At 45.9% G+C, this 144,179-nt stretch overlaps 1 protein-coding gene across 2 annotated transcripts; it reads right to left on the reverse strand.

Annotated features, from left to right (window-relative positions):
- Positions 1-3,459: 3,459 nt before the first annotated feature.
- On the reverse strand, positions 3,460-116,342 carry IFNLR1 (interferon lambda receptor 1). 2 transcript variants are annotated; one of them, XM_073670585.1, is made up of 7 exons: positions 116,157-116,341; positions 68,745-68,895; positions 46,248-46,411; positions 35,843-35,997; positions 33,219-33,375; positions 19,156-19,280; positions 3,461-4,267 (listed from the first exon to the last, which is right to left on the reverse strand). In XM_073670585.1, the coding sequence occupies exons 1-7, from the start codon at positions 116,215-116,217 to the stop codon at positions 3,608-3,610; spliced, it is 1,473 nt and encodes a 490-aa protein (XP_073526686.1). In that variant the 5' UTR covers positions 116,218-116,341; the 3' UTR covers positions 3,461-3,607. The 2 variants fall into 2 exon arrangements, with proteins under 2 accessions (XP_073526687.1, XP_073526686.1); XM_073670586.1 differs by lacking the exon at positions 46,248-46,411 and having other exon boundaries at positions 3,460-4,267; positions 116,157-116,342.
- Positions 116,343-144,179: the final 27,837 nt, after the last annotated feature.

The following is a 144,179-nucleotide window of genomic DNA, read 5'->3' on the forward strand; positions in this document are numbered from 1 at the left end:
AGTACGTTATACATACAGCGCTCAGCATAAGTTAGTACACCCCTCTGTATTCTCAGTACATTATACAAACAGCGCTCAGCATAAGTGAGTACACCCCCCTGTATTCTCAGTACGTTATACATACAGCTCTCAGCGTGAGTACACCCCCCGGTATTCTCAGTACGTTATACATACAGCGCTCAGCGTGAGTACACCCCCCTATATTATCAGTACATTATACATACAGCGCTCAGCGTGAGTACACCCCCCTGTATTCTCAGTACGTTATACATACAGCGCTCAGCATAAGTGAGTACACCCCTCTGTATCCTCAGTACGTTATACATACAGCGCTCAGCATAAGTGAGTACACCCCCCTGTATTCTCAGTACGTTATACATACAGCGCTCAGCATAAGTGAGTACACCCCCCAGTATTCTCAGTACGTTATACATACAGCGCTCAGCGCGAGTACACCCCCTATATTATCAGTACATTATACATGCAGCGCTCAGCGCGAGTACACCCCCCAGTATCCTCAGTAGGTTATACATACAGCGCTCAGCATAAGTAAGTACACCCCCTGTATTCTCAGTACGTTATACATACAGCGCTCAGCGTGAGTACACCCCCCTATATTATCAGTACATTATACATACAGCGATCAGCATAAGTGAGTACACCCCTCTATATTATCAGTACATTATACATACAGCGATCAGCATAAGTGAGTACACCTCCCGGTATTCTCAGTACATTATACATACAGCGCTCAGCATAAGTGAGTACACCCCCTGTATTCTCAGTACGTTATACATACAGCGCTCAGCGTGAGTACACGCCCCTGTATTCTCAGTACGTTATACATACAGCGCTCAGCGTGAGTACACGCCCCTATATTATCAGTACATTATACATACAGCGATCAGCATAAGTGAGTACACCCCCCTGTATCCTCAGTACATTATACATACAGCGCTCAGCATAAGTGAGTACACCCCCCGGTATTCTCAGTATGTTATACATACAGTGCTCAGCGCGAGTACACCCCCCTATATTATCAGTACATTATACATGCAGCGCTCAGCGCGAGTACACCCCCCTGTATTCTCAGTACGTTATACATACAGTGCTCAGCATAAGTGAGTACACCCCTCTGTATCCTCAGTACGTTATACATACAGCGCTCAGCATAAGTGAGTACACCCCCCTGTATTCTCAGTACGTTATACATGCATCGCTCAGCATAAGCGAGTACACCCCCCTGTATTCTCAGTACGTTATACATACAGCGCTCAGCATAAGTGAGTTCACCCCCCTGTATTCTCAATACGTTATACATACAGCGCTCAGCGTAAGTGAGTACACCCCCCTGTATTCTCAGTACGTTATACATACAGCGCTCAGAGTAAGTGAGTACACCCCTCTGTATTCTCAGTACGTTATACATATAACGCTCAGCTTAAGTGAGTACACCCCCTGAATTCTCAGTACGTTATACATACAGCGCTCAGCGTGAGTACACCCCCCTATATTATCAGTACATTATACATACAGCGATCAGCATAAGTGAGTACACCCCCCTATATTATCAGTACATTATACATACAGCGATCAGCATAAGTGAGTACACCTCCCGGTATTCTCAGTACATTATACATACAGCGCTCAGCATAAGTGAGTACACCCCCCTGTATTCTCAGTACGTTATACATACAGCGCTCAGCGTGAGTACATCCCCTGTATTCTCAGTACGTTATACATACAGCGCTCAGCGTGAGTACACGCCCCTGTATCATCAGTACATTATACATACAGCGATCAGCATAAGTGAGTACACCCCCCTGTATTCTCAGTACGTTATACATACAGCGCTCAGCGTAAGTGAGTACACCCCCCTATATTATCAGTACATTATACATACAGCGATCAGCATAAGTGAGTACACCCCCCGGTATTCTCAGTACGTTATACATACAGCGCTCAGCGTGAGTACACGCCCCTGTATTCTCAGTACGTTATACATACAGCGCTCAGCGTGAGTACACCCCCCTATATTATCAGTACATTATACATACAGCGATCAGCATAAGTGAGTACACCCCCCTGTATCCTCAGTACATTATACATACAGCGCTCAGCATAAGTGAGTACACCCCCCGGTATTCTCAGTATGTTATACATACAGTGCTCAGCGCGAGTACACCCCCCTATATTATCAGTACATTATACATGCAGCGCTCAGCGCGAGTACACCCCCCTGTATTCTCAGTACGTTATACATACAGTGCTCAGCATAAGTGAGTACACCCCTCTGTATCCTCAGTACGTTATACATACAGCGCTCAGCATAAGTGAGTACACCCCCCTGTATTCTCAGTACGTTATACATGCATCGCTCAGCATAAGTGAGTACACCCCCCTGTATTCTCAGTACGTTATACATACAGCGCTCAGAGTAAGTGAGTACACCCCTCTGTATTCTCAGTACGTTATACATATAACGCTCAGCTTAAGTGAGTACACCCCCTGAATTCTCAGTACGTTATATACAGTGTTCAGCGTAAGTGAGTACACCCCCTGTATTCTCGGTACATCTTATATATGCTGGACGGGATGGGTGGCGCCTGCGCAGTGAGGCATCGGAGTCAGCACGTGTGCATACCACACTGCGGCGCCATTTTATTGAAGACACTGTTTATGCAAATTCGCAGACATCTTTAAACCAAATGGCGCAGGATAATTTAATAAAATTAAAAATGTATCAATAAAAATGCTCGCCATCCGGGCGTAGAACGGGTTCAATAGCTAGTATTGTATAGCATTTTAACACTGGACCTTCATTTATACTTTTCTTTAATACTGCATTCTTTATTGCACAGCAATAATATGAATAATTTCCATGTAATTAGGAGTTGTTTAAAGTTTAATTTCACCTTTGCATCCATTTTTGTATTACTCCAATCCATCAAAATTTTTAATAATTCAACTTTGAAAAGTCTTCTTTATATTTTGTGTTGTGTGTACAGCTACTATGCAGACCTGGATGTCTCCATGGGAACAGACTGCAAACAATCTTGTGTAGTCTGAAATACCAGTCATACTCCCTTCCACACTCCATCCAGGAGAAGAGAGTGAAGCGGCCGATGATTTGCCGCAGGGATCGCATGACGGTACCATGTCACATGGCCCCCGGGAGAGCTAGTGCCGACACCACTGGAACGGTGCTGGCAGCGGAAGGGAGTATAAGTGTTATTATTTTACTACAGGCAAACTTACTAATTGAGAAGGGGTTGTCCGAGTAGTGGACAACCCCTTTAACACACAAATCGCCAAAAGGTTACTCAGCTTATAGCCTGTTACAACGTGGGCACACAGGCCTGTATAGGAGCTGTATGGATAAAACCATAAGAGTTTTAATAAAGATAATTTGCAAACTTGACTAATTTTTGATGCGGTGAACAATATAAAAAGACCATTGTAGTTCACAAGAACAATCCACTTTTATTAAAGGTGTTTGATAATATGGTCAGACATACTACACATACACACTCACTCCTATGCACTTTATATAATCCGTGGCATTATTAGACTGTATCCATAAATAAATCGCATTGCTTCGGCATCTTCAATATCTTTTTGACGTGTAATTCCTCTGTGTATAGTCTGAAATACAGTCTTTATGCAGTTTTTCATCTTGTGAAGGATGTTTGCAATCAGACATTTTATAGTTACTAAAGTCTGTACTTAATGAATCCAAGCCATCTTCAGAGTCTGTGAAACATTGGCTACTAGATTCTCCATCTGAATTGTCCATATCATTAATATTGCCCCCTATACATAATGTCTCCATGGGAATATTTACCAAAGAATTATGGTCCAATATGGAGACATTGTCAATGTGCTCGCTGACAGACATGGATGTAGAGGATAACACCTGACCATTTCCTGAGACAGGTCTTTGAATTGTTTTGGTTTGGTCGTTAGCCATGCCAGTAACTGATCCTGATGTATTTGGGCAGGTACAACCAGATGAAGATTTATCACTGCTGGAGTTTGATGCCAAGTCTTTAGAAGAGAAGTACTCCTTACTGTCCGAACCCGAATTTTGCATAGTGGGTCGCTCCATGTACCCTTGGCCAGTTAGAGGATAAATGTTGACTCCATCATCATGTTTATTAGGAATCAGATATTTGGTTGATGCGCCTTGTTCGGTTTCAGAAATATTAAGAGAATAAAAGTCTTCTGAGTACTGTTTGTACTGCCCATATTTGCCATCTGAAAAATCCTTGAAAGAAACAAAAAAAATTCTTTAGCGTAAAATATTCTAATGAAAAAAAAAAAGAATTATATATATATATATATATATATATATATATATATATATATATATTTATTTATTACACACACACACACATATATACATTATATATATACACAAATAAATATATATATACATACATACATATACATACACATATACAAACACATATACACACACTTGTATATTAAAATCTAACAAGCTTAGAATCTCAAGCAATTTTTTTGGTTTTAGCGAGTGACAGTTATTCTTCTATAGGACTCAAATATCAAAATAGTTATTTGTGAATATGAATAGCGGTACCAGAGCGCCAATAACAGGGCAAAAATATTAAAAGGACTGATTTATTAATAAATCAGTCCTTTTAATATTTTTGCCCTGTTATTGGCGCTCTGGTACCGCTATTCATATTCACTGATTGTCCTTTTCCCCCTGTTGGGGTGCGGTAGAGCTGCCTTTAATCTATTCTTTTTTCACCTGTGGGAGCAATTTAATTAAAATTACTACCCTGGTTTTCCAAGCTGCTCTGCCTTAACCCCTCCGGAACGCTGCCGGGGGTGTTGGTGAAGCTGGGCGTCTATCTCGGCATTACATGCTACTAACCTGACCACGTGATATACCACCAAGAGATCAGGATCTGTGAACGCCGCTGGAAATAGATGACAGCCACCAACAGAGCGGAGCTTGTGGAGCTTTACACTGGGGTTGTGCAGAGGTGCACAACTTCATAAGGTTAGTAGCCATCCCCACACCCCTCTACAAATTGCAATACTGAGTCACCCATTGCGCCTTGTTCTCTCCTTTCTTTACAAAATAGTTATTTGGGCTGTAATGCAGCGGCTTGTTGCATTGCTAAAATGTCCAGGGGGTGTGTTCTGGCTGACCATGTACCTCCCCTCAGGTGACTGATCACATGACTGTGACATCATCACAGCTCCTGTGTGCACAGAAGGATATATAAATCCTGGTGGTTTTGAAACAGTTAGAGAGACCTGGTGAGGCAAGAGGCTGGATCCCTGTGCTTGGGACACCAGTAGCCTTGGAAGGCACGTGGCTTGGAGACCACGGCTGGGAAGCCTTAAACCACAGCTGTGGCAGAACAGAGCTGAGAGAAGCAGCTGAGACCCGGCAAAGGTAAAAATGGTTTTTTATATGGACATTGATGTTGTACCTTGCTGATGTCTGTATCTGAAGCCAAGCGGGCATAGCTACCACTGAGAAGGCTCTAGGATATTACGTGTATAACCTTCCTGCTAGCCACTGTGATGGACGATGTTATAAGCAGTTTATGATGTGTAATAAACTGCTGGACTTCATATTACCGTATTACTGGAAAACGTTGCATGTGTGCTTTAATTGACCCGGTGAAGTGAGTGCCCCCCCCAGCATTATCAATACCGCTACCTTACAGGGCATAACAAATACAGTACTCAAATGAAATGGCTATAGGTTTTAAGTGTTCCGAAATGAGGTGATATGCAAATAACTAAAATGCATATTCCACAAGTCAAGTGGAGTTCTTAGAATATGGTAGAAGCTACCAAGACAGAAGCATACCACAATAAGAGGCAACAAAACAGAAAATAAATAGTAGCTAATATAAGTCTATGAGAGGAAATGGTACTTACACTGGCCTGGAAATAAGTGGAGTTTAGATTCTCATTCTTTGAGGATCTCTACCACGGACCACATCAAGCCTCAAGAGTCAGTCATAGACTATATGTAAGAACCAATGAATGTTTTGTTTTTGTGCTATGAACTTTTTTCTTCATTTTGTAACCACCTTTGAATGAACATTAAACCCATTTGTTTTATTCACACAATTCTATATTGAACCTCCTTTTTATCCTCAACGTACTCTTATTTTAAAGTAAGAAAGTGTTATTTTTTCTAATAAAAAATTAGAATAAAGAAGGGAATAAAATTAGGATTTGATTTTGTAGGGCATTTTCTTGATTACATTAATCTGGTTGCAGCTCTATAGTTTGTAGTGCTTGTATGATGTATAGAGCTAATATACAGGTGTGTTTCCATCTGTGCAATGATTGAGGAGATATCCTACTTTGTGTGCAGAATTATTGGGCAAGTGAGTATTTTGAATATATCAGCATTTTTATGCAGATTTTCCAACTCCAAGCCGTATAAACTTGAATGCTTATTGGATGAAGCAGATCAGGTGATGTGTATTTATTTAATGAGGGAGGGTGAGGCCTAAGGATATCAACGCCCTTTATTCAGGTGTACAGAATTAGGCAGCTTGTTTTTCTCAGACAAATTTGGTAAAAGATTTAACAGACTCTGAAAAGTCAAAAATGAAAAAGTCCTACAGAGGGATGCAGCATTCTTAAAATTTCTAAATATTACTGCGTGATTAGAGAACCATCAAAAGTTTTGTTGGAAACAGTCCACAAGGTCACAAAATACGTGTTAAGAATAAAAGATGCACATTAGCTACCAAACATATGAGAAGCATCAAAGTGACAAGGAACTAATTACCCTCCTTCCCTGTCATATTCCAGAACTACAGCCTCCCTGAAGTGCCCAGAAGTATAAGGTGTTCAGTAGTGTTGAGCATTCCGATACTGAAATATCGGGTATCGGCCGATATTCGCGGTATCGGAATTCCGATACTTAATTCCGATACTTTTGCAATATCGTATACCGGAATCGGAAGTTCCCATAATGCAATGAGTCATTTTCATTTTATTCAGCCAATGAGGATCCTAAGAAGTGTGGGCACATCCTGTTAGGCATGTAGGCATCTTAACTAATGGCATGGCTGTGATTGGCTGCTGAAATGATGTCATGATGCACTATAAAAGCCGCCGCCGCCATTTTGAGCTCACTCTGCTGTGAATTCAGTTAGGGATAGGAAGCTGTTGTTCTGAGGGACAGTTTTAGCTACCTATTTGGTCTATTCTGCTTTACCCAAGCTACTTTATAAATCGCTGTGCCTTGCAGCGCTAGTGCACAGTTCTCTGCTGTTCACCGCTTTCTGCAAGGTCTCTGTGTGTGAGTGCAGCTCACCCTGTAGTGTGTGCTTCAACCACATCTGGTTGTAGTGCACTCAGTGTGTGTCACTGCCTCATACATTGTCCTTTTTTGCCAATTCATAATTTTTCCTGATTTCTCCTATTGGTGTGGTGGTTCCATCCGTATTCAGCTAAATTGGTTCCAAACACACTATATAGGAGTAGTTAGAGGAGCCTTTCTGCAGCATTGGGCCCTGCAGCGCCAGCCAGATTAGTATTAGCCTATTTTTTGCAGCCTCATCTATTGCATTGTAGGTTACCTTCCTACATTGTAATAGCTACAAAAAGTTTGTGATACTATCGTTATTACATCTTTAGGCACATCCAGTGTCTTTTTGTGACAAAAAAAACCCTAAATAAAGTTCACCAAACACTCCACTTTACAGTTGTGTAGGCCACATTAGCTCATATTAAAGTCTAGTCCACACTTTATAAAATTAGTGTTTCTTATACCTGTTAGCAGCTGTTCAGGAATAAGCACACTAAGCCCTTAGTACTTTTCTGCCTATCTTTATCAGTCTACCAAGATGAAGAAGGCAGGGAGTAAGGCATGTGGTCGTGGGCGTGGAGTTTCTGCAGGGAGAGGACGTGAGGATTCTGTGCCTGCAGGGAGAGGACGTGGGGATTCTGTGCCTGCTGCGGGCACCAGTGACTCAGCATCCCCCAGTTTTACCAGGGAACAGTCCTTTATGCGCAGCTTTGTAGGAGCTAGCCGTACCCCACTGCTGCGCGAGGACCAAATTGAAGCCGTTGTCGGATGGATGGCAGCTAACGCATCGACTTCAATTAGTTCCAGATCCTCTCAGGTCCTGAGCACTGAAGAGCACCCGTCTGTCTCTTCACCACCTGCCAAATTGCCCAGGCAGTCAGAGAGCCCTGGACAGGAGCCATCTCTACTTCTGTTCTCTGAATCTCTTGGCTTGGAAAGAGGGGGCCAGCCAAGCAGAATTCGAGAATTTGAAGAAGAGGTAGTATGCAGTGATGCGCAACCGTTTTGTCTCTCTGAATCTGAAGAGGCGGGTGGGCCAGTGCCTATGGTCAGCAACACACCTCAGTACGCATCTGATGATGAGACTCAGGTGCCACTTTCTGGTGCGTACTGTGCTGTCGAGACTACCCAGGAGAAGCAGTTGTTTGAAGAGGGTGGTGTAGATGATGAGGTCCTTGACCCATCATGGCGTGAGGGACAGGAAAGTGGTGGGAGCAGCTCTGAGGAAGAGATTCCCCGAACGGCCCAAAAAGGAGGGAGAGGGAGGGGGCAGACTTGGTTGCCTGTAGCCTCCACTTCGGCACCCATTAGGAGCATGGCTCTTCCAAAATCCAAAGCGGGCGCTCCCAAGACTTGCAGTGCCTGGTCCTTTTTTGACACAGTTGCAGATGACATTTGCTTTGTCAAATGCAAGCTGTGTAATCAGAAGGTGAAAAGAGGGAAAAGTGTCAGCAACCTCAATACCACAAATATCTGGAAACATGTGCGGACCAAGCACGTGGTGGAGTTACAAAAACACACTGAAGACCTATGCCAACCTACAGCGCCACCTACCACCTCTTCAGCTCGTGTTGTAGCCTCTTCCTCCAGCTCACACACAGCTGGTTCGGCTTCCTCACAGGATCGCCATGGAAGAATCTCTGGCACTGTTGTACAGAGACACAGTGTAATTCCACCCACAGCACCACTTTCCCAGTCATCCTCACACTCCCAGGCCAGTCTACAGCCATCGTTAGCACAGGCATGGGAGAAAAGGCGCCCATACTCGGCAAACCACCTCCGAGCACAGGCTCTGAATGCTGGCATTGCTAAACTACTGGCCCTTGAAATGCTATCATTCAGGCTGGTGGAGACTGACACATTCCGTAACTTTATGGCATTGGCAGTCCCACAATACAACGTGCCCAGCCGCTTTTATTTCAGCAGGCAAGCCGTCCCTGCCCTGCAACATCATGTGGAGGAAAAAATTAAACATGCGCTACAAAACGCCGTCAGTAGCAAGGTCCACCTGACCACCGATGCGTGGACCAGTAAGCATGGACAGGGACGATACCTTTCCCTCACTGCCCATTGGGTAAATGTTGTGGAGCTGGGTACAAATCTTGAGAGTGGCGCTGTACGTGTTCTGCCAACTCCAAGGATTGCAGGAATCCAGTCTGTACACATTGACTCCTCCTCATACTCCAGTTCCTCTGAATCAGCGCTGCAGGAGCCGTCACGGTCTACCTCCACATCGACCCGTGAACGGTTACCTGTTATGATGACCAATATGAGCACAGCCGTGGCCAAAAGTCAACAGGCCGTATTAAAATTAATTTCTTTGGGGAATCGAAGCCACACAGCGCAGGAGCTCTGGAATGCCATCAAGCAGCAGAGCGACGTGTGGTTTGTGCCAGCGAATCTCCAGCAAGGCATGGTAGTGTGTGACAATGGCCGAAATCTGGTGGCAGCTCTGGGCCTAGGCAACCTCACTCACATCCCATGTCTGGCACATGTGCTCAACTTGGTCGTGCAGAGTTTTTTGAGGGACTATCCGGATCTTGATGCACTGCTTCACAAGGTCCGCATAGAGTGCGCTCACTTGCGGCGTTCCAGCAATGCAAGATCACGCATTGCAGCTCTGCAGCGCCGATTACGTCTTCCGGAACATCGCATCATATGTGACCTACCCACCAGGTGGAATTCAAAGTTACATATGTTGGAGAGGTTGTGTGAGCAGCAGGCAGCAGTAATGGAGTACCAGCTGCAGCAGGCGCAAACAAGTCGCAGTGCGCGCCGTTCACACTTCACCACCACTGAGTGGGCCAATATGAAGGACATTTGCCACGTTTTGCGTGCCTTCGATTATTCCACGCGGATGGCGAGTGCAGATGATGCACTAGTCAGCATGACTATCCCCCTTGTCTGCCTGCTTGAAAAAACACTGCAAGCACTAAGGGACGAGGTTTTGGAAGAGGTGGAGGATGAGGAGTCACAAATGCCATCTGCTTCTCTACAGTCTGCGCAACGTGGTTCCTCACAAAGGCCTAGGCAGGGGACACTTTGTGAGGAGGATGAGGAGGAGTCAATGGATGAGGAAGACATCTGTCCAGAGGAGGGAGGTACACAATGCTCTAGTAGTCAGTATCTAGAGCGAGGGTGGGGTGATGCAGAGCAGGCAGAGATCACGCCTCAAGCAGGGGACAGCGTTTCTTGGCCAGTTGGCAGTCTGCAGCACATGGTTGATTTCATGCTGCAGTGCCTGAGAAACGACCGCCGCATCGCCCACATTCTCAACACGGCTGATTATTGGGTGTCCACCCTCCTAGATCCTCGCTACCGGGACAACTTACAAAGCCTCATAACACCGTTGAACCGGGAGCGTAAAATGCGGGAGTACCAAGACGCACTGGTGCATTCCATCATGTTCTCCATTCCAACCAAGAGCAGTGCTGCTAGTGCTTTACAAAGCAGCTCAGTGCGTCGAGGCAGTGGAGGAAGCTCTGCACAAAGAGGGAGCAGAAGCAGCGCCTCAGCACAAGGCAAGACCAGTATGGCCGAAATGTGGCAAAGTTTTGTGTCCCCGCCGCCACAAATGTCTACACCATCACAGACGGCTCCAGTCAGCAGGAGGCAATGTTTCCGTCAGATGGTGACAGACTACATGTCTTGCCCTCTTAGTGTACTCCCAGACGGCTCTTCTCCCTTCAAGTTTTGGGTCTGTAAGCTGGATACATGGCCAGAGCTTAGTCAGTATGCATTGGAGGTGCTAGCTTGCCCTGCTGCTAGTGTATTATCGGAACGCGTCTTTAGTGCCGCAGGTGGTGTACTAACAGACGGTCGCATGCGACTATCCTCCGATAATGTTGACCGGCTTACTTTTCTCAAAATGAACAAGGCCTGGATCTCTCATGAATTTGCTAGTCCTCTTCCAGAATAAATAATTGGTTGGCAACAGTATCCAGGTCTCCTGTTCTGTTCATGTTTCTACCACCTGAACTGTAATCCCTGAGCTCCAACACCGCCAGTTGGCGCTCGGAAGTGCCGTCTGCACAGTCAACACTTGCTGCCGTGTTATTGGTGTTCAGTAACGTCAGCTGTTCCCCTGCTGTGCGGACGGCAATTTCTCCTGCTCTGTCCACATTCTCACTACTACAGATTTTAAAGTTGCTCCAATTCCACCTCTGGCTCCTCTGTTTTCAGTATTATCCCTGAGCTCCAACACCGCCAGTTGGCGCTCGGAAGTGCCGTCTGCACAGTCAACACTTGCTGCCGTGTTATTGGGGTTCAGTAACGTCAGCTGTTCCCCTGCTGTGCGGACGGCAATTTCTCCTGCTCTGTCCACATTCTCACTACTACAGATTTTAAAGTTGCTCCAATTACACCTCTGGCTCCTCTGTTTTCAGTATTATCCCTGAGCTCCAACACCGCCAGTTGGCGCTCAGAAGTGCCGTCTGCACAGTCAACACTTGCTGCCGTGTTATTGGGGTTCAGTAACGTTAGCTGTTCCCCTGCTGTGCGGATGGCAATTTCTCCTGCTTTGTCCACATCCACTGTACTACGGATTTAAAACCTCCTCCAAATACACCTCTGGCTCCTCCGTTTTTAGTATTTACCCTGGGCTCCAATACCGCTAGTTGCTGCTCAGAAGTGCCGTCTGCACAGTCAACGCTTGCTCCAGTGTTATTGGGGTTCAGTAACGTCAGCTGATCCCCAGCTGTGTGTCCGGCAAATTCTCCTGCTTTGTCCACATCCACTGTACTACGGATTTAAAACCTCCTCCAAATACACCTCTGGCTCCTCCGTTTTTAGTATTTACCCTGGGCTCCAATACCGCTAGTTGCTGCTCAGAAGTGCCGTCTGCACAGTCAACGCTTGCTCCAGTGTTATTGGGGTTCAGTAACGTCAGCTGATCCCCAGCTGTGTGTCCGGCAAATTCTCCTGCTTTGTCCACATCCACTGTACTACGGATTTAAAACTTGCTCCAATTATACCTCTGGCTTCACTCTGTTTTTAGTATTTACCCTGGGTTCCAGCACCGCCAGCTGGTTCTCAGTAGTTCCATTTGCTCTTGTACCTTCTACTACCCATCCGGGTTCCAGTACCGTCAGCTGGTTCTCGGCAGTGCCTTTGGATTAGGTGCCTCCTTCTCGGTATCCAAGTTCCACCAACGTCTGCTGGTCCTTGGTAGTGCTTTCTGGCACAGGTACCTCCTGCTTAGTAACCGAGTTCCAGTACCGTCAGCTGGTCTTCGGCAGTTCCATTGGCTCTTGTACCTTCTGCTACCCATCCGGGTTCCAGTACCGTCAGCTGGTCCTCGGTAGTTCCTCAGCTTTCTTGTACCTTCTGCTACATTTCCAAGTTCAAGCTTTTTGAAATGGTTCTTGGTAATCACTCTAGATCTCCCTGACAAGGACCCTGAAGACGAGGACCCTGAAGACCAACCCTAAGAAGACGAGGACCCCGAAGACGACGACCCTGAAGACGAGGACCCTGAAGACGAGGACCCTGAAGACGAGGACCCTGAAGACGAGGACCCTGAAGACGAGGACCCTGAAGACGAGGACCCTGAAGACCACCCCGAAGACGAGGACCCTGAAGACCACCCCGAAGAAGACGAGGACCCCGAAGACGAGGACCCCGAAGACGAGGACCCCGAAGACGAGGACCCAGAAGACGAGGACCCAGAAGACGAGGACCCAGAAGACGAGGACCCAGAAGACGAGGACCCAGAAGACGAGGACCCAGAAGACCAACCCGAAGAAGACGAGGACCCCGAAGATGAGGACCCCCGAAGACGACGAACCTGAAGACCACCCCGAAGAAGACCAAGAAGATGACCCTGAAGAAGTTGACCAAGAGGACAAAGAAGAGAAGACAAGCACCAAGATACAGAAGAACAAGAGACAGAAAACCAAGAAGCAGAAATACAAGAAGCTGCAGAACAAAAAGCGGAAGAACATTAAGCATAAGACTAAAAATCAGAGCAAAAGATAATATCTAAATTATAAGCAGAAGATGACTAAGCAGTGTATGGGGGTGAGTCCGTTCCTCCTCGTGGTGCCCCTGGAAAAGACCTGCTGCTGCAGGCCAAACTGAACGCGGACAAAAGCCTGTTGTAAATCTTTTGTGACGGGCAGAACGAAAGGTGTAATGTCCAACCTTTTATAGATAACAACTACAGGAATGCCTGCCACAAATAAGAATATGATGAAGAAGAAGAAGATGAAGATGATGAAGAAGTAGAATATGAAGAATGTAAAAAAAAAGAATAATACGAAGAAGGTGAAGAAGAAGAAGATGAAGAAGGTGAAGAAGAAGTGGATGAAAAAGATGCTGAAGATGATGAAGGAGAAAGTGTGGGAGAAGTAAAAAAGAAGGTGAAGAGCATGGAAGTAGTGAAACAAATATCTGACAAAATATAAAAATACTTAACATAGTCAATATTTCCGTAACTCAGAACGTCTTAAAAAAAAAAATTAATTCCTGCTATTCCATTTGATTGGGCTAAACCTCTATGCCTTTATTGCCTCCCCCACCTCCCCCAATACATTCTACATTATTCTTAGTTGTTTTCCTTCATGTAGAATTAACCTACAAGGAAAGAAAGGGTTTATTTTCATTCCGATATTTCTGTTCCATTGACTTGCATTGGTTTCCGGTATCGGAATCGGCGATATCCGATACTTTTTCGGTATCGGTCCGATCCAATCCGATCCGATATTTCCCCGATATCGGAAGGTATCGCTCAACACTAGTGTTCAGTGATCAGAGACATGGCCAAGGTAAGGAAGGCAGAAACCCAACCATCACTGAACAAAACACAGATGTTGAAAGTCAAGACTGGACAAAGAAATGGCTAACCAAGAAGTAGAGTACTTCAATGCATGTGATGGGGCATTGTCCTGCATAACAGATGCAAACTTTTTCCTGTACCACTGCTTGAAGAAAGCGTGTTCTAAAAACTGGCTGTAGGTGTGGGAGTTTATTTTGAATCAATTGTCAACCTTAAAATGTATGTCTAGCTATTTTTTAATAATACCAACATATAGCAGTTGTACCCTTCCACCTTGGTGTGGTTTGAGCCGAGGTGGAAGTTTGTGCTCATTACTGATCCAGCCACAGGTCAATCAAGTGTCACTCATCTCATCAGTCCATAAAACCTTTGAAAAAAATCAGTCTTCAGGCATTTCTTGGCCCAGTATTGACGTTTGAACTTAGGTGTCTTGTTCAGCGGTGGTTGGATTTCAGCTTTCCTTACCTTGGCCATGTTTCTGAGCACCGAACACTTTGTACTTCTGGGGGAAGTTGCGGTTCTGGAATAAAATAGCATGGGAGGATAATAGGTTCCTGATTGCTTCACGTTTGATTCTGAGCAAATATTTGGCTGTTAATGTTTGTCTTTTTCTCAACATGTTTTATGTGACCCTGTTGACTAATTCCTACAAAACTTTTGATGGTTCTGTGATCATGTCCCAATAACTTATACATTTCAAGAATGCTGCATCCTCTGTAAGACTTGTAGCAATCTTTGACTCTTCAGAATCAGGTGACGACACAGCATTTATTCTTAATTAGGTCAGACGTATTTTTCAGTAGGTCATAGACCATTGTTCATATGAGCCTGAACGTTGACTCTTGATTTGATGCTTAGCCTTGGGATACTCTGCGTCCCGCAGAGTAAATGAACAAATAAGGTTTTCTAAAATGTTGATTACCCATTGTATCAGTCCATTGAGCGTGTTGACCTGCAAACATTGACAAACAATGCAGATTGATTGAACACGCGAACAATGAGAGTTCCTTCCTTCCCCCTGACCTGTGTATGATGGCCTGAAGGACAGATGTGGGTATAAAAAGGGACTTTTATCCTTCTGCAAAGAGACAGTGTCAGTAGCCAAAACATCATGCCTCCAACCGGAGGAATACTGATTTGAGACACTCTACAGGACGCCAGCTTAAGGAACCACGGCCCCAGCTGGAGGAATACAGATCTGCTCCATTAACCATCACTAAACCCATGGAGATGTATGGAAAGCCACTTTGGGACCATCCAGTCATCTGGCCCCATCGAATCGGTTGGAGAGGCCAGGTTGGGACAATCAGGTCACCTGGCCACGTACCTCAATGGACTGTCAGCCTCTTAAGCTTGTTGTTACCTCCTCTCTGTAGATGTCTGCCAAAAGCAGGGTGCCAATGGTGGGGGTAATTGGCCCTAGAAGCCCCGAAGTCGCATCTGCTCCATCCCAGCGAGTTAGCGGAAACATGAGACTCTGTAATTTGCACCATCTTGTGCATTTGTTGGGACTGTTCTATATGTCTGTTGCTGGTTTAATAGGGTATTGCCACAGTGTTGTACCCTAAGTAGTATTATGCGCACGGAGAAGGAGTGCGGGTGTTCCGTGGGTTGAGCCCTGTCCATGCGGTCTTTCTAAAGACAGTCGAGCCAGCGGACGAGAGCACCTGTAGTAGAGGCAAGAGAGCCTTTAAGACAATTCTTACAGGATGCTTCAAAGATGGGATGAGATTGCCATCTGCTGGTCAGGCACACAAGCGGAACCAAGATGTGCAAGGGAAGTTGAAGGGGGAGCAGATTTAGATGCTGGACCCAGTCAGGTGACTTCCAGGAAAGAGTTCCTGGGTATAGGAGGCCAGCGCGCCAAGCCTGAGGTGGTTTTGATGCCTAGCAGCAGAGAGGAGCAGACGTGCTCCCTACGTGCTGAGAAGCCCCGAGTGGCAGGCCTAAGCCAGAGGCCTGCGAGGTGCCACAGCCGGACCCCGGTGGATGAGCTCCGGATCCCTCACAGATGTGCCCTCGAGTGCTGTGCCTACTGTGGAGAGTCAGAACCTGCTTGCGGTGCTGAGTGAGTTCGCGGAACCCAACGTCACCAGCCTACAGACGAGGTCTGGACCCCCTTATCCACAGCTTGAGAGACTGCCTCCAACAACCAGGAAGAGAGGAGTTGGGAGACTGCTGCGCCAGGAAAGTCACGCCAGTGAAAGCAGATGAGCTGCATACGTTAACAGAGCCGTCACTTCTACTGTTCAATCACGGTATAGGGGCCAGTTGGGTTTAGGTACTCAGGTTGGGAGGGGAATGGTTGAGGTGGAAGAAGCTAAACATGATTTAATTGACTTTGCCAAGACAAGACTTTCGGTTTAGCGGGAATAACCGGTGACCCCCGCTAGGGCCATATACAGAGTTAAAGAACTGACGTGGTGATTCCCATGATGTGGTGCACCCTTGAGAGACTTCACATTTTATTAATATTTCAAATTACCGTTCATTACCCCTGTTGCCATTCCCTTGTTTAGAATACCTGTTATATCTATATATAAACTGTTTATATTCATCTGACTGTCCTCGCCTTGTGTCTCTGTGTTGCATTTCGGCACATGCATTACACACCCACTGACCCCCATGTCTCCACAAGGTAAATCCCTTTTTGGTCCATTTTGCCTAAGGAAAACAAGCCGCTTTGTAATTCTGCACACCGTGTATTTAGTGATAGGGCACATACAAATTAAAATTGTGGCCCAAGTAAAGTACTCCAGTTTTCTTCCACTCTCCAAACGATGTACTCTATATCAGCTTCCTATTATATTTTCTCATACTCACTTCGGTGTTTGACATAGGGAACTTAGGATCGTTTATAGGCACAACACGAGATTTTAATGTCTATGGGTAGTTTAAAGTTTTTTTCTGGACTTCATGCCCTTTTTTAATGTGAGGCCACAATCACACATTCAGTATCTGAACGCAGTATTTGTAATTCAAAACCAGGAGTGGGATAATCAGAAAAGTATAATAGAAACAAGTCACCACTTCTGTATTTATCACCCACTCCAGGTTTTGGCTGTATGTATGTGTGGCGCCCATGCGGGTTCAGTCGCCACAGAGGTACTGCATCTCACCCAGAGATGTGGTACCCCACTCTCAGGTAAGGATGGAGTACTGCCCGGGACCCACCCACTTGCATCCATTACACTCCACTTCAGAGGGAAGGGTGAGATTGCTTCTAAGGGAGAGCACAGTCCCTGGTCCCTAGCTGGAGGGTGGAACCAAGTAGTGGGTGGAGGAAGACGTACAGGGGAGCACTTCAGTAGGAGTATAAAAAGGGGAACCATCTTGGGAGAGGAGGTCCAGTCAGAGTGTTCAGTCGAGGAGAAAGAGTGGGAGCAGGAGCTCTGCTCAGAGGAGAGAGGAGAGGAGCGGGCCTAAGTTGAGAGGCCCTGGAGGACTGGCAGGACGAGGAAGGGAGCAGAGGAAGGCTCCAGGAGTCAGGGGATCCAACAGCGAGTGAGGAAGCCACCCGTGCGCCCAAATCTACCGAAGTGTTGAGGGATCAGGCCGCAAAGGGAACCGGCCCCTAACTAGTGGAGAACAACTACAATGCTCAGCTAGAAACCGGAGGCTTCTGTACTTTCAGGGTGCAGTTGCTCACAGCCGCAACTATATCGCCAAAAAGGTAGCCATATAGGATTCAGGGGACTGCAGGTTGCCCGCCAAGATCCGAGGTTACCGGCTTGGGAAACTGGTTGCGAGGCGCAGGTCAGGAGGGTGAGAGCCAGCGCAGGAAGACGACCGAAGAAGGAACACAGAATGGGGTCCCGTTATGTACTCCTGAAACACCTGGGAGTTTGCTGAACCCCTGCCTTGGTAAACACAGGACGACATGGGAGGTTACCCTGATCCTGGTAACCTGGAGTGCAACAACTGTGAGTAAACCTTGAAGACTGCACCCCTGTGTCCTAGAATTATTATCTGCGCCATCCCCTGCACAGCAACATCTACCTCATTAATCATCACAGCACCGCCCTGGAGCTTAGCTCTACCTGTGGAGAGCTGAACCAACTCTGCTGCATCACCAACAGCTCCAGAAAATCTGCACCGCAGCGGCGGCTCCATATAGCCGCATACCACAGGTGGCGTCAGGAACATTAAACTATAAAAACTATAATCCCTTTCAATAATCCCCTTTTATTGACCGCCTGGGTCACGGACCGGGTCACCGCCACTGTGACATCCCCCAGCATAGGCCGGCCCGGCACCGGGTACCCCACGGCCCAGGGGGTGATTCATATGGTTGTTGCATACTCCAGCATTTTTATTAGATCAGTGATTTATAAATTCATGTGATTAGAGGGCTGGCACTGCGACAATGCAAATTAAATAAACCATTCTACTACCACTGTGAGGTCTTGGCTGACATTTCACTTTGCAGGGATTTGGGCAAAGGACAAAGATCCTGAGACTTGTAGTTTTGAAACTGCAAGTCCTGTCTTGCACTAGTGGATTAGTGGGTCCAATCTAACAATGAGGTGCAGTCAGTAAGACACATTTTTTATTCTCTAATGTGAAATTGTGTGTACATGCGTTTATAGCATGTCTGAGCTTTTTTCTTTTTGGGGAAGATGGCGTCACTACTAGACTTACTGGGCTACTTGCTACAGTGTTAAAATCACTGTTTTTAATCACAACTACAACAATAAGCCCTGTAAAATTACACAATGCTGGAATCAGGGTCTCTCCCCCTATAATATGCTGATCTCCGATTAGATGGAAAAATCCTGGTGACAGATTCCCTTTAAATCTCTCTCTCTCTATATGATATATGCTATATAACTTAAATCAGCAGTAATTTTTAAATTGTTTAGGAAAAAAGCTAAAGAAAACTTGAGTGCTGAAAGACGCTCTCGATACTAATCATATAAAATTATCTTTAATATCTGTGCTTAATAAATAACACCATTAAAAAATCCCAGTAAAACAATTACACATGCTTGAAAAGTGGATACAGCTTTAGTAGCTATTATTTTCGATTGAAAATATTGCACTGAACGTGTGTACTTACCAATGCTTTAGGGATCTTGGATTTTTCTGTTATATTATGCCAGATTAGAAAAGATATAAAACCAATTACAGCAAAGATTGTTAAAATGGGTAACCCAGCAAAATATGCTGAGTGATAGCTTTCATCTAAAAAGAAAATACAATATTTTATGAAATGGAAAACATCAAAACAACAAGGATATAAAGAGAATATGCAGTTTACAGGGATTGCCCCACAAGTAACTCTTAATTTACTGTCATGTCAAACATAACACGTTACATATTAGTGCCATCTGATGTTTGATTCCTTTTTGATTATGTCCCTTTAATGTGTCTAGGGTCACACCTGCTCAGTAGCTGGTCAGACCGCTTGGATCCTTGGGTGGCGGAATAATTCCTGTATAGGCCAGCCAATAAGAATAAAGACACAAAGTGGATTCTTCCCACTTCCGGTGGATACACAATCCACATTTCGAGAGAGAATCAAAAGAACACTGGGAGCATCATAAAAGTATGCAAAAGTAATATCCAGACAGACAAGTATTATTATACAATTATGCTCTTTGAAAGATTAGTACATTTTTCACAATTTATTAAACTTTAATATTTGTGAGGCAACCCCTTTAAGTGTATAAAAACCTATAGAGTACAAATAAGAGTTATGGGATGCAAATATATCTCCATTCAACAGCGCTCATGCTGTTCCTGTTGTGCAGACAGCCGATTGATCCATCCCATCCATCCTTCTATCTATTATATCTCTCCATCAATCCATCTGTGAGGGGGGGGGGGGGACTAGAGATTATTATTATTGCCATGGCTGATGCTTTGCGCATTACTGCTATTCCCTGTAACAGTAATTTAGTACAGGAGGTCGTGCTGGGACTATGCATGATGCCATGGGAGGAGCAGGAGGGATTTACGTGACGTTATAGGGGCTGTGCTCACTGCTGGCTTGCAGCCCAGAACAAGAAGTGATGGGAAATCTAGTCAGAAGGGAGCAGTGGATTCTGAAGAGGAAGTGATGACTGACAGCAAAATTGATGCCAAGGGGCAGGAAGTTAGGTAGAAAAGCATAACACTTGGCAGATAATATATATAGGGACCTTTAAGGGCATTATCCTTAGGCACTTATGGCAAAACTAGTAACTTGGTTCAAGGTAGTGGACAATTTCTTCAATGACCAAGCACCATTTTTGAAATCTGACCTAAGTCACTATATGGTTATAACTAACGCTTCAACACATCCCAATGATTCTGAGACTGTTTTTCTGTGACACACTGTACTTCATTTAGCAGTAAATTTAGGTCAATATGTTTTGAGTGGCTTTTTTTAAATGAAAATATCTGAAATTGACAAATTGACAATATTCTAACTTTAAATATTTTTTAAACCCTTAATTAGTGATGAGCGAGCATGCTCGCTACTGCTCGCCCGAGCATCTCACTACTCGAGATGCTCGGCGCTCGCCGAGTAATTTTGGGTTGCTCGGGCGGGAACTCGGGTCCCCTCCCTGCATGTTTGGCACGCTTTAGAGAGCTAATGAATATGCAGGGATTGCCTGCCATGCACTGTAATGCCGTAGCCATGTTGGTTGTGCGCATTACAGTGATTGGCTGGCTGCACAGCATCATCGGGTCTATATCAGACCTGGCGCCGCCATGCTCGTCACAGTCACTCCGGATCAGACAGTGTAGGGAGAGCTGCTGCTGCGTTAGGGAGAGATTTGATTGTGTATTAGGTAGTGTAGGGAGAAAATCCGTACATTACACATATCCATCTTAAACAGTTCTTCTGAGGACTAATCCATCTGCAGAAATATCAGACAGGCAGGGTGTCTAGGCAGGCAGGGTATATAGCAGACTGCAGTGCATATAGCACAAGAGGCTCCATTCCAATTCTGCTGCTGTTAGATATTTCTATACAAAAGCCCAGGTCTCAGGGGCCAGGAATACATTTCTTTGGATCTTCATCCTCATTATTTGCTTAAAAAGCAATCCAGAGAACACCATTTTTTTCTGCGCCATTTGCTTGTTGGCACTGCAGAATACAGCCAGGTCCTTTCCATATTAGAACGCTAGAAATCCAGCTATTTAAAACTGTTTTCTCCGTCCAACGGATCACATATACGTTATCAGAAAATACTGCCATTTCTGGCCTCCCTTAAAAATTTCCTTTAGTGTGTCAGTGAAGCAATTCACGCAGTTTGTTGTTCAAACTACTTACCTACAGGCCAGGTATTTAAAAATCTGTTTTCTCCATCACACAGATCACCTATAAGTTCGCTCCAAACTCAGTCATTTGTAGTGAGCATGGAAGATACGGTCCTCCATTTAAAATGGGTAAGGCACGTGGCAAGGGACGGGGAACTGGATGTGATGGTAATGGTGCATGCAGAGGCCGAGGACAAGCCAAAATTGTTCCACAACAAACACCCATATCTTCTCGCCTGACCTTCCTGTCACAATTTCTAGGGGACTCCAGCACATCACTATTGAACCCAGAGCAGTGTCAAAAGGTTGTTGGTTGGATAGCGGATAATGCTTCCAGTTAATCCCACCACCACCCTGTCTTCCACACGGTCAAGTCTCCGTAGCCGTGAGTCTGGACCGCATATTCCTCACCCTGATCCTCCTTCCTCCTACCATGCAGAGTACCCAGAGACACCTGATCCCACTTTGGACACTCCGAAGAGCTGTTCACTTTTCCATTTATAGATTCGGGCCTCTCACCCGGTCCACTTGAAGCGGGACAAGAGGAGATCGCGTGTAGCGATGCCCAAATATTTGAGCAGCCACTGTCACACGAAGGTGACGGTGGGAAAGTGTCACAAGAGGTGGACGATGATGAGACACAATTGCCAGAAAGTCAGGAGGAGGACCAGGGTGTGGAAGTGGAAGACGAGGTGGTGGATGATATAGTAACTGACCCAACCTGGCAGGAGGACATGCAGAGTGAGGACAGTAGCACACAGGGGGAGGGAGGTAGAGAACCCCAACAGGCAGGTAGAAGCAGTGTGGTGGCCAAAGACAGAAGGCAGGCAACAGTTCCCCGTAACACCAACACGAAGGAAGTTGCCAGTACAACTGTTAGGTCTTCCCGGGTCTGGTTGTTTTTTAAAGACTCTGCCGATAACCCCAAAAAGGCCATTTGCACCACCTGCCAGGCCATCAGCAGCAGGGGTGGCAAAATGACCAGCCTGACCACCACCAGCATGATCAGGCACATGGCAACAAAGCACCTGACCTTGTGTGCCGAACCCCAGGGTCCAGGAACAGTGTCTGCGGGTGGCACCATTGCTTCTTCCGCTGTTGTGCATGCAAGCCAATCCCCTGTCCATGGTGCATGCAAAGTTCCTCGTGCCCTGCACCTTTCGTTGCACACTCTCAAGTAGCAGTATCAGGAAGCACGTCCATGTCCTTGTCCCAGTGCAGCGTTCAGTTGTCCATACCCCAGTCCTTGGAATGCAAGTGCAAATATGGAGCCAACGCCCCACAGGCCACACTACTAAATTCTCACATTTCACGACGGCTTGCGATCGAAATGTTGCCTTTTAGGCTCGCGGAGACTGAAGCATTCCGTAACCTGATGGCGGCGGCCGTCCCTCGGTACTCCATCCCCAGCTGCCACTATTTCTCCCGGTGTGCCGTCCCCGCATTACACAAGCACGTGTCCCACAACATTAGCCGTGCTCTCCACAACGCAGTTACCGGGAAAGTCCACCTAACCACGGACACGTGGACAAGTGCTTGTGGGCAGGGACGCTACATCTCATTGACGGCACACTGGGTTAACATAGTGAAAGCCCCAGTCGGACCTTGGGATGGAACACGTCCTCCCGACGCCAATGATTAGGTCAATCAGGGTTGCCCCTACAGTCTACAGCTCCTGCACCTCATCCTCCTCAGCCTCCTCCTCCTCTTCAGCCGCCATCTCCGAAATGACCACATCAGTCACAATCTGGAAGCACTGCAGCACTGCCTCGGCCAAGCGGCAACAGGCTGTATGTGCTGAAGCTAATATGCTTAGGTGACAAACTGCACAATGCTGAAGAGTTGTGGACAGCTCTGAAAGAGCAGGCAGATCTGTGGCTCACACCGCTGAACCTACAGCCAGGCATGGTCGTGTGTGACAATGCCTGGCAAGCTCACACACGTACCATGCCTGGCCCATGTGCTTAACCTCGTGGTTCAGCGGTTTTCAAATCCTACCCGGAGCTGCCGGATCTGCTTGTTAAAGTACGCCGCTTGTGTGCCCATTTTAGAAAGTCAGCTACAGCTTCCGTCGCCCTTGCAGTGTTTCAGCAGCGTTTGCAGCTTCCAGATCACAGACTGGTGTGTGATGTCCCCACACATTGGAACACTACACTGCAGATGTTGGGAAGGATTTATGAGCAGAAGAGGGCAGTTGTTGAGTACCAGCATCAACAAGGCCGTCGGTATTCAGTTCAGACTCCACACATAAGACCTTAGGAGTGGACATGGATGTCAGACATATGTACTATCCTCCAAAACTTTGAGGACTCCACCAAGATGGTGAGCGGTGATGACGCCATAATTAGCGTCACCATCCCGCTTCTCTGTCTTCTGAAACTCTCTCTGCTCACAATCAAAGAGGATGCATTGCAGGTGGAGCACGATGAGATGGAGCAAGGAACCATACAGGGTGATTACACACAGCCACGCCTCATCTCATTCCAACGTGTATTGGGTGACAATGAGGAAGAGGAGGAGGAGGAGGAGGAGGAAGGACAGGAGCTAGTTTCATGCACTATAGATGGTACTACCTGCACAGCTGTCATACCGTCTGTTCAGCGTGGATGGCCAGAGGACAGAGAGGAGGAGGAGTACAGCATGGTCAGTCATCCTCTTGGTGAGAACAGGTAAGTCTTGCCTGTTAGTAGTCTGGCACGCATGGCTGAGTTTATGCTATGCTGCCTTTCCCATGACCCTCGCGTTCTCAAAATTTCAGGTGACAGTCATTACTGGTTGATGACACTTCTAGACCCACGCTACAAGGAGAACTTTATATCTCTTATTCCTGAAGCGGACAGGTCTACAAAATGGGGCTGTACCAGAAGGCCCTTGTTGCGGAACTATTAAAAAAATTCCCATCTGAAAACGCTGGCAGCAGATGGCACACTTCGTTGGACAACCAATGAGTACAGGTGAGAGAGAGACCACTTCAATCCAGCAGAGGCAGGGGAACACAGTCAAAATTCTGGGACAGTTTTCTCAGACCCTCCCGTCACACATGTCCTGATGCGGGGGGTACTCTCACAATGAGTGCAAAGTTTAGGAAGATGCTGAGGGAGTACCTTGTCGACTGTACCAACGTCCTCCGTGATTCCTCTGTACCTTATAATTATTGGGTATCCAAGCTGGAAACGTGGAATGAACTGGCTCTCTATGCCTTGGAGGTCCTGGCCTGCCCTGCCGCCAGCGTTTTATCAGAGCGGGTTTTTAGTGCCGCTGGTGGAATTATAACAGATAAGCGCATCCGCCTGTCAACTGAAAATGCTGACAGGCTGACTCTTATAAAAATGAACAAGGGCTGGATTGGGCCAGACTTCTCAACACCACCGAATGATAGCAGCGTAACAAACTCAAATCTAGTGTCTTTTCTTGGGAGGTGTATTCTCATGCACCTTTTCACACCTACACATGGGTATACGCTTCCTGATTTTGGCTATTTGCTTTTGTCCTCCTCCTCCACCACCATATCACCAGGGTGACTGTGGTCCGTGATGCAACACCCACATAATTTTTTTAAAGTGTGTTTATGATGCCCATTTTATTATATATATATATATATATATATATATATATATATATATATATATATATATATATATATATATATATATATATATATATATATATATATATATATATATATATATATATATATATATATATATATATATATATATATATATATATATATATATATATACACACAGTATGTTCATGTATACCCCCCAGGGGTAAATGTTTGTCAGCCCATAGAGTTTGTGCATGGGCATTACAAGAATAGGAGCTCCTTTCTAATGGAAACATTTTTTTATGAGGCCCTCCTCCACGTCTCTTCCAAGGATCATTGAAGTGCCTCCAAATTTTTGGCAGCCCTTGCATTCACTGCATAGGCCAACACTATGGGAGACTCTCTCCTTTCTAATGGGAATTTGTCATTACTGTGGCCCTGCTTTATGTGTCTTTAAATTCTTAGTGGGGTTTTTCCTAAAATTGGTCAGCCGTTGGACTCACTTCATACCCTATAATTGTATAGCAGACTCTCTCCTTTCTAATGGGAACATGTCGTACCTTGTTATTATGGCCCTGTTCTATCTGTCTTTAAATTCTTAGTGGGGTTTTTCCTAAAATTGGTCAGCCGTTGGACTCACTTCATACCCTATAACTGTATAGCAGTCTCTCCTTTCTAATGGGAATTTGTCGTTACTGTGGCCCTGCTCTATAGGTCTTTAAATTCTTAGTGGGGTTTTTCCAATGTTTTGGGAGCCCTTGCAGTCACAGCATGGGCATTACCACTATAGGAGACCCGCTCCTTTATAATGGGAACATTTTTTTTACCGAGACCCTCCTCTATGTCTCTTCAAAGGGGTATTAGGTTGCGTCCAAATGTTTGGCAGCCCTTGCAGTCACTGGATACGCAATAACAGTATAAGAGACCCACTTGTTAATAATGGGAACAACAAAGCATAGTCGGCTGATGGCGCTCTAACAATAGCGAGGGCTGACTGCTGGCCTTTTAAGTATAGTAAGGGCCATCTGATGGCCCTATAAAAATAGGCATTTGTCTTAAAAAAATAACATAAAAAAAACAAAACAAAACAAAAGGATCTTTCTTTAGTATAAAAAACAGCATCACCAATTTAACCTCAATGTAATCACATTGTTTAGCTCATGCACCTCTTCCTCCATCTCCGAAATGACTACATCAGTCACAAGCTGACAGCACTGCAGAACTGCCTTGGCCATGCGGCAACAGGTTGTGCTGAAGCTAACATGCTTAATTGACAAACTGCCCAGCGCTGCAGAGTCATTGAAAGCTGTAACACAGCAGCCTGATCTGTGGCTCTCACCGCTGAACATACAGCCAGGCATGGTCGTGTGACAATGGGCGGAACCTGGTGACGGAGAAATGACAGCCGGTGTAGATACGGTTTCCCTCTATGCCAGTCCTTTCACCAAGCTAAAGAATATGGCTGTGGTGAAATACAACTCCCACTGAGAAGCTGTTTCAGATTGAAAAACATTGGGCCCACCAGAGGATTTGATTCTGAGGGATAACCTTTTTCACCTGCTCAAGAGCCCCATAGCAGCTGCAAAGTTAGCGCTATCATGAACTCTCCTGAGGTAGAAGCCAAGGCACACCAGAGGATTCTCTGGTGGGACCGTTCAAGCCTGCCGAGAAGCAGTCCTTGCTAAGAAAAGTGTTCCCGGACACTATTTTTACTGAGGAGGAAACACACGCAAACACGGGGAGAACATTCAAAGTCCTTGCAGATGTTGTCCTTGCTGGGATTTGAACCCAGGATCCCAGTGCTGCAAGGCTTCAGTGCTAACCACTGATCCAATGTGCTGCCGTTCACCCTCCAATATCTAACAGGCTGGAGAAACTTGCACCTACTGCCACTCTATTTTCAGCTCCTTTGTGAGAAACTAATGTATTTGGGCAGCCACTCAGTCTACCAAATAAAATTCCTGAGAAGGAAATTGGGGATAGCTTCGCTACTGGTACTGGGCCAGTGCTAATACCATGGCGTCATACCATAGTTTCCTGGAAATATTCCAGGCTGGTAGGAGGCAAGCAAATTCCCACAGAAAAGTACTACAAGTAATGTTCAGGCCACATTTCAAGTGCAAGCAGCTTTAGAGGACTTCCTGGGAGAAATGACACACAGAGTAGATACGGTTTCCCTCTATGCCAGTCCTTTCATCGAGCTAAATACAACTCTCAGCAAAAAAAAGTTGTGGATTGGCTCTGTACTGTCCCTGGCCACATTCACCTGTCCACGTGTTTGTGGTTAGGCGGTCCTTCCCAGTAAGTGCACTGGGGAGGGCACGGGTAATGTTGTGGGACAAGTGCTTGTAGAAGGTGGAGGCGATACTGGGAAATATAGTGGCGGCTGGGGACCAAGTATGGACACCAGACCGCCGCCGGCATGAGGTTATGAAAAGCTTCCGCATCCACAAGCCTAAAAGGCCACATTTCAAGTGCAAGCAGCTGTCAAAAATTTGGCAGTATAGTATTGCAGCCTGTGGGTGGGTGGTTGCCTGCATACTTGCGCCTGCATTCCAAGGAATGGGGTAGGGACAACTGAATGCTGCACTGGGACAAGGACGTGGACGTGTCTCCAACGACAGGTGCATGGAGGGAGGCCTCTTTGCATGCGCCAAGGATCACTTATGATGGGCACACTTTTAGGCAGTGACCTGGGAGTCAGAGATGCTTCCAGAGGTCTTCCCCATGCTGTTCCCATGTCTTTTCAGCACTGTATGCATGTGTCTGATGATGTGTCACACACCACATGGTCAGATAAGGTTGTAAAATGTTAAAATTACATTTCCTGGTGAATGCATTTGTCTTGGTTGAAAGCAATGCAAAAGTGCAAAAACTCATCAAAAACGCTACATGTGAAAATAGCCCAAGGTGTGGAGGAGTATTTTTGTTTTTGGTTATTTATTTTGCCTTATATACAAGTCATTACCCTGGAAAGGATGTTACTTAACATATTTCCCAGGAAAATCCATTTTGGTTTCGTTTTTGTATGTTTTATTGTGAGTCCGTAAAAGTGGCGTAATACTCTGACAATGTTGTTGACAGCAGTGATCTGGGAGTCCGAGATGCTTCCAGGGGTCTTCCCCATGCCGTTCCCATGTCATTTGAGCACTGTTCCCATCGATTTGGGCAATTTTTAGGCCCTCTGCAGACTACCGGGGGGGGGGGGGGGGGGGAGTCGCCTGAAAAATGCTCGAGTTTCCCATAGACTTACATTGGGCTCGTTGCTCGGGTCGAGCACCCGAGTATTCCAATTTGCTCGACCCGAGCAACGAGTACCCCGAGCATTTTAGTGTTTGCTCATCACTACCCTTAACCCCTTCCTGACATGACATATAGTTAAGTTATATGCCAGTTCCCCGAGTTTGATGTAGGCTCGCAAGCCAAACCCGCATCTTTCCCAGCAGATGATGGCTGTGTTATTCAGCCATCATTTGCTTCTGACAGCAGCACTTACAGCACGCTGGCAGGAAGGCGCATCATTCCATGTACCTATCGGCATACCCATGATGCGATCGCAAGGCACTGATGGATTGCCATGATGGCCAGGGGTCTGATGAAGACCATTGCACCTGTCATGACAGTAACACTATTAGAGCATTCGGTTAAAGTATTAGTGCATTGAGCGAGATCTCTTCACTGCAAAGCAGTCACAGAGGATTCAGGCACAAGTTTGCTAAAGACTCAGGAATATTGCAGTTATTTCGGCAAGGTAGCATCTCCAGATTGTTTATAGGTTCTTTAATGTTTGATTCTTACTTGTCAAAAGAGGTACTTCCTTTAGTATTAGAAGTAAAGCCTAGCACAGAAAAACCCTCATCAAATTCTAATTCATTAAGACTCTTACGAAACGCCAGTTTTAATGCCTATATGACTTGTCCAGTTTTTCATATGACATCTAGTCTTTTTGGGCGTTCATAAGCGGAAGTTGAAGGCCAACAGGATTTTGTTGCGTCCTTGCCATTTATAAGAGTAGTGATTTATTTGTTATTCACGTAGTGCAAGTTCTGTTTTTTGAGCCATCACTTTGTATGCTTCTGGTCAGTATATAATGTAATAGCTTGTTTTTCCTTTTTTTGTTTGAATACTGTATATGAGAAAAAGGAATTATATTATAAATTTGGTCCACTGGGAACCATGGCAGGCGCTATTCACACCTGCATTGGAGCCTCCACCTATTTATCTTTTCCTATAACTGGAACACTAGTGTGACCCTAGCTTTAAATATTTTATTCTTCCATTCATTCTCTTCTTTATGACAGGCACACTTTACACCAATTTTTTATTTATTTTTATTTTTTTACATACACAATACAGCTGGTGCATTTTAATGACCGGAGCATTTTCCATTTTTGCGTTTTCGTTTTTTGCTCCCCTTGTTCCCAGAGCTTAACTTTTTTATCTTTTGGTCAATATGGCTGTGTGAGGGCTTATTTTTAGCAGGACGAGTTGTACTTTTGAACAACATAACTGGTTTTACCATATTGTGTACTGAAAAACGGGAAAAAAAAATCTAAAATGTGGTGAAATTGCAAAAAAAGTGCAATTTCACAGTTTTTTTTTTTACCACGTTCACTGACTGCTAAAACTGACCTGCCATTCTTATTCTCCAGGTCATTATGAGTTCATAGAGACCAAACATGTATAGATTCTTTTTTATTTAAGTGGTGAAAAAAAAAATCCAAAAGTTTGCTAAAAAAAAAAAAAAAACACGCCATTTTCCAAGACAAGTAGCATCTCCATTTTTCGTGATCTGGGGCAGAGTGAGGGCTTTTTTTTTTTTTTCTGCTGAGCTGATGTTTTTATTGATACCATTTTAGGGGAGATGTTGCGGTGACCAAAAAAAAAAAAAAAAAAAGTATTTCTGACGTTTAGAATTTTTTTCTCGTTACGCCGTTTAACGATCGGATAAATTCTTTTTTTATATTGACAGATCAGGCAATTCTAAACGTGGCGATACCAAGTATGTGTGTTTTTTATTGTTTTATTTTGAATGGGGCGAAAGGGGGGTGATTTAAACATATTTTTTTAGATTTTTAAAAACTTTTTTTTTTTCTTTTTAACTTTTTGCTTGCTTCAATAGTCTCCATGGGACTCCTGCAGACCCCGGGTTGTGATGCCAACCCATCGGTGATCTGCGATCATGTGACAAGGGTCACCGATGGGCGGGGTAAGTGACGCGCTTCCGGTGCGGCGCTGTTAAATGCCAATGTCAGAGATTGACAGCGGCACTTAACTAGTTAACAGCCGCGGGTGGATCGCGATCCCACACGCAGCTGTGGCAGGCACATGTCAGCTGTATAAATCAGCTGACATGCGCCCAGTTTAGTGCTGGCTCAGCGCCGGAGCCCGCACTGAACCGGGGGTTACGACTTGGTGCATACTATTACGTACCAAGTTGTAAAGGGGTTAAAAGGGAATGCTCATTTGAAAATTACCTATAATTTAAATAAGGTCTTATAAGACAGGAAGCAGAAGTCTAAAATAGTCCCAATGGCCAGTGGTAAAATAGCAAGATTGCTAATTTTGTTTTTAATACAGATTGTAATATGATAAAAAAAAAAGAGTAAGAGTAAAATAAAAAAAATAAAAAAATTCTTTTTAATATAAAGGAGGCGGAAAAAGTGCTTAAGGCCACATGCACAAGTTCAGTATTTGGTGAGTAAACCAGGTGAGGAACAATCAGAGGAAAATTATAATAGAAACACGTCACCACTTCTTTTTTTACGCACTCCTGGGTTTGGCTTACAAATACTGATCAAATACTCAATGTGCGCACGTCGCCTTATAGTCAAGTTTGGATTAAGCCAAGTACCATCATGGAGCAATTTGTTTACTAAATCTCCCTCAATATTCTTTTAGGAATAGATTAACTATTATAACATTATACAATTCCACATGTGCTTCAGTAGGGTGCCCAGCAAGGGAGTCACAAAAACACTGAACTTCAGGAGGGCAAAGTTTGATCAGCTAAGAGAAGCCCTTCACCTTATAGACTGGGATAGTATCTTCAGTAATAGGAGCACGGATAGAAAATGGGAAATTTTCAAAACAGTCCTACATAGTCACTGTAAAAGGTACATACCTTATGGGAATAAAAGGGCTAGGAATAGGAGGAAGCCAATGTGGCTAAATAAGAAAGTCAAGTGGGCAATGAAAAACAAAAAAAGGGTTTTCGGTAAACTTAAACAAGAAGGCAGCGAGGAAGCGCTAATATCTTATAGGGAAAAAAACTAAATCTGTAAGAAACAAATAAGAATAGCAAAAGAGGAGACAGAGAGACTAATTGCCAAGGAAAGTAAAACGAATCCCAAACTGTTCTTTAACTATATAAACAGTAAAAGGATTAAAACTGATGGAGTTGGCCCATTGAAAAATAACCTGGATAAAATCATAGAGGGCGATGAGGGTAAAGCAAAGCTACTCAATAGCTTCTTCTCCACTGTTTTCACAAAAGAAAACAATTTATCAGAGGAAATGCAGAGTGATAAAGTAAACCCTCCGCTAAATATCACCCACCTAACCCAGGAGGAAGTTCAGAAACGCCTAAATAATATCAAAATAGACAAGTCACCAGGCCCAGATGACATACACCCCCGGGTACTAAAAGAATTAAGTAATGTGATAGACAGACCGCTGTATCTTATATTCAAGCACTCTTTATGGACAGGGACTGTCCCACTAGACTGGCGCCAAGCAAAAGTGGTATCAATATTCAAAAAGGGGTCTAAAAGTGAGCCTGGGAACTATAGACCAGTAAGCTTAACGTCTGTTGTGGGTAAATTGTTTGAAGGATTTCTTAGAGATGCTATTGTAGAATATCTTAATGATAACTGTCTAACTCCATATCAACATGGATTCATGAGGGATCGCTCCTGCCAAACAAACCTGATCGCCTTCTACGAGGAGGTGAGCTCACAGCTGGACCGGGGAGAGTCAGTGGATGTTGTATACCTTGACTTCTCCAAAGCGTTTGATACCGTGCCACACAAAAGGTTGGTATATAAAATGAGAATGCTTGGTATGGGGGATAATGTGTGCAAGTGGGTAAATAGCTGGCTGAGTGATAGAAAGCAGAGGGTGGTTATCAATGGAGTAAGCTCAGGGTGTGTCAGGGTTACTAGCGGGGTGCCTCAAGGGTCTGTCTTGGGCCCTATATTATTTAATATATTTATTAATGATCTAGTGGAAGGGTTGCATAGTAAAATAGCAATATTTGCAAATGATACTAAACTTTGTAAAGTAGTTAATACAGATGAGGATAGGGCACAGCTACAGGAGGATTTAGATAAATTGGGGAGTTGGGCCAAAAAATGGCAAATGGGGTTCAATGCCGATAAATGTAAGGTCATGCACATGGGAAAGAAAAACAGCAGTCACCCATACATATTAAATGGGAAACAGTTGGGAAAATCTGACATGGAGAAGGACCTGGGCATCTCGGTTAACAGCAAATAAAATTGGAGTGCCCAGTGTCAGGCAGCAGCTGCGAAGGCAAATAGAGTCATGGCACACATCAGAAGAGGAATAGAGGCATATGATGAGAACATTGTTCTTCCTCTGTATAAAGCGCTGGTAAGGCCGCACTTAGAATATTGTGCACAGTTCTGGGTTCCGGTGCTCAGGATAGACATATTGGAGCTAGAGAGGGTACAAAGGAGGGCGACTAAGGTAATAAAGGGAATGGAGGGACTAGAATACCCAGAGAGGTTGTCAAAATTAGGCCTATTTACGTTGGAAAAGAGAAGGCTTAGGGGAGACCTCATAAACATGTATAAATACATCAGGGGGCAGTACAGAGATCTCTCCCATGACCTGTTTATACCAAGGATGGTGACAAAGACGAGGGGGCACACTATGCGTCTGGAGGAAAGGAGGTTCCTGCACCAGCATAGAAGGGGATTCTTTACGGTCAGAGCCGTGAGACTCTGGAACTCTCTGGGAGAGGAAGTGGTGATGTCCAACTCACTTAATGAGTTCAAGAGAGGCCTGGACGCCTTTCTTGAGAACAATAAAATTACATCTTATGCTTAGTGATAGTTAATTAATCCAGGGATTTAATCTGACTGCCAGATTGGAGTCGGGAAGTGAATTTTTCCTCAATGATGTAAATTGGCCTATAAAGCATGGGTTTTTTTGCCTTCCCCTGGATCAACGCTGCGGAATAGCTGCAGTGCACAAGAAATAGGCTGAACTGGATGGACGCTTGTCTTTTTTCGGCCTTATAAACTATGTAACTATGTAACATATTCATTGATCTCACAGTTTTAATATTCTCATACCTTTTTCGGTAATATTGAAGCAAACATGATAGGAGAATTTGCTCCATTTATCAGTATCAGTTATAAATTTTGTTTTTGCAGCAACACAATATTCTCCTTTGTATCCAAGGGTTTTCATTGTAATTGAATTCCGATCCAGTTCTTGTTCAAGTATGACCTGAAAAGGCATACATATGTAAAAATTGTGTCTAAAGTAGAAACCCCATTCAAGTTTCAAAGGGCAATTCCATCTACAGTACTGGAAAAAAATGCTGTAAAGTGAGAATGTTTTCAAACAAATATGTTAATTGCTTATTTTCATTAATTAACCAAATGCAAATTGAATGATGAAAAGGAAAAATCTAAATGAAATTAGTATTTGGTGAAATCAGCATCAATACTTCTTGATACACTTGCACACAGTTTTTGAAGGAACTTAGTGGGGAGGTTTTTTCAAACATATTGGAGAACTAATGACAGATCTTATTTACATGTAGGTTTGTGCAAGTTCTTCTGCCTCTTCATGTAATCCCAGACAGACTATGTTCAGATCAGGGCTCTTTGAGGGCAATATCAATCAATTCCAGGACACCATGTTCTTCTTCATGCTGAAGATAGATCTTAATGACATTGTCTCTGTGTTTGGGGTCGTTGTCCTTCTACAAAATACATCTGGAGCCATTGGATGCCTCCCTGATGGTATTCCATGATGGTTAAGTATCTGCTTGTATTTCTCAGCATTGAGAACACCATTGCTCTTGACCAAAACCCCAACCCCATTTATTGATATGCAGACCCAAACTTACAAGGACCTTCCTCCATGCTTCACTGATGCCTGCAGACACTCATTTTTGTACCACTCTAGCCCTTAATAGTACAAACTGCCTTATGTTATAGCCAAATATTTCAAATTTTAACTCATCAGTACAGAACATCTGCTGCTATTTTTAAGCACGCCAGTTACTATGTTTTCATGAATAGTTGAGTCACATAGCCTTGTTTCTGTGTCAAAAACATGTTTTACGATACTGGTGGAACACGGCTGGAATCCAATGGCCAGAGGAGCATGAGTAGGGAACTGCAAGTGGTGGAAGAAGTCCTTGGATGTAGCAATGGGAGTTGTAGAAACAATCTGGAGAAAGTGGGAACAGTATGGGTAAGACTGTTCAAAACCTAGAGACTAGAACTAAACAGATAAACACAATACTCAAGCAATGATTGAATGTTCCATGTGGCTTTAAGTATGCCCAAGCAGAAAACAAGATGGCTTCCACAGGTTCAACATTGGCTATCTTACTAAAGGGTTATTGCAGAACATAACAGCCTCTAGTGATGAGGAGTGGAATTGCAGCACAATTTAACAAAGTGAATAATAAGTGGTCAATCCGCAGAAGGACAATAGAATCCTGACAATATATTTTTTATGCTGCTATTCTTCCATCAAGGCCACTTCTGGCCAGACTTCTCCAAACAATAGATAAGTATAGCTGGATCCCATTGGCAGCTGCCAATTGTGAGCTGATAGTACTGCAGGACATCTTCAGATTTTGAAGGAAAGAAAGCATGATGTGACTCATCTGCTGCACTAAGTTTCCTTAGCTAAATACTGCATCTACAGTCCTCAATATTGCCCATTTCTTGGTGTTCTTGATGCTCAAACAGACAGACACTTATCAATCATGCAATACCATCAGAAAGGCGTCTGACTCCAAATTTATTCTGCAGCTAGACCATGACCCCAAATATACAGTCAATGTAAGTAAGAACTATGTTCAGGTTAAAGAAGAACAAGAAGTCATGGAAGTGATGATATGGCCCTAAGCCAGATCTGTGGTTAGTTCTCCATGATGTTTGGAACAAGCCCCTCTGCAGAGGACCTTCAATTTCTGTGTGCAAATCTACCTAGAATGATGCTTTGATGGCAAAGGGTGGTCAGACCTACTATTTATTTGATTTAGATTTGTTTTCTGTTAATTCACTTTGTATTTTGATAATTGATAAACTACTGTATTAACCCCTTAATGACTGGAGCATTTTCAGTTTTCATTTTTTGCTCCCCTTCTTCCCATAGCCATAACTTTAAATTTATTTTTTGGCCAATATGGCTGTGTGAGGGCTTATTTTTTGCGGGACAAGTTGTACTTTTGAACGACATCACTGGTTTTATCATATTGTGTACTGGAAAAGGGGAACAAATTCTAAAGTGCGGTGAAATTGCAAAAAAAGTGCAATTCCGCAGTTTTGATTTTTTTTACAACGTTCTATGAATGCTAAAACTGACCTGCCATTATTATCCTAGGAGGTCATTACGAGTTCATAGATACCAAACATGTATAGGTTCTTTTTTTATTTAAGTGGTGGAAAAAAAAAAAAAGGCACCCACAGTTATTTCCGTGCATGACCCCTACATTTTGGACAAGCCACAAACCTTCAGAGGGATAAAATTGTGATAACCACAAAAGAGAGAGCCCACACATCAATAAGTGGGATCGTTAGAAGATCCACCTAGACTACACAATTTCTACCAACTTCGAGGCAGCTCATAGATACTTTATTGTTTACATTTATGTTTCTTCATCATCACTGTTAAAAATATACTGTGTCATGTTTTTGTTTTCTATTAAGGACATTGAAATGTTCTATACCTCATTTGGATTGTTGTTTTTCATCATCACCACAAGATAGCTCAATGATCTCTTAAAGATGATTTCTGGTAAGCAAAGTGGAAACTTTGTAGAGGTGTTAACTGTTACAAAACCATCTCCGTGAGTTACAGTTAGAATTGGAGGGTCTGGATCCACTGTAAAAGCAACAAGAAATATATGGATACATTACAAATATAAGTAGGTCACACATCCATCAAAGGTACCATGTGCAAATCCATCAATGATTCAACAAAGATTTTCAGAACTTTTACTTAACCCCGTCACCCCCAAGCCAGTTCTCACCTTCCTGACCAGGAAAGAATTTTACAATTCTGACCAATGTCACTTTATGTGGCAATAACTCTGGAACGCAGTGATTCTGAAATAGTTTTTATGCGACACATTGTACTTCATGTTAGTGGTACATTTAGGCCGATATTTTTTGATATTTTCACACAAAAACACATCAATTTTGCAACTTTCAAACTTTTCATTTGTATGTATTTAAACCAGATCACACAAAATAATTAATAAATAACATTTATCACATGCTTACTTTACATCAGTATCTTTTTTGAAGCAAATTTTTTTTGTTAGGAAGTTAGAACGGTTAAAAATTGATCAGCAATTTTTACATTTTCAAACAAAATTTAGACGGGCCTAAATGACAAAAAATACCCAAAAGTGACAGCATGTTAAAAACTGCACCCCTCAAAGTGCTCAAAACCACATTCAATAAGTTTTTTTAACCCTTCAGGTGCTTCACAGAAATTAAAGCAATGTGGAAGGAAAAAAATAAAAATTTTACTTTTTCCCACAAAAATGTTGATGTAGCCCCAAATTTTACATTTTCACAGGGGTAACAGGAGAAAATGGACTGTATAATTGGTTGTGCAATTTCTCCTGAGTTTGCCCATACCCAATATGTGTTTTGGGGGCATGGCAGGGCTTGAAAGGGAAGGAGCAGCAATTGACTTGAATAGATAACCGATGCCATGTCATGTTTGCAGAGCCCCTGATGTGCCTAAAAAGTGGAAACCCCTCATAAGAGACCCCATTTTGGAAAATGCCCCACTCAAAGAACTTATCTAGAGGTGTGGTGAGCACCTTGAATCCACAGGTGCTTCACAGAGTTTTATAATGTTGAGCCATGACAATTTAAAAAGATTTTTCCCACAAAAATGTTGTTTTTGCCCCAATCTTTTCATGTTTACAAGAGTAACAGGAGAAAATGAAGCATACCCCATATGTGGTGGTAAAACTACAGTTTGGGCACATGACAGGGCTCAGAAGGGAAGTAGCGCCAACTGAATTCTGGAGCTTAACTATGTCTGAAATAGATTGCAGATGCCAAGTCACATTTGAAGAGCCCTTGAAATGCCAAAACAGCAGAAACCCTCATAAGTAGTGTTGAGCCACCCCCGTAGTGTTCGGGTTCGGTTCGGTTCGTCGAACACCGGGATGTTCGAGGAACTGTTCGTCGAACTGTTCGTCGAACACCGTTAAAACCAATGGCAGGCAAACAAAAACACATAGAAACACATAGAAAACACCTGCAAAGGTGTCCAAAAGCTGACAAACTGCTCAGAAGACACTCTCTTTAAAAAAGCCGGCCGGCAAATTCAGCAGCGGCATACACCGGTACCCGACAATTTAGACAAGAAGGAATAGAGCATCACACATAGATTAGATAGATAGAAACATGTCAGTCACACATATAAGAAGCACAGTGACAGAGTTGGTTACTGCACTTGTCATTTAGTGTAAAGGATTTATTTAAAAAAATAATAGTGTTTTCATGCACTGTCTCTTTAAAAAAGCCGGCCGGCAATTCAGCAGCGGTACCCGACAATTTAGAACAGAAAGATAGAGCATCACACATAGATTAGATAGATAGAAACATGTCAGTCACATATATATGAAGTACAGTGATAGTGTTGGTTACTGTACTTGTCATTTAGTATTAAAATAAAGGATTTATTATTAAAAAAATTGGCGTGGGGTTCCCCTTAATTTTAGGCTCTAGCGGAGGTTAAGCAGACGGCTGGGGCAGATGTTTGAAGCCTGGGAAGGGGGTAATACCCACGGAGCTTCCCAGGCTACTAATATCAGCCCCCAGCTGAATACATAGCCTTTACTAGCTATTAAAATGGGGGACCCCCCAAAAAAAATGACGTGGGGTCCCCCCTAATTTAATAGCTAGCAAAGGCTAGGCAGACAGCTGGGGGCTGATATTAATAGCCCAGGAAGGGAGCCATGAATATTGGCCCCCTCCCAGGCTAGAAACACCAGCCGTCAGCCGCCCCAGAAATGGCGCATTCATAGGATGCGCCAATTCTGGCACTTAGCCTCGCTCTTCCACGCTGCCCTGGTGCGGTGGCAGGGGGTAATAGGGTTGGGGTTGATGTCAGCTTATAATGCCAGCTGACATCAAGCCCAGGTTAGTAATGGAGAGGCGTCTATAAGACACCCCCATTACTAACCCCATAGTCAAAGTTAAAAAAAACACAAACACCCAGAATAAAGTCCTTTAATTGAAATAAAGACACAATCCTTTATTGTTCTAAATTAAACCATACTTACCATCACGCCCATTCCAGCTGAAGCCAACGATCTCCTGCAATAAAAGAAAAATAATAAAGCAACCTCATCCTTACCTTTCCATGGTTCCCACGACAGCTTCAGCTCTGCTACATCGAGATGACAGGCTGGACCGCAGCAGAACGCTGCCATCCAGCCTCTCATCCCACAGACACTGAGAAGCGCAGGCATGCTTGCGCTGCTCAGCGTCTCTCTGTGACGACATCCAGATGAGCCGAGTTCATGTCCAATGAACTCGGCTCACCTCATGCACGTCACTGACAGCGTGGGAAAATTCTCACGCTGAAGCGCTGATTGCAGGAGAATTTTCCCACGCTGTCAGTGACGTGCAGGAGGTGAGCTGAGTTCATTGGACATGAGCTCACCTCATGCACATCACTGACAGCGTGGGAGAATTCTCCTGCACTCAGCACTTCAGCGTGAGAATTTTCCCACGCTGTCAGTGACGTGCATGAGGTGAGCCGAGTTCATTGGACATGACCTCGGCTCATCTGGATGCCGTCACAGCGAGACAGTGAGGAGCGCAAGCATGCCTGCGCTTCTCAGTGTCTGCGGGATGACAGACTGGATGGCAGCGTTCTGCGGTCCAGCCAGTCATCTCGATGTAGCAGAGCTGAAGCTGTCGTGGGAACCATGGAAAGGTAAGGATGAGGTTGGTTTATTATTTTTCTTTTATTGCAGGAGATCGTTGGCTTCAGCTGGAATGGGTGTGATGGTAAGTATGGTTTAATTTAGAACAATAAAGAATTGTGTCTTTATTTCAATTAAAGGACTTTATTCTGGGTGTTGTGTTTTTTTTAAATACTTTACTAGAAATTCATGGCGGTCATGTCTAATACTGGCGTGACCCCATGAATTTTGGGCTTGGGGCCAGTTGATAATACCAAGCTGGCCCTAACCCCTTTATTACCCAGTGAGCCACCGCACCAGGGCCCTGGATGAGTTGGGTACAGCGCCAGAAGATGGCGCTTCTATGAACGCGCCATTTTCCGGGGTGGCTGCGGACTGCAATTTGTAGCGGGGGGGGGCCCAGAAAGCTTGGGCCTCCCTGCGCTGCAGATTCCAGCCCCCAGCTGCCTAGTTGTACCTGGCTGGACACAAAAATAGGGCGAAGCCCCACGTACTTTTTTTTTAATTATTTCATGAAATTCATGAAATAATTAAGGAAAAAAGGCCTTCCCTATATTGTTGTGTCCGGCCAGGTACAAATAGGCAGCTGGTGGATGGGGGCAGCCCGTTCCTGCCTGCTGTACCTGGCTGGACACAAATATAGTGCGAAGCCCCACTTCAATTTTTTTAAATTATTTCAGGAAATTCATGAAATAATTTAAAAAAAATTGACGTGGGGCTTCGCACTATATTTGTGTCCAGCCAGGTACAGCAGGCAGGAACGGGCTGCCCCCAACCACCAGCTGCCTATTTGTACCTGGCCGGACACAACAATATAGGGAAGCCCTTTTTTTCTTAATTATTTCATGAAATAATTTAAAGAAAATTGACGTGGGGCTTCGCCCTGTTTTTGTGTCCAGCCAGGCACAACTAGGCAGCTGGGGGCTGGAATCCGCAGCGCAGGGAGGCCCAAGCTTTCTGGGCCACCCCCGCTGCAAATTGCAGTCCGCAGCCACCCCGGAAAATGGCACGTTCATAGAAGCGCCATCTTCTGGCGCTGTACCCAACTCATCCAGGGCCCTGATGCGGTGGCTCACTGGGTAATAAAGGGGTTAGGGCCAGCTTGGCATTATCAGCTGGCCCTAAGCCCGAAATTCATGGGGTCACGCCAATATTAGACATGACCACCATGAATTTCTAGTAAAGTATTTAAAAAAAACACAACACCCAGAAAAAAGTCCTTTAATTGAAATAAACACACAATTCTTTATTGTTCTAAATTAAACCATACTTACCATCACGCCCATTCCAGCTGAAGCCAACGATCTCCTGAAATAAAAGAAAAATAATAAAGCAACATCATCCTTACCTTTCCATGGTTCCCATGACAGCTTCAGCTCTGCTACATCGAGATGACAGGCTGGACCGCAGCAGAACACTGCCATCCAGCCTGTCATCCCGCAGACACTGAGAAGCGCAGGCTTGCTTGCGCTCCACAGTGTCTCTCTGTGAGGGCATCCAGATGAGCCGAGTTAATGTCCAATGAACTCGGCTCACCTCATGCACGTCACTGACAGCGTGGGAAAATTCTCCTGCACTCAGCGCTTCAGCGTGGGAGAATTCTCACACTGAAGCGCTGAGTGCAGGAGAATTCTCCCACGCTGTCAGTGACGTGCAGGAGGTGAGCTGAGTTCATTGGACATGAGCTCACCTTATGCACGTCACTGACAGCGTGGGAGAATTCTCCTGCACTCACCGCTTCAGCGTGAGAATTTTCCCACGCTGTCAGTGACGTGCATGAGGTGAGCCGAGTTCATTGGACATGAACTCGGATCATCTGGATGTCGTCACAGAGAGACGCTGAGCAGCGCAAGCAAGCCTGCGCTTCTCAGTGTCTGCGGGATGACAGGCTGGATGGCAGCGTTCTGCTGCGGTCCAGCCTGTCATCTCGATGTAGCAGAGCTGAAGCTGTCGTGGGAACCATGGAAAGGTAAGGATGAGGTTGCTTTATTATTTTTCTTTTATTGCAGGAGATCGTTGGCTTCAGCTGGAATGGGCGTGATGGTAAGTATGGTTTAATTTAGAACAATAAAGGATTGTGTCTTTATTTCAATTAAAGGACTTTATTCTGGGTGTTTGTGTTTTTTTTAACTTTGACTATGGGGTTAGTAATGGGGGTGTCTTATAGACGCCTCTCCATTACTAACCTGGGCTTGATGTCAGCTGGCATTATAAGCTGACATCAACCCCAACCCTATTACCCCCTGCCACCGCACCAGGGCAGCGTGGAAGAGCGAGGCTAAGTGCCAGAATTGGCGCATCCTATGAATGCGCCATTTCTGGGGCGGCTGACGGCTGGTGTTTCTAGCCTGGGAGGGGGCCAATATTCATGGCTCCCTTCCTGGGCTATTAATATCAGCCCCCAGCTGTCTGCCTAGCCTTTGCTAGCTATTAAATTAGGGGGGACCCCACGTCATTTTTTTTGGGGGGTCCCCCATTTTAATAGCTAGTAAAGGCTATGTATTCAGCTGGGGGCTGATATTAGTAGCCTGGGAAGCTCCGTGGGTATTACCCCCTTCCCAGGCTTCAAACATCTGCCCCAGCCGTCTGCTTAACCTCCGCTAGAGCCTAAAATTAAGGGGAACCCCACGCCAATTTTTTTTAATAATAAATCCTTTATTTTAATACTAAATGACAAGTACAGTAATCAACACTATCACTGTACTTCATATATATGTGACTGACATGTTTCTATCTATCTAATCTATGTGTGATGCTCTATTCTGTCTGTTATAAATTGTCGGGTACCGCTGCTGAATTGCCGGCCGGCTTTTTTAAAGAGACAGTGCATGAAAACACTATTATTTTTTTTGATAAATCCTTTACGCTAAATGACAAGTACAGTAAGCAGCACTTTCACTGTACTTCGTATATATGTGGCTGACATGTTTATATCTATCTAATCTATGTGTGAAGCTCTATTCTTTCGGTTCTAAATTGTCGGGTACAGGTGTATGCCGCTGCTGAATTGCCGGCTTTTCATGTTTCACTGTTGGCACTGTTCCCATCGATTTGGGCAATCACTGTAATGCCACAACCACCATGGCTGTGGCATTACAGTGAGTGGCAGACAATCCCTGCATGATTGGTGCTCTAAATAGCGCCAGACATGCAGGACACGCTTTTGGTGCACGAACAGTTATCGAACATAACCTCGAACAGCCGATTTTTTTGCAAATCGTTCGGGTTCGTCGAACAACTCGAACACCGCCCAAAACAGCTCGAATTTGAGATTGGCGAACAGTTCTAGTCGAACACCGCTCATCTCTACTCATAAGTGACCCCATTTTGAAAACTAGGAATTCATCTAGAGGTGTAATGAACATTTTTAACCTTCAGGCAATTCACGGAATTGAATAACATTTGGCTGAGTAAATGGAAAATTACTATTTTTTTCCACTAAAATGTTGCTTTGACCCCAAGTGTTTAATTTTCAAAAGGGATAATAGGAGAAAATGAATGGAATAATTTGTTACGCAATTTCTCCTGAGTATGCCAATCCCCCATGTGTGGTCTAAAACTACTTTTGAGGCAAATCTCAGAAGGGAAGACGCGCCATATAGGAGTTAAAATTTTGCTGCTATGGCTTGAGGGTGCCAAGTCAACATTGGCAAAGCCCCTAAGGTGCCAGAACAGCAGAGCCCCTCCATGAGTGACCCCATTTTCCAAACTAAACCCCCCAATGAATTCATCTAGGGGTGCAGTGAGAATGTCGTCACCACATATACCTCACAGAATTTTATATTATTGGGCTATGAAGAAATAATTACATTTTTACCACTAAAATGTTGTTTTAGCCAGAGTTTTTAATATCTATAAAGGCTAATAGGGAAAAAATTGACCTCTCAGTTTGTTGTGCAATTTCTCTTGAGTGAGACAATACCCTACATGTAATCAGGAAATATTTTTACAGCACAGTGGAAAGCTCAGAAGGGAATGTGCGCCAAATTGTGTAGAGTTTGTTTTTATGATTTGGGGGTGCCGTGAACCACTGTAAGAGTCACTGAGGTGCCAGAACAGCAGAACCACCCATAAGTAACCCCATCTTACAAACTACATCTCTCAATGAATTTATCTAACGGTGCAGTAATCATATTGACACCACAAGTGTGTCACAGCATTGGGCAGTGAAGAAAAAATAATCACATTTTTACCACACAAATTTTGTTTCAGTTTCAAATTTAACATTTTAACATGGGGAAATGCGTAAAAATGGCACCAAAATTTGTCAAACAATTTCTGCTGAATATGGAAATAGCCACACGACGAGACTCGGGTGGGAAGAATCGCTATTTGACTCTTGGAGAACAAATTATCGTAGAATACTTTGCGGACTCCGTATACAGAGCCCCTAAGTACCACAAGAGCTGAAGCCCCTCTCAAGTGACCCCATTTTGTAAATTACACACCTCTAGAAATTTATCTACAGGTGTAGTGACGATTTTGACTCCATGAGTGTTTTCCAGAAACTAACAGCAGTGGATATTCCTGAGTGAAAATTGCAAATCTGCCAGTGTAGTGCCCAGTACATTGTAGTGCCTGTACATTATACCCAGCTCGTGCTTCTGGAAACATGCACCCATAAATTAAGCGGGCTCTCATCGCTACAGAAATGCCAAACATGTTGACACTACAAGTGGTTTACGCACACTGAGGTTCAGAAGTGAGGGGGACATTTGGATTTGGGAGTACAGAATTAGTTGGATTTCTTTTGGAGGGCGAGGAGCCATAGCGGTTTTCCAGAACCAGCAACATGGAAGCCCCCAATATTTCCATTGGCAGATGACGGACCTGAGTGAGGATTTGCTTTTTTTGTAGATGGAGTTGAATCTTTCATTGGGAAAATTTGACATAACATTTTGGATCAAATTTATCCTACACTCTAAAATCTCAGAACGACATGATTCAAATTAAACTCTCGATGGGTCTATTCACTATAATGGGGCAGAAGAATTACTCTGAAAAGAACACTTCTGAACAAAGACCAGACAGAGTCCAGAGGTGCACAAAACTGTGGTTGACCATGCTTTTATGCACGCTTAAAGAGATGGACACCTCTGGATCATAGGCCAGAGTCCACAGTGTCTCCATCTGCCTCATTATAGGGAATTTTCCGCCAGGAGTTTCGTTTGAATCACGCATTTCAGAGATTTACACCGAAACCCCGGTGTAAGCGCTCAGCGTAGAGCACAGGATAAATGTGAGACAAGCCTTACTGTGGTTTTCGGAATGCAGAATGAACAAATCAATAGCAGGTCAAGAATTGGTTCTCAAACATGGAAGAACAAGAAGGCGGCACTCACCATTCCAGTACGACAGTTTGTTAGTCCTTTATTCCATATAGTAGGAGACGGACATGATACGCAGGGGAACAGAGGAACATGGGGAGACAAACAAGATGACGGCTGTTTCGCACTGCAAGTGAGCTTCTACAGGTCCACCTGGACCCGTAGGAGCGCATTTGCAGAGCAAAATGGCCGTCGTCCTGTTAGTCTCTCTCCTGTGTTCCCCTGCATACCATGACCAGGTCCTACAATATGGAATAAAGGACTAACAAACTTTCGTACTGGAATGGTGAGTGCCACCTTCTTCTTCATTGTTTGAGATTAAATAGCTTTTGGCAGAGTACCAAAATTTTCCGCAAATAATGCATATTGGGCATGACTGGTTATTGACATTGTTCATATTGTTTGTGGTTTGGTGCTGATACACTCACTTTTTGATACAAAAAATGGTTCCATTTATTTTTTTATGCCATTCCTCGTGTGGTATGAGTGATTAGAGGACTTTGTTCTCTGAGTTGGTGCGATTATAGCGATATCAGGTTTATATAGTTTTTTTTTTATATTTAGCTGATGTCACACACTAAGACGCTTTTTTTGACAAAATAAAGTTTTTGCATCTCCATATTCTGGGAGCTATAATTTTTCTAGCTAGATTTCTGTAGCAGTCATGTGAGGGCTTGTTTTTTGCAGGACGAGTTGAAGTTTTTTATTGGTACCATTTTTGGTCGCATAAAATTTGCCTTCTACTCCGCTTTTTTGGGAGGCAGAATGAACAAAAAACAACAATTCAAGAATTGTTTTGGGGTTGTTTTCTTTTATGCTGTTCACCGTATGGTAAAAATGATAAGGCAGCTTTATTCTTTGGGTTAGTACGATTACAGTGATAAACACATTTAAATAATTTTTTTATGTTTTGCTGGTTTTACACAAAAATGTTATGGAAAAAAAAAATGTATTAGCTGAATGCTGCAGTCCATCGGCGACCTCTGATTGGGAGCTGTGCTCACATGACCTCCTGCTGGATGTTTATACCTTCTGGCTGGTTGAGACTGCAGTACTGATTAGACTGTAGTAGCGCCAGCCCTGGAGGAGAGTATCATTTTCTTTAATTTTTCTCACCTCCCTGGGCCCACTGATAAAGGGGTTTTCCAGTATTCACTACGATGGCATCTTATGGGTGGAATGTTGGCCACCAGGGAAAGAAAGTAACAATTTCCAAATCTCCACACACTGTCCCAGAAGTAGGAAATCTGAATTAAACGAGCATGTACATATTTTCTGAATTAAGAAGACATAGTTGCGTTCAGATCTCTTAGGCCACGGCACCACTATTAGTATTTGGTCAGTATTTTTCTCAGGAGTGGGAGCCAAAACCAGGTGAGGAACAATCAGAGAAAAGGTATAATAGAAACAAGTCACCAATGCATCTGTAGTGCATGTCAGAGGTATATATTGGAAGGGTGTCTTGACATATACTTAGCAGCATTGGCTTCTTTACCAAGACAGCCTTTGTCGTGTGAATGTAGGGGGATGTGAGGGGGAGGATCTATGGATATGTTTGCTATAGATGCCACAAGTTTTCCCAGCAAATGCGCCACTTATACACTGCATAAACAAAATAGTAAAGAAAGATGGGCACAGCCTTAGCTCCAAAGATTATTATAGGTGCTACAACCAAATTCTGCCAAAAGGAACCACCATTTAGTAACCAGAGAAAAGAAGGCTGCTTAAAAGGGTATGCACGTATTCAAGGTATGCTTTCTCTAAAAAGCCACAGTGCTTTGTACTAAAAGATGCACGGCTACATTTTATATATGTGAACATATATGGATAACTTTACTCACACCAACCTGTAAATAGGTATTGTATATTTGGAATTTGAACCCATGAAGAAGTTCTGGAAGAAGAGATACTTCGTACTCGTACTGTGTGGTTTAAATCCCATAATTTTAGGACACAGGTAAAGTCACACTGTGTTACGGAGATATTTTTACATGCAGGGACCTGGGTCCACCTTAAAAATGAAAGGGGTAAATGTTTAGTCAAATTTATTCAACAAATTAGAGTAGATAATGAAAATGGGTTATAAATAGAAGATTTAGCTTTGGCACCAAAAGCCACACACTTATTAAAACTCATTGGAACATTTAAATGGCTAAACCAGGTATGTGGTGTCACTGAAGCTAGCTTCAAAAGAATACTATCGTTATTGACAGCAGATCTCCTGGCAGAACAATGTGCTTCAATAATGATTTACATGCCAGCTTGAAAAATGCAATCACTCCACATGACATAACTAGTGTTGAGCCACCCCCGTAGTGTTCGAGTTCGGTTCGGTTCGGTTCGAACACCCGTGTGTTCGCCGAACTGTTCGTCGAACTGTTCGTCGAACACCTTCGAACACCGTTAAAACCAATGGCAGGCAAACAAAAACACATAGAAACACATAGAAAACACCTTCAAAGGTGTCCAAAAGCTGACAAACTGCTCAGAAGACACAACTAACACATGGAAAAGTGACAAGTACATATAGTCATGCGAAAAGAAAAGAGGTGGAGGAGTAAAAGGAGGGGGAGACACAGATATAGGCATGTCATGCCCTTCTAAAATCCAAAAAGTGAGAAGCCGACACGTTCAGTCCTCTCCTGCCCGTGCCACCTCCGTGTCGCCGGGTTTGTGCCAGAGCCGCGGTGAACCCTGACGGCCAGCCCCCCTCTCCCAATACTGGTGCCTGTCCGCTGGTGGGTCGAGCGAGCCCCCCTGTGGTGGAGGCAGCTCTAAGCTTTAATTTAAATTGTCTCTCTAATTTGAATGAATACACTTTAAATCCATTTACAAGGATCTATTGGAGGGCAAGTCTCATGCCAGCAGCCGCGTAATTCCAGCTCCAGTAGCGTCCACTAAAGCTGCTGCAGTTAAAAAGCTTTTATAAGGATCGAGCTCGGCTGTCCACCGCAAGGCATCCTACTGCCAGTCCCAGCCCCTATGCCTTGGGGTGCCTCCTGATGCTCTTCACTGAGTATCCTGTGGTCCCGAAGCATTTCCTTTGAAAAAATTAAGTGTCCAAACTACAGGTGGTGTAGCTTGCTTAACAGCCGGGATAATCCGCTGACTAGCAGACACTGCTACTAGGCACAAAGTATTTCCTGGGCTAGATGCAGTTAAAAATTTGTAATTAGATACTCTCGTTGGATGCTGAGAAAGCATTCCATAGAGACTCCTGGCACGCCATATATGATTCTCTTAAAAAGCTTGGAGTAGGGGTCTAGGGGACCCTTTTATAGCCAAAATCACGGCCCTGTATCACAATACGTCACCTAGGCTGAAGATAAATGGAACTGTAGCACCCTGAGGGCTCGGTTGCTACAGAGGTATTGCACCTCACCCAGAGGTGTGATATCTCACTCTCAGGTAAGGATGGAGTGTGGATCAGGACCCGACACCTGCATGCATTACACCACATTGCCGTGGGGCAGGGCGACCAATATGCCTCTGAGATGGGCACGACAGTCCCTGTCCCTGGCTGGAGTGGGGGGAGGGAACACTTAGGAAGGGGAACCCTGTAGTGCAGGAGCAGGGAGGAAGCAGTTCCTGGGTGCATTGAGAAGGGAGTATAAAAGGTGGGCACCATCTTAGTTCAGTGCAGAGAAGTCTGAGCAGAAGTGGCAGGGAGCAGGGGCTCTGCATGAGCTCTGCTCCGGAGGCGGGCCTAGTAACAGAGGCCCAGGCCTGGAAGAGGGAGAAGGAAGGAAGAGGAGCGGAGAAGGCTCCAGGAACGAGGAATGAAGGGATCCCAGGGGTGCGGATGGGCGAGTCACCACCGCACGCCCAAATCCACCTGCGTGGAGGGGTCAGGCCAAAGGGGGAGACCGGTCCCCGAAACTAGTGGAGGCAGGAAACGACCCTCAGCTAGAAACCGGAGGCTGTGACATTTTATGTGGCGCAGCCCCTCGCTACACCCGCTAGGAAGGCACCACATAGGGTCAGGGAAACTGGCGCCAAGTTTACCAAGAGGAGGCCCGAGGCAGCCGGACAGAAGGGTTGGTAAGAAAGGCCAGACAAAGGACACACAAAGGACACACAAAAGGGGTCCTGTGAAGCGCTCCAAAGTTATCTGGGAGTTGTCTGAGCCCCTCACCTGGTGAGCACAGTACGACGTGGGCAGCCGTTACCTGCAGACGTGGTCTGGATAATAAGAACTGTGAGTAAAGGCCCTGGACTGCATCACTGACTCCGTGTCGTTACTGCTGCTGCCCTGCACCATCACCCCCATCCTCCGCATACACTGCCCTGAGGCTATACTCCTCCCGTGGGGAGTTATGCTACGCTCTGCTGCACCCACAACACCAGCCTCAGCGGTCTGCCCTGCAGCGGCGGTTCACTCTGACCGCAATCCACGGGTGGCGTAGTCAGACATTTAAACATCAAAACCACATAAATAGTTCCGCCACTGGTTTGACCACCCTGAGCCACGGAACAGGGTCGCCGCCACGAAGACTACAACCACCAGCATCCACCAAAAAGGGTCCGGCTCCGGGTGTCTCAAGGCCCAGGGGGTGCATCAGAACATTTTCATCACCTTTCACAATCACCAATGGGACAAGGCAGGGATGTCCTCTGTCCCCTCTCTTATACATCCTAGTGACGGAACACCTGCTCTCATCAATTCGCCATAACCCCAATATTAGGTGGATTGAGGTGGGAGGCACCGAGTACAAGTGCTCTCTATTTGCTGATGATGTCCTAGTATATATCACTCAATCACATATATCCATCCATGCTGTTATGACTGAAATAGATCACTTTGTTACATGGTCAAATTTTAAAATCAATGCAGCGAAGTCTGAGGCCCTCGATGTCTCCCTCCCCAAATCCATATAGGATTCCATCCAGTCCAACTTTCCCTTTGCCTGGCCCTCACAGGGTATCAAATACTTAGGAATTCCTATTCATAGAGACCTCTCCCATCTATGTTATCTTAATTTTGGGCCCTTTATTGAACAACTCCATACAGACCACGGTTGGCAAGTTAGAACTGTAAGATTCACTACGTGAACCACTGGTGTTTTGTGGAAAAGCACATGTACACTGTCTTCCAAATTATTATGCAAAAAGTGTTTAGGAGTGATAAGGGAAGAATTTGTTTGTTTGTCAGTTAAACTCATTGATGGTGATGTGTGTCAGGGCTCTTTATATCACTGTAAGCAATTGCAGACACCTGTGCTAATTAGTTTGGCAGGTGTGTCCAATGAAAGGCAAGACTAATTAAGAAGGCTGTCTCACATTATTAAGCAGCCTACATTTTCTGCCAAAATGGGAAAGAAAAAGGATGTGTCGGCTGCTGAGAAGCAACAAATTGTGGAGTTTTTAGGTCAAGGCATGACTACAATCAACATTGTGCGATGATCAGGATGAAGTGTCTTGGCAATCAAGAAGTAAGTAGCTGATTCACAGTACACACGTGTGCGTGCTGATAAGGGCAAATTGAGGACTCTTTCCTACAGGCAATTACGTCAGGTTAAAAGAGCAGCGGCAAAAAAGCCTTGTCATAGCAGCAGACAAGTTTTTGAAGCTGCTGGTGCCTCCAACGTCCCCCGAACAACAAGATGCAGGGTCCTTCAGAGGTTTGCAGCTGTGCATACGCCATCCTGTCGACCTCCTCTATCCACTTCACACAAGCAGAAACGGCTCCAGTGGGCTAAACATTACATGAAGACTGATTTCAAAACGGTTTTGTTCACGGATGAGTGCCGTGCAGCGCTCGATGGTCCAGATGGATGGAGTGGAGGATGGCTGGTTGATGGACACCCCACGCAAACACGGCTACAGCGCCAACAAGGAGGAGGTGGAGTAATGTTTTGGGCTGGAATCATGGGGAGAGAGATTGTCGGCCCCTTTAGGATCCCTGAAGGCGCTAAAGATGAACTCCATAATGTATGTGGATTTTCTCAAACAGCACTTCCTGCCATGGTTCAAGAAGTAGAACCGTGCATTTCACAGCAAGATCATTTTTTTGCATGATAATGCACCATCTCATGCTGCACATAATACATCTGCATCTCTGGCTGATATGGGCATAAAAGGGGACAAACTTATGGTGTGACCCCCATGCTCCCCTGACCTCTACCCCATTCAGAACCTCTGGAGCATCATCAAAAGGAGTGTCTATGATGGCGGGAGGCAGTTCACATCTAAGCAACAGCTCTGGGAGGGTATTCTGTCCTCATGCAAAACAATTGAAGCAGAAACCATCCAAAACCTGACAAATTCAATGGACGAGAGAGTTAAGAAGCTCCTTTCGAACAAGGGGTCCTATGTGCAAATGTAACATCACCTAGAATAAAGTTTTGAGTTGAAAACTGTTTGATTTCAGTTTCTAATAACCTGCTAATGCTTATAATTTCAAAAATGACCATTTTTTTGGTCTATTAAAATGAAAAGGTTGATCGAAAAGTTTGGGGGATCTAAGAGTGTGGCAACCCAGTAGTCATGATTACTTCGAATTCTGACAATATGAGGGTCATGTTGCAGGTAGTGCAGCAAGAAGGCACTTATGTGTCTTACGCATCTCGGAGCCCCAAAATTATTTTCCGGGCTAGATGCAGCTAAAAATGATTATTAATTTTAAATCTGGTGGAGCTTATTATAGATGGCCTAATAGAATCAGTGCTGCACACTGCTACAAAGCCCAAATTATTTTCCAGCCAAGATACAGATAAACATGATTAGTAATTTGAAAGCTTAAAACGGTTGGTAGGGTGATTTTAACCAATCATCAAGCTTTTACTCTCCCCAGGATGACACAGGGGTAGAAAAGTCGTTTCGGATCCATGATTTGTTCATCTTTATGAACGTGAGTCTGTCTACATTATCAGTGGAGAGCCGCGTGCGCTTATCTGTCAGCACACCACCAGCAGCGCTGAACACACGTTCAGACAGAATGCTGGCTGCGGGGCATGACAAGATCTCCAAGGCGTAAGTGGCTAGCTCCGGCCATTTATCCAGATTGGAAGCCCAAAAAGAGCAAGGGTCCAGTGACACAGTCATGGCTTCAATGTTTACTTGGAGATACTCCTGTACCATCGTCTCTAGGCGTTGACTATGTGTCAGACTTCTTGTCTCCTGTGGCCTTGCAAAGGATGGGCTAAAAAAGTGGTGAAATGATTCCGCAAAATTGATGTTACCAGCAGATACTGTGGTTCTGTTACGGTTTGAGTGCTGAACACTTGACGGTCCCACGGTTGGCAAGTTGGAACTGTGAGATTCACTACGTGCACCACTGGTGTTTTGTGGAAAAGCACATGTAAGATTCTGCAACAGTCTCTGCTGATACTCCTGCATGCGTGCATCCCTTTCTATGGCAGGAATAATTTCGGCAAATTTACTTTTGTACCGGGCATCTAACAGTGTGGCAACCCAGTAGTCAGGATTATTTCTAATTCTCACAATTCGAGGGTCATGTTGCAGGTAGTGCAGCAAGAAGGCACTCATGTGTGTTGCGCATCCAGGAGCACCAAGTCCCTGTTGTGTTGGTGGCGAGGTAACAATCATGCTTCCTTCCTCTGTCCTCTCCCCCCAACCTCGCACAACAGAAATGTGATCAAGGTCTCCCTCATCTGATGAGTCTTCCATTAGTTCATCCTCCACTTCTTCCTGGTAAAACCATCTCCCCCACCCTCACATGCCTGCCGCCTTGGTGCTGCCGACCGTCTGGACCTTGCAGATGTTAGCCCTTCCGCATACAACTCCTCCTCCTCTACTTCCTCCACCTCCTCTTGTGCCACCACCTGACTCCGAATTCTGTTTAACATGTGCTCCAGCATGTAAATCACCGGAATAGTCATGCTGATAATGGCATCGTCAGCACTAAACATCTTCGTCGCCATTTCAAAACTGTGCAGAAGGGTGCATAGGTCCCTGATCTGAGACCACTCCTCCAGCGTGATTTGCCCCACCTCTGAATCTCGTTGGCCCAGGCTATACGTCAGAACGTATTGCACCAGGGCTTGTCGGTGCTGCCACAGTCGCTGCAACATGTGCAGAGTTGAATTCCACCGGGTAGGCACATCGCATTTTAGCCGGTGAAGTGGCAGGCCCAACGACTTCTGTAGAGATGTAAGTCGCTGAGCTGCGGGATGCGAACGGCGGAAGTGAGCACACAGCGACCGTGCCCTCTGCAGAAGGCCATCTAGTCTGGGATAGTGGGCTAAAAATTGCTGGACAACCAGGTTCAACACGTGAGCCATACAAGGCACGTGTGTGACATTGCCCCGGCGAAGGGCCGCACCCAGGTTTGCAGCATTGTCGCACACGGCCTTCCCTGGTTTCAGGTCCAGTGGAGACAACCATTCATGAAATTGGTTCTCCAGAGCTGACCACAACTCCTCAGCTGTGTGACTCATATTTCCCAGACATTTCAAAGTAAAAACCGCCTGATGACGTTGAGCCCTACTGCCAGCATAGTAAGGAGGTGTGCAGGATCCTTTCTGCGCAGTTAGAAAGCTTGTGGCATGACCAGACAGGCTTTGGGTGCAGGTGGAAGACCGAGAGGAGGTTGAGGAGGCAGAAGCAGTGGAGGAACTTTGACATAAAGAGGATTGACGCACAACTCGTGGGGACGGCAAGACTTGGACAGCAGCCCCTTGTCCTGCTGTCACCATAGTTACCCAGTGCCCAGTCAGCGACATGTAACGCCCCTGTCCATGCCTACTCGTCCAAGTGTCTGTGGTGAAATGCACCCTGTCACACACAGAGTTTCTCAAAGAAGCGGTGATGTTGTGTGCGACATGCTGGTGGAGCGCAGGCACACCTTTCTTTGAGAAGTAGTGCCGACTGGGCATCTGGTACTGGGGCACTGCGACGGACATAAGGTCTCGAAAATCCTCTGTGTCCACCAGGCGGAAAGGCAGCATTTCTGTAGCCAAGAGCTTGCAGATGGTGAAATTCAACCTCTTAGCTTTTTCATGGCTAGGAGGAAATGGTCTTTTACTTGTCCACATCTGAGGGACCGAGGGCTGGCTATTGTGCTTAGACGGGGTTGATAAGGGTGTCCCCGGCAAACTGCCGGTCTGTGAGGAAGATGCAGGCGGACATGTTAGGTTGCCTTGATCCAAAGGTGGTGCTATCGATGTCGGACAGCGCTCAACACCAGCTGGTGTTACCACCTCCAAAGAAAATGATGACCTGCCAATCACGCTGGCTGTTGCGGGTAAAGAGGTGGCAGGTCTGCGCCCCAAAACAGGTGTGACTGCTGTCCCCCCAGTCACAGAGGATGAAGAGGCCGCGGATGCACAAGATATGGCAGACGGTGGTTGGCCCGGCCGGCTAGGCCGCATTGTAGCACACTGAGCTTCCCACTGCAACTTATGCTTCATGTCCATGTGCCGGTTCATGCATGAAGTACTCAAACTATGTATTTTTTGGCCTCTACTTAGCTTTTGCTGACAAATGTTACAGATAACACGAGTTGGGTCATCTTTATCGATCTGAAAAAATGCCCAGGCTATGCAAGGCTTAGCACCCATGCGACCTGAAGAGCCACCACGACTTGTGGTGAGAGGCAGAGTTGTGTTTGAGGATGCAGTGGTTGACGTGCTTCCAGTACTACGTCTCTGTCCAGGAAGGCGCAACCTGACCTCGTCGTCACTAGCATCTTCCTCCACCTCCTCTGCTGACCTCATCTCTTGGCTGACTGTGGGTTGACAGTAAGTGGGATCTCCAACCTCATCATCATCACCCTGTGCGTTATCACACCCGTCGTCCTCAGAGCCAACCTGTTCCTGCCCTGACAAAAAACTAAAGTTGTCGCTCCAATCAGGTATTTGAGTCTCATCATCGTCTTCCTCATTGTCTCCACCAACAGGAGTTACAGTTTGGGAATGAGGGTCTACATTATGGTCAGAACCTTCTGCATCTGGTCCTGGATCCGACTCAAAGATTCTGGGCATCAGTGCAGATCATTTCCTCGTCTGGATTCACAGAAGCGCTGGAGTCGACCTCTGATTCCCAGGCTATAGTATGAGTAAACAGCTCTGCAGACTCAACCATCTGTTCTACCTCATACTCAGATGGGCAGCTGGAGATTTGGGAGCTGTGAGGAAGCAAGTGCGATTGGGGTGACACCTTTGAGGACTGGAGTATTTGTGATGTTGAAGTTGATGTGGAGGAGAGCCCACTTAAAGGAGCACTTGATATCCGTAGAAGCACCTGCTGTTTTTGTGCCTCATCTGGAATTTGTAGCGATTGGCGTGGCCGTAAGAAAGGGATCTTTTCACATTGTCCGCTAAAAGAAGTAGACATTTTAGTTTGGCTGGAAGATGGTCTTTCTTCTGCAGATGTTACTGTTGCTTTAACACCTACCCCACGGACACAACCTTTTTTCCCCTTCCCAACACGCCTATTCCCCTTTCCACCAGCAGCAGGCCTTTTTCCACTCATTTTGGTGGTTAACTAATTCACAACTCTGGAGTTGTTTGCACAAAAAAACAATGGATGGGAACCGAGCAGAGCTGAGTGGCCAAACTGTGGTATTAGGCCAAAACTATTGGCTGGGTTAGATGCAGAAAAAAATTATATTCGATTTGCAACCTGATGGAGGTCAGTATAGATGGACTAATAGAACAAGTCCCACACACAGCTAGAATCCAAATATTTTTTCAGAGGTAGATGCAGATAAAAATTATTTTTAATTTGCAACCTGATGGAGGTCAGTATAGATGGACTAATAGAGAAAGTCCCACACACTGCTAGAAGGCCAAATATTTTTTCAGAGCTAGATGCAGATAAAAATTATTTTTAATTTGCAACCTGATGGAGGTCAGTATAGATGGACTAATAGAGAAAGTCCCACACACTGCTAGAAGGCCAAATATTTTTTCAGAGCTAGATGCAGAAAAAAATTATATTCAGTTTGCAACCTGATGGAGGTCAGTATAGATGGACTAATAGAATGATGCTATGCCCAAAAGATTTTACTTCACTAGGTGCAGTAAAAAAATTGGTATTTTATACACAGGTGGTATATCTTGCAACACAGATAGGCTACTCCACTGACTAACACACTCTGCAATAGGCCAAAAAGGATTAGCTTTGCTAGATTCAGCCAAATGCTGTGAAAAAAACTTGCATAGCACTGGCACAGACCTGCCTGGCAAAAACTGATAGGAACTGATGTAACCTAGTCCTGAAAAGGACTGCAATTACAATTAGTCTTTACTCCCACAATCTATCTATTTAAGAGCACAGACCTGCCTGATAAAAGTCGTAGGAAATGCTGTAACCTAGTCCTTAAAAGGACTGCAATCACAACTATTCCCTACTCCCAAGCTATCTGTAGATTTGTGCGAAAATTGGCTTGAAATTAACAAGGTATAGCGCACACAGCAACAGCGGTGCCGTCTAACACGCAGCTGCAGCAGTGAGAAAATGGTGGCGACGGGGAAAATGGCTTGGTCTTATAGGGCAAGGACATGTGACATACACTACCAATGACACATGCCCTTGCTTGTGTGAAAAACAGCAGTTCGCTCCGTGTGTGCGCTGCTGATAGGCTGACAGACTGCACCTCCCCACTGCAAATGCGGGAAAGAGAAAAAAAAATGGAGATCTTCATTATTCCTGCAGAGATCCATCCCCTGCCCCTCCCCCCACCCCGCTGTACACTCAAACTGCGTATTAACATTAATTTTCATCATTACTGAGAAAAAATCCAGTTATGATTTTGGTGCACGAACAGTTATCGAACATAACCTCGAACAGCCGAATTTTTCTCAAATCGTTCGTGTTCGCCGAACGGCTCGAACACCGCCCAAAACAGCTCGAATTTGAGATTGGCGAACAGTTCGAGTAGAACAACGCTCATCTCTAGACATAACCCAAGAGAAAAACATGATGAGCAAATACCGGCAGTAAATAAATAGCAATAGTGCATGTAAATAATGTAATATAGGGTAATTGGTTAACATTTTGCATTAAAAAAACATAAAAGCCATTCCACCAAGTCACGGTGACCCTATATGGGACAGTCTTAACTTCTAGTATTAAAACCTTACCATTTGTCTAATGACGTGTGTGAATAAGGGCTGAGAAGGACAGAGGCCCAGACTAATGGTCATCCAACAGTGGGGAGCTTCACTCCACATGACATGTACTGATCAAGAAACTTGGATACTCTAGTTTATTTTCATAGCACACAGTTATAAGAAAGTTTAATGTTTTTAGCACGATCTTATTTTCCAGAAGAACATAGTTTCATTAGTGGAAAAATAACCTTCGACTGCCACAAACATTAAATCTCACCTTTTGACATGAAGTACAAATTGTCCAGCGCCATACCATGTAAGGAAGATGTCACATACTGCATGAGTAATATGGCCTGTTCCTTTATATTTATGGTTTAAATAGTCTGGCAGCTGCCCCTAATATTCTTGGGTGGTGTCCCCTTTAAAGGCTATGCTGCCAAGTTAGTGTTTTAGCTGCCCTCATGATTGTTGGCTTTTTGCTTCAATCTAATGGACCAGTAATCATGTCCCAACCTCCCTTATACACTGTGTGCAGAATTATTAGGCAAATGAGTATTTTGATCACAGGATACTTTTTATACATGTTGTCCTACTCCAAGCTGCATAGGCTTGAGAGCCAACTACCAATTAAGTAAATCTAGTGATGTGCATCTCTGTAATGAGGAGGGGTGTTGACTAATGACATCAACACCCTATATAAGGTGTGCTTAATTAGGCAACTTCCTTTCCTTTGGCAAAATGGGTCAGAAGAGAGATTTGACGGGCTCTGAAAAGTCCAAAATTGTGAGATGTCTTGCAGAGAGATGCAGCAGTCTTGAAATTTCCAAACGTTTGAAGCGTGATCACCTAACAATCAAGCGTTTCATGGCAAATGGCCAACAGGGTCGCAAGGAGCGTGTTTGCCAAAAAAGGCGCAAAATAACTGCCCATGAATTGAGGAAAATCAAGCGTGAAGCTGCAAAGATGCCATTCGCCACCAGTTTTGTCATATTTCAGAGCTGCAACGTTACTGGAGTATCAAAAAGCACAAGGTGTGCGATACTCAGGGACATGGCCAAGGTTAGGAAGGCTGAAAAATGACTACCTTTGAACAAGAAACATAAGATAAAACGTCAAGAATGGGCCAAAAATATCTTAAGACTGATTTTTCAAAGGTTTTATGGACTGATGAAATGAGAGTGACTCTTGATGGGCCAGAGGCTGTATCATTAAAGGGCAGAGAGCTCCACTCCGACGCCAGCAAGGTGGAGGTGGGGTACTGGTATGGGCTGGTATCATCAAAAATGAACTTGTGGGACCTTTTCGGGTTGAGGATGGAGTGAAGCTCAACTCCCAGACCTACTGCTAGTTTCTGGAAGACAACTTCTTCAAGCAGTGGTACAGGAAGAAGTCGGTATCGTTCAAGAAAAACATGATTTTCATGCAGGACAATCCTCCATCACATGCATCCAACTACTCCACAGTGTGGCTGGCCAGTAAAGGTCTAAAAGAAGAAAAAATAATGACATGGCCCCCTTGTTCACCTGATCTGAACCCCACAGAGAACCTGTGGTCCATCATAAAATGTGAGATCTACAGGGAGGGAAAACAGTACACCTCTCAGAACAGTGTCTGGGAGGCTGTGGTGGCAGCTGCACGCAATGTTGATCGAAAACAGATCAAGCCACTGACAATCTATGGATGGAAGGCTGTTGAGTGTCATCATAAAGAAAGGTGGCTATATTGATCACTAATTATTTTGGTTTTTGTTTTTGCATGTCAGAAATGTTTATTTCTAAATTTTGAGCATTGATATTGGTTTACCTGGTGAAAATAAACAAGTGAGATGGGATGATATTTGGTTTTTATTAAGTTGCCTAATAATTCTGCACAGTAATAATTACCTGCACAAACAGATATCCTCTTAAGATAGCCAAATCTAAAAAAAAAAGAACACTCCAACTTCCAAAGATATTAAGCTTGGATATTTAGGAGTCTTTTGGGTTGATTGAGAACATAGTTGTTGATCAATAATAAAAATAATCCTCTAAAATACAACTTGACTAATAATTCTACACACAGTGTACACTTTGGTTGGTACCCTTAATAATGGATTTAAGGTGCTTGGTACCTGCATTCCAGCTGCTTTAACTGTAGCTTTTAGCATACATGTATAGGTTGATGAAAAAAGGCTGTCGTGCCTTCTGTGTATCAGTGAACCTCCACCCTCTGAAGGAGGTGCTCCAGCGGCAATGGATTTTCACTACAAATTTATACCCACGTAATGGTTGATTTGCGGCTACATTCCCCTCCTGTACCTTCGCCTCCTTTAGTTATGGGGGGAGATCAAGTCTCATGCTCCTCTGCGAGAGAGGAGTAGTTAACTCCCCCACCCACACACAGTTTCAGGCCGAACAGCCACTTAATATTGTGGCTAATTTAGGTCTCCTCATTTTATCATGGCCAAAAGCCAGGACATTCCAAAACCGGCAAACATTAAGAAGCTACAGAATGTGAATGTACCTTCCTTTAATGATGTTAACTTCTTGGGTAGACACAATCCCACAGTGTTGCAAGTACAGGCAGGGCTGGTTTTAGACAAAGTGGGGCCATGGCCAAAAGTTTTAAGTGGGGCCCTAAATGCTAACATCACACAAACATTTTGGTTGCATTTACATGCTCCGAGTTCAGGCCATTCAATCAGCGCGATCAACAATATTGAAGTCGTTCAGTGCTTGTTGACCGGCCTTTTAAACACAGGTTGACGAAGAATGATGGGCACAGAACGATTACTAGTAGATCAATTTGTCCCCATACAGTATCATGATAGCAGCATATCTGCAGTTTGCACTGGGTGTGCCGCTGCAAACAATGATTTTTGTTCCGCCATAAACAATCCAATCACTCGATGAATGAGCAGCATTTTGCTTGTTCGCTGGACGATTGCCAACATGTTTACACCCATCAACCCTTCTCTGTACAGCCGGGATTTATAAATGGATGCTACATACACACACAGTATGTGACAAGCACTGAATGTTACACGTGTATACACACAAAAATAGGACACATGCATATATACACAGAGCTCATACATACATACATACATACATACATACATAATTACAGAGAGCACCTTCATACACACAGACACATATATACCTACCAGGAGTCAATATATTCTGACGTCCTCACTAATATATACCACGTGGAGCCCACACATTCTGATGTCTTCACCAATACAGTGACGAGCAAAAGGGTAACAATGTTTCGAACTTTTGACTTTCAGGCTCCATATCTCATTATCCACTACTGCTTCAAACATGAGACTACCATAATTTTATAGACAATCTTGGCTATCTCATACATAAATTTAACAATGCTACAATTGCAACTATTTAGCATATGACTAGTTAGGCAGATTCTTGTCATATCACTGCATTGTTACTGTTTTACTCCTAAAAATCTAAAATTAAAATATTTAGTTTATTAGTATTTTGTAAATCCACCTTTGGCTTTCAACACGGTTTGAATCCTTCTGGGCATGCTCTCAATCAGATGCAAACATGTCTTGACTGACATCTGTTCCCAAGTCTCTTTCACATGTTCCCAAAGTTGGTACATACTGGTTGACTCACTTGGGTATGTATACAGTTTTTTCTTCAACTCTACCCACAAGTGTTCGATTGGGTTGAGTTCTGGGGACTGTGAGGGCCTATCCATCGCCTCTACTTCATGGTCATTGAAACATTACTTCGCCAATCTCAACGTATGCTTTGGGTCATTGTCCTGCTGGAACACTATGTTGTCTTTTTCATACCCATAGTGCTCGACTGTACAAAGTAATTAGTCTTTTAGGATACTCACATATAGCTCAGCATTGAGACCACCATCGATCCTCGTCAAGTATCCAACGCCTTTGGCTGTAAAGCAACCCCATATCATCAGGCTTCCTCCACAGAACTTGACAGTACCTTCAATTTATTCATCCGTTAGCTCATTTTTCCCTTGTTTCTTCCAGACCGATTTGCACCCATCAGTGCCTAGTCTATTGACTTTTATCTCATCGCTCCAAATCACCATTTTCCAATCTTCGACTGTTCACTTTTTGTACTTTTTAGCATACTCGAGCCTACGCTTCTTATGAAGATATTGGAGTCAAGGCTTCTTCGCCTTGTTTGGAGCCATCATTCAAGACTTGTGTAACGTGCATCGCATGGTGCTTGCATGGATGTCTGATCTCACTATTACGAAGCATACGAGTCGCCTCCACCACTGTTTTTGTCGCATCAGAACTTATAGACCCTGTGATGAACCAACTTGTTAACTCCAATATTTTGCCTGGACGTCCACCTCTTGGCTTTCCACTGTTTAGGCACATCAGGGCTCTCCAAACGCTACATGGCGTCCGCTAATTATTCAAGCAAATTTTACAATCAAAAAGTCAAATGGCGCTCCTTCCCTTCCAAACCCTGCCATGCACCCAAGCAGGGGTTTTCCCCCTCATATAGGGTATCTGCTTACTCAGGAGAAATTGCACAACAATCTGCATGGTGCAACTTCTCCTGTTACCCTTATGAAAATGCAAAAGTGGGGGCTGAAACATTTTTGTGGGAAAAATGTGAAAATTGTATTTTTACGGCTCAAATCTTATAAACTTCTGTGAAGCACCTGGGGGTTCAAGGTGCTCACCACACATCTAGATAAGTTCCCTGATGGGTCTAGTTTCCAAAATGGTGTCACTTGTGGGGGCTTTCCAAACGCTACATGGCGTCCGCTAATTATTCAAGCTAATTTTACATTCAAAAAGTCAAATGGCACTCCTTCACTGTTTGGGCGCACGGCAGGGTTTGGAAGGGGTTTTTCCCCACATATGGGGTATCTGCGTGCCCAGGGGAAATTGTACAACAAATTTTGTGGTCTATTTTCTCCTGTTACCCCTGCAAAAATAAAAAAAATTGGGTCTAAAGTAAAATTTTTGTGAAAAAAGTTAAATGTTCATTTTTTTCTTCCACATTCCAAAAATTCCTGTGAAGCACCTGAAGGGTTAATAAAGTTCTTGAATGTGGTTTTGAGCACCTTGAGGGATGCAGTTGTTAGAATGGTGTCACTTTTGGGTATTTTCGGTCATAAAGACCCCTCAAAGTGACTTCAAATGTGATGTGGTCCCTAAAAAAATGGTTTTGTAAATTTTGTTGGTAAAATGAGAAATCGCTGGTCAACTTTTAACCCTTATAGCTCCCTAATAAAAAAAAAATTTGGTTCCAAAATTGTGCTGATGTAAAGTAGACATGTGGAAAATGTTATTTATTAACTATTTTGTGTGACAGATCTCTCTGATTTAAGGGCATGAAAATTCAAAATTTTGAAAATTGCTAAATTTTTCATAATTTTTGCCAAATTTCCGTTTTTTTTTCACAAATAAACGCAAGTGATATCGAAGAAATTTTACCAAAATCATGAAGTACAATATGTTACGAAAAACAATCTCAGAATCAGGGGGATCCATTGAAGCATTCCAGAGTAATTACCTCATAAAGTGACAGTGGTCAGAATTGTAAAAATTGGCCTGGTCATTAACGTGCAAACCACCTTGGGTTGTAAAGGGGTTAAAGAACCTATGGTGACATCAGGGTCACATGATCGTGATGTCACCAAAGGTCCTGAAGCAGTCTCCATAATGTAAGCTACACTGATAATGCTATTATCAGTGTAGCTCCTGCTGTAGATGCAGGGGGCCCCCCAATGGGGTGGGGTCCCTGGGCAATTTCCCAGTTTGTCACCCTAACGCCAGCCCTGTGTACAGGGCTGCTCAGAATAGACAACATTGCTTCATTCACCCATGCAGTGACCCTAGATCAATAGTCACTGTAATCCAAGTCTTCACCATGGCGTTTTCAATCTTCATCATTTCATGTGAGCTCCTGCGGTTTGTCTACTCCAGGCAGGTCATCAAAAGAGAAATGGTAAGAGGCAGGAGCATAGCTGATCAATGAGAAGGTTATTCCATAGGGCTAGCTGGACCAGTACAGTGTACACTGGTATTTCCCCCAATGTATTATTTTGCTCCCTTCATAAAGTGGCAAATCTATTTCAGTCACATCTGGTGAAGCAGAAAAGAGTTTTCATCCTGGTTCTTGAAGGGAATCTGTAACCAATTTTGTCACCTAATATGAGAGCACTATAATTTAAAGACAAAGACTCCGATTCCAGTGATGTGTCACTTACTGGGCTGATTTATGTGGTTTTTCTGTAGTCCCCAAAACTTTGGCTTTATACCTGGCAATGTGAGGATCTCTGTTCAAACCTCACGTTCGTGTCATTGTCTATTGTTACAATTGAGCTTTGGAGCAATTTGTAGAGGGACAGAAAACTTAAGTTTGGTCCACAGTACATGTCACCTTTCTTCCGCTTCCCTTCCACTGCTATTATCGTTGTGGTGTTTATACATTTAGAATGAAACATTTGGTTTCCGTACCACCACAATCTTGGTATTTATAATGTGGTTGCCAACTTCCACTCGTTTTTGTTGGCAGGGGTTTGAGAGCCTGTTGCTGGGGCAGCATTGAAGGGTTTGTGGTGTCACCCACACCTATGGAAGCGGATGAGGAACATCTGATGTAGGCTTCAGTGACAAAAGCCATTGAAAGGGCTGAAGTTAAATGTTGAAACAAGTAAAAAGTTATAATCTCTTAAACGATTTAGGTGTGTCAGAAGTACAGTGGCATGCATAAATTTGGGTACCCCTGGTCAAAATTACTGCTATGGTGAACAGTTAAGCAAGTTGAAAATGAAATGATCTCTAAAAAGGAAAATGGGCCGATGCAAAAGTTTGGGTACCCTGCATGGTTGGTACCTAGTAGCAACCCCTTTTGAAAGTATCACAGCTTGTAAACGTTTTGTATAGCCAGCCAAGAGTCTTTCAATTCTTGTTTGAGGGATTTTCATCCATTCTTCCAGTTCTGTGAGATTCCTGGGTCGTCTTGCATGCATTGATATTTTGAGGTCTAGCCACAGATTTTAAATAAAGTTAAGATCAGGGGACTGGGGGGGGGGGCCATTGTAAAACCTTCAGCTTGCGCTTGTTAAGGTAGTCTATTGTGGATTCTCACGTGTGTTTACGATTATTATCTATTTGTAGAAGCCATCCTTTTTTTTTTTTTTTTTTTAAAGATGATGTTATGTTTGCATCAAGAATTTGTTGAAATTTCATTGAATTCATTCTTCTGTGGCGCCCCTGAGGGTTCGACCGCCACAGAAATGCTGCACTTCTCCAATGGAGTGTGGTGTTCCTCCTCTGAGGTAAGGCCAGTGTGATGGTAGTGACCTAGCCTTTTGCATCCAACACCACATTCCACCAGAGGGAGCTAGTATGCACTAGGTGCTGCTCCCCTTGTATACAGGGAGCCTGGGGAACACAAAGTAGTAGGAACCAGTTAGTGGGTGTGGGTGGAGGAACAACTAGTAGGTTACACTTCAAATCTAGTACTTAATAGAATGCAATCTTTGATCTTGGTCCTTCTGCTGGTTCTTTTTGGTCCTTCGGTCCTTGTTAGTTGGTTCTTCTGTGGTCCATCAGTCTAGCCCTTGCTAGTCTGTCGGCTGTCACTGTGCTGTCAAAATACTGTGTGTAATGTGACTTCCCTCCGGGAGCGCAGATCCTGTGTGGGCCAGCACCGGCAAGGGACACAGCCCTCGTACCCTGGCCATGGGACGAGTGGTAGGTTGCAGACAAGGAATGTCTCAACCCGGCCGAGGACCAGGATCAAGAAGGCCCGGGAGCTTTAGAGTGTGGCTCCCTAACAAATGGGTCCCGGGGAGGATGCAGACGGAGCGGAGTACGCCACCTGTCCTCGCCTACCTGATCTATTCAGAGGGATTCCGGCTGCAAGAGGGGAACCGGCCCCCGACACCCGACCTTATACTCTACGTCCAGGACGGGAAAGCCCGGTTAGGCCCTGAGGATCCCGCCGGGCGTCGAATGGAGAGGAATTGCCACCCGAGCCATACACCTGAGAGGAGCTCCGAGGGAGACCCGGCCTATCCACACGCACAGACGGGAAAGGGTGAAGTCTGTAGTGCAGGAACACTCTGGTGTAGGGTCGCTACCGAACAATGGACTTCCTTGGAGGTAGTCGGACCCCCGTCCCTGGTGGCCGCAGGACTCCGCGAGGAGCAGGGAGTCGCCTTCCAGCTAATATCTCTGAGTGAGTAAAGCCTTGGAAGTTCACCCCTATGGCCTCCGGACTGTTCATTACGCGCCATACCACGCGACACGGTGCCCGTACTCCCCGCACTACTGCTACCCCCCTTCATCCTGTGCGACTGCCCTGAGGCCTTGCTCCGCCTGTGGGGAGCAGTAATAACTTTAGCCGCCACGACACCGGGCCTCAGCGGACTGCTAGCGGCGCTGGTGGCCCTTCACCAGACACCACAGGTGGCGTAGTCGTTAATCAGCCACTCAACCCGGACAAGCCCACACCATCTCTTTCTAATGTGACGGCCCTGAGCACGGGTCGGGCCCGGGCCACAGCTGCATCCCATCTCTTCAACACAGGGCCCGACACCGAGTCCCCCAGCACCCAGGGTAAAACACGGGCTTTCTGAGTAGAGGCGTCACACTTCCCTCTACCTGTGAAATGTTCGCAGTACCATGGGCTGCAACTGAACCCCAAAGCATGATTGATCCACCCCCATGCTTAATGCTTGGCGAGATGTTCATTCCTGAAATCCTGTGCCCTTTTTTCTCCACATTTACATTTGATCATTGTGGCTAAAGAGTTATATTTTAATCTCATTGGTCCACAGGACTTGTTTCTAAAATGCATCATTCTTGTTTAGATGCTCTTTTGGATACTTGTGATGCTGAATTTATGGTGAAGATGCAGGAGAGGTTTTCTTCTGATGACTCATCCATGAAGGCCATATTTGTGCAGGTGTCTCTGAATAGTAGAACAGTGTACCACAACTCCAGAGCCTGCTAAATCTTTCTGAAGGTCTTTTGCAGTGAAGTGGGGGGTTCTGATTTGCAATCCTAAAAGCGTCTCTCACTGAAATTTGCTTAGTTTTCCAGACCTTATCATTTCGAACTGAGGAAAGGGCAACTTGAAAACGCTTTCCTATCTTCTTATAGCCTTTTCTTGTTTTGTGGGCCACCACCATTTTAATTTTCAGAGAAATAGAGGTGAGTATCCTGCAACAGGTCTGGGAGAGCGTGATTAAAAACAATTTTTTTTTTATTATGAATACATTAAAAGGCAAAAAAAAAAAAATTGGGGAACTGTCCCTGGGGACTGTACTCAGTTACTCTAGTAGATCTGAAGCATTTCGAACTAGTCTCCAGAGTATTGTGGCTGGCTGGCTGGCTCAGCTGTGACAGGAATTTCCTGGTGGTGCAAGAGCCGACAAATATTCAAGCAAATGAGAAGAAAATAGAAATCCAATCCTTGGACCCATAGAATCACCACACAGGTGCCGTCGTCCTCTTCCCCTTCCCCTCTCTGCTCACTCTTGCCTTGCAATGTACCGCTTGCTGGATTAGCAGTTTTTCTGGATTAAAGGACTTTTAATTGCAAGAGGATCGGTGAGTTGCTGCCTTTCTATTTTCTTCTCATTTGCTAGTTTTTATTCATAGTCATGCCAGACTATGAATAAGAACTACCTAGTTCGAAACGTGTCAGATCTACTGGAGTAACTGGGTACAGTCCCAAAAATTATTATTTTTTGCCTTTTAATGTATTAATAAAAAAAAAATAGTTTTTAATCACGCTCTCCCGAACCTGTTGCAGGATACTCACCTTAATTGCTTCGTCTTTTTCATTTTCAGAGTGCTAGGCAGCTGCTTAGAAGAACCCATGGCTGCTGTTTTTTGGCACAACGTTAGAGGAGGCTAGGTTTTTATAAAGCTGGAAATTTTCATCACCTGGCCTTTCCTAATGATGATGGTGAACAAGCATAACCCTAACAAGCTAATTAAGGTCCGAAACCTCAGTCAAAGTTATCCGAGCACACAAATCTCCAAGCGTGCCCAAACTTTAGCATCGGCCCATTTTCCTTTTTTAATTTTTAAAATGAAAAAGATGAAAAAATTATATATATATATATATATACACATACACACACACACATATATATATATATATATATATATATATATATATATATATATATATATATATATATATATATATATATATATATATATATATATATATATATATATATATATATATATATATATATATATATATATATATATAATATTTTTTTTGCCTAAAATACAAAGGAAATGTGTCATCTTTAACTTTAGGCCTTTTAGAGATCACTTCATCTTCAACTTGCTTAACTGTTCACAACAGTAATTTTGACCAGGAGTGCCCAAACTTTTACATGCCACTGTAGTTGCTCGTTATAGATAACTTTTCATTTAGAATTTGGGAAGGATATGTTACAAAAAAGACGTTTGTTGCTTGCTAAGAGATGTGGATTTGTAAGATGAAATAGGCTAAAAAAGAATGCAGGCACCCAGATTTTTTTTTTTTTTATAGCCCATTTATTATAATCACTAGGAAGATCTCCTCCTGCTCCTGTGATATGCTGCTTTTTGTTTAGTGCTTTTTGGGGTCCAGAAGGTAGGATGGGTGGGGACCAGCTCACCTATCTCAGGTGGTCTGTTAAAGTGTATTCTCATTTTGGTAAATAAACGTTATACACAGGATTATGAAAATTGTGCATGATCATTTTAATGTAATGATCATGCATTTGTGCCAGTACACTGTTCAGTGACTATGGGACTACTAGAAAAAAAGCCTTCAAAGGCTCAGGACGGTAATGGCATATCCTAGCAACATGAAGGGAAAATCTCTAGCTTATGCCCCAACGTGGCATGTCAGTGGCCAGGAGATCAGCACTTTCCCCCTAAAACCTAATGATGCAATTATGGCAAATCAATAGGTTTTAGAGATGCATGATTAAGTTATGTTGTGTTAGGGTCTCCAAAAGAATTACATTGCTTGGTAGGGTACAAAGAAGTTTAAACATACCTTCTTGAATGCAAATGGATATTCCATTTCTGAAAAAAAAAATTCAACTTTGAAATGAGAATGTAAATGCACAGAGAGCAGGCCAATTTCTGGCTAGTGCATCTATCTTTGTCCAGCGTCACCCCATGTTCTTCACAGAGGTCTCTTCCCCACCATAAAGAAGAGATGTCAGTCACTTTGGGTTGGAGATAGGTGGGGTTTGATGGAGAGAAACAATGCACTACCCCTAGTGCAATGCATCCACAATTGCATAAAGAGTAAAGGGAATCTGTCACTAGGTTTTTGCCATGTTATCTCAGGGTCTCAGCCCCAATATCATATCTGCTCTGATTTCAGCGATGTGTCACTTGCTGGTCTGCATGCTGTCACTTCGATACAATCACTATTTTCTCTGCCGCAGAACTAGCAGAGCTCTGAATGCTGAGCCTCGTGTAACCTCGCCCACACCACTTATTAGCAACTTTCCGTCAATATACTGTGTATACAGAAAGCTGCCAATCAGTGGTGGGATGTGGTTGGACAATGAGGCACAAGACATCTAGTCCTGTAGTGGCAATCTCCTGCTGTATAAAAACACTGATTTTATTAAAATCAGCAACACACAGTTTAGTAAGTGACAAATCACTGGAATAAGGATTTCAGCCGCTACATCATGCAGATTTCAGAATACATAGCAAAAACGTGCTCACTGATTCCCTTTAGTATTGATTTTCCCAATGGTGGAATATGAATTTGCGGCGAGGAAGATATGTTTGAACTGGTCTATTTGTATAATTTATAAATTGTAATTAGTTTTGTGATCCAACATCTGACAGGTTCCCTTTAAGGACTTAATTCAGTTTACATAGCATAAAAAAGCCCTATTTATCAAAGTGACATAAATAGGAAGTGGTAAATCATTACACTGCCATTCATCGTTAATGAGAGGTTAGAATTATGAGCATATAATATAAAGACATCACATGAAACTGCTACGGGGGCTATGGGGAACCTTCTCCTTTATGTAGGCCCTTTATCACATGTATTAACTGGTTAACATATGGCAACTAGCTGGTCACTATAATTTCATGTATGGCATCAGCTTTTCACACTTGACAATTTATGAACCAACTCCATTTTAATCTTAAACAAGCACAAGATATTTAGCATCATATTAGAATTTTAAATATTTTGGAAAAAAAATCCCTTTCTGAAGTCTTTTTCATATTAACTTACATTTTTATTGGTGACCTTAACTTTGTAAATGTTTTATGAAACATTGTATACGGTGCAGTGCAGCAGATGAAATAGTGCTAAAAAGTTGTACCTGTATGAATCATCATCATCGTCATCAGTGAAATTGGTGTACTCTACTTCGTAGGTTACAGTAGAAGGATTTTCGGGAGCAGGAAGCCACGTGAGAAAGAGACTGAGGTTTCTGGATTCTATTGTCACATTTGATGGTTCATGGAGTTGTCCTAAACCCACAAAAAATACAATATAACAGAATATTAAAAACATGCACTTCACTAGGAGCTTCACTAGGTCCTGGCCCCCGGATCATGAGTGCACTGCCCCCAATCTCTAGTTCACGCTTGTTTTTTAAATCGAATTATAACATTGAGCACGTCTTTGTTGCAGATGTTGCTGGGTAAAACAAGCACATTTTTTCAAAAATTTCTGCTCATTTGACTCAAGTGAAGAACACAGTAAGACATTTAGGTTCATATTAAAACAGATAAATGGGTTCTTAAAGAAAAAAAAAAGTGGCCAGTATTTGCGCTTATTTTATTCCTGCTGCTCCCCCGAGTTTTGGTTCAAATCTACCACACAGTTCTAGAGATACTTGAGATGTCTGAGATGGTTTAGTGAATCCTGCATTGGGCAAGAGGTTGGACATGATGACCCTGGAGGTCCTTCCAACTCTAACATTCTATGATAGGAGTTTTTCCAATTGGCCGTGGCTCATGGGATTCCCTGGGGGCAGGTCTTTAGGCTACTGTGCATTATTATCCAGTAAGCCATGTCCCCTTGAAAAAGGACCAAATAAAAAGGCTTATATCTCTAGAACCGTATAGCGGATTTTTTTTTAATGTTATGGTTTTTAGGTTATGGTGAACATAACAGCCTCCATTGGAAGCTCTGACAGAGGTTCCTTTATTTTTCAGCACAAAAGTCACCATGCAACCATACAATTCTCTACCTGCTGTCAAAGCAACAGAAACCTTTACAGAATCCAAAGGACCACAGTATATGTTCTCTGAGACCATGTAGATTTATTATATGATCGATCAGGCACAGCATGATCGTTTCCATAATAAAAGAACTGTAGCCTCCAGAATAACTGAAGGAATGTACAAGTACAGACGACTGTCTTGTTTTATACTCATTTTACACTGCCCCCGTTACTCAGGTGCCCACCTACATTAGAGCACAAGTAAAAAACCCACCCAAGGTGGAACTGTCCACAAGTTCTTTGTGATCTAGTAGTAAACCCTGCTGTTAGGGATTCTATTAATTCCAAGGAAGACACAGCAGTTAAACAGCTATAAAATGTAGTATAACATTCAATAGAAATAAAGGGAGATTAGCCAGAGGGTTTTCTCACAATCATTACCAAGCCCATTTTTACATTGTCGCATTCCAAGCACCAGAAGTTTGTTTTTCTGTGGATATATCGAGCTTGATCTTTGCAGAACAAGTTATTTTTCCAAACAACCATTTTAGTTTACTTAGAAGTTATTAACTTTGCACCCCCCCAAAAAAAATAAACAAAAGTTAAGAGCCTACCTCTGTACTTTACATAGACGGTCAGCAAGCATTGAAGCAAAATTCAGGAGAATTATAGGGCAGCATTGGGGCATTGCAATACATGTTTTTTTTTGTCTTTTTAAAACAGCAATGTTCCGTGTTGACATTTTGCACTAATTTGTATGGTCTTGAATAAATCTGATCAAAGGGAATGTGCATCAGGGAACAATACAATGAATAATGGGTCTTTCATTATGCTATACTTTAGGGACCAAGGATGATGGAGGGCAATTCTAAAACCACCTTGGGCATCAAAGAGCACATCTTACCCTCAACATACTCCATATATATGGTACCATGGACAAAGAATAGTGTTGAGCGAGTATGTTCGGTTAACCCTTTCGGCGAGTATGCTCGGGCGAGTACCGACTATCTTCAGCGTGCTCGGTGATATGTTTGAATCACTCCTGTGTGCATGATTTGCGACTGTGACAGTTTTATTACATGTGAGGAATACTTAAGAAACAGGCATTTCTCACATGTATTAAAGCTGTCAAACAATCACAAACCATGCACATGGGAGCGATTCAAACATATCACCGAGCAGCTGTAACTACTCGGTGCTCGCCCGAGCATGCTCGGCGAAAGGGTTAACAAAACATACTCGCTCATCACTAAATAAAAATACAGAATGAATAACAATAGACTTGGATATCATAAGTGTAATACATTATCTGCCTATATACTTGCTGTTAGAACTCTCCTGTTAGGTTTTTTTTAGTTTGCTGGTCACATGACCATTTTTGCCTATTTAATCCGGCTCCGCCCTCCTGGTCTTGCTGGACTTCATTGTATTTACTACTCTTGAGCTAGCTTGGTGCTCTGTTGCCGTTCTCTGTTAGTTTTGCTAGGTCTTCTGACCTCTATGCTTTTTGTTGTGTGTTTGTCTTTGACTGCTACTATTTCTGCTAGGAGGTGTCCAACTTATCCCAGTCCCTAGTTCTTGTAGGGATCCCTCCCTCACATCTATAGGTCTTCGTTCAGACTAGCCGAGGACTTTAGCGGGTCTGATCGCAGGATCAGGTTCCCCGTTACATCGTAGGGATCTAGTTTAGTTCTATTGTAGGGACAGTTCTCCTGTCTTTCCTTAGTCCCTGTAGCAGATCATAACACTTGCTATAAGTCAACAGCCTTTTTATATTCTGCTAATATAGTCTGTGGCCCATAGACAAATGGTATACTCAGCATCCTGAGATTGACGGACAGTGGAATAATCAATATTACATAATATACCCGAGTGGTTAATATTGTTAAAAATAAACAATATAGTCTATTCATGCAAGTCTATTCTTGCAAGTCAGGTCAAATTTTGTTTAACACTAAAACCACTCAAGTGTTAAATAGGTCCTATATTAGATACTACAAAAAGTTATTATAAGAAGGAAAAAGCACTAAAAAAAAATATGTCATCTTAAAAGGCAAAAATATTTATATGCAAACTATAGTTGCTAAACATATGGTTAAAACATCTGATCTGCATTTCATAGTGTGTGCAGGGAATGTAATAGCATTAAATGGTGTGTGGGACACTGGAACCATCGTACTGTATGGGAGAATCCTACTGTGTTTAGGGGCATCATACTGTCTTTGTGGCTGTGTGAAAATTAACTGTGGGGGCATAATGTTATATGGGAGGATTCGGAATCATACTGTGTGTGGGGCATCTTTATTGGGCCATGAAAGAATTCTATGGGAACATTAATGAGTTTCACTAGGTGTAATATTTGTGTGTGGGAACATATAAAGGACTGGGCGAGGTTAGGATACTGACTTAGTATAAAAGAAATAATGCGGCCGTACACTTCGCAGTATGCGTCTCTGTCGTAGCTTTCAAAATTGGGAGGTATCCTGTCTGGGGAGAACAGAGAAAAGAGTTCAAGAGTTCAGGGCAGCAACAATGAGGGATGTATGATGCAGTATGTAGGCCCCAAGAGGACACTATAATCTACTATTATCAAATCTATTTGGTGCAGAACACATACACACAAATACATACAGTGTATGTATAGGTTATATATATATTTCGAAAGAAGTGCAACTTCGCTGATCCATCATAGGAATTGTTAATGTGGTCCCGACCTTTACCAGTAGTTATATGTGTTGGCATATACAACAGATTAAGACTTATTATAAGTGAAAGGAGGACTTTATACTAACCAGACAGCAGATGGTGATAGTGTGTAAAGTTATATGCTTGCTGTAATGGGGGTAGGAAAGCTCTCAATTGTTGGTTATTTTTACTTCCTGTGTTTTCTTTCTTTTTTTCCTGAATGTGTTATGTCAGCAGCACACGGACTGTGTGACACTTAAATGTATCTCATGTTTAACCAGTATGAAGTAAATACTGTTTACTCAAGATATCTTGCTGATTTAAGCTCTCGTAAGTACAGTGGTGACTGTAAGAAGATGCACTCTGCGACAGGTTATGGGCCCAGGCTGGAACCCAGACACTAAAGCCCAGACACTACAAGCCCAGGCAGCAGGATCCTGGTTTATAACCCCAGATAACAGAGCACACAGATAAGCTCTGTAAACAGAAGGAAATAAATCCAGATACAGAGTGACAGAGGAATTCATGATCCCAGGAGCTGGATATAATTACAGAGAATTCAACACAGGCAGGACATACAGGAACTATCAGCAAGAAGAAAAAACAGGAGAATATCTTCAGTACAACTCTCTAAACAAGTAAGACTATATAAAGATGACGAGTAACACAGAACTGAAATTCACAGTAGCTAAACTGAATAGTGAAAATTATCAGTTATGGAAATTCAAAGTAGAGATGTTGTTATCTAAGGATGATTTATGGGAAGTAATTGTTACAGAAAGACCAGATCAAGATAATCAGACATGGGATAAGAAGAATAGACAAGCGAGAGCCACCATTAGCTTATTAGTGGATGATGCTCAATTAATACATATAAGAAATGAAGAAACAGCTAAAGGAATGTGGAAAGAATTAAGAAAACTATATGAAAGACCTAGCTTGAATCACAAGTTATTTTTATTAAGAAAGCTTTACAGTATGAGATTGAGTTCAAATGACGACATGCAGAAGCACATATGCTCAATGATGGAAGTGATATCACAGCTAAGATCTATTGGTGAAGACATTAAAGATAGTCATGTAGCAACTATATTATTGTGCAGTTTACCAGATTCGTATACAGCCTTGATAAATGCCCTTGAGACGAGACCAGAAACTGACATTACATTCAATTTTGTGAAAACAAGACTAATAGATGAATATCAGAGAAGAAAAGACCAAAGAAATGATTCTTCTACTGAAAAGGACTGTGAAAACGCTCTTAAAGCTACAGAATTTAAAAACCCCTATAATAAAGAGACAAGAGAATACTTCAGATGTAAGAAAAAAGGTCATTTAAGGAAAGACTGTACCATATGGAAAGTAGAACAACAAAAATTACAACATAAAAAGCATACACAAAGTAAAAAACACAATTTCCGATTCATGTGAGAATAAATGGAGTGGCACATTTAAAGTAACAGACAAGAAATCATCACTTGGTTGGTTTATTGATTCAGGAGCAACGAGTCATTTGACAAGTGACAAGAATTTCTTTACTGATCTTGATTTAGATAAGAAAGAAGCCATTTATCTTGCAGATGGAAGCAAAATAACCGCAGAAGGTATCGGACAAGGTATGCTAAATTGTTCAAACAAGTTCGGACAAGATTCAAAGATACTTGTACAGGATGCGTTGTATGTTACAAAATTGGAAGGCAGATTATCATCTGTGAAACGTTTAGCAGCAAAAGGACTTACAGTAAAATTCAAAGACAATGAGTGTGCAATTATTGCAGGAAACAAGGTGATAACCAAAGTCAAGACAGATGAACAATTCTATCATTTTGACACACCAAAGGAACAGATGAAGGTATGTACACATGATCACAAAAACAGTATTCACATGTGGCATAGACGTCTAGGACATAGACACCCTGACAGTATAAGGGAACTACAGAGAAAAGAATTGACAAAAGATTTAAAGACATCAGATTGCTCAATTACCGTAAGATGTGAATGTTGTATAAAATCCAAAGCCACAAGGATATCTATTCCAAAAGAAAGTGAGATGAAAAGCGAAAGACCACTTGATTGGTACATACTGACGTATGTGGACCCATGAAAGTGACTACATCAGGAGGCAATAGATACATGTTGACTTTTATAGACGACTACTCAAGATACACCGTCACATACTTAATTAAGAACAAAAGTGAAGTTTTTGATAAACTAGTAGACTATGTAACAAGATCAAGTAACAAATTTCAAAGGAAGCCAATTGTCATCAGAAGTGATAATGGAGGTGAATTTACAGGTCACAGAATAGAAGACTACTTAAGACAAAATGGAATAGAACACCAGAAAACTGTTCCATACACACCTGAACAAAATGGAGTAGCAGAAAGGAAAAACAGAACTCTAACAGAAATGATAAGATGTATGCTGACGGATTCCAAACTACCAGAGAAATATTGGGGTGAGGCAGCAATGACAGCTACATATCTACAGAACCGACTTTTTTCCAGAAAACGGACGAAAACTCCATATGAACTGTGGCAAGGTATGAAACCAAGTGTCAATCATTTAAAAGTTTTTGGATGTAAAGTTTTTATATTCATTCCAACAGAAAAACGTTCCAAACTTCAAAACAGATCCATGGAAGGAAAATTTGTTGGATATAGTGAAAATTGCAAAGGATATAGAATCCTAGATCTCAAAACAGACAGTTACGGTGAGTAACAGTGTGACATTCAATGAAGATTTAAATGAAGACATTATGATTTCAGTTGAAACAAAAAATGAGAAAAACAATAGTGACATAACTAAAGAAATATCTGATGAGAAAGAAGTAGAAATCAATGAAGAACAAAATACTGAAAGTGAAGAATCACAACTACAAACAGACACAGAACCAAGACGTTCAATGAGAGAGAACAAAGTAAAACCACCAAAACGTCTCTCATACAAGACAAGCATAAGAAAAATCTATGAGCCTACCTCTTGGGAAGACATATCTAAACTTCCTGAAGAAGAAGCTAATAAATGGATATAAGCAACAGAAACAGAAATTAAATCCATGCATGATTCAAATACACGGACACTAACAGATTTGCCAGAAGGAAGAAAAGCCATAGGATGTAAATGGATTTTTAAAGTAAAATACCAAACAGATGGCACAGCTGAAAAATACCGAGCAAGACTCGTAGCTAAAGGGTATTCTCAAAGATATGGAGATGACTATGTTGAGACATTTGCTCCAGTTGTCAAACACACTACAATAAGAACTTTACTTACAGTTGCAGCAATGAAACAGATGGAACTGAGACATCTGAATGTAAAGACAGCTTTTCTGAATGGAGATTTAATAGAAGACATTTACATGGAACAACCTCCAGGATTCAAAGATGAAAGAAATCCAAACAAAGTTTGCAAACTACAGAAAAGCATATATGGCTTAAAGCAAGCAGCTAAAGCGTGGAATGACAAAATCACGGAAGTACTTACAAATGAAAAATTTCAAAGAAGCAAAGCTGATCCATGCTTGTACACAAAAAGGCTGATTAATAGATGGATTTATGTACTCATATGTAGACGACATTTTGATTTGTTTTAAACAAGAAAGGGATAAAGAAAACATTCTAAAAATCCTGAGACAACATTTTGAAATCAAAGACTTGGGAAATGTAAAACAGTACCTAGGAATACAGGTAGAAAGAGAAGACGGAAGTTTCCTACTGAATCAAAATCACATGATTCAAGACATAACAGAAAAATTTGGATTAAAGTATGCAAAAACAGTAAAGTCTCCAATGGAAACTAATTATCTCAGAGATGAACAGTGAAAAAAAATTCTACCAAATAATGAAGAATACAGAACAGCAATAGGAAAACTACTGTATCTAGCGACCGTTACAAGACCAGACATCGCAGCAGCAGTAGGAATCCTGAGTAGAAAGGTATCAAGCTGATTGGAATGCCGTGAAGAGAGTAATGCTTTATTTGAAAGGAACTAGCAATGTTAAGCTGAAATTACCCACAAGTGATAATTGCATTTTAACAGGATATGTTGATGCAGATTGGGCTGGAGATCCAACTGACAGAAGATCTACCAGTGGATATTTTTTTTTCTCTCAGGTGGACCAATAAGTTGGACAAGAAACAGTCAATTGTGACACGGTCTTCAACAGAAGCAGAATATGTTGCCGCAGCACATGCGAGTCAAGAAGTACTGTGGTTAAGACAATTGTTGACAGAATTAGGACAACCACAGTTGGAACCAACAAAACTGAAAGAGGACAATCAAGGATGTCTTGTTCTTGCTCAGATGGAAAGAGTCAATCCAAGAACAAAGCATATTGATATGAAATATCATTTCTTGAGAGATCATCAGGAACAAGGAGTCTTGAAGTTAGAGTATTGTCCTACTGAAGAAATGACAGCAGACATCTTCACGAAGACGTTGAATGCTGATAAACACCAGAGACTAATAAAAATGTTGGGTTTGATTGAATAAGTCCTTACTGTTGAGAAAGGGTGTTGGCATATACAACAGATTAGGACTTATTATAAGTGAAAGGTGAACTTTATACTAACCAGACAGCAGATGGTGATAGTGTGTAAAGTTATATGCTTGCTGTAATGGGGTAGGAAAGCTCTCAATTGTTGGTTGTTTTTACTTCCTGTGTTTTCTTTCTTTTTTTCCTGAATGTGTTATGTCAGCAGCACACGGACTGTGTGACACTGAATTGTATCTCATGTTTAACCAGTATGAAGTAAATACTGTTTACTCAAGATATCTTGCTGATTGAAGCTCTCGTAAGTACAGTGGTGACTGTAAGAAGATGCACTCTGCGACAATATGCATGTAATACAATTACATCCTATACCCATATATATGGAAGAGATTTTCAGCTGCAGAATTTTCTGCAACAAATCTGCAGCATTTGAACTTACACAAACAATTACTCATTTTAAATGCGAAACTTTAATAGTACCAAGTAAAATCCTTTGCTGTAGTTCATTATTATGTTTTATTACACCTTTTGGGTTGTTTTTCCAGTTTCTACTGATGCCATTATTCGCTGGATTGGCATGGCATTCTGTGTTTACAGTATTACAGTTAATGGTCACTATAACAACACACCACATAGCGTGAGCAAAGTTGCCACCTCGGGGTCATGTTAGGTAATTATGCTATTTCGAGCTAACACATCAGTCTTTTGTAGTGTGGCTGTTTGTGTTTGGGTGTGGTACACAAGAATAATCCATATGCAATACATATACAATAATAAACCAAAAAAAATCTCATTTTTGGGCTAAGTCTGACATGTATATCTATTGTTCTTTCCCCCCTCAAGTACGCAGAAAATGCTCAAGAGTTACATTTTGTTCTTATTGTTACTTCTGCCTTTTAATTGGTAACTTTCGCATGTTTTATGTCTTTTTTTTATATTTTTATAAGCACTGTACTCTCCAGATTACTTATAGCTACTTTTCAAAGCGTAAAAACTTTAAGTCTGTTCCTTGTATGCACTAAAAAATCCACAGCCTTTTGTTTGAGTGTACTATTAACCTTTTGACTGATGTGTTGGGTAGTTAGCCTAGAAATGGTTGGTGGCGTTGGAGAGTTGTGTACCTGGGGAGTGTAGGCTGTGATGAGGCATGATTCATACTCAATCTGCAATCTTAGTCCAAGATTCAGTGAGCAGAAATTATCTTAAAAGGTAATGGACAACCTCTTTAATCTAAGTAGTCCCCCTTATTTAATAAAAATTACACCAATTCAACGATGATGGCATCGGGACTCCCCAGGCTTTCGTGACATTATGTACTGAGAGCCCTGAAGCCAAACAAAGGCTGCTGTTTACTTGCTGCATGCCCACTTCCTACTTCCAAGCACGGGTGGATTAAGAGTAGCAAGGGCCCCGGGCAGTTTAGAAGGCGCGGGTTCCCCCCCCAACACACACACACACCTGATTTATCACGTGACATGTCACATGATCCCCTGTGATAGATCATGTGATAGTTCACGTGAAATTAATTTGGCACAATATTAATTATAATATTTTTTTTTAGGCTGTATGCCCACTACGCGTTTTTTAAGCGTTTCCGCAGCGGCAATTCCGCTGCAGAAACGCTTAAAAAACGCTTGGTAGAAGGTCTGCCATGTTCCCCAATGATAATCCGCATGTGCTGTGTACATGCTGCGGAAATTTCCACTGCGGATTATCATTGGCGATAAATCCGCAGCATTACCAATTATTTTGCGGAAGCGCGGCGTTTTCGCCGCCATTGACTTGCATTAGAACGCATGGAATCCGCATCCCTGCATCTGTAGATGCGGAATTCATGCGTTTCAATGTGCGGATGGTACCAGGGTGTGGAGGACAGGAGACTCTCCTCCGGACCCGGGTACCATAGAACCTGTAAAAAAAAGAATAAAATAAAAAATAAATATTATACTTACCTTCTGATGGCCCCCGGTGTCTTTATCCGATGCGTCCTGGCTTGCCGGCAGCTCGCGATGGTCTGAAAAGGACCTGCCGTGACGTCATTTAGTCATGTGACTGGTCACGCGACCGCTGACGTCGGCAGGCCATCAGAAGGTAAGTATATATATTTTATTTTTTACCATTCTTTTACGGTCACACTATATAAATCCATGCTGGTTGCATGGATTTATATAGTGTAACCAAGTTGTCAAGCACTTTCCAAGTGATGCTAAAATCGCTTGGAAAGCGCTTGTCAACCCGCATGCGGAAATGCAAGTGAAGAACGCTTCACATCCGCTTGTCCCTGGCAGGAAAACGCATGTACAATCCGCATGTAAAATCCGCATGCGTTTTTTCTGCCAGGGAGATGCAGAAACGCTCAAAAAAAATCCAGAACATTTCTGTATCGTGGGCACATAGCCTTACATTAATTGTATGACTCAATATTGAGCTCACGTAGTCATCTATACACAGCGGGAGGCCGCACGGCGCCATCTATACACAGCGGGAGGCCGCACGGCGCCCCCCCAGAGACAGCGGGAGGCCGCACGGCGCCATCTATACACAGCGGGAGGCCGCACGGCGCCATCTATACACAGCGGGAGGCCGCACGACGCCATCTATACACAGCCGGAGGCCGCACGGCGCCATCTATACACAGCCGGAGGTCGCACGGAGCCATCTATACACAGCCGGAGGCCGCACGGCGCCATCTATACACAGCCGGAGGCCGCACGGCGCCATCTATACACAGCCAGAGGCCGCACGGCGCCATCTATACACAGCAGGGGGCCGCACGGCGCCCCCCCAGAGACGGCAGAGGGCCGCACGGCGCCCCCCCAGAGACGGCAGAGGGCCGCACGGCGCCCCCCCAGAGACGGCAGAGGGCCGCACGGCGCCCCCCCAGAGACGGCAGAGGGCCGCACGGCGCCCCCCCAGAGACGGCAGAGGGCCGCACGGCGCCCCCCCAGAGACGGCAGGGGGCCGCACGGCGCCCCCCCAGAGACGGCAGGGGGCCGCACGGCGCCCCCCCAGAGACGGCAGGGGGCCGCACGGCGCCCCCCCAGAGACGGCAGGGGGCCGCACGGCGCCCCCCCAGAGACGGCAGGGGGCCGCACGGCGCCCCCCCAGAGACGGCAGGGGGCCGCACGGCGCCCCCCCAGAGACGGCAGGGGGCCGCACGGCGCCCCCCCAGAGACGGCAGGGGGCCGCACGGCGCCCCCCCAGAGACGGCAGGGGGCCGCACGGCGCCCCCCCAGAGACGGCAGGGGGCCGCACGGCGCCCCCTATACACGGCAGGGGGCCGCACGGCGCCCCCTATACACGGCAGGGGGCCGCACGGCGCCATCTATACACGGCAGGGGGCCGCACGGAGCCATCTATACACGGCAGGGGGCCGCACGGCGCCATCTATACACGGCAGGGGGCCGCACGGCGCCATCTATGCACGGCAGGGGGCCGCACCGCGCCATCTATGCACGGCAGGGGGCCGCACCGCGCCATCTATGCACGGCAGGGGGCCGCACCGCGCCATCTATGCACGGCAGGGGGCCGCACCGCGCCATCTATGCACGGCAGGGGGCCGCACCGCGCCATCTATGCACGGCAGGGGGCCGCACCGCGCCATCTATGCACGGCAGGGGGCCGCACCGCGCCATCTATGCACGGCAGGGGGCCGCACGGCGCCATCTATACACGGCAGGGGGCCGCACGGCGCCATCTATACACGGCAGGGGGCCGCACGGCGCCATCTATACACGGCAGGGGGCCGCACGGCGCCATCTATACACGGCAGGGGGCCGCACGGCGCCATCTATACACGGCAGGGGGCCGCACGGCGCCATCTATACACGGCAGGGGGCCGCACGGCGCCATCTATACACGGCAGGGGGCCGCACGGCGCCATCTATACACGGCAGGGGGCCGCACGGCGCCATCTATACACGGCAGGGGGCCGCACGGCGCCATCTATACACGGCAGGGGGCCGCACGGCGCCATCTATACACGGCAGGGGGCCGCACGGCGCCATCTATACACGGCAGGGGGCCGCACGGCGCCATCTATACACGGCAGGGGGCCGCACGGCGCCATCTATACACGGCAGGGGGCCGCACGGCGCCATCTATACACGGCAGGGGGCCGCACGGCGCCATCTATACACCGCAGGGGGCCGCACGGCGCCATCTATACACGGCAGGGGGCCGCACGGCGCCATCTATACACCGCAGGGGGCCGCACGGCGCCATCTATACACCGCAGGAGGCTGCACGGCGTCAACTATACTCAGCAGGAGGCCGCACACAGTCACGCACACACACAAACATATACAGACATATACATACACGCATAAACACATTTGAAACACAAAAATACATATAAACAGACATCACACAATGATATCTGCCCACACACACACACACATATAACACACACAGACTCACCATCCCCCGGCTCCATTCTTCCTGCCTGCTCTGACTTCTCCGTTGCAGCAGTGCAGGCCGGGCGCGCACTGTGTGACATCACAGCTAGGAGACACGGCCGCGCACAGGGCCGTGTCTCCTAGCAGTGACGCGGCCGGGCCAGCACAGCGAAGTTAACTGCTGCAGTGCTGGCCCAGCCGATGAAGAATTAGCGGGGGCCGATGCTGGGGGAGCGGTCCGGGGCCCCCCCTCCCGCCACTACTACTGGTATGTGCCGCGGCGGCCCGCACATATAATGAGGGCAATCCGGCATTAGACACCCCGCCCGGAGCCGCGGGCCCCCTGCAGGCTCGGGGCCCCGGGTGGTAGCCCGGATTGCCCTCATTATAATCCGCCTATGCTTCCAAGCCTAGCACAAACAGAAGTAGAGAGAGCCCAGAAACCTAGCGGGTGCAACTTGTCATGTCAAGTGACCCAGCACAGACATCACTGGAACGGTGCCAGCATAGGAGGGGAGTATATGTTATTTTTATTTTAAAAGGGAGGACCACTTTATTTGAAACGGAGTTATTCGGGTAGTGGACGACCCCTTTAATGCTTAGTCACATGATAAGAGTGTATATGACACTAGGTTTCTGGGAACCTCAGCAATCATGTGCAACACTAGATGTCAAAGATGTGATGTGTGTAATTGTCTAGAGCAGGGTTTCCCAAAATCCAGTCCTCACCCTCCCCAACAGATCAGGTCTTCAGGATTTGCTTAGTATTGATTAAATCATCAAGGAAGCAAAAAATCATTTGACTGCAAGTGCATAAAAAGTCAGAAGAGTTAAGAAATGTTATTTGGAACACACACCCATGCAATGCTTTAAAAGGTACTATCACCCTTCTTAGGCCATGGCCCCATTATCAGTATTTGGCCAGTATTATTTCTCAGGAGTGGGAGCCAAAACCAAGTGAGGAATAATCAGAGAAAAGGTATAATAGAAACAAGTCACCAATTCTGCATTTATCACCCACTCCTGGCTTTGGCTCCCACGCCTGAGAAAAAATACTGACCGAATACGGATAGTGGGGCCGTGGCCTTAGTAACATGATAAAAGAGGGAGGATTGCTCTATTAGGTTCTGAATTCTTTGCAGTTTAGAGGGAACCTATCACAGACAAAAAGTTTTTTTTAAACCGTAAATATAGTGGTAATCTGCAGGCAAATACGATTTAAAATCATGTCGGCCTGCTTTACTGGAGCAGTGGCTACTGGGAAAAAAATTAGGTTTGCTCTCGAACTGCTCACTTTTGGGTCATCGAGGTGGTGCAGGGGGCGGTCACAGTCACCACTCACTACACGGTGAGCACTCACCCTGTATCTTGACTGACAATCTGCTTGCACATACACTACATAGCAGGCTGTCACTCAACGTGGAGGGGAGTGATTACTGTGCACTCACTGTGTAATGAGTGGTGACTGAGCTCCCAATGACTGGAGATGAGCAGCTGTAGGGAGAATATACCTTTATTTTCTCCCTGTAACCGTTACTTCCAGTAGACCAGCCTAATTTTTTTAAGGGATTTTGTCAGCACAGGATGACTGACGCGCCCCCTGGGCCGTGGGGTACTCCGTGCCAGGCCGGTCGTTGCTAGGGGAGATGTCACAGTGGCGATGACCCGATCCGTGACCCAGGGCGGTCAATCAAAAGGGGAATATTTACAGGGGATTTATAGTTTTTATATATACAGTTCGTGACACCACCTGTGGTATGCGGCTATGTGGAGCTGCCGCTGCGGAGCAGGTCCTCTGGAGCTGTTGTTGACGCAGCAGAGTTGGTTTAGCTCTCCACAGGTAGAGCTTAGCTCCAGGGCAGTGTAGATGTTGTTATACAGTACAGATCAAAAGTTTGGACACACCTTCTCATTTAAAGATTTTTCAGTATTTTCATGACTATGAAAATTGTACATTCACACTGAAGGCATCAAAACTATGAATTAACACATGTGGAATTATATACTTAACAAAAAAGTGTGAAACAACTGAAAATATGTCTTATATTCTAGGTTCTTCAAAGTAGCCACCTTTTGCTGTGAGGACTGCTTTGCACACTCTTGGCATTCTCTTGATGAGCTTCAAGAGGTAGTCATCAGAAATGGTCTTCCAACAATCTTGAAGGAGTTCCCAGAGATGCTAAGCACTTGTTGGCCTTTTTGCCTTCACTCTGCGGTCCAGCTCACCCCAAACCATCTCGATTGGGTTCAGGTCTGGTGACTGTGGAGGCCAGGTCATCTGGCATAGCACCCCATCCCTCTCCTTCTTGATCAAATAGCCCTTACACAGCCTGGAGGTGTGTTTGGGGTCATTGTCCTGTTGAAAAATAAATGATGGTCCTACTAAACGCAAACCGGATGGAATAGCATGCCACTGCAAGATGCTGTGGTAGCCATGCTGGTTCAGTATGCCTTCAATTTTGAATAAATCCCCAACAGTGTCACCAGCAAAGCACCCCCACACCATCACACCTCCTCCTCCATGCTTCACGGTGGGAACCAGGCATGTAGAGTCCATCCGTTCACCTTTTCTGCGTCGCACAAAGACACGGTGGTTGGAACCAAAGATCTCAAATTTGGACTCATCAGACCAAAGCACAGATTTCCACTGGTCTAATGTCCATTCCTTGTGTTCTTTAGCCCAAACAAGTCTCTTCTGCTTGTTGCCTGTCCTTAGCAGTGGTTTCCTAGCAGCTATTTTACCATGAAGGCCTGCTGCACAAAGTCTCCTCTTAGCAGTTGTTGAAGTGATGTGTCTGCTGCTAGAACTCTGTGTGGCATTGACCTGGTCTCTAATCTGAGCTGCTGTTAACCTGCGATTTCTGAGGCTGGTGACTCGGATAAACTTATCCTCAGAAGCAGAGGTGACTCTTGGTCTTCCTTCCCTGGGGCGGTCCTCATGTGAGCCAGTTTCTTTGTAGCGCTTGATGGTTTTTGCAATTGCACTTGGGGACACTTTCAAAGTTTTCCCAATTTTTCGCACTGACTGACCTTCATTTCTTAAAGTAATGATGGCCACTCTTTTTTCTTTACTTAGCTGCTTTTTTCTTGCCATAATACAAATTCTAACAGTCTATTCAGTAGGACTATCAGCTGTGTATCCACCAGACTTCTGCACAACACAACTGATGGTCCCAACCCCATTTATAAGGCAAGAAATCCCACTTATTAAACCTGACAGGGCACACCTGTGAAGTGAAAACCATTTCGGGTGACTACCTCTTGAAGCTCATCAAGAGAATGCCAAGAGTGTGCAAAGCAGTCATCAAAGCAAAAGGTGGCTACTTTGAAGAACCTAGAATATAAGACATATTTTCAGTTGTTTCACACTTTTGTGTTAAGTATATAATTCCACATGTGTTAATTCATAGTTTTGATGCCTTCAGTGTGAATGTACAATTTTCATAGTCATGAAAATACAGAAAAATCTTTAAATGAGAAGGTGTGTCCAAACTTTTGGTCTGTACTGTAGATGTTGCTGGGCGTTGTAGTGCAGTGTGGTGCAGGGGGTGATGGCACAGCAGAAATTCACAGAGACAGTGGGGTGCAGTCCTCAGAGTTTACTCACAGATGTTAAGTTCCTCAGGTTGCACTGTCCAGCTTACAGCCTCCCACGTCGCGCTGCGTTCACCAGGCAGAGGCTCAGCAATTCCTCAGGTAGTTCAAGAGTGCCTGACAGGACCCCTTTCTATGTGCCTTCCTCAGTCGTCTTCCTGCGCTGGCTCTCGCCCTCCTGCCCTGCGCCTCACAATCAGTGTCCCAATCCGGTAGCCTCGGGTCTTGTCGAGCGACCTGCAGTCCCCTGGACCCTCTGTGGCCACCTTTTCGGCGATGTAATTGTGGTTGTGGCCACTGCACCTTGCAAGTACAGTAGCCTCCGGTTTCTATCCGAGCCTTGTAGTTCTCCACTAGTTTAGGGGCCGGTACCCTATGCGGCTTGATCCTTCCACACCTGGTAGATTCGGGCGGCCTCCAGCACTGCCCGTACCCCTAGGATCCCCTCGTTCCTCCTGGAACCTTCCTTCCTGCTCCTCTCTCCTTCTCAGTCTTGGGCCTCTCACTAGGCCCACTCTGGAGCAGAGCTCGTGCAGAGCACCTGCTCCCTTCACTCCTCCTCTCAGACTGGCTTCTCTGACTGCTCTCTCTAAAACAAGATGGTTCCCTCTTTTATACAACTTCAATTCCTGTGCTCCCCTGAACTACGTCCTCCACCCACACCCACTACATGGTTCCCCCTCACTTGGTTCCCCTCCACTCCAGCCAGGGACCAGGGACTGTGCTCTCCCTTAGGAGCAATCTTGCCCTGCCCTACTGAAGTGGATGTGTTGGATGCAGGTGTTAGGGTCCTGGGCAGCACTCTATCCTTACCTGAGAGTGGGATACCACACCTCTGGGTGAGATGCAGTACCTCTGTGGTGACTGAACCCTCAGGGGCGCCACAACTGTTCAAACCAAGTCCTTCTGCCCGATGCATCATGGCGGGGTCAATCATTTAAATACACCTTCCCACCTGCCTGTTGCCCCTCTATCTCTACCCTCCCCCTTTATTTGATTGGCTTCATACACCAGAGAAGGGAGGAGATAAATTGGATCGGGTGGAAGGTGTATTGAAATGATTGACCCTGCCATGAAGTACAGAGCACCTCTACTTGGTTTGAACAGTCATTATATGCTAACAGAGTCCCTTTAAAAGGTACTGTCAGCACAGAATGACTGTTCAAATCAAGTATAGGCGCTCGGTGCGCCATGGCGGGGCCAAACAATTAAGTACACCTTCTCACCTGCTAATTTTCCTTCTATTTGCCCCATCCCCTTCTTTGATTGGCAGCTCTGGCTTCAAAGAGCCAGAGAAGGGCAGAGATAGATAGAAAACAAGCAGGTGGCAAGGTTCACATGAATATTTTGCCACGCCATGATGCACCGAGTGCCTGTACTTGGTATCAACAGTCAGTCGATGCTGACAGACTCCTTTGCTGGTCTGTGATGGTTTTCTCATGCCGAATCTGTGCAATAGGCAGCAAGATTTTGGCTCACAAGCACCCATACTAGTCTATAGGTGCATGTGAAGCATGGAACTGCACTCAGATTATTCACCTGTCTCAGCGTAGCATTTTCAGAAGACATTTTTACAGAGGTCAAAGTTCTCAACGCCCACTGTATAAACTTAAATGGATTGTTAGAGCAGATGTATTTGTGACACATCTGGCTGTCGGATGTAAACATTTCCGCAGATAGACATCTGACCTATGTTTAGACAACCCCTTTAAAGAGATAAAACATAACTTTCTGGCTCTGTCCACTAGAGGGAGCATGAGAGTTTAATGCATACTGATATGCTAATGCAGAGAGCATTTTGTTCAAAAAAGCCCAAGTTATATGCAAAACTGCTATACGATCAGTTTTCTTTTTAACTGGAGGTATTTTGTAAATAATACCCGTTAGTAGTCTACATTGAAAAAAAAAAGGATATAGATATAGAGAAAAAAATATAATATAGTATCCATGTTAAATTAGTATGATCATAAAATAAGAAGGAAATAGCACTAAATCAATACTTGACAGCGTAACACAAGGGGGAAAAAAAAAAAAAAAAAAAAAAAGAGAAAAGTGACCCCGTAAAGACAAAACATTCGTACCCAAATACAATTCCAAAGTTTAAGAATAAAACACATTTGGATGCCCCCATTTCTTCTCACCAAGTCCAGAAAATTCAAATAGATAGTATGACCCCATGATAACTAGTAATGTCAATAGGACATTATTATTTTAATTGGAAACCACCTGAAGGAAGCATAGTTATTCTGCACGGTGATCGGAGACATCAGTCAAGGTAGTAACAAGGAGGAGGTAAATGGTGTCTAAAGGAATATTGGATTTCTGCTGGCAAGATGTGGGCACTATAGGCCACACGTGGACACTAATGCATAATTATCTGTGCAACTAACTGCACTCTGTGGGATTTTACTTACCCTGGGCACAATATGCCACTTTCTAGGTGTGGCGCCCCTGAGGGTTCAGTCGCCACAGAGGAACTGCACCTCACCCAGAGGTGTGGTGTCTCCTTCTCTCAGGTAAAGAGGGACTGCTGAAGTAGGGGAGCACCATCATAGGAGGTATATAAAAAGGGAAGCCATCTTAGGGTGACAGTTCAGTTCAGTGAGAGATGTCAGTCAGGGAGCACAGTCTCTTCAGGAGCTCTGCTCCACAAGTTGGGGCCTAGTGATAGAGGCCCAGGAGGGGGGCAGAGGAGCAAGGCTCCATTCTATAGAAGGGATCCCAGAGGGTACGGCGAGTGCAGGACGGCACCCGTACGCCCCGAATTTGCCAGGTGTCAGAGGAATCAGGCCGCAAGAAGGGGGCCGGCCCCTGGACCAGCCGTGTTACTCCAGGTCTCGGCTGGAAAAACCGGAGGCTTCTGACTTTTATAGTGCAGTTGCCACAGCCTCATCCTAGTCACCGTGAGGGTCTAGTAGGTCCGGGAACTCCAGGTTGCCCAGAGGGACTTCAGAGCACCCGATCGGGAATGTGCGTGAGGAAGCGCAGGGCTGGAGGGAGAAGACCCAGCGTGAAGTCGGTCAAGGAAAGGAACATAAGAAAGCGGGGTTCTGTCAAGCACTCCTGACGCATCTGAGGAAGAGCTGAACCCCCGTTCTGGTGAACGCAGTGCGACGTGGGAGGCTGACACCCGTACAGTGTACCTGTGGAACTTACATAAGAACTGTGAGTAAAAACTCGGATGACTGCACTGCACTGCCTCGGTCAATTATTTCAGCTGCACCATCTCTCCCTCTGCACTACAAGTCCCAGCATCACCACCCACCATAAAACTCCACACTGCCCCGGGGGCCCGCTCCGCCTGTGGGGAGCAGAAACATCCCAGCTGCCATCCCATCACCCCCCGGGTGTCTGCAGCAGCGCTGGTAATCCTTACCAGGTACCACAGGTGGCGTCACAAACTATTCACTTTATTTTTATTTTCCTTCCAAGTTACAAACCCCTTTTTTTGGTTGACCATCCTGGGCCACAGACCGGGCCAGCCACTGTGACATACCCCCCCAGCATCCATAGGCCCGGCTGCCAAGTACCCCTCGGCCCCGGGGGCGCGTCATAGGCACCATGTGGCTCTGTGTGGGCATAGTATGACTGCTTAACTCTTTGCAGGCAACAAATGGCATTCAGCACTAAATTGGTTTTAACCCCTTAATAACATCTGACGTACTAATACGCGTCTGTGTCCTGGGAATTAAGAGCCAGACCCGTATTAGTACGTCATCGCGATCGCACGCGCACACAGGCTATGCGGGCGCGATCGCCGCCGGGTGTCAGCTGATTGTCACAGCTGACACCCGGTACTATGTGCAGGGAGCGGTCCTGCACCGCTCCCAGCACATTAACCCCTGCGATGCTGCGATCGAAGTCGATCGCAGCATTGCGGGGGCAAGGGGAGGTGATCGCAGATACTCACCTCCTCTTCCGGCTTCCAGCGCTGTCTGCAGAGGCTTCCCGGGTGTTGCCATGACGACCCGATGCCGTCATGACAACATCCGGGTCACCAGACAGCAGGAAGATTGTTTGGACATGCGCAGTGCATCTCCAAACAATCTTCTCACTGTGCAGTGCTGATAGCCTGTATGACACAGGGATGGTGCTGCATTCCTGTGCCATGCAGGCGATCAGAGAAAAAAAAGTGAAAGTCCCATAGTGGGACAAAGTAATAAAGTATAAAAACTGTCAGTAAGTGAAAAAAAAAAAAAAAAAAAAATTGCAAAAATATAAAAAAAAAAAAAATAAAATAATCCACCAAAAATAAAAATATAATGTACCCATCAATAAATATTATTATAAAAAAAAAAAAAAAAACAACAATAAAAGTACACATATTTGGTATCGCCGCGTCCTATAAAACTGTCCCACTAGTTAACCCCTTCAGTGAACACGGTAAAAAAAAAAAAACGAAGCAAAAAACAATGCTTTATCACCATACCGCCAAATAAAAAATGGAATAACACGCGATCAAAAAGACGAATATAAATAAAAATGGTACCGCTGAAAACGTCATCTCGTCCCGCAAAAAACAAGCTGACATACAGCTCCATCAGCCAAAAAATAAAAAGTTATAGCTCTCAGAATAAAGCTATGCTAAAAAATATTTTTACCTATAAAATTGCTTTTATTATGTAAAAGTGCAAAACATAGAAAAACGATATAAATGTGGTACCGCTGTAAACGTACTGACCCGAAGAATAAAGCTGCCTTATCACTTTTACCACACGCGGAACAGAATAAAAAAAAAAAAAAAAAAAAACAATTCCTGAATTGTTGTTTTTTGTTTATTCTGCCTCCCAAAAATCGGAATAGAAAGCGATCAAAAAATGTCACGTGCCTGAAAATGGCACCAATAACAACGTCAACTCATCCCGCAAAAAACGAGCCGTCACATGACTGTCTGCCAAAATCTGGAAAAATTATAGCTCTCAAAATATGGCGATGCAAAAACTAGATTTTACAAAAAATGCGTCTTTTTGTGTGTGACAGCTGTCAGTCATATAAACCCCATATGATTCTGGTATTGCTGTAATCACACCGACCCGAAGAATAAAGTCGTCTAATCACTTATACCGCACGAGGAACGGCGTCAAAATTAAACTCTTGGGTTAGGATTGGGCTAGGGTTGGGGCTGGGTTTGGGGTTAGGGTTGTGCTACGGTTAGGGTTGTGCTACGGTTAGGGTTGTGCTACGGTTAGGGTTGTGCTACGGTTAGGGTTGTGCTACGGTTAGGGTTGTGCTACGGTTAGGGCTGAGCTACGGTTAGGGCTGAGCTACGGTTAGGGCTGAGCTACGGTTAGGGCTGAGCTACGGTTAGGGCTGAGCTACGGTTAGGGCTGAGCTACGGTTAGGGCTGAGCTACGGTTAGGGCTGTGCTACGGTTAGGGCTGGGGTTGGGATTAGGGTTGGGGTTAGGGTTGTGATGGGGTTGGGATTTTTTTCAAAAGTAAGAAAAAAGATGACGATATGGCGACTAGTGTTGAGCGCAAGTGCTCGCTACTTGAGTTTGCATCGGGTGCTCTGGTATGCATTGAGTATTGTGGGTATTTGAGTGACATGCTCGAGTCTCTGCCCCATATGCTTCGCGGCCAAAAAAACTTTACGGGGATTGCCTGCCATGCACGAGCGATCCCCGCATGTTTTTTTTTGGGTGTCTAATAACCGTGAAACATGCGGAGCAGGGACTCAAGCATGTCACTCGAGCACACGCTGTACATGGTGCATACCTGAGTACCCGATGCAAACTCAAGTAGCGAGCACTTGCGCTCAAGACTAATGACAACTTATTCAATATGATGACCTAATGTAAACAAATTCTGTGTCGTACCTCTGGGTTCAAAATGTTCACTATACACCTTAATAAAATCCTTGAGGGGTATAGTTTCCAAAATGGGGTCACTTGTGGGGGAGCTCCACTGTTTAGGCACATCACGGGCTCTCCAAACGCGACATGGTGTCCGCTAACAAATTGAATGGAAAATCGGCTCAAATTGTTAGCGGACGCCATGTTGCGTTTGGAGAGCTACTGCGCACACAAACATTGGAGCTCCCCCACAAGTGACTCCATTTTGGAAACTAGACCCCCCAAGGCACCTATCTAGATGCATAGTGAGCACTTGCAACCCCCAGGTGTTTCACAAATTGATTCATAAAAATGAAAAAGTGTTTTTTTTTTTCACTTTTTCATTTTTACAAATCAATTTGTGAAGCACCTGGGGGTTCCAAGTGCTTACTATGCATCTAGATAGGTGCCTTGGGGGGTCTAGTTTCCAAAATGGGGTCACTTGTGGGGGAGCTCCAATGTTTGGGCACACAGGGGCTCTCCAAACACAACATGGCGTCCGCTAATTATTCAAGCAAATTTTACAATCAAAAAGTCAAATAGCGCTCCTTCCCTTCCGAGCCCTGCCGTGCGCCCAAACAGTGTTTTTTCCCCACATATTGGGTATCTGCGTGCCCAGGGGAAATTGCACAACAAATTTTGGGGTCCATTTTTTCTTGTTACCTCTGTGAAAATAAAAAAAATTGGGTCTAAAGTAACATTTTTGCGAAAAAAGTTAAATGTTCATTTTTTTCTTCCACATTCAAAAATTCCTGTGAAGCACCTGAAGGGTTAATAAAGTTCTTGAATGTGGTTTTGAGCACCTTGAGGGGTGAAGTTTTTAGAATGGTGTCACTTTTGGGTATTTTATGTCATAAAGACCCCTCAAAGTGACTTCAAATGTGATGTGGTCCCTAAAAAAATGGTTTTGTAAATTTTGTTGGAACAATGAGAAATCGCTGGTCAACTTTTAACCCTTATAGTTCCCTAACAAAAAAAAATTTTGATTCCAAAATTGTGCTGATGTAAAGTAGACATGTGGGAAATGTTATTTATTAATTCTTTTGTGTGACATATCTCTCTGATTTAAGGGCATAAAAATTCAAATTTTGAAAATTACAAAATTTTCAAAATTTTTGCCAAATTTCCATTTTTTTCACAAATAAACGCAAGTGATATCGAAGAAATTTTACCACAATCATGAAGTACAATATGTCACGAAAAAACAATCTCAGAATCAGGGGGATCCGTTGAAGCGTTCCAGAGTAATTACCTCATAAAGTGACAGTGGTCAGAATTGTAAAAATTGGCCTGGTCATTAACGTGCAAACCACCCTCGGGGCTTAAGGGGGTTAAAAGGGAACCTGTCCGATGATTTATGCTGCCCGGATCTAGGACAGCATAAAACAAAAACATGCTCTTTTATTCCAAATATGGATTGCTAAATATTTCTGTAGCTTTTTAGAGAAAACATACTTTATTCCCTTCCCAATTTCCCTTTTTTGCGTTTTCGTTTTTTCCTCCCCTACATACATGCATGAATGCCATTTATTTTTTTAAAGATTAGTTGTACTTAAGTGACACCATTAATTTTACCACAGTTTACTAGAAAAAGGGAGAAAAATTTCAAGTGCAGTGAAATTGTGAGAAAGACACAATTCAGACATTGTTTTTTTGGAATGGCTTTTAAGGTGTATATTGTATGGTAAAAATGACCTGGCATCACTATTCTCCTCAGTTCGATTACAATATTAAATATGTCCAGTTTTATTTTTTATTATTTTAGTGGCAAAGAGGAAAAAAAAAAAAAAGTAATTTTTTTTTATTGGGTCACCATTTTCAGAGACTCAATGTTTTCATTTTTCGGTAGACACCGCTATCTGAGAAGTTATTGTTTTGTGATGTGAGCCTACGTTTTCATTGATATCATATTGGGATAGATCTGATCTGATTACTTCTTACTTCATTATTTTTACGGTGACCAAAAAAATAAATAAATAACAGATGCAATTTGGGGAGGGGGTTCATTTTTTTTTCCTGTTTAACCTATCAGGTTTATTCATTTTATATTTTAATAGATCATGCTTTTATGGACGTGATGATAGCAAGCATGTATTTTTTCATTTTTTTCTTAACTATTTTAAGTGGGGGGAGAGAAGATTTGGATTTTTACGTTTTTTTCATATTTTTTTTAAACTTTTCTTACTTTTCCATTTGTTAGGCCCATTAGAGGACTAGAATCTGTGATATATGAATCTTGTGCAGTGGGTTATACTACAGCATTGCTGTATATAGTAAAAATTATAGTCCACTCTGAAGCCGCAAGCTGGATTTCAATGGAGCTCCGTGATGGTCGGCACAAAGGTCTTCAACAGAACCCAGGCTGTCACAGATCATAGAATGGCCCCCCCTCAAGCTGCTAGTGTTGCTAGCAGAGGTTGAAAGCGGAATTGAACAGATTAACAGGCGCAGGTGGAGCTCCACCTAAGGCTTTTTGAGACAGATAAAGGCTGCGTATTGCAGCCAGCATCTGGTGGGTATGGTGTGGGCTCAGTCTATCAGTCCAATCCATGCACCTGCTCCTGACTTGCGCTGTACATGTACAGTAGATGTTGGGAAGGGGTTAAAATGTGGGCTATGGAAGGGGTTACATGGACGCCTAGTCACGGAACTATGTCCTTGCTGGCTTCTACCCATCTGATTCTGCGTGATTGAGAGGTTTCTACTTCCGCGACTAGTCATCCTTGTTAACTCATCCCTGGGCCCATTTTAAAGTACAGTATGTGATCTCTGAAACATTGCAGAGTTATAGTGAAATATACATATTTGCAATGAAGAAGCCTGTCTACGATCCATGCCATGTGCAACATGAAATGTCTAACAGGTTCCCTTTAACCGCTTCACTACATATAAACTCTCCTGTCACCTAGGCAAAATCACATGTGCATCCCTGGTGGTCAGTGGTGCATTTTACTTTCAGTTCTGTTGTAAAGTATTTGACTAGGAAACATACTAGAGATAAAAACGAAACCAACAAGTGTTAAATGTGAACAGATTTCACCTCCTTGATGTTGTCCTGGAAGAGCAGGTTTTTAGCCATCACACAGTTTACAGACCAAGACAGTGAACCCGAACCTACATCTTACATGAAATATGAAAACATACACAATATTATTACATTGGCAAGGACATAATATTGTAAGAAAAAAAAAACACTTGCTGAATCTAATAAAATTAAATTGGATCACAAAAATGTGTTCTATTCAGACCTGACAGATTTGTTAGGCCACAGCCCCTCTATCAGTAGTCGGTCAGTATTTTTTCCCAGGATTGGGAGCCAAAACCAGGAGTGGGTGATAAATGCAGAATTGGTGACTTGTTTCTATTATACCTTTTCTCTGTTCCTCACCTGGTTTTGTCTCCCACTCCTGAAAAAAAAATACTGACCGAATACTGATAGTGGGGCCGTGGACTTAAAGAAATTTCTGTAGTAGTTTTAGAAATCTAAAGAGGAACAGACACGGTCAGCAAGAGGCCCTCTAGCCAGAACAGTATAAGTAGTTCATACACTGTCTGCACAATTATTATTGTATTTTTGATAAGTTATTTTTTTGGTAATGGTAAAAAATAAATCTATACTTACCTTCTGATGGCCCCCGGAGTCTTTCTTCGCTCCGTCCTAGCTTGCTGGCAGCTCGCGGTACACTACACTGAGGGACCTGCGCTGACATCACAGTCATGTGACGGCAGGTCCTTCAGTGTAGTGTACCGCGAGCTGCCGGCAAGCTAGGATGGAGCGAAGAAAGGGCCATCAGACGGTAAATATAATGTTTATTTTTTATTTTATTCTTTTTTTTTTTTTTTTTACAGGTTCTATGGTACCCGGGTCCGAAGGAGAGTCTCCTGTCCTCCACACCCGGGTACCATCCACACAATGAAACGTTTGGATTCCGCATGAAGATGACGCGCCCCCTGGGCCGTGGGGTACTCGGTAGCCGGGCCGGTCGTTGCTAGGGGAGATGTCACAGTGGCGGTGACCCGGTCCGTGACCCAGGGCGGTCAATACAAGGGGATTTTAAAGAAAAGGGTTATAGTTTTTATGTTTAATGTTCGTGACGCCACCTGTGGTATGCGGCTATATGGAGCTGCCGCTGTGGAGCAGGTCCTCTGGAGCTGTTGGTAATGCAGCAGAGTTAGTTCAGCTCTCCACAGGTAGAGCTTAGCTCCAGGGCGTTGCTGTGGTGATTATAGATGAGGTAGATGTTGTGGTGCAGGAGATGATGGCGCAGCAATAATTCACAGAAACAGTGGGGTCCAGTCTTCAGGGTTTACTCACGATTATCACGTTGCTCCTGGTTACAACTGCAGTTCATAACCACCCACGTCGTCCGGTGTTTACTCAGGGAGGGGTTCAGCAATCCCTCAGGTAATTGAAGAGCACTTAACGGGACCCCTTTCCATGTGCCTCTCCTGGTTATCTTCCTGCCCTGCACCTCGCAAACAGTGTCCCAAGCCGGTAACCTCAGATCTTGGCGGGCAAACTGGAGTTCCCTGGATCCTGTGCGGCTACCTTTTTGGCGATTAATTGCGGCTGTGGCAACTACACCCTGGAAATGTAGAAGCCTCCGGTTTCTAGCTGGATGTTATAATTCTCACTAGTTAGAGGCCGGTCCCCTTTGCGGCCTGATCCTTCCACTCCTGGTAGATTCGGGCGTATGGATGGCCTCCTGCACTCCCCGTACCCCTAGGATCCCCTCTTTCCTTCTGGAGCCTTCCTTCCTGCTCCTCTCCTCCCTTCAGTCTCTCTTCCTGGGCCTCTCTCACTCAGGCCCGCTCCTCCTGAGCAGAGCTCCTGCTCCTTTCACTGTCCACTCTCTCTGTTATCCTCTGACTGTCTGCACTGAACTGAACTGAACTGAACTCCCAAGATGGCTTCCCTTTTTATACTACTCCTGAAGTGCTCCCCTAAACTACTTCCTCAACCCACACCCACTACATGGCTCCCCCTCTCTTGGTTCCCCCCACTCCAGCTAGGGGCAGGGCTCAGCAGAAGAGCAGTGAATCTTGCCCGCCCTGCTGGTCTGGAGTGGTGTAGTGTTGGATGCAGGTGTTTGGGTCTCGGGCAGTACTCCATCCTTACCTGAGAGTGGGATACCACACCTCTGGGTGAGACGCAGTACCTTTGTGGCGACTGAACCCGCAGGGGCGCCACATACAGATCCAGTGACGTGGAATCCAGGCGTTCCAATACAAGTCAATGGCGGCGAAAATGCAGTGCTTCCGCAAAATAATTGGTAGTGCTGCGTTTTTTCCCGCAATGATAATCCGCAGCGGAAATTTCCGCAGCATGTGCATAGCACATGCGGATTGTCATTGGGGAACATGGCAGGCCTTCTACCATGCGTTTAAGCGTTTCTGCAGCATTTTTGCCGCTGCGGAAACGCTTAAAAACGCATCGTGGGCACACAGCCTTAGAACTACAGGTAATAGGTTTTCCAGGAGTCCCTCATGACAGCACCCTCAGGAGGACGTCCTTCATATCTCTGATAGGGACAGGAAACACAGAAGAGTTTAAAAGGCCCCCCACACCCATACCTTCAGTGATTTTCCAAGTATTACACCAGGATTGATGCAATGCAATTTTATTTAGCTTCCTTCTATGTTAACATCACACAGCAGAATTGAATAAAGGGGGGGGGGGGATAAAATAGATGCTATCATGAGAGACTCCTGGAAAACCTATTACCGGTAGGTCTAATGCCTACTTTCCAGGACGTCCCTCCTGATAGCACCCTCAGAAGATTACCAGAGTATACAGTACAGACCAAAAGTTTGGACACACCTTCTCATTTAAAGATTTTACTGTATTTTTATGACTATGAAAATTGTACATTCACACTGAAGGCATCAAAACTATGAATTAACACATGTGGAATTATATACTTAACACAAAAGTGTGAAACAACTGAAAATATGTCTTATATTCTAGGTTCTTCAAAGTAGCCACCTTTTGCTTTGATGACTGCTTTGCACACTCTTGGCATTTTCTTGATGAACTTCAAGAGGTAGTCACCAGAAATGGTCTTCCAACAATCTTGAAGGAGTTCCCAGAGATGCTTAGCACTTGTTGGCCCTTTTGCCTTCACTCTGCGGTCCAGCTCACCCCAAACCATCTCAATTGGGTTCAGGTCTGGTAACTGTGGAGGCCAGGTCATCTGGCGTAGCACCCCATCACTCTCCCCCTTGGTCAAATAGCCCTTACACAGCTTGGAGGTGTGTTTGGGGTCATTGTCCTGTTGAAAAATAAATGATGGTTCAACTAAACGCAAACCGGATGGAATAGCATGCCACTGCAAGATGCTGTGGTAGCCATGCTGGTTCAGTATGCCTTCAATTTTGAAAAAATCCCCAACAATGTCACCAGCAAAGCACCCCCACACCATCACACCTCCTCCTCCATGCTTCACAGTGGGAACCAGGCATGTAGAGTCCATCCGTTCACCTTTTCTGCGTCGCACAAAGACACGGTGGTTGGAACCAAAGATCTCAAATTTGGACTCATCAGACCAAAGCACAGATTTCCACTGGTCTAATGTCCATTCCTTGTGTTCTTTAGCCCAAACAAGTCTCTTCTGCTTGTTGCCTGTCCTTAGCAGTGGTTTCCTAGCAGCTATTTTACCATGAAGGCCTGCTGCACAAAGTCTCCTCTTAACAGTTGTTGTAGAGATGTGTCTGCTGCTAGAACTCTGGGTGGCATTGACCTGATCTCTAATCTGAGCTGCTGTTAACCTGCGATTTCTGAGGCTGGTGACTCTGATAAACTTATCCTCAGAAGCAGAGGTGACTCCTGGTCTTCCTTTGCTTGAGCGGTCCTCATGTGAGCCAGTTTCTTTGTAGCGCTTGATGGTTTTTGCAACTGCACTTGGGGACACTTTCAAAGTTTGCCCAATTTTTCGCACTGACTGACCTTCATTTCTTAAAGTAATGATGGCCACTCATTTTTCTTTACTTAGCTGCTTTTTTCTTGCCATCATACAAAATTCTAACAGTATATTCAGTAGGACTATCAGCTGTGTATCCACCTGACTTCTGCACAACACAACTGATGGTCCCAACCCCGTTTATAAGGCAAGAAATCCCACTTATTAAACCTGACAGGGCACACCTGTGAAGTGAAAACCATTTCCGGTGACTACCTCTTGAAGTTCATCAAGAGAATGCCAAGAGTGTGCAAAGCAGTCATCAAAGCAAAAGGTGGCTACTTTGAAGAACCTAGAATATAAGACATATTTTCAGTTGTTTCACACTTTTTTGTTAAGTATATAATTCCACATGTGTTAATTCATAGTTTTGATGCCTTCAGTGTGAATGTACAATTTTCTTAGTCATGAAAATACAGAAAAATCTTTAAATGAGAAGGTGTGTCCAAACTTTTGGTCTGTACTGTATATTCAGGGAGGGATTATAGCTTGGAGGACCTTCCTTCCGAAAGCCATTTTCTGGTTAGACAGAATGTCCAGCTTATAGTGTCTGCAAAGGTGTTTAAACTTGTCTATGTTGCAGCCCTACATATTTGGTCCACCTGCTCGTTCTGCCGATGATGTGGCCATTGCACGGGTAGAATGGGCTCTGATATTACCTGGAGGGGTTTTCCCTTCTGAAGAATAGGCTAGATGTATCACAGATGTGACCTCACCTTCCCAGAGTCTTTTTTTTCCCTTTGTTTTTATCTGCAAACTGTACAAACAGGTTAGAGTCAATTCGCCAGACTTTTGTTGTTTCTAAATACTGAAGAACCACCCTCCTGACATCTAGGGAATGAATGGCTAGCTCTTGCTTATTTCTATGGTCCTGACAGAACGAGGGTAAAACTATTTCCTGATTCATGTGAAAAGGTGTTACCATTTTTGGCAAGAATGCTGGATAAAGTCTGAGGATGATACAGTCGTCTCGAATCTTTAGGTAGGGATCTTTTATTGAGAATGCTTTTATCACCCCAATGCGTCTCACCGTGGTTATAGCCACTAGAAAAGCTGTTTTGAAGGAGAGAATTTTTTCACTTGCCTCTCCGAGGGGTTAATAAGGATGTTTGCACAGATTACTTAGGACTGCATTCAAATCCCAAGGGGGGATGAGTTTTTACTGTCGGTCTCATTCTCATTGTGGCTTTCATGAACCTCGCGATCCAAGGATGATGTGCTAGGGGGAAATCCATGAAAGTACATAGAGCTGCAATCTGCACCTTTAGAGTGTTAGGTCTTAGACCTGTGTCAAAACCAGCCTGCAGAAATTCTAATACCTCTGGGATGTTAAGACTAGAATCTTCCATTGCCGATTCCCTGTATAGCGTACAAAACTTCTTCCATATTTTTGTGTAGATTGCTGATGTTACAGGTGTTCTACTATTTTTCATTGTTGAGATTACTGCGTCCGAGTCCTTTGGACCTTAAGATTTTCCTTTCAAGATCCAGGCTGAAAGTTGTAGAAATTTTACCTTGGGATGGTATAATGGTCCTTGGAAAAGTAGATCCTGTCTTTCTGGCAGAATAATTGGATCCTCCAGGGCCATCTTCTTCAGTAAGGGAAACCAGCTCCTCTTTGTCCAGAACGGTAAGATTATTATTACCCTGGTCCGATCTTCCTGAATCTTCCTTAAAACTAGTGGAATTAAGGGTAGAGGAGGAAATGCGTAAGCCAGGTCCATGTCCCATTTCTGGGATAGAGCATCTACTCCGGTTGGTCTGTCTCTTGGGTTGAGGGAGAAAATTTTTTTGTTTTTCCGGGTGGCAAATAGATTAACTTGAGGGGAACCCCATCTGAGTTCTATGTGACGGAAAGCCTGCCAATTCAGCTCCCATTCTGTTGGTTGTATGGTTTTTCAACTGAGGAAGTCGGCCACCAAGTTCTGAGACCCTTTCTGATGTATCTCTGTTATTGAGAGTACTGTTTTTTCTGTCCACTGAAAGATCTAGTTCGATAAGACTTGCAGTTGGTGATGTCTTTGCCCCCCTGATGTTTGAGGAAGGCCACGGTTGTCATATTGTCTGATAGGACTCTGACATGTTGAGGTTTCAGATCTGTCTGACATGTTTTCAAGGTTTTCCAGACCGCTAGGAGTTCTTTTAGGTTTGATGATCCAGGAAGGTATTGTGTGTGCCAGGTACCTTGTAGGTACTGATCTTCCACAGGTGCTCCCCAGCCTCTGCTGCTTGCGTCAGTGGTAAGGGTGATGAAGGGGATCAACTTCCACATAACTCCCTTTTCCAGGTTGGTTCTTGAAGTCCACCACTTCAGAGATTTTTTTGCTGCTCCTGACAAGGTTATCTTCTTGCCCAGACCCTCCATCTTCCTGATCCAGGATCCTAGGATCCGATGTTGAAGAGGCCTTGAATGAAATTGGTTCCACCGAACCGCAGGTATGGAGGCTGTTATCAAACCCAGAATCTTCATGCATTCTCTGATTGCCACTTTTGATTTCTTTCCGAAAGCGATGATTCTGTCTGAGATCTGTTAGTTTTTGTTCTGGAAGGAAAGACATCTGTCGTTCTGAGTCTAGAAGAATCCCTAGAAAGATCTTTCTGCTTCCCGGTAACAAATCTGATTTTTCCCAGTTTATAATCCAACCTAGATTCTTTAGAACTAAGGTGGTTGAGGATAAACTGGCTCTTAATTGCTGAGGAAAGTCTGCGATTAGTAGGAAATTGTCCAGGTATTGGACAATTAGAATTCCTTGTTCTCTTAAAAATGCCATAACCTCGGCTACTAGTTTGATGAAAATGTATGGGGCCTAGGAGAGACCAAACGGGAGGCATCTGAACTGATAATGCTGTATGTTCTGCCCGTCTTTCAATGCGAATCTTAGATATTTCTGGCTGTGAGGGTGAATGGGTACATGATAGTATGCCTCTTTGAGGTCTAATGTGCACATAACCATGTTCTCTCTAATCAGGGGAATTGTGGATCTGATGGATTCCATTTTGAATTTTTTGTACACCACCGACCTGTTTAAGGACTTCAGATTTATAATTGTGCGGTAGTCGCCTCCTGGCTTTATCGAGAACAGGTTTGAATAGTATCCCGAAAACTGTTCGGCCACTGGCACCGGTATTACTACGCCTGCAAGTAACAGCTTTCCGACATCTGTCCGTAATCTTTGCTGGACTAGTGGAGACTGAGTAGTAGTTAGATGGAATCTCTCTTGGGGAACCTTTACCATCTCTATCTTGTACCCATCTCCAATTAACTGGAGTATCCGTGGATTGCTGGATACACCCGACCATGCTCCCAGAAAATGTTGGAGTCTCCCTCTTACTCTCTTGGTGTCATTGTCTACGCGAACTATTTCCCGTACTAGAAAAGGTATTTCTGCTCTTACCCCCTTTCTGGTAGCTCCATATACCCGATTTTACCTTTCCAGTGTATTATGGTCTCTGTTGGGGACGTGGTCTCCGAAATGATGTTATTTTCCTGGGTTTTTCCTCTGGAAATCCCTTCTTTTCATCCGAGTCCTTTTCTAGCATATCATCTAGAACTGGGTCAAACACTCAGAGGCCAGAAAAGGGGGATGGAGCACAATTTGTTTTTGGAGTGGTTATCTCCAGACCAAGTTTTTAGCCATACTGCTCGATTTCCTCTGACTCAAAAGGCAAATGGGATCTGAAACTTCTGGGAATTACAATTTTTTTTTTCTCTACCTCCTCCCATTCCTCTAAAATCATGGCTTTAAATGTGATTATTGACAGGGAATACTCTGTTCATACAGGTTCTCAACCCTCTGAACATTTCATCTTGTACTGAGGAGGGCTGGAGGGTGTCTTCCACTTTCAAAGTGTTCCTGACTGCGGATAAAAGTGGTTCAGTGTTTTCCCAAGCAAAAATATATTTTTTCCTTTCTTCTGGGGGAACTGAAATAGATCCCTCCCTTTCATCCTGTTCAGGATCAGAGTAAACTGATCGCTCTTCCTCCTCCTCTGAGCTAGATTCTATCTCCCACCGGGGTCTCTTTTGCCTAGGTCCAGGTTGGGAAGTTTGTGTGGGGATTATATCTGCGACTTAAGATCCATTATAAGAGAGGAGGTCCAAAGTTATGTCCAACATAAAGGAGGAATGTTCATCCCTGACCACTCGGGCAATACAGTTTGTGCATAATTGCTTTCCACATGTGTCCGGTAGCTTCAGATTACAGATGGCACATCTTTTCCCTTTTTTCTTAGGGGTTGATGACGTTGTTGATTTTTTAAAGCCCTCCTCGTCCTACAACAACAAGGGATCATATAGTAATATCCTACCGGGGCAGATGGTAGCAGGTAAATTTAGACCAGGAAACTCACGTTAAACTCACATGTACCGGGGGCTCTGCTGGCATATCAGGGTGACCAGTGGTTAATCCTTCCATGGCTGGTGACCGAGACACAATGATACCTCAGATTCAGTCCCACAGTTAAATAGCCTTTTTCACCTGTCTTCCATCAGCTTCATCAAAATTAGGCGTTTCCCCTTTAATTTCAAATGCAGACCAGAACCGGAAGTGCGTTTCAGCGTGGAACGCACGCAGGTTACTACACTGTGTTCCAAATTATTATGCAAATAATATTTTCTCAGATTTTCCCAAATTACCTATATGAATTGCAGTCATTGTAATTTTCCAGTCAAATAACTATTAGAGTACAATTGAAAGTTTTTTTGTACAAACTGCCTATGATAACAGTATATTTTTAAAAAAATAAACTCAAACTGCACTCAAAATGCATGTTCCAAATTATTATGCACAGCAGAGTTTTCAACCTTTTCATTTTAATAAAGAACAAAAAAAATGGTCATTTTTTGAAATTATAAGCATTATCAGGTTATTACAAACTGAAGTCAAACAGTTTTCAACTCAAAACTTTATTCTAGGTGATGTTACATTTGCACATAGGACCCCTTGTTCGAAAGGAGCTTCTGAACTCTCTCATTCATTGAATTTGTCAGGTTTTGGATGGTTTCTGCTTCAATTGTTTTGCATGAGGACAGAATACCCTCCCAGAGCTGTTGCTTAGATGTGAACTGCCTCCCGCCATCATAAACACTCCTTTTGATGATGCTCCAGAGGTTCTCAATGGGGTTGAGGTCAGGGGAGCATGGTGGCCACACCATAAGTTTGTCCCCTTTTATTCCCATAGCAGCCAGAGATGCAGATGTGTTATGTGCAGCATGAGACGGGGCATTATCATGCATGAAATGATCTTGATGGTCCAGATGGATGGAGTGGAGGATGGCTGGTTCATGGACACCCCATGCAAACATGGCTACAGCGCTAACAAGGAGGAGGTGGAGTAATGTTTTGGGCTGGAATCATGGGGAGAGAGATTGTTGGCCCTTTTAGGATCCCTGAAGGGGTAAAGATGAACTCCATAATGTATGTTGAGTTTCTCAAACAGCACTTCCTTCCATGGTTCAAGAAGAACCGTGCATTCCGCAGCAAGATCATTTTCATGCATGATAATGCCCCGTCTCATGCTGCACATAACACATCTGCATCTCTGGCTGCTATGGGATTTAAAGGGGACAAACTTATGGTGTGGCCACCATGCTCCCCTGACCTCAACCCCATTGAGAACCTCTGGAGCATCATCAAAAGGAGTGTTTATGATGGCGGGAGGCAGTTCACATCTAAGCAACAGCTCTGGGAGGGTATTCTGTCCTCATGCAAAACAATTGAAGCAGAAACCATCCAAAACCTGACAAATTCAATGAATGAGAGAGTTCAGAAGCTCCTTTCGAACAAGGGGTCCTATGTGCAAATGTAACATCACCTAGAATAAAGTTTTGAGTTGAAAACTGTTTGACTTCAGTTTGTAATAACCTGATAATGCTTATAATTTCAAAAAATGACCATTTTTTTTGTTCTTTATTAAAATGAAAAGGTTGAAAACTCTGCTGTGCATAATAATTTGGAACATGCATTTTGAGTGCAGTTTGAGTTTATTTTTTTAAAAATATACTGTTATCATAGGCAGTTTGTACAAAAACCTTTCAATTGTACTCTAATAGTTATTTAACTGGAAAATTACAATGACTGCAATTCATATAGGTAATTTGGGAAAATCTGAAAAAATATTATTTGCATAATAATTTGGAACACAGTGTAGAGGCAGGCATTCCACTGCCCCTGTAACCGGAAATCCCGCTCAATCCTTCTCCCCTGCGCTCATAGGATCGCGCACAGGGCTGCAGCGGCATGGACCCAGAGCCCCCTTTGCGGGGGAAAACTGTCCACCTCGGCAGCCACCTGCTCAACCAGCCAGGCTGAGGGACCCCTTGTCTGGTGGGGTGTTGGCCTCCTGACCATTGCAGAAGGAAGGGAAGGAGTGCGAGGACCCCATCCCGATCCTCCTATGTCCGGCCTCAGGAGCTCCTGCTCACTGGAGGTGAGTTCTTCTGTGTCCTGTCTCCAATAGGGACAGGAAAAACACTGAAGGTATGGATGGAGGGGGGCCTTTTAAACTCTTCTGTGTTCCCTGTCCCTATCAGAGATATGAAGGACGTCCTCCTGAGAGTGCTGTCAGGAGGGACGTCCTGGAATTTTTTTTTTTTTTTTTTTTTTTTTATATAAACCGGTGCCTGTTATAACCAGCTTACCTGGGGGGCAAAGGCGTTGGTGGCAGGTTCGAGGCAGGAGTCAGAAGATGGCTGCGGTCCCCATGCTGCGGGCCCCTTGCTTGCAGTAGGTGTCCGGTGGTGCGGGGTCTCCGCCGACGTTTTGTAAAAGTCGTAGCCCCGCACCTTCCATACTGTTCTATGCGGCGCTCTCTGGGAAAATGGCTGCCGGAGGTGGCGCATGCTCAGATTGAGATCTCGGCACCAAGATCTCAATTGCGAGATCTCAAATTGCGCCTCCGGCGGCCATTTTCCCGGAGACCACCACATAGAACAGTACAGAAGGTGCAGGGCTCCGGCTTTTACAAAATGTCGGCTGAGCCCCCGCACCATCGGACACCTACTGCAAGCAAGGGGCCCGCAGCATGAAGACTGCAGCCATCTTCCGACTCCTGCCTCTGGCAGAAGCTTCCGACAGCTGCGATCCTGAGACTCCGCTCCACCAACCCCGGTAAGCGATTCGGATTATACAGTTCAAATTATAAGACGCACCCCCATTTTCCCCCAAAATTTTGGGGGGGGAAAGTGCGTCTTATAATCCAAAAAATACGGTATATTAAAAATTGTAATTTTCATCTGTTATAGTGAGAATAACCAAACTAAAAATGTCTAAAATACAAACAAGCTGCCTAATAATTCTGCACACCTTGATAAATGGGGTTGATGCCCTTAGATCACTCTCCCTCATTACACAAATACACATCACCTGATCTGCTTCATCCAATAAGCATTTGTGGCGCCCTGCTGCGCATTGGTGCCACAGAACCCAGAAGGGCGCATGGACGGACTTCTCCACAAGAGGCCCTCACTACATTCATACACCTTCACCTTCCACCTCAGAGCAGCAGAGGGAGCCCGTTAGGGATATATAAAGGGAGGGTGGAGCCAGGCAGCTCAGTCAGAGTCTAGAGGATTCAGCAGTGAGTGTTCAGAGAGGAACACAGCTCAGAGGGAGCTGAGAGCGTGCCGACGCTCAGAGAGCGGTGAAGACGCAGCATGCCAGCTGCCAAGTAGTAAGGGCCCCGAGTGTGGTTGACGGCGAGGAGAAAGAGAGAGTGGAACTTAGGGGGCAGAGGAGCATAGTCAGCTCACCCCGATATATATATGCCGGACACCGGGTCCGTGCCTACAGGGACTCTCTACACCCAGTAGGAACCACCGGAACCCCTGGAGAACTACAGGTCCCAGGTCCACCTAATGCTGATTCTAGTATCAGGGCTAGGAGTCACAGAGGTCCCAGCGTCCAGGGAGAGTGATCTCCCAAGAGAAAGCCCTACCACCAGGTCAGCAGGTGCAGAGAGAGACAGTAACCAAGCTAGGCCCAGCTCCAGGCAGGCCAGAAGCCTAGAGAGTAAAGCAATGGATCAGGAGGCCCTACACCCGCTCACTGGGGAGAGTCCAGAAGTGCGCCCTTCACCTGGAGTACCCTGGACCGTGCCTGCAGCATCACCAGTAAAGGTACTGAAGCTTACCCCTGTGTGAGTGTCCATCCTTCCTCCGGGACCCACCTGCCGTCTCTCCCCTGCACCACCATCCAGTACATCCCCTACACTGCCCTGAGGCCTGCTCCACCTGTGGGGAGCTGTCCCATCATTTGCCTCAGAGGACTGTTGCAGCGCTGGTGATCCTCACCAGACACCACAGGTGGCGTCACGAATAAAAAAAACAAAACCCCATACAATAGAAGTTTCCCTTTTCACTGACCGCCCTGGGTCACGGACCGGGCCATCCACCGCGATATCCCCCGGCAACCAGAGGCCCGGCTGCCGAGCACCCCACGGCCCTGGGGGCGAGTCACATTCAAGTTTATACAGCTTGAAGTTGGAAAATATGTATAAAAATTATGATATGGCCAAAATACTAGATTGCCTATTTATTGTGTACACAGGGTAGATATGAGCGAATCTGCCGATTTTTTCCTCACTACAATTTAGAAAAATGATAGCCAACTGGCTGCCATTTTGCTGAATTCAAGGAAAACTCAATTCACCTCAAGCAGATTTACTCATCCTTACTAGTTCATTATCATTGAGCACGACTTAGGTTCCTCTAGTATATGTAAGCAATAAAATAAGTTTGCTCAATCCTTTGCATGAAATCTAATAGACAGCAGGAACTATTTTTAAGATGACCATGGGTCCCTAACCCACTGCACAAGCAAGAGCAAATAGCCTGCAATAAGTGAATAGTAGATGGAAATAAAATATGCTATTCAGTTAACACTATTGTGGTCAAAAAAGCGTAACAGCCACCCCCCTGCGACAAGGTGTACTTCATTGGGACAGGACCATATTTTATGTACATGTGCTATTACTATTCACTTACTGTACCTATTAGAGGGTATGCTCATTTTGTTTCTTAACTTGGGTTCTGCCAGTTTAGTTCTGGTTTATCTTAATCACAAGTTGGTAGTAAAGGCCCGTTAGGACGGGCTGATCAGATGTTACATAGGGGTTTTATTTCAGGTGGCTTCTGGGCAGAATCTGCTTGAAAAAGCACCACAGAGGCGTCCCATAAGACAAACATAATGCAAAGCAATGGCAAAATTACATTGCTGTGTACATGTTCCTCCTTATGCGACGTCGTCTTTTAACCACTTCAGGGTTCAGAATCCCTGATGAGGTTAAAATAAGAGACATGCTCATTCTTCAGGCGGCTCAGAAGCGTCATAGTTTAGAGCAGTGTTTCCCAAACCCCATCCTCACGGACCCCCATAGGTCATGTTTTCAGGACCTCCTTAGTATTGCACAGGTGAGAGAATTCCTGATGCCTTGATGATACTTCAATCACCTGTGTAATACTAAGGAGATCCTGAAAACATGACCTGTGGGGGGCCGTGAGGATGGGGTTTGGGAAACACTGATTTAGAGTAAAAGATGCCACCAGCGGAGCCGCTGCAAGAATTCTGTCAAAACTCCTGGCAAAGCCGCTTCAGGAGAACAACTGCTGACATTTTCCTGAATCGGCTTCGCCTGGGAAAACGTGCCAGGGTCTAAAAGACGCTGTATGCACTTAGCCTAATTTTGGCTTTAGTATGGATATAGAACATTAAAGCTATGTCGTCTATTAGGTATAAGCGTCAGAAAAAAAAAAAAAAAAAAAAATACACCGTTCATGTTTTGTTTTTATGGTCTTTACTACTTTACTGCAGTAAAAATTACCTTGTCATGGTATGATTAGTGTTGATCAAATTTGTTCGACATTTCAAATTCGGGTTCGTGTTCGGGTTTCCGGCTTGTTTGTGCCAAAAAAAAAAAAAAAAAAATCGGCTCCGCCCGAACACGAACCCAAATTTGAAATGACAAACACTAATTATGATATCAAATTTACAGTGTTGTTTATATTTCATTGCTTCGTGTGAAAGCTCATTACAAGTTTTTGGCCCTTCTAAATGGACCAGAAAACACCCAAAAAGAATGCTTTCTTGTTGGGTGCGATCATTATCAAGCAAGCTTAAAAGTAATCTGTCACTAGGTTTTTGCTACCTTATCTGAGAGAATCATAAGATAGGAAAAGAGACTGATTCCAACGATGTATCACTTAGATTGCTGGGTGCAGCAGTTGTGACAACAGAGTTCTTAGATGTAGAGTGCAGTAAAGCTGAGAAAGTTAACCCCACCTACACTAGTCTCTCTATGTACATAGTCTATTGACAGTGAGCTGCTTATCACAGGAAGGGGGCAGAGTTGGATAACTTGGCATGCGGCAGCTAGCCACAGCAACGATAATGTCCTACTGATAAAACTTTCATTGAAAGTAAACAATCACACACAGCTTGATAAGTGACACATCATTGAATTCAGTGGTTTTACTGCTACCTCATGCTGTCCTCAGATTACATAGCATAACCCTGCTGATATGCTGCAGATAAAATGATATTCTCTGCACACAGAATAATTGTATTAACGATTATTCTGTGTGCATAGAACGTTTATCGACTAGTGTAAACAGGCCACAATATTTCCAATGATCAGCTTGCATGTAGCCAGCCGATCAGTGGTTGTTTGGCAAGAGAATATGTGCCCTTAGTCCGTGTAGGAGCTCACTCTCTACCTTCAGCAGAATGGAAAAAAGTGAGCATGGAACATTCTTGCTAAACTTTGTTCTGGATTTTATCCAAACATCTTACACATAGCTATGTGTGAAATGTTTGGATAAGGTAAAGGGTTGAATGTCACCCGGATGTTAACTTTCTCATACTTCTTGAGTGTGACCTAGAAGTAACTGGCTTTCAAAGGCTTGTTCTCAGGTTTAATCTTCATGAGCGAACTGCTCCCCTGTCTTGCTGTGAGCAGTGAACTCCTGAAATTGATAGTTCGGACCAATGAAGTTGTCCCGAACTGTGCGATGTTGTAGCAGCATTGGGACAGTAAAGCTGGCCTGATGTGCGCTCCAGCCAGCATTTAGATTAGAGCTTTAAAAGTGCAGTGTAAGTACTGTGCATCTTCGGCAACGCTTCTAAACTACAGTGGTGGTCGGTAACCTAGACAACAAGCATTAAACAATATAATTAGCAGTCCCTCCATTCTTGAAGACAACCCCTTTAACTCAAAGGTCATTTTTTATGGTTTGCAAAGCGCAATTTTAGAACTATATCATCCCTGTGTAGTGGTAATATTAGTCTTATTCAGTAACCGGCCTTCACCATGTATAGCGTGAGACTGCACCAAACACTTGTACCAGACAAATGATGCACATTTATGTCAGATTTTCAAACCCCTTCCCAAAATGTAACATCCTACTTTAACCTTCATAGTCCCCGACAGATGAAATACAAGTTGACGATCGGAAAGGATCAAAATATGGATTTTTAAGCTCAATCAAAATCTTCTTCAGGTCCATGAGTTATTTCCAACTACTTTCATATCTAGTCTTTTAAAAGGAATGTATTGTCAGATAATAACATTATTTCAATCTGCATTTTTATAATACCGTTAAGAAAAAAAAAATTGTGGTGTTTTTTTTTAAAATCAGCCACCATAGTATTCACAATCAATTGATACTGTCTGTTCTCACCTTGCTGGATATACAGTACAGACACAGGTCGAGTAGAATCATCTAATTACTATAAGAGGGTGGGACAGTTAATGACAGCTGGAGTCCAAGATTACATAGAATGCAATAGTATATACTAAACACACAAATAAGACTCTCAATGCAGATCTATGGTCATGAAGGGAGGGACAGCACTCAAGTCTTTGAGATTTCTCTGTAAATTGACTCACATTCCTTGAAGGTGACATGACACATGCCTTGCTATAAAGTATTTAAGAAATGAAATTACTTATCTTTACTAAAAAAAAAAAAATTATCTAAGTTTTGTAAAGAAAAAAAACATAATTTGCATATATAGAGTTAGGTCCAGAAATATTGTCATGGACACGTTTTGGCATTTTAGGCGTTTACCAAAACATAAATCAAGATAGATATATAATTAATATAGGCTTAAAGTACAGACTCAGCTTTAATTTGAGGGTATTCACATCCTAATTGGAGTAAGGATTTAGGAATTACAACACTTTAATATGTAGCTGTCTCTTTTTAAAGGGACCAAAGTAATTGAACAATTATCTCAAAAGCTCTTTAATGGTTTGCATGGGCTGTTCCATCATTAATCCATTATCAATTAAGCAGGTAAAAAGTCTGGATTTGATTACAGGTGCGGCATTTGCATTTGGAAGCTGTTGCTGTGAACCCACAACATTCAGTCAAAGAAGCTCTCAATGGAAGAGAAACAGACCATGATTAGGCTGAACAAAATAAAGAAATCCATCAGAAAGCTAGCAGAAATTTTAGGAGTGGCCAAATCAACAGTTTGGTACATTCCGCAAAAGAAAGAGTGCATTGGTGAACTTGAGAATTCAAAAAGGCCAGGACATCCATGGAAGACAACAGAGGTGGATGATCACAGCATCCTTTCCATGGTGAAGAAAAACCCATTCACAACATCCACCCAAGTGAAGAACACTCTCCAGGAAGTAGGGGTTTCGGTATCTAAATCTACCATAAATAGAAGATGTGAAGAGTACAAATACAGAGTGTTCGTCACAAGGTGCAAACAATTTATCAGCCTTAAAAATAGAAAAGGTCAGATTAGACTTTGCCAAAAAACATCTAAAGAAGACAGCCCAGTTCTGGAAAAGCATGCTTTGGATAGATGAAACTAAGATCAACCAGAATGATGGGAAGAAGAAAGTATTGAGAAGGCTTGAAACGATTCAAACAAATGCAGCAAGGCTGGATTGTCCATCTGTGAAGCGCTGTCTAATGACCCAAAACATAATGCGAAAACAGCCCAGGAGTTTAAGGCAAAGAAGTGGAATATTCTACAATGGCCAAAATCAATCACTAGATCTCAACCCCATCAAGCATGCATTTTATGTGCTTAAGACAAAAAGACCCACAAACAAGTCATCTGCAGTAACGGCCTGGCAGAGCATCACAAATGAGGTAACCCAGCATTTGTTGACGTCCAGACTTCGTCATTGCCTACAAAAGAATTAAAATGAACATTTTATTTATGATAAAGTTAATTTGTCCAATTACTTTGAGCCCCTGAAATGAGGAGGCTTTGTAGAAAAATGGTTGTAATTCCTAAAAGTTTCACAGGATATTTTTGTTCAACCCCTTTAATTGAACCTGAAAGTCTACACTTCAATTGCATCTCAGTTGTTTCACTTTGAATCAAAAATAGTGGCATGCAGAGGCCACTGTCCAACTATTTCTGGACCTAACTGTAAATTTACCTAATCATTTTTTTCATCCTCTAATGCATACATGTCAAACCCTGGCCTGTCGGCCAAATCTGGACCGCAGGGTGATTATATTTGGCCCGTGACACCAGAACCACCACCCCTTTGTGGGGCCATTATTCTGTAAAGAGTACTTTGTGGGGCCCATTATACTGTATGGAAAGCTGTGTGTGGCCCATTATTCTGTATACTGGTTGGCCCGCAGCTTTGTCCAAGTTTTAATAATTTTTATCTATATAGCGCCAACATATTCTGCAGCACTTTACAATTAGGTGGAGACATGTACAGACAATAAATTCAATACAATTTAAGACAGTTTAAACAGTTACATTAGGAGTGAGGTCCCTGCTCGCAAGCTTACATTCTACAAGGAAATGGGGGGACACAATAGGTGAAAAGTGTTTGTTATTTCAGGTCTGGCAATTATAATAAATAGGGATTTTCATGTAAAGTTGCATGATCCGGTCATCAGCCGGTATGTTTAAGTGCAATAATCAAGTATCGAGTGCAGTTATCGTGTGCATGGACGGTGTGGAGACAGATGACTGATAGGGTGCAGATTCTGAATAATATTTAAAAGGAGGGGACAGGGGGAAGTTAGTTTACAGAGTATTTGAGGTGGTAGGCTTGTTTAAAGAGCTGGGTTTTTAAAGCGCGCTGGAAGACATGGGGGTTAGGCATCAGTCGGATCGTCTGGGATAGTGCATTCCAGAGAACTGGCGCAGCACTGTCTTGGAGACAGAGGTGCGAGATTTGGATTATGGGGGATGTTAGTCTTAGGTCATTTGCAGAACGGAGGGCACGTGTAGGGCAATAGACAGATGAGAGAGGAGATATAAGGCAGTGCAGAACTGTGGAGAGCTTTGTGGGTGAGAGATGAGTTTTATTGGACCCTGTAGCGAATGGGCAACCAGTGTAATAACTGGCACAAGATGGAGGCATCGGTGAAGCGGTTGGACATAAATACGACCCTGGCTGCCGCATTCAGGACGGATTGGAGAGGAGAAAGTTTGGTAAGAGGGAGACCGATCAGAAGGGAGTTGCAGTAGTCCAGACAAGAGTGAATAAGAGCGACAGCAAGAGTTTTAGCAATTTCAAAGGTAAGAAAAGGTCGGATTCTGGAGATGTTTTTAAGATGCAGGTAACATGAGTGGGTGAGTGATCGGATATAGGGAGTAAAGGAAAGGTTAGTGTCGAATATGACCCCAAGGCAGCGGGTGTGCTGCTTGGGGGTTATGGTTGAATCCTCCAAGGTAATTTCGATGTTAGGTAGAGGTAGGTTAGTAGAGGGGAGAAAAACAAGAAGTTCAGTTTAAAATAGAGGGAGGTCATGATGTTAGAGACAGCAGACAGACAATCCTTGGTATTTTGTATTAGGGTAGGAGTGATGAGAGAAGCGTATAATTGGGTGTCGTCAGCATAGAGATGATAATGGAACCCAAATCTGCTGAATTTTTGTCCAATAGGGGCAGAGGGGCAGTGTATAGAGAGAATAGGAGGGGGGCTAGGACTGACCCCTGCGGAACCCCGATAGTAAGGGGACGAGGAGAGGAAGAGGAGCCAGCAAAAGATACAGTGAAGGAGCGGTCAGAGAGGTAGGAGGAGAACCAGGAGAGAACGGTTTCCTTGAGGCCTATAGAGCGGGGCATAGTGAGGAGGAGCTGGTGAACCACAGTGTCAAATGCGGCAGAGAGATACAGGAGAATCAGCAGGGAGCAGTGACCTTTGGATTTAGCTGTTTGTGACATGCAGAAGTAGTGCTGTTGCAGCGTGTGACATGCAGAAGTAGTGCTGTTGCTTTAAAAGCATTCAGCAACTATTAGAAGTAACACAAGCACATGAGACAGGAAGTGTTGTGCTCCAGAAGCATCCAGAAACTAGAGGGGTTAACACAGTTACAGGAGAAGGGGAGTGTTTTAGCAGAGCCCCAGAGGGATTGTGGGGAAGTTGTTTACTGTCTGGCTGGAGCCGAAGAGAAAGTGGTGTGTCTGTTCTGTATCTCACAGAAGTTTCCCTGCAAGTGAAAAGGATTCAAGTCAGGAGTGAAGCTCAGCACAGGTCAGGTAGAGTTCCTGAACTAACAGTGCAGAGTATTGTCAGGCAGAAAGATAAGGAGTGTAAGAAATGGTGTCAGAGAGATCATCTCCCTCAGCAAACTCTGCCCCCCCTCCTACATCTCACTGTGCTGTAAAGAATGCAGTGCTCATTAATTTGCTTTTGCATTAGAACTGTGCTGTCCTGTACTACTGGGAAGACTGAACTGCTGTGCTGCTAAGGAAACTGTACTGTTTGTCACTGGAGCCTGTTGCTGATAAGACTTAATAAGCTGCACAGCCAGTGCAAGTTATTAAATGCTACTGTTCTACCGTACTCTTGTCAAGCGTGTCTGGTCAGCAAGTGAAACAACCTACGTGTCTGTGCCTGAGGGTCAATACCCCTGTGTGCCTGAGAGAAGCTGCAGCACATGGTCTATGGTCGCACTGAGTAACGGTTCCCCCAGGATTCCAAAGAATTCATGTAACCTGTCTCGCCCCTATCTGAACCTAGCAGCGTGCGTGTAACATGTTAGTAGATCATTAGAGACTTTAGTGAAGGCAGTTTCAGTGGAGTGTAAAGAGCGGAAACCAGAGGGTTTGGTTTGGTTATATTATTTGGTATTTCAGATGAAAGCAGGTTCACACTGAGCACATGTGACAGAGTCTGGAGACGCCGTGGAGGGCAATCTGCTGCCTGCAACATCCTTCAGCATGACCGGTTTGGCAGTGGGTCCGTAATGGTGTGGGGTGGCATTTCTTTGCAGGGCCGCACAGCCCTCCATGTTCTCGCCAGAGGTAGCCTGACTGCTATTAGGTACCCAGATGAGATCCTCAGACCCCTTGTGAGACCATATACTGGTGCGGTTGGCCCTGGGTTCCTCCTAATGCAGGACAATGCCAGACCTCATATGGCTGGAGTGTGTCTGCAGTTCCTGCAAGATGAAGGCATTGAAGCTATGGACTGGCCCACCCGTTCCCCAGACCTGAATCCGATTGAGCACATCTGGGACATCATGTCTCGCTCCATCCACCAACGTCATGTTGCACCACAGACTGTCCAGGAGTTGGTGGATGCTTTAGTCCAGGTCTGGGAGGAGATCCCACAGGAGACCATACGTGACCTCATCAGGAGCATGCCCAGGCATTGTAGGGAGGTCATACAGGCACGTGGAGGCCTCATTTTGATTTGTTTTAAGGACAGGATCAGCCTGTAGTATGTTTTTCCACTTTAATTTTGGGGGTGACTCCAAATCCAGGCCTCCATTGGTTAATAAATTTGATTTCCATTGATGATTTTTGTGTGATTTTGTTGTCAGCACATTCAACTTTGTACAGAACAAAGTATTCAATGAGAATATTTCATTCATTCAGATCTAGGATGTGTTATTTGAGTGTTCCCTTTATTTTTTTGAGCAGTGTATATTTTGTTATCGCCATGTCTGAAAAGTAAAATCTCTGAGAATATAAAATTAACCCATATACCCTAAAACAGTACGAATTAGCTCTCAACCCAAAAAAAGAACAATTCCTCAAGCAGCTCCATCAACAAAAAAATATAAAGCCACGGATTTCAGAAATGTGGTAACAGAGAAAAAAAAAAGTTTTTTCATAGTTCAGATTTTTTCTTTGCCCACTCAAATATAAAAAAAATTATACAAGCTTGGTATCGCTGTAATTGTACTGACCTGGAGAATCCGTTGCCAGTTCATTTTATTGTACAATTAACACCGTAAAAGCAAAAAATAAAAATGGTGGAATTTCTTTTGTTTTTGTTCAGAATTTCACCCCACTTGGATTTGATTGGAAAAAGGAGAGAAAAAGGCGAAAAAGCAAAAATGAAAAATCACCTTGTCTTCTTTAAAGATTGGTGCACCCTTAAAGGCCACCCATATACATAAGACTAATGTTGGTCAAAACTGCTGATATTGATGGGTTCACCTGACAGTCGGAGGAGATAAGGATCTGGCATATCTGATTTGAAATTACCAATCCTTTTGCTCTCGGCTATATAAACTGCCACTAGAAAAGTCTGGCAGCAGCTCTCGTGTAGAGAACATAGGTGCGCTCAGCATAGTGAGCACTCCTGTGTATGGAGGACTCGGGGGAGCTAGCTGCCAGTGGAACAACCTGCCAACAGTTATCCATTGTGCATGAGTTTCTATGCAGAAGTAGTAAAATGGAAATGTGTCGCTTGGATCAGAAATCTGTGTGCACCTGTGCTGTAGCTATAAAATGCTCTCCTATTGCTGGATAGTAAAAGGAACCGGTCAGCAGAATTTACCCCTAAAAGCAAATAACAGGACTGGACACCCAATATCACCAATGTTTATGTTAAGTTCTCTACATTTTAGCAAAAATTACTAATTAAAGGAGTTTTCCACTACCTGGACAACCACTTTTAAAATAAGTACTCCCCCTTGTAAAATAAAAAAAAATAAAAAACATACTCACCTCATGCAGAAGTAGTGAGAGAATAGCAGCCGCCAATTGGCGTCAGGGCTCACATAGCATAATGTCACGTGAGCCCCAGCGCCAATGTCACTGGAACGGCGCCTGGTAAGTATATGGCATTATTTTAAATGAGGCTGTCCAGGTAGTAGACAACCCCTTTAATATTATAATTACCTGGAAAAGTCCAAGAGTTACGCAATCAGCTGTTTAGTCTATCCCCTTTCTCATGACATTGGCAGAATGGGCGACACTGTACAGTGGGATTTCTGTATGCCGTACAGCTGTTACATCATGAACATGAGGTTACGTGACGGACTGTCAGCTCTGACGCCTCTGTGCTGTCATGATAAAGACTCGCTTGCTCGCTTATCTTTCATACATATACAAGTTACAGCACATTGATAGTAAAAGCTATTTAGAACTTAGATGACATTATATCTGTACAGAGCACATATTTCCCCGCTTCTTTGTATAGGACTCCTTGCCATTGTCAGGTGTTTACCTTGATGTCCGCAGTAAAACAACAAGCTGCTGTCGGTCATTAGGCACAACTCCATTTCATAGCTTGTTATTTTACATAAGACTACAGGTAAATAAAGGGAAAAGTCAAATTCCGCTCCGCCAAATGAGGAATGTAACTTCTCTGTCCTGTTCCAGCTTTAGTAAATCAGATCCAATTATTATAATATAAAAAAGCCATACCTGTGACATAGCCCGCCATGCAGCTCGCACATAGGAGTGTCCACACGAGACAGCCAGGCATGGTTACGATACAATCCCCCTGTAGAAATGCCGCATTTCTGTATGATCTGCTGGCCAGGCTTCCTGACTCACTCACTTACAGCACCTGAGTCCTTCCACAGTTTCAGTCCGCCCACTGGGGAAGTCCTGGCAGGGAGTGTGCTGAGCCTGCAACCCTTTCCTGCCAGGTTCTTACTGACGTATCACACACACAGAATGAATGAGCCATGCAGGTGCTGGAGATTCTATTTTAGGCCACAAGCACACATTGAGTATTTGGTGAGTTTTTTACATCAGTATTTGTAAGCCAGAACCAGGAGTGGGTGATAAATACAGAAGTGGTGACTTGTTTCCATTATACTTTTCCTCTGATTGTTCCACTCCTGGGTTCGGCTTACAAATACTGATGTAAAATACTGACCAAATACTGAACGTGTGAACATGGCCTTATGGGAATTTTTGTATTGCTTTTCCACAGCTCAGTCAGTGATAATTGTAAGTTGATCGTTATCACTATACTTTGGTATCTGTGAAAAGATGGGAGATATTAGACTACAAGTGAACAGCTATATTCAGACTACTATATGATTTATTATACATAAATCACAACTGAAAATTAATGTAGAATAACTTAATTTATTATACACGAAAGACAGACTCCCACATAAAAAAAGCCCCTAAAAACCCAATTTAAAATCAAAAGGCAGTGTGATTGCACAATAAGTATTGAGGGTACAGGTAAATATTCAATAAATAATAACACAATATTTCATTTAGTATATAATACAAAGCCATGATTGGAAAATTATTAAGCCAGAATTAGAGAATTATGCAAAGAATACAGTAAAACAGTATTGCATTTACTATGTATTATACAGCCAGGATTGAAAAATTACACATAAGCTTCACATGTACATTCTCAGTGTCTTCATCTAGGAGAAGATATATAGATATAGTGATTAAAGTCATACTATCTACAGCTAGAATTGCCCCATGGTCAGAATTAGGTAGCCCAACACTAAGGAAAGGTTGGTTATATTAAATTCCAATACATACCCTGTGCCATGTTGTCAGCAATCCACACTGCCTTGCACCCCAAAGTGCGTTTCGTGTATAGCTTCGTCAGAGGGTGACAAGTGAACAGCTAACTTCATGTGTTGGAAGAAGGAACAATGGTGAAGCGCAAGTGGAATGTTGGGTGAGGACAGACAATAACAGCCAAGTATGTAATAGGAAGACAAGAATAAGTACGTTATCCGTGCATAGACAAAAGAAATGAAGGCTGAAACTGTAAGGGTGAATTTAGATGTCTGAGACAAATGGTCTAAGTATAGACCGTGATGCATGGCCCGGCCTCAAGTCTCCTGAATAGTGATGAGCGAGCGTGCTTGTTTAACCCTTTAAACGAGCACGCTCGGCTAATTGCTAAGTAGTTTCGGCGTGCTTGGCATTTCAGTTTCAGCCGCCACGGCTGCATGTGTCGCAGCTGTTACACAGCTATGACACATGGAGGGATTGCCTGTTTGACAAACAGCATCTCCTGGCCTAAAAGTCAGACTATGCTGATGTGGCGCCCTGCTGCGTACTGGTGCCACAGAACCCAGAAGGGTGCATGGATGAACTTCTCCACAAGAGGCCCTCACACATTCACACACCTCCACCCTACCACCTCAGACCAGCAGAGGGAGCCCGATAGGGATATATATATAGGGAGGGTGGAGCCAGGCAGCTCAGTTTGAGTTACAGTTTGTGTTTCAGTCAGACACTGAGAGTCTGGGAGCGTGCTGACGCTCAGAGAGCAGCGAAGAGGCAGCATGCTGGCTGCTGTGCTTAGGCGAGCCAAGGCCTACAGCACGAGTGAGGGCCCTGAGTGTGGCCGAAGGCGAGAGGAGAAGGAAGAAGTAGCGAGAGGGCAGAGGAGCATACCAGGCTCACCCCGAGATATATACCGGACACCGGGTCCGCGCCTACAGGGACCCTTTACACCCAGTAGGGACCACCGGGACCCCTGGAGGACTACAGGTCCCAGGATTACCAAACGCTGACTACACGTCAGGGAGGCCCAAGCGTCCAGGGAGTGTGGTCTCCAAGAGAAGGCCCTACCACCAGGTCAGCAGGTGCAAGGGAGAGACAGACAGTAACCAAGCTAGGCCTAGTTCCAGGCAGGCCAGAAGCTTAGCGAGTAAAGCCACGGATCAGGAGGCCCTATACCCGCTCACTGGGGAGAGTCGAAAAGTGCGCCCTTCGTCCGGAGTACCCTGGACTGTGCCTGCATCATCACCAGTAAAGGTACTGAATCTTACCCCCATGTGAGTGTCCGTCTTTCCTCCGGGACCGTCCTGCCGTTTCTCCCCAGCATCCACCATCTACCCCTACACTGCCCTGGAGCTAGCTCTACCTGTGGAGAGCCACACCATCCCTGCTGCCGTAACACCAGCTCCAGAGGACTGCTCCGCAGCGGCGGCTCACTTTCCAAATCCCCTATATATAATTCCCCTTTTTACTGACCGCCCTGGGTCACGGACCGGGCCAGCCACCGTGATATCCCCCACCGGCATCCGCAGATGCCCGGCTGCCGAGTACCCCACGGCCCAGGGGGCGCTTCAGCCTTGGTGTCACGAACAGGATTGCGTGCCCGTTGCCACCGGGTACTGTGCGCCCTAAAAGACTGTAATACTCACTGTGGTGAAGGTTTCCCGCCACTCCCGAGATTTCCCGCCATTGTCCGCCATCTTCCTGTCACCGCGCGGTAAGAAGAGGGGCGTAACCGCGGGAATAGGAGAGGCATAACCGCTGGAAGCGCGCGAAGCCCAGGACACGCCCCGCCCCTGACGTCGAACCAGGAAGCGTCAGGTCCTGGAAGGAGGCCCAGAGGACGCTCTGACGTCAGACGCGAGCGACGCAAGGTCCTGGAAGAAGACCGTCGCCCGCGAAGCTGCGGCCTACCTGAAAAAGAAAATGAAGAAGGTAGGCCCCGGGTCACTAGGGGGGTGTAGCATCGGCGTCTCTGCCCCTTGCCAGGCAGAGACACTGTCCCACTCACCTCCTCGCTCCCCGCGCTCCCCGCTCTGCGTTCAGCAGCGCTCCTCTTCCTGCTGCCGGCACGCGCAGCTCCCCAGGCACTGTGCTTAGTGCGCGCGCTCCCTCCCTCTTAAAGGGGCCGCGCGCGCCGTCCTAAGGAGTCCCCGGCCAATAGCCGAGGGTCCTCCCATATATAAGGCACCTCCTCCAAAATGGAGGTGCCCGAGCAAAAGTTGTTGCACAGTGTTTCTGACCTCTGCTTCAGCCCTCAGGTCCCGCTGCTAGCCTGACTACCAGTCTTGCCCGCCAGCCTGTTACCTACCTGTTACCTGCCTGTTACCTGCCATGCCTGCCAGCCCGCTCACCTGGGAGCACTTGCCTGTTGCCTGCTTGTTACCTGCCGTGCCTGCCAGTCCGCTCACCTGGGAGCACTTGCCTGTTGCCTGCCTGTTTCCTGCCGTGCCTGCCAGTCCGTTCACCTGGGAGCACTTGCCTGTGACCTGCCTGTTACCTGCTTGTTACCTGCCGTGCCTTCCCGGAGGCTCCTGCCGTCACTTGCCGTGACCACCTAGAGACTCCTGCCGTCACTTGCCGTGACCACCTGCCAGCCCACCTAGAGACTCCTGCCGTCACTTGCCGTGTCTACCTGATAGCCTACCTGGAGGCTTCTGCTCGCCAGCCTGCCAGCTGTGCCTACCTGCTATTCCGGTCAGTCCCTGCCATCTGTACCGTGGGAGTCACCTGCTCCCTTACAAGGTAGTCCCCAGAGTAGCACCTGGTCCCTCGGCTCGGTCCCTCCCTGGTCACGGAGTCGTTAGCCACCGTATGACCAGGGTCGGTCCGGGTTGATACTTAGTTACGCCCCTCTGGGTCCCTCCTTGCACCGTAGCACAGAGGTTCCACCCCCCGGACCCGTAACAGTTTGCTCGGGCCATGGAACTCTGTAGCCCCCAAGCCCCCTTGCTTACGGACCTGTACCAGGAGGTTTCTCGTCAGAGATCCCAACAGGAAACCATTCTGAACTACCTGCGGAATGTCAACTCCCGACTGGACACGCTGTCTGTCCCACCTGTATCCACCTCGAGTGGTGTGACTTCCGCTCCGGCAGCACCACTGCCCACCAATACCACGGCATCCAGCCCTGGACCCCGGCTCTCGGCACCTCCACGTTTTGCTGGCAACCCCACCTTAGCTCGAGGTTTCATAAACCAGTGCACCCTGCACTTCGAACTCTTGGCACATCAGTTCATCTCCGACCGGGCCAAGGTGGCATTCATCATGTCCCATCTCACTGGGGAAGCACTGGCATGGCTAAATCCTTGGTGGGAGAGAGGGGATCCCCTGGTGTCCGACCTATCGTCTTTCCTCGCTGCTTTCCGGAAAGTCTTCGATGAACCAGGACGAAAATCCTCTTCAGCCTCCTCTCTGCTACGGCTCCGCCAAGAGAGTCTCACCGTGGGTCAATATACCATACGGTTCCGTACCCTCGCTTCTGAGCTTGCCTGGGACAACGAGGCTCTGGTGTCCGTCTTCTGGGAGGGTCTTTCCAGTCGGATTAAGGATGAGTTAGCCAGTCGGGACATTCCTACCACCCTGGATGACCTAGTGTCACTAGCTATTCGGATTGACATCCGTTTCCAAGAACGTACCAAAGAGACTAGCCGGGAGAGAAAGTTTCCTCGCCTTGCTCCTACCTTCCAGAGACCTGCCTCTCAACCAGTCACTCCCCGGGCGCACTCGCCCGAACCTATGCAGATCAACCAGCCCAAGATGGTCAAATCTCGCCAAGAGTCACGCCGAGCCGAGGGGAGCTGTTTCTATTGTGGCAGTAAGGAGCACTTCATCCGTTCCTGCCCGGAGAAGCCGGGAAAGTCCAGTGTCTAGGACCGCTCGGAGAGGTCGTCCTAGGCAAAAGTAAGCCCTCTCCGTCCCTGACTTTGTCTGTCTCTATCTCCTGGGGAGAGAACCGTCACTTTGAAATTGCTCACCTGGATTCTGGAACTGCTGGAAACCTCATTTCTCAGTCCCTGGTAGAGAGATACCGGATTCCCACCAAACCTCTGGCTGAACCATTGTCAGTTGCCTCCGTGGATGGGAGACTCCTTCCGGTGACCATCCTGCTCGTCACTGAACCCATAACCCTGCAGGTGGGAATGCTGCACTCTGAGAAGATCTCCTTCCATGTGCTGTCCGGACTCTCTTACTCCCTATTGCTACGTCTACCCTGGCTCCAGACACATGAACCCGTGCTGAACTGGCAATCTGGTGAAGTACTCCGGTGGGGGCAGGACTGCCATAGGACCTGCCTGGTTCCGGTTTGCCCGGCTCGTCCTCCACCTACCCCGGCTAATTTACCCGGTCTTCCGGCACCTTACTGGTCCTATGCAGATGTCTTCGGTAACAAGGAAGCAGAGACACTGCCACCTCATAGGCCATATGATTGCCCGATCGACCTGGTACCCAGCGCCACTCCACCCCGTGGGCGTATTTACCCGTTGTCGTCGGCCGAAACCCGGGCCATGTCGGAGTACATCGAGGAGAATCTGGCGAGGGGATTCATCTGGAAATCTACCTCCCCGGCTGGAGCCGGATTCTTCTTCGCCAATAAGAAAGATGGTTCATTACGCCCCTGTATTGACTATAGAGGACGCAACCAAATCACGGTAAAGAACAAATACCCCCTGCCGCTCATCTCCAAGTTGTTTGACCTTCTTAAGGGAGCTAGGATCTTTACCAAGCTAGATCTACGTGGGGCGTATAACCTGGTCCGAATCCGTCAAGGAGACGAGTGGAAGACGGCATTCAATACCCGGGACGGTAACTATGAATACCTTGTGATGCCCTTCAGTCTCTGCAATGCTCCTGCCATCTTCCAAGAATTGGTCAATGACATCTTCCGTGATCTTCTTTACTCTTGCATGGTGGTGTACCTGGGCGATATCTTGGTCTTCCCTCCGGATCTTCCCACACACCGGAGGGATGTTCGTCAGGTCCTGCTTAGGCTCAGGCAGAATCACCTCTATGCAAAGTTCGAGAAGTGCCTCTTCGAGCAGACCTCTCTTCCTTTCCTGGGCTATGTTATCTCCCAGACAGGCCTACGAATGGATCCCGAGAAGCTCTCTGCTGTCCTAAAGTGGCCCCGTCCGGAGGGGTTGAAGGCGATTCAGCGATTCCTGGGCTTCGCCAACTACTATCGTCTCTTCATCCCGCACTTCTCTTCCCGGACTGCTCCCATATCTGCGCTCACCCGTAAGGGAGCAAATCCCAAGGAATGGTCGCCCGAAGCTGAGGAGGCCTTCCTTTCCTTAAAGCAAGCCTTCTCCTCTGCCCCAGTGCTGCACCGTCCGGACTGCAACAAACAGTTCTACCTGGAGGTTGATGCTTCCTCCTCCGGAGCCGGAGCGGTGCTCACCCAAAAGTCTTCATCCGGGAGAATGGTAACCTGCGGCTTCTTCTCCAAACTCTTCTCCTCGTCTGAGTGCAACTACTCCATAGGAGACCGAGAACTCTTAGCCGTTAAATTGGCGCTGGAGGAGTGGCGTTACCTGCTTGAAGGAGCTCTATACCCGGTGATCATCTATAAGGATCACAAAAACCTGGCATATCTCCAGAATGCCCAAAGACTCAATCCGCGTCTGGCCCGGTGGTCTTTGTTCTTCGCCCGCTTCGACTTCGTCCTACATTTCCGCCCGGCGGACAAGAATGTCAAAGCTGACGCCTTGTCCCGATCCTTCCTGCCCTCCGATCAAGAGGAGGAGCCTATGCACATCATCGACCCCTCCAAAGTGATGAATGTGGCCCCCTTGGATCTGACTCGTCTTCCACCCGGTAAGACGTTTGTAGCGGTACCAGATCGTGAGAAGGATGTTCACTGGGGTCATTCATCTAAATTAGCCGGCCATGCTGGCCAAAAGAAGACCTTCCTACTCATTGCCCGGCATTACTGGTGGCCTACCCTGCGCAAGGATGTGGTAGACTTCGTCTCAGCCTGTTCGTCCTGTGCCCGCAACAAAGTTCCCAGACATCTTCCAGCCGGTCGCCTCCTGCCTCATCCCGTACCTGCTGCCCCGTGGCAGCACATTGCAATGGACTTTATTCTGATCTCCCTGTTTCTGCCGGTTGTACAGTCATTTGGGTGGTCGCCGACCGCTTCTCTAAGATGGCCCACTTCATTCCTCTGCCTGGCCTCCCGTCTGCATCGGAGCTGGACAAGGATTTTTTCCGTCATATCTTCTGTCTCCATGGCCTACCCCTCCACATTGTATCGGTTCGAGGGGTTCAGTTCACCTCACGTTTCTGGAGAGCTACCTGTAAGCTACTGGATGTCACCCTGGATTTCTCCTCTGCCTACCATCCACAGTCCAATGGCCAAGTGGAGCGTATCAACCAAATCCTTACCAGCTACCTCCGGCACTTTGTTAACGCTCACCATACCGATTGGGTGGAGCTCCTACCATGGGTAGAATTCTCCTACAACAACCATGAGAGCGAATCTACCTCTAAATCCCCGTTCTTCGTGGTCCACGTCAACATCCCCGGATTCCGCCTCGGTGGACAACCCTGCCGTGGAGGCTCTTGTCAGCAAATTCTCCACCATTTGGGAAAATACTAGGTCCGCACTTCTTCAATCCTCCGAGCAGATGAAGAAACATGCTGACAAGAGACGTCTGGATCCGCCTCAATTCCGAACAAGAGATAAAGTCTGGCTCTCTCCCAAACATGTCCGACTCAAAATACCCTCCTATAAGTTAGGTCCTCGGTTTATCGGTCCATTTGAAGTTCTCAAACAAATCAACCCAGTGGCCTACAAGTTAAAACTTCCGGCCACCTTACGGATTCCCAACTCCTTCCATGTATCTCTCCTCAAACCAGTTGTGTTTAACTCTTTTTCCAATCTAGGTACTCCCCCCTGCTCCGGTTTCCGCTGAGGACCTTTTTGAGGTAGAGAACATTCTGGCCACTAAGAGGGTAAGAGGAAAGACCCTTTTTCTAGTGGATTGGAAGGGGTTTGGCCCAGAGGAGAGAACTTGGGAACCCAGGAAAAACATTCATGCCCCGCTTCTCCTTGAAAAATTCCTTTCTGGCCTAAAAAAGAGGGGGCGTAAAGGGGGGGTACTGTAGCATCGGCATCTCTGCCCCCTGCCAGGCAGAGACGCCGTCCCACTCACCTCCTCACTCCCCGTGCTCCCCACTCTGCGTTCACCAGCGCTCCTCTTTCTGCAGCCGGAGCGCGCAGCTCCCGGGCACTGTGCTTAGGGCGCCGTCCTAAGGAGTCCCCGGCCAATAGCCGAGGGTCCTCCCATATATAAGGCACCTCCTCCAAAATGGAGGTGCCCGAGCAAAAGTTGTTGCACAGTGTTTCTGACCTCTGCTTCAGCCCTCAGGTCCCACTGCTAGCCTGACTAAGAGTCTTGCCCGCCAGCTTGTTACCTACCTGTTACCTGCCTGTTACCTGCCATGCCTGCCAGCCCGCTCACCTGGGAGCACTTGCCTGTTGCCTGCTTGTTACCTGCCGTGCCTGCCAGTCCGCTCACCTGGGAGCACTTGCCTGTTGCCTGTCTGTTACCTGCCGTGCCTGCCAGCCCGCTCACCTGGGAGCACTTGCCTGTGACCTGCCAGTTACCTGCTTGTTACCTGCCGTGCCTTCCCGGAGGCTCCTGCCGTCACTTGCCGTGACCACCTAGAGACTCCTGCCATCACTTGCCGTGACCACCTGCCAGCCCACCTAGAGACTCCTGCCGTCACTTGCCGTGTCTACCTGATAGCCTACCTGGAGGCTTCTGCTCGCCAGCCTGCCAGCTGTGCCTACCTGCTATTCCGGTAAGTCCCTGCCATCTCTACCGTGGGAGTCACCTGCTCCCTTACAAGGTCGTCCCCAGAGTAGCACCTGGTCCCTCGACTCGGTCCCTCCCTGGTCACGGAGTCGTTAGCTGCCGTACGACCATGGTCGGTCCGGGTTGATACTTAGTTACGCCCCTCTGGGTCCCTCCTTGCACCGTAGCACAGAGGTTCCACCCCCCGGACCTGTAACAGGGGGCGCAACCATGGCCGATGACCAGCAAGGCGCCAGAGCACTGGTTAATGCTCCTGATGCCCAACCTGCGCCCGGCGCTGCACATGCCGGAGCGGCCGCTCCACCAGCAGGGGTCTTGACTCCGTTGATACCCATGGCCCTGCCATATATCCCTGGAGCGAAATGGCTTCCCCAGTATAATGGCAAACCAGACACCCTGTCCGGATTCAAGAGAAAAATATGCGGTGTGCTAGACATGTATTCTATGACGGCTAAGCAGAGAGCCGCTGTTGTGCTGGGTCAATTTACTGGTGACGCAGAGTGGGAAGTTGGAACCTGGGCAGCCGCAGACCAGGAATCAGTATCCATCATCTTTAAGAGACTGCAAACTGTGTTTGAAAACCGCACTGAGACAGATCTCCGGATGAGGTTCTACCACTGTGCCCAGAAACCTGAAGACAGTGTCTGGGACTACGCCTGGCGCTTACTGGAAGCCCTGCGGGCCCTGAAACAGGTTAGTCCAGCTAGCATACAAAATGAAAATAAAATGCTGACGGAACAGTTCATCCGGGGGTTGAGGTCCCAGGAGGAGAGCAGAACTGTACGATGGTGGGCCTTAGATCATCCAGATGCCACCTTCGACACCCTTAAGGACATGACAATAAAGGGGCTGCAGCTTCTGGAAACAACAGACACTGCTATCCAGCATTACCAGGGTGGGGCCACCCCAGTGCCTGCAGCACCCACTGCTCCTTCATTAACGGCTGAAACAAAGATGCAAACAGTGCCTCCTAGCGAGCTGGACAGCCTACGCTCTGAAGTGCGCCAGTTAAGTAAAACCCTGGCCACTGTCCTGAGCACCCTGCAGCTACAGGAGGAGCCCAAGCCGGAAGGAAGGATACTACTCGCCGACAGCCCTGAGGTTGTCCCCTGGATGAGAAGAAGAAGGAGGACAACGCCACCCCATAGAAGGACAACGCCACCCCGGAGGAGGACAACGCCACCACGGGGGAGGACCAACGACCAACGTCGCCCTCCAGGAGAATTCATCTGCTACCGCTGCCACAAGGCAGGCCACACAGCGCGGAACTGTCCCTTAAACGAGCAAACCCTGGGGCCGAGATCCGGCACCCAGGAGTAAATCAAGCAGGCCCATCCAGCTGGACGGGATAGCAACACCTGCATTGCTGGACACCGGCTCACAGGTAACCATCATACCTGATGTCCTTAACAAAAGGTACTGGTCCATAGATGAGCTCCACCCGCCACCCCCGAAACTCTCCGTGTATGCCTCTAACGGCCTTCCTCTTAACCTAGTAGGGGTTAAGGACGTGACAGTGAAGGTGGGGAGAGTGAAACTAAAAGACCAAGGACTGATTGTAGTGGAGTCTAACCCTGGTGATACAGACTTGTATATGATACTTGGTACTGTAGCGTCGGCGTCCCTGCCTCCTGCTAGGCAGGGACGCTGTTCCCCTCACCTCTCCACTCCGTGCCCGGCGTCCTCCTCCCGCTCTGCTGGCAGCGCGCCCTGCTTCCCGGCCACTGTGCTTAGGGCGCGCGCGCGCTCCCCCTCTCTTAAAGGGGCCGCGCGCGTCGTCCTAAGGAGTCCCCGACCAATGGCCGGAGGACCTCACCATATATAAGGCACCTCCTCCAAACTGGAGGTGCCTGAGCAATGTTGTTGCAAATCCTTCACTCTGCTTCAGCCCTCAGGTCCCGTTACCAGTTACCTGCCAGTCACCTGCCAGATTCCTGCCTGTTACCTGCCAGTCACCTGCCAGATTCCTGCTTGATACCTGCCTGATATCCGTTTACCTGCTTGCAAGCCTGTGGTCCGACGGTCTGCCTTCCGACACCTGTCAGTCTGTCTATGGACCAGCCTGCCCGCTCACCTGGGAGCGCTCATCTGCTACCTGCCTGCTAGCCTACCTGGAGGCTCTGCCATCACTTGCCGTGACCACCTGCCTGTCCAGAGACTCTTGCCTGCTCACCTGGGAGCGCTCACCTGCTACCTGTCTGCTAGCCTACCTGGAGGCTCTGCCGTCACTTGCCATGACCACCTGCCCGTCCAGAGACTCTTGCCCGCTCACCTGGGAGCGTTCACCTGCTCCTGCCTGCTAGCCTACCTGGAGGCTCTGCCGTCACTTGCTGTGACCACCTGCCTGTCCAGAGACTCTTGCCTGCTCACCTGGGAGCGCTCACCTGCTACCTGTCTGCTAGCCTACCTGGAGGCTCTGCCGTCACTTGCCGTGACCACCTGCCCGTCCAGAGACTCTTGCCCGCTCACCTGGGAGTGCTCACCAGCCACCTGCCTGCTGTCCTTCTACCCAGAGACTGTCCCTGTCACTTGCCGTGAGTACCCGTCCTTCTACTCAGAGACTGTCCCTGTCACTTGCCGTGACTACCTGCCCTTCTACCCAGAGACTGTCCCTGTCACTTGCCGTGACTACCTGCCCGTCTTCCCTGGGAGCCACCCGCTTCCTTACAAGGACCGCCCCCTTGTATAGTTGCTCAGAGGTTCCGCCTCCCAGACCCGTTACAGTTTGCTCGGGCCATGGAACCCGGTGGCACCCAAGCTCCCTCGCTCTCGGACCTATGTCATGAACTGTCCCGTCAGAGGTCCCAACAGGAGTCCATCCTGAGTCATCTGCGGAATGTCAACTCTCGCCTGGACACTCTGACTGCTCCACCAGCAACCACCGCTAGTGTCATGACTCGCAGCCCGGCAGCGCCGCTGCCCACCAATACCATGGCATCCTACCCCGGACCCCGGCTTTCTGCACCTCCTCGCTTCGGAGGCGACCCCGCTCAAGCCCGGGGCTTCATAAACCAGTGCACCCTGCACTTTGAACTCCTGTCCAACCAGTTTATCTCCGACCGGGCCAAAGTAGCCTTCATCATGTCCCATCTCATGGGGGAGGCACTGGCTTGGCTAAATCCTCTATGGGAGAGAGGAGACCCCCTGGTGTCCAACCTGCCAGCCTTTCTCACAGCTTTCCGGAAAGTCTTCGACGAACCCGGACGGAAGACCTCATCCGCATCATCTCTGCTACGCCTCCATCAAGGAAATCTCACCGTGGGCCAATATGCCATACGGTTCCGTACCCTTGCTTCGGAGCTGGCCTGGGATAACGACGCCCTGTTGTCTGTCTTTTGGGAGGGTCTGTCCGGCCGTATTAAAGATGAACTCGCCGGTCGGGACATACCTACCACTCTCGACGACTTAATAACTCTTGCCACCCGGATTGACATCCGGTTCCAGGAACGCGCCAAAGAGGTCACCCATGAGAGGAGGTTTCCACGTCTAGCCCCTACCTTTCAGAAACCTGTCACTTCTCCCGCTACTCCCCAGGCGCACTCACCCGAGCCTATGCAGGTCGACCAGACCAAGATGGTCAAAACCCGTCAAGAGTTACGCCGTGCCGAGGGGAGCTGTTTCTACTGTGGCAGTAAGGAGCACCGGATCCGTTCCTGCCCGGAGAGGTCGGGAAACGCCTGTGTCTAGGATCGCTCAGAGAGGTCGTCCTAGACAAGAGTAAACCCTCTCCATCTCTGTTGCTGTCAGTCTCTATCATCTGCGGGGAGAACCGTTATTTTGAACTAGCCCAACTTGACTCTGGAGCTGCCGGAAATCTCATTTCTCAGTCTCTGGTATAGAAATACCGCATTCCCACCAAACCTCTAGCTGTACCCTTATCATCCCATCCAACTCATCACCGAATCCATAACCCTGCAGGTGGGAATGCTGCACTCTGAGAGCATCTTCTTTCATGTTCTGCCTGGACTCTCTCACGCTCTCTTACTAGGCCTACCTTGGCTTCAGCGACATGCACCCGTGCTTGATTGGCAGACCGGAGAAGTCCTTCGCTGGGGACAGGACTGCCATAAGACTTGTTTAGTTCTCATCCATCCTGTCCGTCCTTCTCCTACTCCAGCCAATCTACCTGGTCTTCCGGCTCCTTATTGGTCGTATGCGGACGTCTTTAATAAAAAGGAGGCAGAGACATTACCCCCTCATAGACCATACGACTGCCCAATCGACCTGATGCCCGGCGCTACTCCTCCCCGTGGGCGCATTTACCCTTTGTCCGCTGCTGAGACCCGATCCATGTCAGAATATATTGAGGAGAATCTGGCCCGGGGGTTCATCCGGAAATCTACTTCCCCGGCGGGAGCAGGCTTCTTCTTCGTCAAAAAGAAGGACGGCTCACTCCGTCTCTGTATAGACTATAGAGGACTTAACCAGATCACGGTGAAGAATAAATATCCCCTTCCGCTCATTCTGGAATTATTTGACCATCTGAGGGGGGCTAGAATCTTCACCAAGCTGGACCTCTGTGGGGCGTATAACCTAGTCCGTATCCATCAGGGGGATGAATGGAAGACGGTATTCAACACCCGGGACGGCCACTATGAATACCTGGTAATCCCCTTCGGTCTCTGTAACGCTCCTGCCGTCTTTCAAGAGTTGGTCAATGACATCTTCCGGGACCTTCTCTACTCCTGCGTAGTGGTGTACCTGGACGACATCTTGGTCTTCTCTCCGGATCTCCCCACACACCAGAGGGATGTTCGTCAGGTTCTGCTCAGGCTCAGGCAGAACCACCTCTACGCTAAATATGAGAAGTGCCTCTTTGAGCAGACCTCGCTTCCGTTTTTGGGCTACATAATTTCTCAGACCGGCCTACCAATGGATCCTGAGAAACTGTCTGCCATCGAGAAGTGGCCTCGACCAGAGGGGTTGAAGGCTATTCAGCGGTTCCTGGGCTTCGCCAACTACTACCGCCTCTTCATACCACACTTCTCTTTCCGGACTGCCCCTATCTCTGCGCTCACCCGTAAGGGCACTAATCCCAGAGAATGGTCGCCCGAAGCAGAGGAAGCCTTTCTTTCCTTAAAACAGGCTTTCTCTTCCGCCCCAGTGCTGCATCGCCCGGACGGCAACAAGCAATTCTTCCTGGAAGTTGATGCCTCCTCCTCTGGAGCCGGAGCGGTACTTACCCAAAAATCGTCTTCCGGGAGAATGGTAACTTGCGGCTTCTTCTCCAAACTCTTCTCCTCTTCCGAGCGCAACTATTCTATAGGAGACCGAGAGATATTGGCCATTAAGCTGGCATTGGAGGAGTGGCGTTACCTGCTCGAGGGGGCTCTTCACCCGGTAATAATTTACACGGACCACAAGAACTTGGCTTACCTCCAGAGTGCCCAGAGACTTAACCCGCGCCAAGCCCGGTGGTCCTTGTTTTTTGCTCGCTTTGATTTTGTTCTTCATTTTCGCCCGGCTGACAAAAACATCAAAGCTGATGCCTTGTCCCGATCCTTCCTGGTGTCTGATCTTGAGGAGGAACCTAAACACATCATCGATCCCGCCAGAGTAATGCAGGTGGCCCCCGTGAGTCTAAATCGTCTCCCTCCCCGTAAGACATTCGTAACGGTACCTGATCGGGAGAAGATCCTACACTGGGGTCGCTCGTCTAAGCTTGCTGGCCACGTCGGTCAGAAAAAGACCCTCCAGCTTATCACCCGGCACTACTGGTGGCCTACCCTGCACAAGGACGTAATAGACTTTGTTTCTGCCTGTGTGTCCTGCGCCCGCAACAAGGTTCCGAGACACCTACCAGCCGGTCGCCTCCTTCCTCTTCCAGTACCTGCTGCCCCCTGGCAGCATATAGCTATGGACTTCATAACAGATCTCCCTGTCTCTGCCGGTTGTACGGTCATTTGGGTGGTCGCTGACCGCTTTTCCAAAATGGCTCATTTCATTCCCCTGCCAGGCCTCCCGTCTGCACCCGAGCTGGCTAAAGACTTTATCCGCCACATCTTCCGTCTCCATGGCCTGCCCCTCCACATCGTGTCGGATCGTGGGGTCCAGTTCACCTCACGCTTCTGGAGAGCCACATGCAAGCTGCTAGACGTCACCCTGGACTTCTCCTCCGCATACCACCCACAGTCCAATGGTCAAGTGGAGCGGATCAATGAGATCCTGACCAGTTACCTCCGGCACTTCGTTAATGCCCACCATTCAGACTGGGTGGACCTCCTGCCATGGGCCGAATTCTCTTACAATAATCACGAGAGCGAATCTTCCTCCAAATCCCCGTTTTTTGTAGTCTTCGGTCAGCATCCTCGGATCCCATTTCCCGTCTCCACCTCGGTGGACAATCCGGCTGCGGAATCTCTCGTTAGCAAATTTTCCTCCATTTGGGAGAGTACCCGATCCGCACTCCTTCAGTCGTCCGAGCGGATGAAAAAACACGCTGACAAAAAACGCCTGGATCCTCCACAATTTCGTCCTGGAGATAAAGTCTGGCTCTCATCCAAGTATGTCCGGTTCAAGATTCCTTCCTACAAGTTAGGGCCTCGGTTCATCGGCCCACTGGAAGTTATCAAACAAATCAACCCAGTGGCCTATAAATTGAAACTTCCGGCCAACTTGCGGATCCCTAACTCCTTCCATGTATCTCTCCTCAAACCCGTGGTACTTAACTCTTTTTCCAAGTCTACAGGTACGCCTCCTGCTCCGGTTTCCGCTGAAAACGAGTTTGAGGTAGAGAACATTCTGGCCACCAAAAGGGTAAGGGGAAAAACCTTTTTTCTGGTAGATTGGAAGGGGTTTGGTCCTGAGGAGAGAACTTGGGAGCCCCGGGAGAACATCCATGCCCCTCTCTTCCTTGATAAATTTCTGTCTGGCCTAAAAAAGGGGGGGCCTAAAGGGGGGGTACTGTAGCGTCGGCGTCCCTGCCTAGCTGTTCCCCTCACCTCTCCACTCCGTGCCCGGCGTCCTCCTCCCGCTCTGCTGGCAGCGCGCGCTGCTTCCCGGCCACTGTGCTTAGGGCGCGCGCGCGCGCGCTCCCCCTCTCTTAAAGGGGCCGCGCGCGTCATCCTAAGGAGTCCCCGGCCAATGGCCGGAGGACCTCACCATATATAAGGCACCTCCTCCAAAATGGAGGCGCCCGAGCAATGTTGTTGCAAAGCCTTCACTCTGCTTCAGCCCTCAGGTCCCGTTACCAGTTACCTGCCAGTCACCTGCCAGATTCCTGCCTGTTACGTGCCAGTCACCTGCCAGATTCCTGCTTGATACCTGCCTGATATCCGTTTACCTGCTGGCAAGCCTGCGGTCCGACGGTCTGCCTTCCGACACCTGTCAGTCTGTCTATGGACCAGCCTGCCTGCTCACCTGGGAGCGCTCACCTGCTACCTGTCTGCTAGCCTACCTGGAGGCTCTGCCGTCACTTGCCGTGACCACCTGCCCGTCCAGAGACTCTTGCCCGCTCACCTGGGAGCGCTCACCAGCCACCTGCCTGCTGTCCTTCTACCCAGAGACTGTCCCTGTCACTTGCCGTGAGTACCCGTCCTTCTACTCAGAGACTGTCCCTGTCACTTGCCGTGACTACCTGCCCTTCTACCCAGAGACTGTCCCTGTCACTTGCCGTGACTACCTGCCCTTCTACCCAGAGACTGTCCCTGTCACTTGCCGTGACTACCTGCCCGTCTTCCCTGGGAGCCACCCGCTTCCTTTCAAGGACCGCCCCCTTGTATAGTTGCTCAGAGGTTCCGCCTCCCAGACCCGTTACAGGTACAAATATTGTCGGTAACTGTTTGGGAGAAGTGTTGTTTTTGCTCCAATAGATTGCTCACACCGCCAAACCAGGGCAGAGGAAGGTGCTCCAGAGAGAGATACGAGCCCTCCTGTACCAGCAATAGGTAAAGCTAACAGGTGGTGAAATTGGTAATGTACGGGTGACAGACCCGATACCCATTGTGATTCCCCCGATGAGTGAAATGCTGATTTGGTGTAGGGCAGCAATAGGTCTCAAGGGACAGAACTACCAGGCGGTAGTGGAGCCCATTAGCTCAGAGCACAGACCTACACTCTTAACTGCCAGAGGGGTGGTTGATGTACACAATGGGAGGGTACCCGTACGTCTCCTAAATTGTGGGGAGGATGAAGTTAAATTACCAAGATACGCCACTGTTGCCAGGTTGTATACTGTGAATGATGATGCCATACACACAGTGGAATCCTTGACCCCACCAGATACAGTGGAGGACAATGACTCAGAAACCCTGGTGGGGGATTGGTGTCAACAGCTCCATGTTGGGACTGACGCCACTCCTGTCCATCAAAAACAAGGTGTATACAGGGTGGTCCAGGCATACGAACAGGTATTCAGCAAACACCCACTTGATTTTGGGAGGATTAAAGGGGTACAACGCCATATACCCACAGGTGACCATCCACCCATCAAAGAACGTTACAGGCCCATACCACCAGCACACTACCAGAAAGCGAAGGAAATGTTGCATGACATGAAGAAAGCAGGGGTAATAAGAGATAGCTGTAGCCCCTGGGCAGCTCCCCTGGTCCTGGTCAGGAAAAAGGATGGAAGCATGAGGATCTGTGTAGATTACAGACAGGTGCATACCCTTTGCCCCGTATAGAGGAATCCCTGGCTGCACTAAAGTCTGCAAATTACTTCTCTACCCTTGACCTCACTAGTGGGTACTGGCAAGTAGCAGTTGTGGAAGAGGACCGGGAGAAAACGGCCTTCACTACCCCCATGGGACTCTGCGAGTTCAACAGTATGCCGTTCGGACTCTGCAACGCCCCTGGAACGTTCCAGAGATTGATGGAGTGTTGTTTGGGACACCGTAACTTCGAGACCGTGCTGCTATACCTGGATGACGTGATAGTGTACTCCAAGACGTATGAGGACCATTTGAAGCACCTGGCAGAAGTATTTGAGTCGTTGTCCCGGTATGGGATGAAATTGAAGCCTTCCAAGTGCCACCTGCTCAAACGGAAGGTTCAGTTCCTGGGGCACATCGTCAGTCCAGAAGGAGTAGCACCAGACCCGGAGAAGGTCACTGCCATGCAGAAATGGCTGGAACCGAAGAATCTCAAGGAGGTATGTCAGTTCCTGGGACTGGTCGGGTATTACCGGAGGTTTGTAAAGGACTACACCAAGAAGGCAGCGCCTTTGCAAGATCTCCTGGTAGGACAGTCCAGCAGAGGCAAAAACCCCCCCTTCCAGTGGGGTAAAGAGCAGGCTGAGTCCTTTGCAGTGATGAAAGAGATCCTGACCTGGCCTACCCTGACTACAGCCAACCTTTCCTGCTGTACACTGATGCCAGCAACGAGGGACTAGGAGCTGTGTTGAGTCTGAAGCGGTATGGCGAGGAGAAGGTGATTGCCTATGCTAGCAGGAAGCTTCGTCCGACCAAGAGGAATCCGGAAAACTATAGCTCCTTCAAGTTGGAGTTCCTGGCCTTGGTCTGGGCCATCACTGAACGATTCAAGCACTACTTGGCCTCCAGTAAGTTCACGGCTTACACTGACAACAACCCCTTGACGCATCTAGAGACAGCCAAGTTGGGAGCCATGGAACAGCGTTGGATGGCCCGACTGTCAAACTATCAGTTCACCATCAAGTACCGGGCAGGCCACAAGATCGCCAACGCCGATGCCCTATCCAGAATGCCTCACCAGTTGGACACTGAAGAAGAAGTGGATGACCTGGAGGAGATTGAGCTACCTGCCTTCCACAGAAATGGGATGGTCCACGAGCAGCGCACCTCCAGGAGGTATTGTGGGAAGACATTAAACCCCTTACCTCATCACAGTTGGAAGGAGACCCAGGACAGCGACCCGGTTGTCAGCCGTATCAAAGAACTGATAACCCAGGAAGGTTCCTCCCTGGAGAAGGACGCTCCTCCCCAAGCCAAGCAACTGTGGAATGAGAGAAGCCGGCTGTTAATTTATAGAGAGATGCTGTGCCGATGGTATGTCAACCCTAGGACCCATGAGATGGTATGGCAGATCGTAGTGCCCAGGACAGACATCCAGATGGTATTGGAGGCCTACCACGATCAAGCAGGGCACTTTGGCTGGAAGAAGCTGGAAACCCTCCTGAAGGATCGGTTTTATTGGGCTGGAATGCGGAGTTCCATAGAGAGGTGGCGTCGGGATTGTGGACCCTGTAGCCTCAGAAGAAAAGACTACAGCAGCCAGAAGGCACCCCTGCAGTCCATCAAGACAACCCAGCCCCTGGAGATCGTCGCTCTGGACGACGTCAAGCTGTCACCCAGCAGGTCAGTCTACTCGTATGCCCTGACCATGGTTGATCACTACTCCCGGTTCCTGGTGGTAGCGCCCGTCAAGGATCTGACGGCAGAAACTGCAGCAAGGACGTTTCAAGCCTACTTCTGCAGGCCCCATGGATACTCGGGTAAGGTGCTGACGGATCAAGGCCCTGCCTTTGAAGCCGAGCTGTTCAAAGAGTTTTGTCATCTGTACGGGTGTAAGAAGATCCAGACTACACCGTATCACCCCCAAACCAATGGGTTATGTGAAAAGATGAATAACATAGTCATCGACCTGTTGAAGACCTTACCTCTAGAAGAAAGAAACCAGTGGCCAGACAAACTACCTGACCTGGTAGATCTGTACAATCACATACCTGTGAGTTCCACCAATTGTACTCCAGCTTACCTCATGAGAGCAAGACCTGGAAAGTTGCCCATGGACCTGGAACTTGGAGTGGTAGAGCCAGAAGCAGATATGTCCACTGAAGACTGGGATGTGACCCGACAGGAGCAGTTCAAGAGAGTACAGGCCTGTGTCGAAGACAGTCTAAGTAGGGTGAGAGATAAGCAGGAAGCACAGTACAACAAGAGTGCACCAGCCGAACCCTTGACACCTGGAGAAGTTGTGTTGAAACGAAAGAGAAGAAGCCACAAGCTTGACGACCAGTGGGAAAGGGAACCTTACACTGTGTTGAATTCCAGATTCGACAATAGGAAAACCTGTCTAATTAGCAAAGACGGGGGAAGAACAACTGCAACGGTATCAAGAGACCATCTGAAGCTGTGCCCAAGTCTGCTGAAGCCCCAAGAGGAAGTGCCTCTCACCATACCAGAGGAGCCTAAAGAAGAAGTACTCCATACTGTCTTAGGAGATTTCCCGGCAGATTGGCCTCAACTGGATGGAGCGGTAATAATACCTGTGCTACACTTCTACCAACAGCCAGAAGACTCTCCACTGCAAGTAAGACCTGTCAGTGCCCCAGAAGAGCCTGCTCAGGAAGAATCCCCGGAAGAAGGATCACCGGTAGAAGCAGAGCCAGTAGGCCCAGTAACCAGTGTACTTGCCAGTCCCGTAGAGAGGTTAAGACAGTCTTGCAGTCCACCAACACATAGAGCTGATAGAGCGGAAAATAGCGCAAGCACCAACACTACACGCATCCCAGTACTACGTAGGTCATCGCGTAGCACAAAAGGCCAGACCCCTGTCAGGTATAGAGAGTGAATAGAGAAACACTGACAGTAAAAATAGTTACCCCGTAGGGTATGTTCTTGTAATAATTTCATGTATTTATTTATTGATTTATTTTGCCTTGTTAATGGACAATTAATGTGACACGGACACTTCTCATTGCATTTAGTTACCCATAAGGGTATATATAAAGGACTCGGTGGCTGAGGACTGTGAGCAGCCCAAAAACTGTCATGTACATAGTTGCACTCCCTGGAGTGCCCCTTAGGTGACCACGGAACAAAAACCCGTTTGGCGTGGCCGAAGACGTGGTCCAGCACCTGGATCACCTATGCCCTGTAGCCACGCCCAGGGCCTACGTTGAGGGTTTTCAGGCGGGTTTCTCATGTTCCTTTATCGGTGAAATGGACACCAGGTTACGGGACTTACTGTGGCTTAATTAATGTTATTTATAACTGTTATTATTGTATTATAATGTTACCTGTAACGTTCAAGAATAGTGCCTCCCATAAAGGGAAGAAATGTTATTGTTTAACCTGTTTTGAAAAGAAATGCTTCAGTCCAGGAGTACTGAGTTTTACTAGGGGGGGATGTGGCGCCCTGCTGCGCACTGGTGCCACAGAACCCAGAAGGGTGCATGGATGGACTTCTCCACAAGAGGCTCTCACACATTCACACACCTCCACCCTACCACCTCAGACCAGCAGAGGGAGCCCGTTAGGGATATATATATAGGGAGGGTGGCGCCAGGCAGCTCAGTTTGAGTTACAGTTTGTGTTTCAGTCAGACAGTGAGAGTCTGGGAGCGTGCTGACGCTCAGAGAGCAGCGAAGAGGCAGCACGCTGGCTGCTGTGCTTAGGCGAGCCAAGTTCTACAGCATGAGTGAGGGCCCTGAGTGTGGCCGAAGGCGAGAGGAGAAGGAAGAAGTAGCGAGGGGCCAGAGGAGCATACCAGGCTCACCCCAAGATATATACCGGACACCAGGTCCACGCCTACAGGGGCCCTTTACACCCAGTAGGGACCACCGGAACCCCTGGAGGTCTACAGGTCCCAGGTTTACCAAACGCTGACTACAGTACCAGGGCTAGGAGTCACGGAGGCCCCAGCGTCCAGGGAGAGTGATCTCCTAGAGAAGGCCCTACCACCAGGTCAGCAGGTGCAAGGGAGAGACAGACAGTAACCAAGCTAGGCCTAGTTCCAAGCAGGCCAGAAGCTTAGCGAGTAAAGCCACGGATCAGGAGGCCCTATACCCGCTCACTGGGGAGAGTCCAAAAGTGCGCCCTTCGTCCGGAGTACCCTGGACCGTGCCTGCATTATCACCAGTAAAGGTACTGAATCTTACCACCGTGTGAGTGTCTGTCTTTCCTCTGGGACCGTCCTGCCGTTTCTCCCCAGCATCCACCATCTACCCCTACACTGCCCTGGAGCTAGCTCTACCTGTGGAGAGCCACACCATCCCTGCTGCCGTAACACCAGCTCCAGAGGACTGCTCTGCAGCGGCAGCTCCCTTTAGCCGCATTCCACAGGTGGCGTCATGAACTTTCCAAATCCCCTATATATAATTCCCCTTTTTACTGACCGCCCTGGGTCACGGACCGGGCCAGCCACCGTGATTTCCCCCACCGGCATCCACAGAGGCCCGGCTGCCGAGTACCCCACGGCCCAGGGGGCGCGTCACTTAATCCAGAACTAAACTACTTGCATGGACAAGGCAACCAGGACACTTCAACTAAGTTATTTCAGAAACGATCCATCTCCTGAACTTCCCATTAATCACAACACATCTCCACATCAGCATTTCATCTGACTGAGACTAAATTCGGATATGTGTTTCACATAATTGTTCCATCCATGTTTTTCATGGATTGAATATGTTCCCATTAAAGTCTATGGAACTGTCTGCATTTTTCGTGGATTGATTGTCCACAAGAAATTGAAACATGTCAGTTTTTGATCCTATTGATGGATCAACTTAATCACATGGGTCCGGATCATGATGCAGGGCGGTACAAACATGTACCTATAACAAGACAAGAACAATCACCGCATTAATAAACATAATACCACAATATGAACGAAACGGCTCCAGTCCAACTCAACCTTATACAACCACAAGGTGAGGGTGGACATATGAGCGAAAACGTGCTGATTCCCAACGACCGATACGCCAAACCACATCGTCACCCAAGCCCCAACAAGTAGCCTCTGTTGCCGCCCCAGTGCGGAACGAATGTGACCCGTATTCCTCAGGCCTTTCACCAACAAACATTGCTTGAAAACTGCCACAAACTGGTACCGTGACAGCGAAAAACCGTCAACGTGTCTTAGGAACGCACCCTGCACACTGCCATGAAATTCCACAAAACGCTTAACTACAGCAATAGGGCAGGTTTCATGTCTAGGAATCGCATACAACACCACCAACCTACCTCTGCCATATTGATCCGTCTTAGAATGCCTCAACAACACACATTCCGCCCTGTCATCCAACACCCAAACATCATTCAGGTTTAAATCCCCTTCAACCAATCGTAAAGGACTAACTAGTTCGCTAATGCGAAATGCTCCAAAAAAGGCAAACACAAAAGTCGGCGAAAACAACGCTATCTCATAATGAGAATGACAAACAGAGTTCACACAAACCAGCAACTTGTTCAACTGTTCTATCCCGACTAGCCGAGCCTATTCGAAAACCTTTCATGGTCTGACTCACCAAAAAATTCCTTTATGACATCCCTCAAACCCTGTAACTTAAACAAAAATGCCAGAACCGCTAATCTCTGCGACGCTGCTGACACCGATCTACCTGCAACAACAGATTGCCCCAAAAAGGATAACACTAAAACAACCTATCCTTATCGAAGAATTTGCCTCCGCACACGCACTAAAAGAATCCCCTTCAAGCCATACTCTCTGATACAGATTCTACTTAAACGCCATCACAGAGTTCCTGATTAAGTTAAACACTACTCCTTCACCAGGTTCCACAGCACATTGGGACATTCCGCTCCCACTTTGTCTGCCCATGGCACCAGATGATGAAACCTGTCGAACTGAAAACGAGACAGAGCATCAGCCACTTCGTTGGATACCCCTGGAACATGCCTCGCTACTATGCACACATTCCTTTCCAAACACAGCAACACCAAATGACGCAGGTAGGCTACCACAGGAGGAGATTTAGCTGACAACTAATTTATTGCATGAACCACTGACAGGTTAGCACAATAAAAACACACCTGCTTCCCACTAAACTCGGACCCCCAAAGCTCAAGGGCCATTACAATTGGGAAGAATTCCAACAAGGACAAGTTTTTTTACCAAACCTGCTGCCTGCCATGACACCAGCCAACGACCCACACACCAATGACTCTGAAAAAATGCACCAAAACCCAATTACTCAGCAGCGTCCGTGTAAAGCTGCAAGTAATCATTGGACACCACTTTGTCCATCCACAACGTGTGACCGTTATATTCCGTTAAAAAGGAATCCCAAACCATGAAATCAGGCTTGATCTCCTGGGTAACGTGAACAAAATGATGTGGTGAAGATTTTCCTGACATCGCCGCTGACAACCGCCTGGAAAATACCCTGCCCATTGGCATTATATGGCAAGCAAAGTTCAGCTTACCCAGTAATGACTGAACTATCTTCAACCTCACTTTTTTGGCTCGAAGCACAGCTGCTACAGCCAGCTGCAAATCCACCAATTTTTCCTCCGGAAGCCTACACTCCATGGCTACACTGTCAATCTCTATTCCCAAAAAATGCATTACCGTAGCTGGGCCCTCGGTTTTGTCTGCAGCTAAAGGAATACCAAACAATGCCGCCGCCTTTTTAAACGTTACCAACAAAACTGAACACACTAACGAGACAGATGGACCAACACAAAAGAAATCGTCCAGGTAATGAATTATCAAGGAAACCCCTGACACGTCCCGAACCACCCATTCAACAAATTAACTAAAAGCCTCAATGTACGAACAAGAAATAGAGCAGCCCATGGGCAAACACCGATCTACAAAAATGTCTCTATCCCACATGCAACCTAACAGATGAAGACTGTCCGGATGCACTGGGAGCAGGCGAAATGCCGCCTCATTGTCAGATTTTGCCATCAAAGAACCCTGCCCTGCTGCCCTTACCAAATCCAATGCATTATCAAACGAAACGTAAGATACTGACGATAATTCTGCCGGGATGCCATCATTCACCGAATCCCCCGCTGGATAAGATAAGTGATGGATAAGCCGAAACTTATTAGGTTCCCGCTTGCGGACAACACCCAATGGGGAAATTCTCAACTACAGCCGTGGCAGATCCCGAAATGGGCCCGCCATATTCCTCAAAGCCACTTCATTATTCAGCTTCTCCATCACTTTCTCAGGGTGCTCCTTTGCCGATTTCAAGTTTCCCGGCTGAAAATTAGGCGCTACAGAATCAAACGGGATCCTGAAACCTGAAAAACCCAACTCAATTTACTTAGCCACCTCCGTATCCGGGTATCTATTTAAAAACGGAAGCATTGCCCCGACCTTCACCAGAGTCCTCCCTCTTTCCAGGACCCTTGCCTGCCTTTCCTTTTGTTCGTTTAAAGCATTTACAAAGCCCGTGACTACCCCCCGCAACCGAAACACTCGTACTTAAATTTGCATGTGCCCCCAAACTTGCACTGCCCCTCATTGAACTGCCAACAAAAACCTTTTTGGGACGCCGCAGATCCACTGGCTGATCCAGAACCTCCGACACTACCCCGAAAGAGCTGAAATGCGGGGGCTGTCATCAAACACATCCACAAGGAAATATCCTTGTGGTCCCACCGCATGCCAGTCTCCATAGTCTTCTTTTGTCTAAACTACTCATCATCTGTGAGCCACGCCAAGCCTCCATAAACTCTATGCGCTTCATCTATTGCATCCATATAGTCAAAAAGAGCTGAGCAATGCTCAGGCTTCTTCTCCCCAATAACACTTGCTAGAATTGCAAAAGCCTGTAGCCAATTTCCAAACGTACATGGAATTAACTGGTACCTACGTTTTTCTTCTTCATCCTTTTATTTTTTTTTAATCACTAGGTTTGATCTTATCTAACGGGAGCAAAGAAAACATTTCCACATACTCCCCCTTCCAAATCTTCTCCCTCACCTTCTTCTTCAAATGCGCCCTCAACGAGCCCTCAGAACATACATACACCTCACTCCTGGACCTATCATCTAACCGAACCACCTCATCTTCCTTTTCTTTTTCAGTAAATAAGCAAGAAGAAGAAGCATGCTAATATGCAGTGATCACCATATGCAAAAGATATATGAAAAAATGTATACATTTTATTAAATGCATGTCAGAGAACAAAACCAAAAAGTGTTAAAACACTAGAAAAAAAACAGTAAACACCACACTGGGTGGTAGCCCGTCCAGCATCAGACTATCCAGGCAAAACATATGTGAATGATACAAATAGAATATACATATGCTGTTTCTGATGATCAAAGATCCTTTTGATACTAAACTCCCCACACTAAATAAAGAAACCAATAAATGCTGTAGTTATGGGGCAACAAAGGTAACTTAGTGCCAAATGGATGAGCACAGACCTGCAAAACTAATGCAAACATAGCTGTATGCCTGTGCACAACAAGGCCTGTTCAGCAATACATACCCAGCAGAGACCCACCAAATGCCGGTGTATCTTGTGAACCAGAACCCTGTTCAGAACACCTGGTCAGCCCATGAAAGATGGTCTCAGCTGGACAAGCAGTTGCACTGACCAAAGTTGCCTATAAAATCATAAAGACATAATCAAGTGTGGCGCCCCTGAGGGTTCAGTCGCCACAGAGGTACTGCACCTCACCCAGAGGTGTTGTGTCTCCCTTCTCTCAGGTAAGGTGGGAGTGCTGCACGGAACCCCAAACACCTGCATCCAACACTACACTGCTCCAAGCCGGCTGGAGGGGCAACATGCAGAGCGCAGCTGCTGAGCCCTGACTCTGGCTGGAGTGGGGGGAACCCAAAGGTAGGGGGAACCAGTAGTGGGTGTGGGTGGAGGAAGTAGTTAGAGGGAGCACTTTAGTAGGAGTATAAATAGGGAAGCCATCTTACGGTGGCAGGTCAGTTCTAGGGAGCAGATCAGAAGAACAGCACGGGACAGTTCAGACCAGTCCGGGAGCAGAGTCTCATTAGGAGATCTGCTCCACAAGTAGGGCCAGGTCAGGAGGCCCAGGAGGGGAGCAGGGAGTAGGCTCCGTTCTAAGAAGGGATCCCAGGGGGTACGACGCGTGCAGGATGGCACCCGTACGCCCCGCATCTGTCAGAAAACAGAGGGATTGCACCCGCATTCTAGTCCCCTGAGGGTCAAGCAAGTCTGTGTAACTCCGACGGACAGGAGGGACTTCAGAGTTCCTGAACAGGACTGAGAGTGGGCAGCGCAGACCAGGAGGGAGAAAGACCAGAGTGAAGACGGTCAAAATTAGGAACACGAGAAAGTGGGGTTCTGCCAGGTATTCCCAACTTGCCTGAGGAAGGATTGAACCCCTGCCTGGTGAATGCAGCGCGACGCGGGAGGCCTTTACCTGAATAGTGCACCTGTGAAGTGTCTTAAGAACTGTGAGTAAAATCTTGGATGACTGCACTGCACTGCCTCCGTCCATTCTTCATCGGCGCCATCGTTCCCTCTGCACCACAGCGCACAGCGCAACACACTCTTTACGACTACACTGCCCTGAGGCCTGCTCCACCTTTAGGGAGCCGTCCCATCACAAGCTGCCCTAACATCTGCCTCAGAGGACTGTTGCAGCGCTGGTGAACCTCAGCAGACACCACAGGTGGCGTCACAAACTTTCCAAACCCCCTATATAATATTTCCCCCTTTTGAGTGACCGCCCTGTGTCACGGACCGGGCCAGCCACCGTGATATCCCCTATACCAGCAACCAGAGGCCCGGCTGCCGAGTACCCCACGGCCCTGGGGGCGCGTCACAAGTAAGGAGAAAAAAACTAAAAAATCACAAGTGGATAGGCAAACAAACTGCCCTACGCGTGTCGCCACATAAGTGGCTTCATCAGGGCCTCCTTTTCTTCTTCAGTATTACTCTTTTCTTGCACTACCACTGAAGAACCACTCTGCTCTTTTTCCTCAACCGTATACCCCAGACTGCCCAGTTCCCGGCCCAGAACCCCCGGGAGTTACCCATGCTCCTTCCGTAGACCTCAACTCCCTTGCTACAGGGGAACATAGGGGACTCGGTACCCGGGCCTTTTACCTTGCTTAGGATATCACGGCAGTCGGCTCCCGGGCCCGTACTCTGGGCTCTCTCTTGAAAAAGGGGATTTTTAGTGTATGGTTTGTTTCGTGACGCCACCTGTGGTTTCCGGTAATGGTTACCGGCGCTGCTGCAGACCTCCGGGGGTGATGAATGGGCCGCCGGGGCAGTGTAGTATAGATGATGGTGATGCTGGGGCTTGTGGTGCAGGAGAGATGGCGCAGCGGAAATAACTGACGGAGGCAGTGGAGTGCAGTCATCCGAGTTTACTCACAGTTCTGTTCAAGTTCCTCAGGTACACTGTACAGGTGCCAGCCTCCCACGTCGCACTGCGTCTACCAGATAAGGGGTCCAGCACTTTCTCAAGTATATCAGGAGCGCTTGACGGAACCCCACTTTCTTTATGTTCCTTAC

Source organism: Phyllobates terribilis, unplaced genomic scaffold (genome assembly GCF_046119375.1).
Source record: "Phyllobates terribilis strain yellow unplaced genomic scaffold, ASM4611937v1 Scaffold_2__4_contigs__length_985480577, whole genome shotgun sequence".
Taxonomy (NCBI): domain Eukaryota; kingdom Metazoa; phylum Chordata; class Amphibia; order Anura; family Dendrobatidae; genus Phyllobates; species Phyllobates terribilis.

Excerpts from the sequence above, each read along its gene's own strand:
- IFNLR1 (XM_073670585.1), bottom strand. The coding sequence starts at position 116,217 with ATGCCTGGCTGTCTCGTGTGGACACTCCTATGTGCGAGCTGCATGGCG. Across the intron at positions 46,412-68,744 it reads GATGATGATGATTCATACAG|GTGGACCCAGGTCCCTGCAT; the intron begins GTACAACTTTTT and ends TTCATTTTTAAG. Across the intron at positions 35,998-46,247 it reads TATACAATACCTATTTACAG|TGGATCCAGACCCTCCAATT; the intron begins GTTGGTGTGAGT and ends TTGCTTTTACAG.